This window comes from Drosophila pseudoobscura, chromosome X, assembly GCF_009870125.1.
Source record: "Drosophila pseudoobscura strain MV-25-SWS-2005 chromosome X, UCI_Dpse_MV25, whole genome shotgun sequence".
Taxonomy (NCBI): domain Eukaryota; kingdom Metazoa; phylum Arthropoda; class Insecta; order Diptera; family Drosophilidae; genus Drosophila; species Drosophila pseudoobscura.
Genome location: NC_046683.1, coordinates 35,460,061 through 35,604,239, shown reverse-complemented (window position 1 = coordinate 35,604,239; position 144,179 = coordinate 35,460,061). Strand labels below are relative to the sequence as shown.

General features: G+C 42.5%; 2 protein-coding genes and 2 long non-coding RNA genes across 9 annotated transcripts; 2 read left to right on the top strand and 2 right to left on the bottom strand.

The window, feature by feature from the left end:
- Positions 1-24,829: 24,829 nt before the first annotated feature.
- On the bottom strand, positions 24,830-87,690 carry LOC26533243 (diphosphomevalonate decarboxylase-like). The gene is made up of 4 exons (XM_033384194.1): positions 87,532-87,690; positions 87,402-87,472; positions 25,966-26,083; positions 24,830-25,910 (listed from the first exon to the last, which is right to left on the bottom strand). The coding sequence occupies exons 1-4, from the start codon at positions 87,620-87,622 to the stop codon at positions 24,931-24,933; spliced, it is 1,260 nt and encodes a 419-aa protein (XP_033240085.1). The 5' UTR covers positions 87,623-87,690; the 3' UTR covers positions 24,830-24,930.
- LOC117184945 (uncharacterized) lies at positions 41,241-42,043 on the top strand. 2 transcript variants are annotated; one of them, XR_004470421.1, is made up of 2 exons: positions 41,241-41,500; positions 41,585-42,043. It is a non-coding gene; the product is annotated as an uncharacterized lncRNA (long non-coding RNA). The 2 variants fall into 2 exon arrangements; XR_004470422.1 differs by having other exon boundaries at positions 41,558-42,043.
- Positions 87,691-91,604: 3,914 nt separating the features above from the next.
- Positions 91,605-133,574, top strand: MSBP (membrane steroid binding protein). 5 transcript variants are annotated; one of them, XM_033384199.1, is made up of 4 exons: positions 91,605-91,738; positions 101,196-101,573; positions 132,827-132,979; positions 133,035-133,574. In XM_033384199.1, exons 2-4 carry the CDS (start codon positions 101,225-101,227, stop codon positions 133,355-133,357), a joined length of 825 nt encoding a protein of 274 aa, XP_033240090.1. In that variant the 5' UTR covers positions 91,605-91,738; positions 101,196-101,224; the 3' UTR covers positions 133,358-133,574. The 5 variants fall into 5 exon arrangements, with proteins under 5 accessions (XP_033240090.1, XP_033240089.1, XP_033240086.1 ...); XM_033384198.1 differs by having other exon boundaries at positions 91,610-91,792; XM_033384195.1 differs by lacking the exon at positions 91,605-91,738 and adding an exon at positions 92,066-92,111.
- LOC117184946 (uncharacterized) lies at positions 133,455-135,209 on the bottom strand. The gene is made up of 2 exons (XR_004470423.1): positions 135,041-135,209; positions 133,455-134,208 (listed from the first exon to the last, which is right to left on the bottom strand). It is a non-coding gene; the product is annotated as an uncharacterized lncRNA (long non-coding RNA).
- Between the last annotated feature and the right edge of the window lie 8,970 nt (positions 135,210-144,179).

The following is a 144,179-nucleotide window of genomic DNA, read 5'->3' as shown; positions in this document are numbered from 1 at the left end:
GGGGTTTAGGTGTCGCTAGGTAGTGTTAAATGAAACATGGGTTTTATTCTATTACAGAATTGGCACTTTGTGCCAAGCAGATTTCCAAGGGAGAATAGCGGAAAAAGATAATTGGGATCGATGACCGAGCTGGCCACAGCCACAACCAGCTGGCCATAGAAAGGGAGGAGAAGAGACTACGCTCCCGAAAAAAAAAACACAAGAACCGACCGAATTCGCCGCTGGCGCAGAGAAGCACAAGGCAGAGAAGAGTCCGCCGCTCCAGCTGTGGATCCGACTCAGTGCATCAGCAGCATCGTCGGCGCCGGGAAGCTGCGAAACTAAAGCGGAATATCGAACATTTTTTTTTGCCCCAATTTTTTTTTTTGCGTAAATATCTTGCCATTGGCCGACCTGGCTTAGTGAAAAAAAAGTAGAGAAAAAAAAACCCAGATCAAAATTATACCCATGAGCCAGTAGGCAAAGTCTTAGTGAGTACGAATACAAATACCTTTGCTCCCCTTTCGGCAGTGCAGCGCCGTTAATTCAGTCTTGCTTTTCTTTTCCCTTAAACCGTAAGGGCTAGCCCTATGTGGAGCCCAAAGAAAAGAAAGGCATAAGGGAAAAGAAATACAATATCAATGCACAAAAGCAAAGAAAAAAAAGCAGTCCCCCGAAAGCCTCTGCGCGCCTTGTTCTTTCTCTTCTTTTCTCTTTTTGTTGTTGTGCTCTCCCAATAAAATTACATTTACAGCAATTACAGCAAGCGGATCGTCTTCGACAAAAGCGCTTTTGGAGATGGATGGCACGTAAGTGAAAGAATATTGCTTTACTCTAAATAAAATGCATACATGAGCGTGAGAGAAGGAGAGGTATAGGAAAGAAGGAAGGGGAGAGGTAAAACAGTTGGGCAGATCCACATGCCGGAAGAGATAGCAAGAACAGTAACCGTGGGTTTTTTGTTGTTGGCATAAATGCTCTTTTAAATTTGTATGCCAGTTTAGCGGCTACCTCCTATATACATATACCGTTTTATTTTATATTATATACATAATTAATTATTTTTTTTGTATTTTTCTATTTATTTATAATTCTTCTATTTTAATTATTATTATCATTTGTTTAATTTCCAACCTGAAATATTATAGAATTCTGTTGTTCGCTAAATTAGTTTTTGAGTCAATTGGGAGTTTAAATAGAGTAGGGAAATGCCCCTGTGTAAAACAATAAATAAGTTTTAAAATGAAATCGATAATGAACTAAATTATTTTAGGGCGCCATGCCGAGTGGATTATGGAAATGAAGTGAGTCTGGGGGTTTTAGGGATCATCGGCCACTAATATGGCTTTGCGGCCCAGATGGTCAAGGTAGGGTGGGCAAAACGCTGCTGCACCTACAGCTACTCAGCAGCGCAACCCGTACTTCAGCATGTTCTGTTTTCTTTGCAGAGCAACCTCTATGTGTGCATAGCTTGTCACTCTTGGTAATTTCCTTTCTGTATGTCCAGTCCGATCGATCATGTGTTAGGGAGGAAAACAGCACGCGAAATCAATATTATTATATGTATCCAATGCGAGCAGGTAGCACAGTGGTAAATCCTCACCCCCCCCTTGCCGACGACAAATAGAAGCCGGAACCAGCGCGTGCTCCTCTGGTCGCTACAATAAGATCAGCTCGTTATGATAGCGTATCGCTATACGTTGTATGCTACAGCCACCGACAAGGAATGCCTCGCCGTCATCTGGGCGATCCAAAAACTGCGTTGCTATCTCGAAGGCTACCGATTCGACGTCATAACCGATCATCTCGCACTAAAGTGGTTATCTTATTATCACATTATTACTATTATCATCACACTTATTACATGGCGACCGTGACAAGTTTCACGAAGCTGTAATGCAATTATAAAAGCATTATTAAAAATTAAATAAAAAGTTCAACAATAAACAAACAATACGCAAAAATGTGCGACAATTAAAAATATTCAAAATGTGTGTATTCTGATTATTACTTTAACATACATATATAAAGAATACTACCAAACAATAAGAAAAATTAAAAGTAAAACAACACATGGGTAGCCTGTGCGATGACCAGCGCCGGCACCGCTTAACGCGCCCAGTTAAGCCCTTATGAGTGACGACAACATAGATTCTGCTCCTATTGAGCAAAGGGATACACCTTCCATTCAGGAGTACCTGGAGGTGTTTCCAAACGATGGACCACTCCCACTCACAATAGCTGAGTACCAGGCACAGCAGGAGAAAAAAACTACAGAGAAAAAGAAGACAAAACGTGGAGGACAAGTGAGAAAGCTACTTCAACAAAAGCGCCTATAACAAGATTTGCTGGCGGCAGCGACGACACCAGAAGACCGACAGCGCTACATAGAGCGCATCAACAAATTAAAAGCTGAATTAAAACTTCGCAACCGAGCGAAGCCACGCAAGGGGGCCGCAAATATGCGTAAGCCTTAATTTGCCATAGATTTAATTTCTACATGCGAATTGACGCACCTTAGTGCAAGTCGCAAAACACTAAAACTGTTAGGCTTTCATTACTAACATATGTGGTTGGAGAATTTTTTTTATATATATGAAATGTAACTTTGAATTGTGAGCCAACCACATAAACTAAATAACTAACTTTTCCATGTCTCTAGCGCTGAGTATTCATAAAAACTTTGTGTAAATGATAAATCTTGCAATAAGTTCATTGCAATGAAAATAACACTCCAATTTTTATTTTCGATTTTCAAAGGGAGGAATATATTTTTTCTTTCTTTATAAAATCCCATATAAGATTAAATGAAAAAGATTAAATGAAAGACTAAACCAAGAATTTGGAAATAAAATTCATGAACGTTAGAACGAAAAAAAAATTCTTTTCATTGAATATATAAAAACAATTAAAACTACATAATGGGGTGGTTTAGTGATTCTAGTGCTACGAAAGCTATCCAAATTTTCGCATTAATGCGATTAAAGTTTTACATTCGCATAGCGAATACATATCAGTACATCAGTTTGAGACTGATTATATAGAAGCTTTCGACGCAATCTGTAGCCCACTTATTCACTGCGATAAAGCAGAAAAGGCAATGGTACTTTCAACACTACCATATGTCAAGGTAAAATTAATAAAAGAAGAAGACCCATATTTAGGTATAGGAACTATATGGTTAGTACGCTTACAAAGTAAGATAATTCCATTAAAAGAATGGAATGGAACGAAATCGCGAGACTCATTTCGTTACAGATTCGATAAATCTTACAAATGCATTAATAAAGATGCAGTCATAAAAGCGGAAACTCTGAAAAACCATATAGAAATATTAGTAAGGGAACATAAATATAGTTACCTTAGTAAATCGGTTGGAAAACAAATTCACATCTGAGCACAAAAGTAAATGTTTAAGGGTAATAAAATCCCTAAACACAATATTAATTACTGTCACCAATAGGCGACACATTCAGATAAAAGTGCCAGAAAGTCTAAATCAATTGGCGGAATTTGATCCCGACCAATTAAAAGAATTAGACGAATCGACTCAGTCAAGCGACGCTGAACCTGATAGTGACATCGAAACACTAGAAGAAAGCGATACAATCGAAACGAAACCGGAAACGATACAAATCTCTGAAATGGCACAAACAGTTGCAGAATTTATCAAGCTAGCCGCATCTCTATTACCAGAGTTTAACGGTAAGCAGGAAAATCTGCAAAGTTTTCTAGATTCTTTGAATCTATTAGATACTTTAAAAGGCACACATGAGCTAACAGCCATAAAAGCCTTATAAAAACAAAACTTAAAGGCCATGCGAGAAATCTAATTAGTAATTAGTAGGCCAAAATCGCGGAAGAGGCCGAGGTAACTCCAACCAAGGTTACAATAATAACAATGTGAGAGTGACGCAAAATGCGTCGGAAAACTCTCAGAACCCTTTAGGAAACAATCAGTAAATGCAAAGGTTCATTCCATGAATTACAGTCTTAATATATTTGTCACTTTTTATAATCATTCAACTGAAAATAAACTCACATTCCTAATAGATACTTGTGCAGACATCTCACTTTTAAAAATAAATTCAGATAATTTCAATATTCAAGAAGACAAAATTATAAACATCCAAGGCATAGACCAAGGTGTTATAAAATCTCAAGGAACAACTTCAATAGAACTTCAATCAACAAAATATATTATTCCAAACGAATTTCATTTAGTAAATTCAGATTTTTCAATACCGTGTGATGGAATAATAGGCATTGATTTTTTAAAAAAATTCAATTGCCAATTAGACGTCAAGCCAAGTGAAGACTGGCTTATAATTAGACCTCAAAACTTAAATGATCCTATTTATGTTCCGATAACATATAGTGCTGGCAACAATACAGTTCTTCTGCCAGCCAGATCCCAAGTAATTCGAAAAATAGACATTAATACAGTAAACGATTATATATTTGTTCCTAATCAAGAAATACATAATGAAATTTATGTTGCAAATACAATAGCAGCATCCAAACATGTCTACATTCGCCTTCTAAACACAACCAATTGGTCAAAGTGAACAAAATCCAATATGAAAATTTAACAAATTACGACATTCATAACACTAATCCAGAAAATAGAAGCGAACAAGTACTTTCAAAGTTAAAGAACAATTTTCCAGAACTATTCAAAAATCAACTAACAGAATTATGCACCAAGTATAGTGATGTGTTCGGACTGGAAACCGAACCAATAGCGACAAATAATTTTTATAAACAAACATTGAGACTTAAAGATGATGGACCCATTTATATTAAAAACTACAGAAGCCCGAAAAGCCACGTTGAATAAATTCAAAAACAAGTAGGAAAATTAATAAATGACAAAATCGTAGAACCGTCTGTATCCGAGTATAACCGCCCACTCTTGTTAGTTCCGAAAAAATCATTACCAAATTCGAAAGAAAAGAAATGGCGATTGGTAATTGACTATCGCCAAATCAACAAAAAACTACTTTCTGATAAATTCCCGCTCCCCCGAATTGATGATATTCTAGACCAACTGGGCAGAGCTAAATACTTTTCATGCCTTGACTTAATGTCAGGTTTTCACCAAATCGAACTTGAAGAAAATTCAAGAAATATAACATATTTTTCAACGATCAATCGCTCATATCGCTTCACGCGATTACCATTTGGTCTTAAAATAGCACCAAATTAATTTCAGAAAATGATGACAATAGCATTCTCGGGTTTAGAACCCTCTCAGGCATTCCTTTATATGGATGACTTAATGGTGATAGGATGTTCCGAAAAACACATGATTAAAAACTTAACTGATGTTTTTAATGTATGTAGGAAATATAACCTAAAGTTGCATCCAGAAAAATGTTCATTTTTTATGCATGAAGTGACATTCTTGGGTCACAAATGCACTGACAAAGGAGTATTGCCAGATGACAAGAAATTTGACGTCATCAAAAATTATCCTGTCCCTCAAGATGCGGACAGCGCGAGACGATTTGTAGCATTCTGCAATTATTATCGTCGATTTATAAAAAACTTCGCCGACTATTCACGGCACATAACTAGATTATGTAAAAAGAATGTTCATTTTGAATGGTCAAGTGAATGCCAAAACGCATTCCAATACCTTAAAGAAAAGCTGATGCACCCCACATTATTACAATATACTGATTTTCGCAAAGAATTTTGCATTATAACAGATGCAGTAAACAAGCTTGCGGAGCGGTTCTAACTCAGAACCGTGACGGAATTCAGCTCCCCATAGCTTATGCATCGCGTTCATTTACAAAAGGGGAAAGCAATAAGAGCACAACAGAACAAGAGTTAGAGGCAATTCATTGGGCAATTACCCATTTCAGACCATATATTTATGGCAAACACTTTACTGTTAAAACGGATCACAGACCATTAACATATCTTTTTTCTATGACTAATCCCAGTTCGAAATTAACTCGCATGCGGCTAGAACTTGAAGAATATGACGTCACAGTAGAATACCTAAAGGGGAAAGATAATTTTGTAGCAGACGTACTTTCACGTATTACTATAAAAGAACTCAAACACATGCAACATAAAGTACTGAAAGTCACTACCAGGCGACAAAGTAGACAAAATAAAAACTGTACAGTAGAAAAATATGAACTTCTGCCAAGGCAAAGTCATAAAAATGTATCTAAGCCCAACGTAAATGAAGTCATTACAAATGATGAAGTACGAAAAGTAGTGACCTTGCGCATAAAAGAATATAAACGTTTATTTAAACATGGAAATAAAATTATCGCAAGAATTGAAGTTAGCGATTTATATACTAATGGAATTCTCGACCTATGTCAGTTCTTCCAAAGGCTCGAAAAAGAGGCCGGTATATTAAAAATCAGCCAACTCAAAGTGGCACCGAGCGAAAAGATCTTTGAATCAGTTTCAATAGATTCTTTTAAAAATATGGGCAATGAAATATGTAAATCTTTAAGAGTAGCGCTACTCCAGCCGGTGACCCAAATAACAGATGAAAAAGAGATACAACAAATATTGTCTACATACCATGACGACCCAATTCAAGGAGGCCACAGTGGCATAACAAGAACGCTAGCGAAAATAAAAAGACTACTGGAAAAATATGACACGTCATATAAAAGAGTACGTACGTAGATGTCAAAAATGCCAAATGTCTAAAACAAAGACTCACACAAAAACTCCTTTGACTCTCACAGAAACACCTGTGAATGCTTTCGATATAGTAATAGTGGATACAGTTGGTCCGCTACCTAAATCAGAAAATGGTAATGAATACATAGTCACATTAATTTGTGACCTTACAAAATATTTAGTAGCCATTCCAATAAAAAGCAAAAGCGCAAATAATGTCGCAAAAGCTATATTCGAAAATTTCATACTCAAGTTTGGTCCAATGAAGACGTTCATCTCGGACATGGGAACAGAGTATAAAAACCAGATTTTAACTGACCTATGCAAGTATATGAAGATCGAGAATCTCACCTCTACTGCATATCATCACCAAACATTAGGGACAATAGAACGAAGTCATCGAACGTTTAATGAATACATTCGTTCTTACATCTCTGCAGACAAAACTGATAGGGATGTCTGGATTCAATATTTCACTTATTGTTTCAATACGACACCATCAGCAACGCATGAGTATTGTCCATACGAACTAGTATTTGGCAGACTACCAAAACAGTTCATAGATTTAAACAGAACTTATTACATAGATCCTATTTACAATTTAGATGACTACTCTAGGTTAGGTTAGGTTCAGGCGGTAGCCTGGGAGAGTGATGAAACCCTCCCAAGCTCACTTGGACCTGTAGAAGGTCCGTTGTGGTGCCGCATGGGCGTGTGCCCCTTCCCAGTGCCTAGAAACCGTGGAGAAACAGGCTGTTGCAAATTAAGGGCAGTCCCATCCGGAGGCTTGGATGAATCTGGACAAGGTCCCCGGTTTGATTTCGGACAGGTCCGAAATGTCTGTGAGGAAAGCAGCCCCGAGAAAACGAAGACGACGATTTCCAAGGGCCGGGCAGTGGCAGAAGAAGTGGGGGACCGATTCCTCTTCTTCCTCGTCACGACAACTCCTGCAGAAGTCGTTATGACAGTCTAGAGGCATGAGTGCCAATCTGCCAGTGTCCCGTAATGGCTCGAGTAACTGCAGAGCACTGTGCTCTGCTGAGCCTATACAGCTCGGCTGAGCGCTTCTTCGATCGATATGGCCATATCGATCTTAAGATTTTACAGGAAACTGTTTGCTGCCATCTCCTATTGGCATTTTGCTCAAACAATCCGTGCGTGAGGAGCCTGCACGTAGCCAGAGGCATCGCTACCTGCTCCCTCTCCATAAGGAGAGGAATTGTAGTACCCTGCCTTGCTAGCTCGTCGGCGGCGTCGTTCCCCTCGATTTCCCTATGGCCTGGGACCCATATAAGGAAGAGGTCTAACTGATCTGCGATCTCGTGCAGAGACCTGCGGCAATCATTTACAGTCGCTGAGTTCGACGATATTGAGCCTAGAGCTTTAATAGCTGCTTGGCTGTCCGAGAAAACGCACACTAAGTGCGTGTCTACAAGTAGTTTGGAGACGATGGAAATGGCCTCCTTGATGGCTACAGCCTCCGCTTGGAACACACTGCAGTGGTCCGGGAGCCTGAAGCAATGACTGATGTTCAGCTCGCTGCAGTAGACTCCGCCTCCCACGCGGCCGTCTAACTTTGAGCCATCAGTGTAGAAGTGAACCGCATTTGCGGGTCCTGGTTCGCCCATCTCCCAGTCCTCCCTAAGTGGGATTGATACCTGGAAAGGCGTCGACAGGTGATCACTAGGGACACAATAATCTGTCCTCTCTGGTGCGGGTGTCTCGTCAGGATTCCCGAGTGCCCAACCGCGGACGCTTTCCACAGTCTGGCTTCTCTCATTCTGAGTGCGGCAAGTGTTGCCACTTTTTTTCCCATGAGATCTATGGGGAGGAGGTCCAGCACAGTATCCAGGGCTTCCCCTGGAGTAGTGCGTAGCCCGCCAGTTATGCATAGCTCTGCCATGCGTTGAACTCTGCTGAGTTTGTTGAGGCATGTCCTTTTGTCTAAGGCTGGCCACCATACTACCGCTCCATAGAGCATGATCGGTCGTATGATGGTGGTGTAAAGCCACCGAACTATATAGGGGGTCATTCCCCATCTTAGTCCGATGGCTTTCCTGCAAGTATAGAGGGCTACTGTGGCCTTCTTTACTCTATCCTCTATGCTCAATTTCCAATCGAGCTTTCTATCGAGGATTAGACCAAGATACTTGGCGTTGTTGCTGAAGATTAGCGCTTCCCCACATAGTCTTGGGGGAATCAGTGCCGGTACTTTGTACTTCCTAGTGAAGAGCACCAGTTCCGTTTTAGACGGGTTGACGCCTAACCCGCATTTGTCTGCCCATTTTGACATCTTCATGAGAGTGCTTGTCAGGCACTCACATAGCGTCTGCGGGAATTTACCCGAGAATGCTATAGCAACATCGTCCGCATACGCCACCACGCGGCAGCCACCCCCCTCTATCTCCCGCAGCAGTTCGTTCACTGCCACGTTCCATAGGAGGGGCGAGAGGACTCCGCCCTGCGGGGTGCCTCTACTGACAAATCTGGTGGACGTTGACGTCCCCAGTGATGCCTCAACCGTCCTGCATTGTAGCATCTGATCGATCAGGCTCACCGTCCGGGAGTCAACCCCCAGTTCCGTCAGTGCACCCGTGATGGCGGTCGGTAGGATGTTATTAAAGGCGCCTTCTATGTCCAGGAAGGCTACCAGGGTGTATTCCTTACAGTTGATGGACGCTTCTATGATTGATGTGATCGTGTGTAGGGCCGTTTCGGTGGATCTTCCTTTCCGATAGGCATGCTGGGAGTCTGAGAATAGACTAGGCGGAATATTTACCGTGAGATGCATCCCCAAAAGCCGTTCCATCGTCTTCAGAAGGAAGGACGATAGACTTATGGGTCTGAAATCTTTGGGGGCAGTGTGCGAGGGCTTGCCTGCCTTGGGGATGAAGACGACTTTGGTATGAAGCTAGGTTTCCGGGATATATCCATGGGAGAAGATTCCCTCGTATATCCTTTTGAGCCAATTAGTGCCTTTTTGTCCAGCGTGAATCAGTTGGGCAGGGATGATGCCATCTGGTCCCGCGGATTTGTATGGTTTGAAGCTTTTTATTGCCCAGGAAATGTTCTCCTGGCTTAGCAGGTTCATGATAACACTTGAGGCAACGGAGGGAGCCGCGATGTAGTGTGGTCTGTTTTCATCGCAGCCGGGAAAGTGGGTGTTAAGGAGAAGATTTAGCGACTCATTGCTGGACGTTGTCCATGATTGGTCGGCGTTCTTCAGGTAGCCCAGAGTGAGTGTAGTCTTCGAGAGAACTTTGCGCAAGCGCGAGGCTTCCGAGTTATTCTCAATGTCGCTACAGAACTTACGCCATAAGGCGCGTTTGGCTTTCCTCAGTTCTTTATTGTAAACTGACAGACTGGCCTTGTAATCGGCTCAGTTCTGCTCAGCGTTTTCAGCCTTAGCTTTATTGAAGAGTCTTCGGGAGGCTTTCCGGAGTTCCCTCAGTTTCGGATTCCACCATTCAGGTTTCTTCCGGCCTCTGCTCTTGCTAGAGGGGCAGGATTTATCGAGCGCCTCATTGCAGGCGTCGGTAAATAGTTTAACAAGATGAGTCGTGGCTTCCCTGGAGATCTCTTCCTCAGGTGGAGTCTCAGGGAGAACACGACAGAGGTGGTCTGAGTACCGAGCTCAGTTTGTCCGCCTAAGGTTTCGAAATTGAGCTGGTCTCGGTAGTGAAAAAGAGAATACGGTTTCCACGTACCTGTGGTCCGAGAAGGAGTGCTCTTCCAGGACCCTCCAGGATACGATGTTCCCGTGTAACTCATGAGAGGCAAGTGTGAGGTCCAGGACCTCCTTGCGGTTTTTAATAATGAAGGTGGGATCACTCCCCCTATTTAAAAGGACCATTTGAGTGGTCAGTAAATAGTTGAAAAGGTACTCACCCCTTTCGTTGGTGTCAGTGCTTCTCCACTGGCAGTGGTGTGCGTTGGCGTCGCACCCTACGATTAGGCCGGTGTCCTTGGCCTCGCAGTCTGTGATTAGCGCCCTGAGCGCCTGTGGAGGGGGGTCTGGTTGGTCGTGACCCATGTACGTGGAGCAGATTCTCAGTGAGCACCCCTGGCCTTCGAGGCTCACTGCTGTTTGGTCTTCATTGCTGAAATTTGGGAGCAAAAATAAGTGCAAATCTCTTTTTGCATAGATGCAGGTGCGAGTTTTACCTGCGGAGTCAGCTACGTATAGCTTATAGTCAGGAGTCCTCAGACCAGAGACCCTGTTTCCGAGGATCCAGGGCTCCTGAATGAGGACTATGTCGGCTCCACCCTTGGCTAGGTGGAGCAGGAGAGCAGCGCATGCTGCCTTACAAGGGTGGAGGTTTATCTGCAGGAGTATCAGTGACATTCCTGAGGTTCACCTCCACCATTGTCCTGTCGTGGTCGCTCTCCGAAGAGTCCAACTCCTCCGCGACCCCGATGTGCTTCAGATCCCTAGTGAGATCGCTCACGTCTGACACGTAACCATCTAGGATGTCATCCGACACCACTGATGCCACGTCTGACACCGCAGGCTTGATCTCCATACTAGGGACCTCCGGGGGCTCCAGGTCTGGCTCGACCGTCGGTTGCATGCCTTTGGAGTCGGACTTGTACGGTACTACGACTACCTTCTTGTAGCCGTAGTCCACAGCGCCCTCCGTGTCGTGGAGAAGTCTGACCGACTCCTCGTTCAGGACGAGGATGATTTGGCGCCTCTGCCCGTTGCTCTCCTCTACCTTGGCCACCTTCCAATCGGCTGTGGGAAGGTGGGGGTTGCAGACCTGCAGAATCCGGACAATCTTATCCGGCTCTGTAGGCTTCATCGAGACCCACGCTCTGGCCCTCGGCTTGCTGGGGATGTCCTCCCATTTCAGGACCTCCAGCTGGGCTCCTGGGTAGACCTCCTTGAGCGACGCTACCGCCTTCGCGTAGAGGGCCGCCGAGCGAGCATCTGGCGATGGCTTTCACCCTGCCTTGGTCCCACCCGGCGTCCTCACACTTGGGCGGTGGTCCTCCATTCTCCTCCAACTCCTGGAGGAAACGGTCTTGGAGCTCGTTTTCCACGAGGTGCCACTTGTCCCTAGGGATCTGCCCGTCTTTAGAGCCCCTGTCTAGGACTCCAATCAGGGTTTTTCCCCTCGCCACCTCGGCAAACGAGCGGTTGCTCAGTGTCTTCGTCCTCTTGGCCTGTTGGACTTGTGTGGCGGTGTCCTCCGCCGAGCGTTGCCGCTTGCTTGGGGCCTTGGCTGTGGCCTTGCCAGATTTGGCTGGCTGGTAGTCGGGCAGGACTGTCTTGGCCCATCGCCGCGATTCGATTCCCTGGGCAGACGCCAGGAACACCGGGTCGTCGTTGCCCAGGATGAAGGCCGCACGTCTTTTGTCCTGAAACCTGGGCCTATCTTTCGAGGCAGAGGCGCCGCCTGCCGGGGTTGTCAAGGGGTTCCCGGTCCCAAGGGGTCCGCCAGCCGCGATATCGCTCTGCATGGTCGCCCCCCCGGTAACCGTGTCGCCCTTGGGGCCCCCCGACGTGGATTGGCCCGATTGGCTTTTCGGTCCTCTCCTCACAGCGCCTGCTGCCTCGAGACGGTGGACCGACTTAGTCTCCTTCCCCGTCTTTTTGGGCACTGGTTTCCCAGATGCGTTTGTAGAGGGATGGTCTTTTCCCTCCGGCACTTTAGGAGGAGTGCCGTGCTCCTTTGCGGTGTTTTTTGTTTTAATATTTAAATTTGGCATATTTGATCCCACGAGTAGGCGGGAAGGGGTTAGTCGCCCGGGGCATAGCCCGCGTGCCCCGGGAAGCCTTATTAAAACTGGAGGTCGGCAGGTATCCAGAGTCCGCATATAAGCGACCGAGCACCCCCTCGGCCATGCATCCATCGGCATATGTCAGTGTCACCTTGGATTGGGGTTATTTCACTGAGAGTTTTCTTCTCTCCGACCGACTACAATTAGCCAGCATCCTGGCAGAGACATGACCGTACCAGGACCTGTTTCCAGCCGCCCTCACGGGGAGAGTATAGTCGCACTTCCGCCGGTGTGTACAGTTACGGCGGGTGCCGGTTCGCTCGTGCCCACCTGTATCCTATGACGCGGAGCACAGTCGCCTTGGATCCAGGGCAAGCCATGAACCCGAGGCGCCTGTGCCCCTTTCCGAGTCTACAGTTGTGACGAGTCGACCCGACATCCGTTTATCCCCCTATAGCACCCGACGGCTGACGGCCATGACTACTCTAAGGAAATAAAGGTTAGATTAGAAATAGCATACAAAAGAGCTAGAATTATGTTAGAAAAAGCCAAGGCTTATAGAAAATTAGCATACGATGAAAAAACAAGAAATTTTGAATTAAAAGTAGGAGATATGGTACTTATAAGAAATGAAGCAGGCCACAAATTAGACCCAGTATATTTAGGACCAAATATAGTAGAAAAAATAGAGGATAATGATAACATTTACATTAAAGATAGTAAGAATAAGAAACAAAAAGTACATAAGGATAGGTTAAAAATATATAATCAATGAAACGTTTCATGAAAGAGAAAAAAAGGGGTCTGATCAACCTAATAAAATTAAAAAAAAAAAATATATATATATAATATAATATTATATATAGTTAAATATCCGCAACTCGATTTTAAGTTTTTAAAAAAGACTTTTATTTTACAAACTTAAATATCTTTATGTCAGAAGATTTTAAATGAATTCCCCGACTTGACTTTGGGTCTGCTTGTCTCAAACGGAACTGATCTCTCTGCTGCTGACTAGTTTCCATGAGCCCTTCTCTTGGAACTCCCGACTCTGGCTTCGGGCGTTGCTTTCCTCGGCTGCATCTTCGTGTCGGTGGCGTACGTGCCTGGATCGATATTTGGGGATGCATCGGCTTTGATGAAAGCTGGCGCATCCACTGCTGGCGATCGGTGTTGCATTACATGACGGAGCTAGGAATGTGATACTCCTTGGTTTTATGTCTAGCTTTGATTGGTCCTCATGAGTGGCGTGATTCTAAAGAATCGATTTCTCGAGAGTGGCGTGATTCTAATGTTGATGAAACAATGTGGTCCATTGTTTATATTATGGGGGACTTTAGCTTGGAGTATGGGAAGAAACAGTTATTGATTCTTGAGTGGGGTCCTGTTACTTGTGTGGATGGGGTGGATGAATTGTACATAAACATAATGTGTATGGGATGTGGGGAATTATGGATATGTCACTCCCCCAACGTTTGTTATTAGCCTGTCCCTAGGCGATTACCCTCGGGTATAGTGACGGGGTGTCAAGTGCGGTGGCTGAGGTTGGTTCCTCTTTTGCTTCTATTATAGTGTTAATACATTTAACCGTGACTCTTTTAGAAGTTTTCTTAAATTGAACAGCTACATAACTTAGTAGTACTAATATAATTATGACAAATGAAATTAGTAGACTTATTTTTAATAGGTTACTATATTTGGTGTATTGCATAATTATTTCATTAGTTTGGACATACGATCTTATTTTATTTTAGTTATGTTGTTGTTGACATAAACATTCTGGGCAAAATCTAACATTGTGTTTGATATTGTAAATTCATTTAATTGGATTGAACAGTTGTAGATTTTTATAATGGTATTTCCTTCCGCTATGATTTCTTGGTTTACACAATTCTGGTTTAGCGTTGTTTTTGGAATATTCCATGTGATTAGTATATTGGTTTCAATAAAGTTTATTTGAAAGTTTTGAAAAGTTTTGGAATATGGACATTTAGTGGGAGTTTGCATTAAAATTCCATTTATACAATTGTCATTGGTTTTCAATCTAGTTTCTTTAACAAATACTTCTTCATTTTTTTATGTAGTACTTGTCGTATGTCATATCTGTTAACATGTTATTTAATTCGTCTGGATACGGAACGATTTTATAGATCGGTACTTTTTTAATGTCTTTGGGAATGTTGGAAATTATTAGAATTTCGTTGGTATCGGATTTTATCCATGTGGAGGTTTTTATATTTAGTATTTTCTCAGAATTTATTTGTTCCAGGTAGTCTTGTTTTAATAATTTTGGATTAAATATACCGAGCCTAGTTAATTGCATACCTAGTTCTATATCTTCGATATATTCTGTGAAATGTTGTAGATTGAATATCATAATTTATATTTGTTGATTCCTGTCTTTTTCTTCATTAAGTTTGTTTATAACGTTTATTCCGCTATTAACTGCATCTATTACCAAATTTAGTTCATTCATTTGAATGCTATGGCTGGCTAAATTTTCTATTTTTTGTTCCAAATCGACTTTATCTTCCTGATCTAGTGTTCCAAAGAGATATTTGTAGGCTGTTCCTACTATATTGATTAGGCCTCTTTTATTTCTTTTGGTTATTTTTAGCCCGTTCATTTCTCTTTGCAATTTGTCTACTAGATATTTTATTTGGATTATGTCCTGGAATTTAGTGGCTTGCATTAACAAATTTTGGTATAGTTCTTCGGTTTTAGTTACATTAACAGTTAGATAATGGTATTCGTAGTTGATAGGTATGTTAATCGAACCAGTTTTGAATATCATATATCCGTTTTGGGATTTTATAGGATTTATTTCTATGTTTTGGCCCTGTGCCATTACGATGGTAATTATGAGGAAGATGAGGATTTTAATTGTGTTGAAGTTCGCCGATTCCATTAACTTCCTCTGTTTCTCTGGAATTATTATATTTGCTTGTATTAGATTTCTTCTTTTTCTTGAATTTTGATTTATAATGAGTTATTTTCCTACCCCTATTCTTTTCTTCATAATGTTTTTCGTCTACCTGTCTAATTTCGCCCGTCCTTTTGAAAGGATTTGTTACCTTAGGCTTAACTAGAGGTGATAGTTTATAGCGGGTATCTACTTCATACTCTATGCGGTTTTTATTTAATTGAGTGATTTTATTCAATTTATTTAGTTGCGTGTCATAATCAGGTGAGCCTGCATAAATGAATATATCAGCTGGTGTCCTATTTGTGGTATTATGTTTGGTTTTATGATTATAAGTATAAAGAATTAATTCAAACTTCGTGAATCTATCTTCTGTGTTATCCTCGCTAGATATTATTCTTAATTTTTCATTTACTGTTTTACTGAAATCTTTCTACGTCAGATATTCCATTTTTGCTGGAAGTGATCTCTATTTTGACGTTTTCCGCATTCAGCCATGCTTGCAATGCTGTGCACATAAAAGCTGAATCTTTATCGGCTTTGATTTCAATTGGTTTGCCCATCTCGTTAAAAACTTTCATGATGGCTCTTTTTGCTTCTAACCAGTCACGACTTTTTACTTCTACAAGAGTGGCAAACTTCGAGTATACGTCAATACATGATAGGAACTGTTGGTTACCAACCATATAGAAATCTATGACGTATTTCTCTCTGATGTTCAGTATTTCCGGTGTAGTTTCGAATGCCAACTTCGTATTTCTATGCTCTGTTTTGGCAATATTACAAGTAGGACATTCGTTTATGATGTTTTGGATTAGTTTTTGATAATCCGGGTAATAGTATTTTCCCCTAAACCAATTGACGGTTTTCTCTATCCCTGGAAGGAGTAAGCCTTTATGATTCGTTAATATGGTTTCTTTAAATTCAGCGTAATTCTGAATATCTAGGAGTTTCGTGCTTTATTTAATAGCTTTGGTTATATTGTTAGAATTAATGATTTCTAAATAGGCTTTTTGGAATGGAGGAAAATCTATTTCGTTATGGAAATATAATGCGCTCTTTTTGGAGCAGATATATTCCTTTATTATATCCTTCGCTAAGGTGTTAGTCATTTCCTTATACGTGATCTTGATGATTAGCTTGTGAAAATAACGAATTGTTTCTACCTTATCTTCATTGCCTTTTATTAGCTTAATTTGCCGATTGTAATAGTTAATTGGTCTTTCCGGGATAGCAATGTGATTTAGATTGTCTTCGTGTGCGCTATGTACAGTTGCACCAACGCTATTGGAAGCTTCTCCAAGAAGATTTTCATTAATCTTTACCCTTGATAAGGCATCAGCTACATGATTTTCTTTGCCTGGTAGATATTTCATTTTAAAATCAAACTCATTCAGTTTTATTTTCCACCTTCGTAATTTCATATTTGGCTCCTTGAGGTTGTTCAACCAAATCAAGGGTTTATGATCGCTTTGTATCTCGAATGTTCTACCGAACAGGTATGAACGGAAATACTTGGTTGCCCATACGATCGCTAACAATTCCTTTTCGATGGCTGAATAGTTTATTTCATGTTCATTTAGAGTTCTGCTAGCGTAGCAGATCGGTTTGTGTTCTTGTGACAAAACCGCTCCCAATGCTATGACAATGGCAGAGATTTTGCCTGGATTTGGTACTATTCCTTCAGTAGTGACTACATGACCTAGGAATTCAGTTTCTTTTTTCATGAATTCACATTTATCCATTTGTAGCTTCAAGTTGGCGTCTCTCAACTTTCCAAATACTCTCCTTAGTGACAACAAGTGTTCTTCCAATGAAGTGGAAAATATAATGATGTCATCTAAGTATACAAAGCAATCTTTGAAGATTAACTCTTCTAGCAGATTGTTCATACATCTTTGGAAGGTAGCTGGGGCATTGGTTAGCCCAAAGGGCATACGAGTGAACTCGTAATGTCCATGCTTAGTGGAGAACGCAGTTTTAGGGATTGAGCTAGGTTCCATGGGTATTTGATGGAAACCTTTTGCTAAATCGATTGTCGTAAAATACTGACATTTACCTAGTTTGTCTAGGATTTCATCCATTCGTGGAGTTGGGAATTTGTCCTTAACTGTTATTTCATTTAGACTTCTATAGTCTACTACCATTCGATATTTTTGCTTTCCTGAAGCATCTATCTTCTTCGGAATCATAGATATGGGCGAGCAGTAAGGAGAATTCGACTTTCGAATTATTCCCTGCCTGATCATATCTTTGATTTGCTGGTTTACCTCCTGATCATGTATCTGGGCATATTTGTATGGTCGTCTGTAGACCGGGTCTTCATGTTGAGTTTTGATCTCGTGCTTGATTGTACTTGTGAAAGTCAAATTGTCACCTTCTCTGTACTGCACATCCTTAAACTCATATAAGACCTTCTTTAACTCTTCCCTCTCTTCGTCGTTTAAGTGTTCCAATCTTAATTGATTACATTCCCTTAATTCACTGTCTAGAGCGGAAGCGAAGTATTGATCTCCCTCTGGAGATGGGTCAAGGCACATAGGTGCGATCTTCTCTTCTTTTGTAGAGGGATCAGTGCACTTCTGTGCGGTCTTGCCGGCTTCAATAGCTTCTCCACTCTGAATGATTGGGTACGACCTAGCTCCTAGTGTTACAGTGTCATTTCTGTAATCGATGACGGCTTTACTTGCCATCAAGTATTCTCTTCCTAATAAAATATCATAATTTTCGGAAAAGTTATGCATGTAGAACTTTTGTTCGGACGGACATGTTTTGTTCGCATTCCTCATTATACTCTTAGTTAAACGGACAGGTCCATTGATGGTATGGACCGTAAGGTTATCGTCTTTTATCTCGGAATCTGTATAATTTTCTTTCATGATGTTGATCGATGATCCCGAGTCCGCGATACACCTTAATATTCTTTTATTAATGGTAATGTTTATATAGGGTCCTCCTCGGTGTCTTCCGAGGCGGCTTGATGAAAATTTACGTCCATCTTCGTTTGGCCACTCTGGCTCTCCCTCCCTCTTTAGTAGGTTGGTTGGGTCCACTCCCACTAGCTTGGTTTTGAGATATTTGCTGATTGAATGGATTCTGAGCCCTACCTTGATTCAAGGAATTTTTGAACTCATTGTATAATCCAGGATTTTGGGAATTTTGATTTTGATTTGTTCGATTAGTCTGACCTGTTCCAGATGAACTCTGAGTTTGTTTGTGATAGTTAGTAGTATTATAATTTGGATAATAGTTTCCAACATTCTTTCGATTTGATTGAGACGATTTCGATTGATCTTTATTTGTACCTGAATCTGTTGTACTAGCTTCGTACAATCCTTCTTCTTGTGCTGCCTTCTTAAGATTAGACAATGTGGTCATGAACATTCTGTCAGGAAGTTTTCGAGTAATGTGTTGTTCAAAGCGTTTTTATAAATGACATTATTTTCTGGTATGTTTTCTAAGTTTAGCTTATTGTTTATTAATAATGCTTTTATCTCTAATTCGTCTATAAACTAACGAAGACTGCCGTTGAATCTGGTGGTGTATAGTTGTCGTAAGAGTTCTTCATATGGTGTGTGATTTTTGAACTGGTTGATCAGCGCCGTCTTCAGTTCGAGCCACGTGTTGGGTTGTATCATTTGCGATATGCGTCGTGCCTCTCCTGACAGTTGGATCTCGGTCGCTCCAAATAGGATCCTTTGTTGGCGAAGATCTTCAGTTGGATATAATCCGCATACATATTCGATTCGTTTGATAAATGAGCTTAGCTGTCCAGATGAACCGTCATAGGCAGGTATTAGTCTGATCGACAGCAGTGCCTGGTTCAAGTGGATTTCGCTCAATGATAGTGGTGGTAATGCCATGTTGTTGGTGTTGATTGGGTTTTGTTTTGTTTTCAGTAGTTTTTAACTTTATTTTGGTTCACTTGTAAGTTTTTTGATTTTGTATTTAGTGTTTCACTGTTCTTGGTGGATCACTATCTCCGCTTACTTCAGTTCACTTAATTTTAGTTTTGCAAATCGTATGTGCTCGTAACACATAGGTTCTTTAGCGGATTTCACAATTTTATTAACGATTCCGGGATTACGTGATCACAGTAATTAGAAATTACACAAGCTGACCATTACCGAAATATAGGAGTTAATTTTAAACGAAATCCTACCGACTGCGCCAGTCAAATATCCGCAACTCGATTTTAAGTTTTTTAAAAAAGACTTATTTTACAACTTAAATATCTTTATGTCACAAGATTTAAATGAATTCCCCGACTTGACTTTGGGTCTGCTTGTCTCAAACGGAACTGATCTCTCTGCTGCTGACTAGTTTCCATGAGCCCTTCTCTTGGAACTCCCGACTCTGACTTCGGGCGTTGCTTTCCTCGGCTGCATCTTCGTGTCGGTGGCGTACGTGCCTGGATCGATATTTGGGGATGCGTCGGCTTTGATGAAAGGCATCCACTGCTGGCGATCGGTGTTGCATTACATGACGGAGCTAGGAATGTGATACTCCTTGGTTTTATGTCTAGCTTTGATTGGTCCTCATGAGTGGCGTGATTCTAAAGAATCGATTTCTCGAGAGTGGCGTGATTCTAATGTTTATGAAACAATGTGGTCCATTGTTTATATTATGGGGGGCCCTAGCTTGGAGTATGGGAAGAAACAGTTATTGATTCTTGAGTGGGGTCCTGTTACTTGTGTGGATGGGGTGGATGAATTGTACATAAACATAATGTGTATGGGATGTGGGGAATTATGGATATGTCACTATATATATCTGGAAAAAGGTATATGGAAGGAACGACTTTTATGGTAGCTATATGATATGGCTATATAATCGGCCGATTCCGACGGCCTTCATATTTCACAAAGTTGCTATTTATACTTCTGGCCCAACAGTGAAAAACAAACTTTGCTTACTGAATAGTGTTTATGAAGACGAATACTTTGGAACTCAGAAGGAAGTATCTCTGAAAGGCTCAAATTCGTATATCTACGCTTCGTTACATTAGTCAGACTGCATCTTGCAAGAGGCGAAGCAATTACTGCACCGTCAAGTGGCCCGTCTGAAACCAGCAGAAGGCTGTTACTCGAGTATGCAGATAGCTGTTAGACTAATATTCGAGGAAAATTAGCACTAAAATTAATAAGAGAACTAGGCATGCATTCATAATACAAATACCACTACAATTACTAATTACTAGAAAGGTGTGTAAGGATTAGTAATTTATTAATAGGAAGAAAATTAGTTGGGGATATAATATGGTAGTGGGAATTATAATCCGAGCATAAGACCCTAAACGGTTCATCCAAGGAAGGAACAACGGTATAAAATTTCTAGTAAGTCTAATAGGAATCGTGAAGTTTATGCGGCTCAACAGATCAGGGTTGTCTATGTCACCCTGATCAAGTTGTGCATAATAATCATACCAAGCATTTTTCCACGGTTAACTAAGGATGGGAGGTTTACCAATAGTAGTCTACTAGAGTAAGATTGGAGTCTTACATCCGCATACCAGTTAAGGCCCCGCAGAGCAAAGAGTAAAAATTTTTTCTGTACTGATTCTATACGGTCCTGGTGTACTTTGTACTGAGGGCACCATACACAGGAGCCGTATTCTAAGATCGGACGAACAAGCGAGGTATAGAGAGTCTTTGTTATATAGGGGTTGTCAAATTCCTTTGACCACCTCTTTATAAACCCAAGCACGCCCATGGCCTTATTTACAACAATAGAAATGTGTTCAGAAAACTTTAACTTGGGGTATAACATAACACCCAGATCATCCACCAGGGTAATTCTCTCAAGAGAACAGCCAAATATGGAGCCAACAAGGGGCTAGAACGATGAAATGTCATAACTTTGCACTTCGAGGCATTAAGGTGTAACAAGTTTGCGCAACATCATGACTGAAAGATATTGAGATCGGATTGCAAGCGAGAATGAAATGAAATGTCCTTATACTGGACACAGAGTTTAACAACATCCGCATACATAAGTACTCGAGAGTATGTTAATACCGAAGGCAAGTCATTAATAAAGAGCGTGTAGAGTAAGGAGCATAGATGGCTGCCCTGTGGTACTCCCAAAGAAACTTTTACTGGTGAAGAGAGGGAGTTTTTGAAGACGACTCTTCGAGACCTGGAACAAAGAACCCTACAAGGTCAAGTTTATGCACTAAAAGGGAATTGTTTACGGAGTCAAATGCTTTACTAAAGTCGGTGTAAATAACATCCTCCCGTAAGTTACCTTGAAAGCCTTTAATAATGAAAGAGGTAAACTCTAACAAGTTTGTGGTGGTTGATCGCCGCCTTATAAATTTATGCTGAGTTGGAGATATATGTAAGTGACTTGCAGAGATGTTGCAAGTGCGGAGTTAAAACCGTCTCAAACATTTCATGAAGTAGGGAACATTCATTTAACAAGGGACTGAAAATGCCGTTCGACCTCGGTAAGCCGTGTGAGTACGGATGTCCAGAGTAGCTTTCCTCAGAATAGGTGGTTTGAAAAAATTGGGCAGAGATCGGCAATTGCCTGATCATTATTTGCCGACGTATTACAAAATGATAGCGAGGATGGGTGTGCGTGCGGACGCTCTACGCTTACTGTTTACAAAGCAGTAAAACTTTTTTGGGTCCTGAGAAAAACGTATCCTGCATCGAGATAAGTAGTTCTTATAGCATTGTGCATTAAGACCTGAAAGCTTGACCGAGCTCCTACATAGCGAGAGTGAGAAGTAGGAGAACCAACTACTTGAAATTTTGTATAAAGTCTTGATTTTAAGTTTTTTAGGCTGTATAACTCTTTGGTAAACCAAAGAGGGGGTTTTCCAGATCTAATCGAAAGAAGAAAGCGGGACACAAGAATCAAAAAATGTGCCGACAGCATTGTAAAAAATGTTTGTGCTTTTTATGACATCAGTGCACAAGTACAAAGCGGACCAATCAAAATCCATAATGATGACATTAAGCTTCGCAAACTTGGCTTTACGAAAGCAGCGGGCCCGTTCAGTTAGCCTACTCGACCGAACCAATACAGTTGGTCGTATATCTAGCGACAGTTCGAAAGTAGTATGGTAGGCGTCTTCGGGTATAGTGAGCGGAAGGGCTCGGGTTAACAACACTAAGGTCGGATCCGAAACAAAGCACAGATCAAGCAATCGATCCAAGGAATTTTTCAGGGACAGGTAAAGCCAGCCGTCAACAAAGTCATGTCGTGACATGGGCACTAGGTTACTAGACTCGTTTACCGAAGACCAAACAGTTCCTGGCAAGTTGAAGTCACCAAGAAGTATCAAATGATCTTTATCTGATAGCAGGGAAGAAACAGCAGTTAAAGCGGACAAATGCTGCTTATAAACATAAACATAACATATCCGAAGAAGGTGGAATATACGAGCATGTAATAAATATAGCGAAAGCAGGAAGAATCCAGGAAGAATTCCAGTTCCTGTTGAAACTGCACTGTGAAGTGTTCCGACTTGAAGTTAGAGTCCACTGCATTCAGAACCCTTCCTGCACCTCGAGACGAACGGTGATTCTAAAAGTTGTGTGCTAACCTGCCAAAACGTCGGAACTAAGAATGACCGGCTTTAACCAGGTTTCAGTAAACACAATAACGTGGGAAGCAAATGCAACACTATCCCGGAAAAGAATGCTGAGCTTACTACGTAAGCCTCTAACATTCTGATAGGTTACTAACAGAGAAGTTCGTTTTTTGGAAGGGTGGAAGCAGGACGGGAAGATGAGGAAGATGAGAAGCAGGATGGCAAACTGGGATGATTTTTAAGAGTCATGAGGGGCCTATTCTTCTTCTTAGCCTTGAACTCCTTCACCACCAAATGTTCTGGCCAAAATTTGGCAGAGCAAATGGAGCAATAGGAGGAGAGGAGAACAGTTGCAGCAGCAGCTAATGAGAGAGAGAGCTACTGAACAGATAGTTATGAGAGCGAGAGAGAAAGAACAGTCAGTGAAGTTGAGGTGATAGGGAAAGAGTGATAAAACAACAAAAGCTACCAGACGAGAGCGGACTGCAATGCAATGTAATGCGTACTCACTCACTGCAACAACACAAACACAAGCACAAGCACAAGCCGACGCCGAAAAATAAAAAGTTAAATAATGTTTTAACACAAATCAAAAGGCATGCACTCGCGTAAATGAATAGGTTTCCAGATTGTTGTCTGGTTAGAAAGTATAATTAGAATTTAGTTAGGAAAACACCGGCTGTTTATTCAAAACAAAAGGAAAAAATGCGAAACGCAAAACAAAAACGCGTCTGATCTACAAAAGAGAACGAACGAAAGTTAAAAAAAAGGCGCGCGACGATTGGAGTTTCCTTACTCCTTAAAAAGTTCGACAGTGGTGCTTCGAAAGTCGTTTATAAAATCGTGACAGGTGATAAATCATGGATATATGCGTATGAGCCGGAAACCAAACTTCTTGTTCTTTTCTTTTTTTCACATAAAAAAAAACTGCATGGTCAACGATTTCAAACGAGTTCAAAACCATGTTTTGGAGATCATTAGGAAGAATATATTAAACAAAAAATAAAGCTATTTTCATTTTAAAGTTTTGGTTCTTATTTGCTGTTCCCGAAATATAAATAGCAGCCCTCGTACATATATATATCTATAACTTCTCTCTCTATTCTTAAGTGATTAAGCCACATATTTTTCAATTACATTAATTTTTTTCTTTCATTGATTTGCATACTGGTCGAATTTAAATACTTGTGTTATTTTCGGTAGGGAAACTTGTGTTTGCTAGTTTTTTCCCGATTATTTGGCAAAATGCCTAGTTTTAACTACCGAAAGATATGCTGAAGTTATGCTAGCAATGAATATGGAATAGACTTATAATTTCCTAGTGACATGGTGACGTAATGGGATAGGGTGAGAATTATAGGGATTTCCAGAACCTTCTCACAACTAGAAATTATGGTAGGGTGGGTACAGAATCGTATGAGTCGACTCAAAACCATCTCAAGACCACACGCCGGCGATATTTTTGGAACAGGCAGTTTTCGTATATGCTCGGAATAGGCATATTGTTGTTTTCGGAGTTAGCTCCCGTTAATCCTGTCGGATTGTAATTTTGTTAAGTTTTTCTGTAGTAGGAGTCGAGACGCGGTGAGACGCGAATAAAGGCTGAAAATTTAGAAACTGCATTTTAAGTTTCGAAGTAAATCGAAATAATCTACAAATTTGAATAAATGAACTATGAATAAAACATGCCTTCGATAGACCCAATTTGACTAATTTGTAGCTAATTAAAGTCCATAAATATTCCAGCAGCTGTAGTAATCAAACTTGAATGACGGTTTATTATGCATTCGAGCTCTTGTGCGGTATGTACACAACTGAGGAACTAGCACACACCCAGCATATTTAAAGCACTTAGCTTAGTATATTACAATTAGACGTATGATAAAAAAAAACAACATAGAAGGAAAGACTTTGGAGCAAATGCCCTTTTTATTCGATATTTAAATACATTTGTTTCAAATATTTGTTTACAAAAAATCCCAAAAAAGTATCCAAAACCGTCATATAAAAAATGGTGTATTTGATGAAAACTATTAGACATAAGTTTTGATAAAATTCTGTATTTATAGAAGCACTTTGCCTTAAACGCCGCAATTAACAATTAGTGGGACAATGGTAGTCCATTTTTCAACAAACTATTATCGTCACTCAATTGACATGGTCCATCCCCAACCTTTGTGTGGATTATATACTTAAGTAGGTTTTTGGGTTGAACGTTTAACATTCCGTTAACTTTTCTGTGTTCTGCAGTTGTATGTATTGAATTGTCGGTTGCACCATCTGAATTTTTTTCTATATTCGACTCTGGTGAAACGGCAAGACCCCGTAAGTACTCAACAGTATCTATTGAATCAGTAGGGAAAACTTTTTGAATTGCTGCTAGTAACTTTGCAACATTTTCCTTTAATACATAAATGCATGCGTTTGGACCAGCATCAAATGTGTACGCTGCATGCACTGTACCCGTAGTTTTATTGTATGTATGTACAAAATTAACTATAGCATGAGACACATCGTTCATATAAACGCATGGTGGATAAGTGTCCAAGGCGATTGCATGAAACTGATTTGAGTCTTTCATCGTTATCTCAGCAAATGATTGAAAATCACGAGCTTTTATGGCCTTTTTTAAATTCGCGATCCTTTCCGGAACTAGTTTATCAACTCGATGCTGAATTAACTGCGATGTAGTCACAGAACGTTGCATACCTGTAGTGGAGCTTGTTTTTTTTCGTTCATCGTTTACGACTAAAATGAGTACATGCATATTCGGCCAATGTTGGGCTGATGCAACTGGTTCAGCGACAGAGTCGCTGCCATCATCAAGAACTCCACGGTGCCATTGAACAAAACCACCAAATAAACTACGACATGCAGAACCACTACCTTGTCGAGCTATAGTCGTCAATTCTTCAGTAAGGGGGATACCATATAAACGTGCCAGGGAATATACCAGGCAAGCGTAACCAGCTGCGCTTGATGCAAGACCAGCAGCGGTAGGAAAATTGTTACGCGATGCAATATGTACTTTCCAACAGAGTGAAGCTTCTTGAGAACCATTAATATGTGCTAGACGTTGAACTAAAAATAAAAAGAGATGTACAAAATAAATTAAAATTTCATATTAAAAACTCACCTCCTTTTAAACAGCGCATAAGACGAGAGTCCTCCTCGAAAAGCAATTCCTCATCATTGAGCCACATTCGATTGTGTTGAAATTTTTCTGAAGCAGTTATTGTTGTCTTCGCGCAAAGCTATAAAAACACACAAATATACTGGTCACAATACAGACAATATTATCATAGACAATAGACATAAAACTTCGCCCCGCCGAAAATCATATGCCGCGATTGTGACTACTAAATTATAGAAAAGGTGCTATTTATATTTCTGGCCTAGTTAACTTTTAGCTTTACTAGAACCCAATTGTCATTTACATTAAAAAGTTTGGAATTTTAACGATAAACGTAAAATTCATCTCAAGAAAAAACTTTAACTTTAAAAAAACGTAGGTAAGGTTAGGTAGAGGCGGCTGCCAAGCTCGCTCGGAGCCCGACACACTAAGGCCGGTTTCATCATTCTTGGGATCATTCCCTCCCTTTCATGTCAACAGTTGTCCCATCCAGATGCTCTTATAAAGTTTACGTCCTTTCTGGGACATAACGTAGACATCTCCGAGATGTCGTTCAGAAAGGCAGTGCCTAAGTGTTGTAGCCTCCTTCTGCTGAGAGCTGGACAGGAGCAGAACAGGTGTTCCTTTGTCTCCTCCTCGTCCTCGTCTTTGCAGCTGCGGCAGAAATCATTGTATGGGGCACCCAGCCTGTTTGCGTGGATGCCTACTAGCCAATGTCCTGTGAGGGAACGTATTACTGCGCTGCACCTTTCCCTGCCTAGTTTGCAGAGCTCTGAGGTGCGCTTCTTATCTATGGTCGGCCATGTTTGCCGAGCTGTGCGACAACGTGACCCTATTTGCCACTTTTCGTCTGCCAGTCGCTTGTACTGATCTTTTATAATGATCTTGCAGGTGGTCATAGGCATACAAATATCCTCCTTATCTTGGAGAAACCCCGCACCAAGTACCACATCTGGCCAGCTCATCCGCTATGCAGTTGCCCTCGATGTCCCGGTGGCCCGGGACCCATACAAGGCTGATAGTAAATTTCTGAGCCATCTCGTGAAGAGATCTGCGGCAGTTCGCCACAGTAGCCGAGTTCGAGGAGATCGCGTTGAGTGATCTGATCGCAGCTTGGCTATCGCTGTAGATGTTTAGATTGGTTGCCGTGGCGGTAACCGTGTGAAGGCAGTACAGAGCCTCCCTGATTGCTGTAACTTCCACTTGGAAGACGCTACAGTTATCCGGAAGCCTGAAAGATTGTCTTATGCTTAGCTGTGCAGAGTAGATTCCTCCTGACCCTCCGACCGTGCCGTCCAGCTTTGAGCCATCCTTGAAGATGCTTATGGCCCCGTCTGGGCCTGGGAGGCCCTCTACCCATTCGTCTTTGTGAGGCATGATGGTGCTGAATGGGGATACTCCATGCTCCTTTGGAACTTGATAGTCCGGTCTTACTGGGACAATGTTGTTTTTATTTAGTATCGATGAGTGACCTGAGTGCTGAGGTACCCATTGTTCAGAGTCTCTAAGACGTATTGCTGCCATTTCTGCCCGCTCCTTTCCTGCAAGGTCAACGCTCTGGAGGCATAGCATGGTGTTTGGCGCACCATTTGGTGTGGTTCGAAGAGCTCCACTGATGCACATGAAAATTTCTGTGTCATGATTTTCTACCATATTTTATGTCGATTTTTAAGCCAAGATTAGATTAGTTCAACCTTGCATTGCCAATGTAAAGTAACGAAGTGTAGATATCCGAATTTGAGCCTTGTTTCAGAGATACTTCCTTCTGTGTTCCAAGCTGGCTAGGAATGATTGGAGGTCCATGCCATAAAAAAGGTAGCAAGTCTGAAGCAAAAAAGTATATAGGTATAGCAAAGTTATCCGCTCAGCATGGATTTATAAGGCGGCGATCAACCACCACGAACTTGTTAGAGTTTACCTCTTTCATTATTAAAGACATTCAAGGTAACTTACAGACGGATGTTATTTACACCGACTTTAGTAAAGCATTCGACTCTGTAAACCATTCCCTTTTAACGCATAAACTTGACCTTTTGGGGTTTTCGCCCAACCTCCTGAGATGGATTCTGTCTATCTTTGTTCCAGGTCTCAAAGAGTCCTCTTCAAAAACTCCCGCTCTTCACCAGTAATGGTTTCTTTGGGAGTACCGCAGGGCAGCCATCTAGGCCCCTTACTCTTCACACTCTTTATTAATGACTTGGCTTCGGTATTAACATACTCTCGAGTACTTATGTATGGGGATGCATGATGTTGCGCAAACTTGTTACACCTTAAATGCCTCGAAATGCAAAGTTATGACATTTCACCGTTCTAGCCCCTTGTTAGCTCCCTATACCCTATTTGATGGTTCTCTTGAGAGAATTACCCTGGTGGATGATCTGGGTGTTATGTTATACCCCAAGTTAAAGTTTTCCGAACACATTTCTACCATGGTAAATAAGGCCATGGGCGTGCTTGGGTTTATAAAGAGGTGGTCAAAGGAATTTGACGACCCTTATATAACAAAGACTCTCTATACCTCGCTTGTTCGTCCGATCTTAGAATACGGTTCCTGCGTATGGTGCCCTCCGTACAAAGTACACCGTATAAGACCGTATAGAATCAGTACAGAAAAACTTTTTACTCTTTGCTCTGCTGGGCCATAACTGGGATGCAGGTGTGAGACTCCCATCTTACTCTAGTAGACTGCTATTAGTAAACCTCCCGTACTTAGTTAACCGTAGAAAAATGCTTGGTGTGATATTTATGCACAACTTGATCAGGGGTGACATAGACAGCCCTGATCTGTTGAGCCGCATAAACTTCACGGTTCCTTTTAGATCTACTAGAAATTTTACACCGTTGTTCCTTCCGCTTTGTAGATAGAATTATTCCTTGCATGAACCGTTTAGGGTCTCATGCTCGGATGATAATTCCCTTTACCTTATTATATCCACCACTAATTCTCTTCCTATTATTAAATTACTGATCCTTACACACCTTCCTAGAAATTAGTATTTGTAGTGGTATTTGTATTATGAATGCATGCCTAGTTCTCTTATTAATTTTAGTGCTAATTTTCCTCTAATATTAGTTGAATAGCTGTCTTTCCTGCATACTCGCGTAACAGCCTTCTGATGGTTTCAGACGGGCCACTTGACGGTGCAGTAATTGCATCGCCTCTTGCAAGATGCAGTCTGAATAATGTAACAAAGCGTAGATATACGAATTTGAGCCTTTCAGAGATACTTCCTTCTGAGTTCCAAAGTATTCGTCTTCATAAACACTATTCAGTAAGCAAAGTTTGTTTTTTCATTGTTGGGCTAGAAATATAAATAGCAACTTTGTGAAATAGGAAGGCCGTCGAAATCGGCCGATTATATAGCCATATCATAAAGGTTCTACCTTCTTCCTGATCTATATATTATGTTCTAAATTTATTAAGACTTAACTAACTCAAACAATTGATATATCATTTTGTTAAATTTGATGTAAAAACTATTATTGCCGCGCTGGGCAACGCCTCCAAATCTTGGGCCGTACGTTTGTTAAGACTCCCTCGTTAAATAGGCCTCGCGTTGTTTATTCTTCAGGTCTTGGTTTTATTCAGGTGTGTTCAGTTACAAAGATCGGGGCAGGGTATTAAATTAGGGGGAGAAGCGGGCTAAAAAACTTGTATCGCTTCAGTTTAACTTTTCGCCGCTGCCGTTCTTTTCGCAGTGTTATTTAATGCTGCCACACATTCCCCCCTTCGCAAACTTCGTGGCTTGTCGTGATGTTTGCCAAACTTCTGGTTAAGCCTTGGTTCATGGGTGGATTCGTTGTCTTCACGTCTAACTTGGCCAGTTTAACTATTGGCCGAGTTAGCAGTCCAGATGCAGTGGGGATCACCACGCTGCGGACGATCCCGTCCTTGGCTACTCGAAGGTCCATGATGATGCCTTTTCTCCACTGCACCTTGGGGCTTGTTTCGTCCGCTAGAAGTACGACATCTCCGAGTTGGCTAAAGTTGATTGGAGGTCCATGCCATTTGGTTCGTGGCGTCAGACACGGTAGGTATTCCATCAGCCATCGTTTTCTGAAGCTGTCCACGATCTTCCTTGCAATGCGAAAAGGCTTACCAAGCATAACTCCTATTACGCCGCTGTCACCCTTTGTTGCCATCGAGCTAGTTTCTGCTCTCAGAAAGTGATTCGGTGTAAGTACGCCCATAAGCGATGACAAACTGAAATTTAATGCCGCAAACCAGACTACCATTCGAACCTTTGGAAATCAGGACCTCGAACTAGACCGGGGCGGATCGTTCGTTTAAATGGTCATTTGTCATCGCTGATGTACAAACCGCAATTATTGGCGCTGACTTCCTAGCACAGTTCTATTCGCTTATTGACATCAAGAAACAACGTCTCACCAACGGCACAAGCATTTCTCTAATCTCTAATCGAAAAAAAGGCATCAAGGCAAAGACCGACACACCGCTAACTGCACCCTCGACAACACGAACTCATCAGATTCACCTTCAGTTCGCCACTACATAACAACAACTGGAGCACCCGTAGCAGATCGACCCAGGCGCCTGATGGGGGAGAAACTGTCTGTAGCTAAAGAACAGATACATCAACTAATCGATAACAAGATCTGTAGATACTCCAAAAGTCTATGGGCCAGCCCGTTGCACATGGAAGCGAAAGCCAGTGGTGGATGGTGCGCCTGCGGTGATTATTGCAAGCTCAATGCGATTACCGTTCCAGATCGTTACCCGAGTCCCCACATTCATGATATCGCTGACCGTCTATATGGCAAAAACGTTTTCACTACACTAGACCTCGAACGAGCATACTATCAAATACCGATGGCCCAAGAGGACATCGAAAAGACAGCAGTATGCACACCGTTTGGGCTAATTGAATTTGTAAAAATGCCATTTGGACTTAAAAATGCGATACAAACGTTCCAGCGCTTCATGGATCAGATTTTCAAAGCGGTGGAATACGTGTTTTGTTACATTGATGACATTCTCATAATGTCCAACTCAATGGATGAGACCAGACAACACGTGAATAATGTGTTGCAAATCTTAAAATCGCATAAAATTTGCATCAACGAGTAGAAGTGCTGTTTCGCACAACCTGAAGTGACATTCCTGAGCTACCTAGTCAACGTCAACGGAATTAAGCCTCCAGAGGATCGAGTGAAGTCAATTACTGAGTACACTCAAACGATTTGCGAATTAGGTCGTTTTCTCGGTATAGTTAACTATTACCGCCGCTGCATTCCTCATGCATCAGAAATACAGGCGCCACTCAACGATTTGACACGTAACATGAAGAAGAACGACAAACGGCCAGTGCAGTGGACGCCAAGCTCGATTAAAGCATTTGAAAAATGCAAAAATAGTATAGCGAACGCCGCAACCCTCGCTCACCCCAGTCTTGATGCAGAACTAAGTCTCACGTGTGACGCTTCAGATACTGCCATTGGAGCTGTGCTTGAACAAAACACGAAAGGAAATTGGGATCCTCTCGGTTTCTTCTCCAAAAAACTCAGTGCAACTGAAAGAAGGTACAGCACGTATGATAGAGAGCTGTTATCGATTTACGAGGCTATAAAGTACTTCAAGCACATGTTAGAGGCTAGGATCTTTGTGATCAAAACTGATCACAAGCCACTGATATATGCCTTCAACCAGAAGCCAGAAAAAGCGTCGGAGAACTGCGGCAGCTGGGTTTTGTATCCCAACACTGCACTGCACGTGAGGGGCACTGACAACGTAGTTGCCGATGCCCTCTCCAGGATTAACGCCATCACCATGCCGACGACCCTGGATACTAAAGCTATTGAAACTGCTCAGGCAACGGACATCGAATTGCCTGACATTTTAAATGGAGACACGTCTTTAAACCTACAAGCAATTCCAGTTGACGAGGACATCATCTACTGCGAATATGCTGGGAAGCGAGCACATTCACACGACTCCATACCACCCCCAGTCAAATGGCATGATCGAGCGTTGGCACAAGCCTCCTTGATGTGCCAACCGGATATACCATGGATCAAGCTGCTTCCAACCGTCATGCTGGGCCTCCGCACGTGCTTCAAGGAGGACATTAAGGCATCAGCAGCAGAGATGCTATATGGGTGTACGTTACGTCTTCCCAACGAATACTTTTAGGAAGTGGATGTGCCGTCGGAACCACTCGACTTTGCATGCCAGTTCAGGAGAAGAATGCAGGTGGTGAAGCCAAATCCAGCTTCGCATCACATCAAGCGCAAACTATTCCTTCTTAAGGATATTCACAATTGTTCTCATATCTTTGTCCAGACTGATGCTGTAAAAAAACCCTTGGAGCCGCCGTACACAGGACCATAGCCGATTATATCCAAGTCATCAGACCGGGTATTCACTATCCGCGTTAATGGAAAAGAGACAGCTATTTCAATCGACAGGCTCAAGCCAGCATTTATGGCTCTTCTGACGATCAGCTATCAAATGTCCCATTACGGACATATGAGAAGAAAAGACAAAGCTGAACATTTTGTAACTTTTCTATGGGGAGTACTGTGGCAGCCCGGATCGCAGCCTCTCAACAACACTGATCTTAGAGTCGTTCGCTGGTGTGGCAACACCGGCGACTCTGCCAAGCGGTCTGGCATCTTGATCTCTTACTTCGACGCTAAGCACAATAAATGTAGTTTAAATAATCATTAATAAAGATGATTCTATCGTTAGACGGAGATATCGTGGAACCCTTAATTCTTGTTTTTAGATTGAGGTGCCCGTATTGTCCAACGGCCGACATCCATACGTCCTGCAGTTTTATCTCTGGCTGTATTATATAGAAGCCCAATAGTCCTAAGGGATAGAAGATGGTCATGACTATACGTGGAATTTACCGATTCATCATAGTTTTCGTTTCGTAGTATATTTTATTCTTGTTCTTGATGATATCCATCTCTTGAGAGCGCTCTCATCACGGTGCTCGAGTTAGATATCCAACCTCTCATCTCGAAGCCTCCTTCTTTGTGTATGTTATGCGCTAGGCGGACCATTTCGTCTTCTGAGTCACAGCTTTGGAGCCAGTAATCTACAAAGGTGTTGCGAAGTATAGCCTCTACTGCCTTTCTTTGTTCCTTGATGTACCTTTCTGCGTTTCTTTCTCTCACGTAGGTCGCTGCTGCTGGGAACATGAAACACCAAAGGTCATTACGCTTATTACGTGCCTATCCGGTTCTCGACTGGTGTCACCATATCTCCAGATAACCTGCTGTGAGCTTCGATCCTCCGCACATATCCTGACCTGGTGAAACATTTCTCTAATATCTCCGCAGATTCCAATAGACATCTGTCGAAAGCGCCTTATTACTCCTAGCAGCGATGGCAATTGGTTGGGGCATTTTAGTAGCATTGACTTCCACTTTGGCTGCTGCGTCCCATACGAGTCTTAATTGGCCTTTGTTAGGGTCGGATCGCGAATGAAGGGGTTTTGCCAAGCACCACATAGCGCCAGCTGGCATTGTCTCGTTCGGATTCAGCCCAGTAGACATTCCAATCCGCGTTGCTTCCATGGGTCCTGACATGTGAACTTATGAGGCCTCCTGCTTGAGGTAGGCTTGAATGCGTCGGGATGGGGCGCATTCCCTTGCTAGATTCCTACTAACGCCGTTTATTTTACTCCGGTGTCTTTTTTCGCACAGTCCTGGTTTGTGGTTATACACGAACCTCGCGTCGCTTGAATGTAAGAGATTAGCCTTTCCGTCCAACTGTATGAGGATATCTCACCTGTAAAGTCGAATTTGTCGTGACGCAGCTGATGTAACAACTATTATTGCCGCGCCGGGCAACGTCTATTCGCTTCTAGTTCTTGCTTAAGCCGGTTCTGTTTTTTTCTTGCTCCTGCATTCTCCGCCCTTTGCTTAAATATCATTAAATATTGTTGTCACTTTGTTTTGATATATCATCGATTCTCTTTAATTTGATTATACTTTGTGTTAATCATCAGTGTTTCGATTGTAAAAAAGTGTTTAATATAAATACAATATCGCAACGTAACGCATCGGACTCGTGCAGGCAATTTGTTATTGTTTTTTACCCAGTCTGGTTTTCGTTATCGTTTCTTCGGTATGCACTGTTCTCGCGCAACAGCGTTTGCATCGCCCACACTCTCTCGAAAGCATAAGCGGGCCTGCTGCTCGCATTGTTGCTCTCATTCGCTCTGGATTGCCTATGCTCTCCTTCTTTTTGTTTCTGCTTTGGTGAGTTTACTGCTCGTTTCCTGCACTTCGTTGGATCATCTGCTGAATTGGATCTGAATTATTGCCGCTGCTGTTGATTTTCGGGCTCGCTCTGGTGTCTGCTCTCCCATTTTGCCTGCTCTCTCACTCTGTACTTTTAATATTCGTGCACAGTGATTGTACTACTGTCAATAATGGCAATTGTTTGCAAGACAAAGAAATGTAATTCGGTGGTGTAATCATTGGTGATTCATTCCTTAGCTGCTGGCTGTGCGACAATTTTGCCCACACAAAATGTGCTGGTGGCGGAAATTTTGGACGGCTAAACGATCTGATCTCGAAACGTATGGGCCTGTCTTGGTCATGTTTGTCTTGTCGGGAGATTCATCTATCTATCTTCATCTATGGCTGGCGAAAATCCTCTAGCTGAACCCTCCACGAGGGTGCCGGCTGGGCAATGGACACTGCATTACCCGGACAAGGGTAATGCACTGTCGCTTGCTCTGTCCGGGGTAATGCAGTGTCTAGCTAAGGCTATGGTCCGGCGTCTTCCCGATTCAAAGTCGGGGGAACCGAACCAGACCCATGGCTAGAGGTGCCTGGCGGTCAGGCCTAAAACGCTAGGGGGTGGTCCCCCCGAAAAATATTAACCAGTATGGACCCTCGGGCCAACTATGGAGTCGAAGAAGGAGCAAGCACGGGTTGGGATGTCAACCCAAACGTCGGTGGAAAGCGTGACTGCTACCACCGGCGGGCACGGGGAGGAGCAGTCCTCTCTGCGTGTCGCCAGCGGTCACACCTCAGACTTGGCGGGAGCAGGCCAGGTCAGTTGTAAAGCTACTGCCACAATAACAACAACAAAAACAACTCACTCCGCGGCCTGCAAGTTGATCCGCACAGATGCCGTAGTCGATACAGACACGGATCTGGAGAGCGTGCTCTCTCTAAGCAGGACGGATGAAGAGAGCCTTCTCCGCTCGCCGGAACCAGGCACCAGCTCCCTGCGTAGGGAAGGGCCGAAGCGTTCCAAGGAGGGGATGAAGGCCAAAGCGCTATACAAAGCGGCCTTCAGGCAAAGCAGACATCTCCCAGGAGGAGAAGGTCAAGCTAGCCTGGGCCGAGCAGAGAGTAGAGGAGGGTCGGCTACACTATGCCCAGATGCCACAGATGAGGGCGTCGAATGGCGAATATGCCAATAAGGTGGAGGAGATGATGGCCACCAAGAGGCAACGCTCGACTGAGAGTGCCATTAAGGACACTCCAGCGAGCAAGCGGCAACGCGGGCCCAAGAGTGCAGCCCCTCCACCGAAAGCGGCCAAGAAGCCAACGAAGCCGAAAGCGAAGGTCAGCGAGGTGACCAAACGACACCTGATCGTGGCACTCATTGACCGCAGCGAAGAAAACGGCAAGATGTCAGCGGCACAGTGGAAGCTGGTGCACGCGCGTCTTGTCGACGCACTCTTTGCACAGATGGAGGAAGACCCCGCCGCCCCAATGCCCACGTTCGATGGTGCTGGGTGGCTAAATGGGGTTAAGATCCTGAAGTGCAATGATGATCCAACCCTAAGGTGGCTGACGCGTACGGTCTGCCAACTGGAGGCGATGTGGGAGGGGGCCAAGCTGGAGGTTGTGGACCGGGAGCTTATCCCGTCCAAGCCTAAGGCGAAGGTACTCTTCCCCATCACAATCCAGGGAGACCGAGCGCTGAAGCTCCTTCAGCGGCAAAACGCGGACGTGCCAACGACCGATTGGAGGATCCTACACATTGGTAGCCCACTACCCAACGAGGGGGGCCAGTGTGTGATCCTCCAAATAAACAAGGAAGCAGAGGATCTGCTATACCCCAAGTTCGGGAAGATGGCGTGGGGCATGGGTAGCGTCTACCTGCGCCTCAAAAAGCGCCACCCTGAGGACAAGGACGCGCATACCCTGCAGGCAGGCGAGGTGGAAAAGGACCTAGGTCTCGAGTCCATCGTGGAGGCCGCCCAGGGTCTTGCGCTTGAAGACGAAGAAGAGGAAGACGGTGACCTGACGCTGGTAGTCAACCCGTCAGGTGCAAGTGAGCCAGCCACCCATGCTGAGTGTGCTGCAGCTCAACTTGCATACTCATCGCCATGGAGCAAGGGCTCGCCGACATAGCTCTAGTCCAGGAGCCCTGGATTGCGACAGGCAATTCAGTGGCCGGACTAAAGTCCTCAAATCATAACCTGTTCTACTCAACATCGGTAAGCAGGAGCAGAACCGTCGTACTCGTACGAAAGGGAATCCATGCTTACCTTATGTACTCATTACAGCACGGATGACCTGACGGTTGTGATGCTGGAAAGTGAGGAAAAGCGCCTTCTGGTGGCTTCCTGCTACATGGCTCACGACAGACCCGCACCACCCGACGAACTCAGGAGCCTGGTGACAGAAGCCGGCACCAAAAACTATCAACTCGTCATCGGAACGGACGCCAACGCCCACCACAATGTGTGGGGAAGCACCGACATCAATGACAGAGGTGAGTCACTCTTAGACTTTATACTAGCAACTAATCTATATATAGCAAACGTTGGGGAGGAGCACACCTTCGTAGGTCCGACCTCATCTAACGTGCTAGACCTAACACTTGCAATGGGAAATAGTACTACGGTATCTAGCTGGAGGGTCCTCGATAGACCATCCTTCTCAGACCATAAGTACATTCAGTTCAAGTGCGAATTCAAACACCCTTCGAAGACAACAGTCTATAGAAACCCCCGGAACACAAACTGGGATTCGAAGCTCGCGAATCCGGGCTCAATGAAATCCGCTGAGGATATAGAGAAGTCCCTAAAGATCCTATCCAACGAGTTACTGAACGCCTACCATGCATCGTGCAAACCCTCGAGAACGAAGAGGAGGTCCAAGCCACTCTGGTGGAACCATGATCTCTCTCTCCAAAGGAACAACCTCAAGGAAATACGTAAGGCACAAAGGAACTCGTGGAGAAACTTCTGCTCCAACATCGAGAAAGTGCCCGAAACCGCCAGGCTTCGGAAGCTGCTTTCAAAGCAGCCCACAGTACAGAGCCAACTAAAACTAGATAACGGACAGTGGACAGAGGGCAGCAAAGAAGCCCTAACAGCACTAATGGAGGCGCACTTCCCTGGATGCACCGAGGTCACTGACGCCAAGGAGCATCAGGACCTAGCAACCGAGGAACAGCACCCTCCAATAGGTCTGTTAACCACTAAGAGAATCCACTGGGCCATAGACTCCTTCGCGGGCATAAAAGCACCAGGACTGGACGGGATATTCAAAGCCATGATGAAGTTGACCAAAGAGGTTATTACCCCATGGCTCCTCGCAATATACTCAGCATGCCTAAGTACGGGCTATATCCCCATCCAATGGAGAACCTCGAGAGTTGTCTTCCTCCCTAAGGCAGGAAAGTGCAGCCGCGTGAGTCCCAAGGATTACAGACCGATAAGCATTACCTCCTTTATACTAAAAACACTAGAAAAGCTGTTGGATTTGCACATCAGGAATGAGGTAGAGGGACTGATGTCAACAAACCAACACGCCTACACTAAAGGGAAATCAGTGGAGACGGCACTACACTCGCTAGTAGCCACCATCGAGAGCGCCCGTCACAACAAAAAGTATGCTTTGGGAGCATTTGTGGACATCTCAGGAGCATTCAACAACGTGGCCACAACCGCAATAACAAGTCGCCTAGAAGCGAATAACATACACCCTGCAATCAACGTCTGGATCAAAAACCTCCTAAGTTGCAGACGGGTGCAATCGGAGTGGGGCACTGCTTCCATGGTAAAGGGGGCACACAGAGGCACACCTCAGGGTGGAGTCCTGTCGCCACTACTGTGGAATCTGGTGGTCGACGACCTCATCAAGAGATTTGAAAGGAAGGCCCCAAAGATAACAGCTTATGCAGATGACATAAGCATACTTATTACGGGTGTATGTCCATCGACCCTCAGCTCCTTAATGGAACGTACACTCAGGGAGATACGTGAGTGGGCGGAAGAGGTAGGACTCAGTATCAACGCGGACAAGACGGACCTCATCCTCTTTACCAAGAGGTACAAGGTACCGATATGGACCCCCCCGAAAATTGACCAAGCTAGGCTGACCCCAAAATCAGAGGTGAAATACCTAGGCACAGAACTGGACAGCCAGCTGGCATGGAGGCCCAATGTAGTGGAAAGGGTGAAGAAGGCTACCATTGCGCTTTATGCATCCAAGAAGATGCTCAGCAGCACATGGGGCCTGTCACCTGCTCCAGGTGGTGCGACCAACTCTGCTGTATGAAGCCTTAGTGTGGTGGCAGGCTACTGAAAAGAAGACATACCATAAGCTTATGGAAAAGACTCAGCGACAGGCTCTGCTCTGTATTACAGGGGCGTTGAGGTCAACCCCAACAAAAGCACTCGAAACCATACTCGGAATCGACCCCCTGGACATTCACGCTCGCCTGATTGCGGGAAAGGCAGCACAACGCCTCATAGCATCAGGAAATCTATCGCCACAAGGATACGGGCATAGTTAAATCGGCAGGGAAATGACCAGATCAACTGACTACATGACCCCCCAAACTTGCCTTGACGTCAAAACAACCACATCTCTGGGACCTGAAGACTGGAAAATTGGAAGGGAGCAAACTGAGCACCTCAATATATACACAGACGGCTCCAAGATGGACGGAGGAGTAGGAGCGGGCCTATACTGCACAGACCCTGAGATAAGGCTGTCGTATAAGCTACCGGACCAATGCAGCATATTCCAGGCAGAAGTTTTTGCCATCGGGAAAGCAGCGGAGGTCGCTCTCCTCACAGAACGAGCACACGATGCGGTCAACCTATTCGTCGACAGCCAAGCGGCGATAAGATCCATGCAGTCGTCCGTGGTCAGTTCCAGAAGTGTCTTGGCGAGCATGGAGGCATTAGACATCCTAAGCACGACAAAGACAGTGCGGATCTATTGGGTTCCCAGCCACCAGGGCATCGAAGGAAACGAAGCGGCGGACGTACTAGCTAAGGAAGGCGTCGGGCTGGAGAATAGGAGAACCGAGAACGTGCCTGTCTCCCTCAGAACGCTGCAAGGCGATCTAGAGAAGCAGGCTAGAGCACAGACTGATAGCAGGTGGAGGAGTACCACCAAAGCTAGGCATCACCAACAGAGACAGTTGCAGGAAATGTGAGGAACCTGGGGCTATCGAAACCCTGGAACATCTCATCTGCAACTGTCCGGCTCTCTCAAGGGCAAGGAGGAGATACCTGGGCGCCCCAGTGTTGGCATCACTGGAAGATTGCTCAAAAAGGACGCCTCAGGAACTGCTGGCCTATGCTAAAAACACCTCGATTCTCGGGGACTTTTTAAAACCACATTAACACTCCCGCGACGGTTCATACACCCCATACACGCTTCGCTTGATGATATAGTTGTGACTAAATTTACATTTAAAAATAAGCGAAACATATCATCCTTTAAAATTCTTCTCCCTGATTCTTTACTATCCAAATCTCTTGAACCGTCAATATGGCCTGAGCATACAATTATGCATGAGTTCCTTCACAGAGATTCGAACTCGAGTCCCAGAATTACCGAACCTGCTGCTCCAAGAAACTGATGTACCATTTTTCTATTCACTATCAGAACGTTCGCAGTTTTTTTTGGCAAATTGCGTCAAATTTATACAAAAAGTGCGTCTTTTGATTTCGATGCCATCGCTTTTACCGCAACCTGGCTTAACTCTTATATTAATAATCATGAGAATTTCATTGACAAATTCACTATTTATAGAATGGACCACCCATCTTTAGCAGGTGGGGTTCTGATTGCAGTCAAATCTGATTTCTCATCTGAGTTATTCCCATTCAATAACATCCATGGAATTGAATTTGTTGCAGTCAAAGTTCGGATGGGCTCGACATTTTTCTATTTAACCTGCTCCTACATTCCTCTCAGGTCTGATGCTGAGATTTACTTAAACCACCTCTCAGCAATTAATACTGTCGTATCTGCATTAGGTTGCAATGACCAAATTATTGTCATGGGGGACTTTAACCTCCCATTTCTTTCTCGGCTGCCTTGCGGTGACGCTAAACTGTTGTTTCGCAATTGATATAATTGGGATTCCCTTGTCCAAATTAATGCCGTTAAAAACATTAGGGACAGACTTCTTGACCTCATGTTTGTTAACAATGCTTCTCTTGCTACGGTATCCAGAGCAAGCCCAATATCATTCCCTGAAGATCCTTACATTACTTTGTCGATATCTCTTGAGTGTACCCGATCTGGTTGTGCTGACGGTTCCATGGCTCCTTGCCTTCGCAAAACATACTTTATCGATTTAGATCTACATCTCTCGCGTGTTTATTGGTCGTTTCTTTATTCATTACCGAATATAGATGCAACTGTTAACTCGTTTTATAGCTCTATTTACTCTGCCCTTAATACATTTGTTCAAGATATCACTGTACCTGTATCGTCCAAGCCTCCCTGGTTCTCCAAGTATTTGTCATACTTAAAAAATAATAAATCTAGGCTCTATAAAAAGTACCAGAAGTCGGGCTCCACTTCGGCCTTAGCTTTATACTCCTTCGCTCGCTCTCTGTTCCTTGCCGTTAATAGTCAGTGTTATAATCATTACTTTTCACAATGTAGTAGAAACTTTCGTAGTGATCCTTAAAAATTCTATTCGTTCGTTAACTCTAAGCGTAAATCAAACGCTTTTCCTCCGTCGCTTTATTACCAGAACAAAACAGAAGCTTCTGCTTGATTTGGTCGTGATTTGATCGCAGGTTGACTGTCGCTATAGATTTTTAAGTGAGTAACCGCTTGAAGGCAGTTCAAAGCTTCTCTTCTTGCTATGACTTTTACCTGGAAAAAGTTGCAGTGATCCGCAGTGAGCCTGAAGGAGTGCCTATTTTCAGCTGCTTGGAGCAGATTCCTCCTCTGACCTTGTTGTCCAGCTTTGATATATCTGTGAAGATGTTGATGACACCATTCGGGACTGGTTGTCTCTCGAGCCAGTCGTCGCTGTGATAATTATTTCGAATGGGGTATCTGTGTACAAAATTGGAGTGTAGTAGTCCGTTTTTTGACGGGAAAAATTTTGTTGTTGTTTCGAACGGATGCTGGTATGCCCATTAATCGGAGTCTTTTAGACGCTGCCATTTCAGCCTGATCTTTTCCTGCAAGGTCAAGGCTTTTAAGTCAGAGGATGACATTTAACGCATCATTTGGGGTGGTGCGAAAAGCTCCACTAATGCAAAGGGTGGCAGAGTGAACTTTGCCCAGTTGTTTGGTGAGCGTGCTTTTTATCCACAGAGTAGTATTGGTAATTATTGCTAGATATATCCATTCGACTATGCTTGGGTTCACGCCTAATTTTAAGCCAATGGGCTTTTTCTTTGATGTTCAGGTTCCAATTAAGCTTCTGTCAGCTCGTTTATTTTATCAACATATAGCCTCAAAATCGAGCATCAGGTCCGTGTCAAACGAGTAGCCTTCTTTGGCTGGCTACAGCACACCGTCGGTTGCTTCGATCCGTGCGGCAAAGTACTGGTCGACTGGGTTGTTGGCAGGACGCTTTTCGGCCGCTGCGTCTGATTAGTACACCTTGCCTTGGTAAACTTTGGTGGCAAGTTTAACTTGCCTTTGGCAATTCAAAACTTTGTTTTGATCACTTTGCATGAGAAAAAGAGTGACCATTAAAGCTGCGTACCAGAAATTTCCATAGATGGCCCCACAGTCGCAAAATCAGCTGTGCAACCAACCTGTTTTTATCGTAAAGCACTTGAAGTGAAGAAGTGTAAACATTTTAAATCTCTCAAAAATTAAAAAACGCCAAGACCTCATTAAATTTTTTGATGAATCTTAATCAGTCGAGTTTTAACTACGTGTTTTGTGTTTTGAACTGTATCTAGCAGTTTTGATGTCTTCGTAATTGAAGGTTAAAGTGAGGCCTTCAACATGTTCCAACTTGTAATGAAAACTAATTTTTGAAAAGGTGTACAAAGTGAGTCCTACCTAGTCCCACCCCGAAACCTTTTGTGTGTCGTACATTAATAAATTCTTTTTGAAATATATATAGTAAAAAATGTCACTTTTCATCACAATTCTTGGAATTTGCGTTAATAATAACCTCAAATTCGAAAATGCAGAGTTGTTTGCCATATGGAATTCAAAGAAGGGTAAAATGATCAATTATTTGAAAATGGCTCTTAAGGCGACATATCATATGAAATGAATAAAGTTTTTGAAGATACCAAAAGGAAAATTTTGTATCGTTTGGCAACATAACGGAACAAATGCCGGTCAAATTCAAAGATGTTTGAACGAAAATATGTGGATTGGCCACAAGCATTTATTTCAATACTTTTATCTTTATGCCCAGAGAATGCTAACTAAGTTCGTAGGGCTGTACAGGACCCAGTCGGAAAGCCGGCTCATATATCACCTAACGAGGCGTTAACCTTGCTTCTAGACAAGGATCTCAGCAATAATTTACGGAAACCTTTAAAGAATTTTATTTTTATTTAAATCAACATTTTTTCAGGCGTGCAACGCCGTTTTCTTTAATAAAATATGCTTCATAATTTTTTATACCCGATACTCAAAATGAGTATTGGGGTATATTAGATTTGTGGTAAAATTGGATGTGTGTAACGTCCAGAACGAATCGTTTCCGACCCCTTCTGTGATATGTCACTGCTACAAGAATATTTCAAACTTCGCCCCGCCCACTTCCACCCCCACAAAGGGAAAAAATCTGTGGCATCCACAATTTCGACGATACGAGAAAACTAACAACGCAGAATCGTAGAAGATGACTATATCTTCTATCTGAACCAGATCGTATAATTATTATAGCCAGAATCAAGAAAACCATTTCATTCTTTCTCGCTCTGTCTCTCTCTAACACACAGGTTTCATGGTCGGCTTAGCCAATTGCAATATATGAGTTCAAGGATCTCAGAACCTATAAGAGCCAGAGCAACGAAATTTGGTACCGACACTCCTGTGATATCGGACTTTGACCGTTTTGTCTCCAAATTTCGCCACACCCCCTTCCGCCCCCGCAAAGGACGAAAATCTGGGGATATTAAAAAATCTCAGAGACTATTATCGCTAGAGTAACCGAATTTGGTATCCGCACTCCTGTTAGATCTCACTATAAAACGTATATCTCAGAATTTCGCCCCACCTCCTTCCGCCCACACAAAGGACGAAAATCTGCTGCATCCACAATATTGCACATTCGAGAAAACTAAAAACGCATAATCATAGATAACGACCATATCTATCAGATTGCTGAATCTGGATCAGATCAGATCATTTTTATAGCCAAAAGAAACAAATCAATTTGCAGTGGCTACGCAGCGCCCGACGTCACGCTCAGACTGATTTTCTGTCTCTCTCGCACGCACTCTTTGTCGTGTCGTTTAATATTAGCGGCGTCTGCCGAAAGAGAGCCATACTGACTTAGTATCGGGTATAACTGTAGAGTTGCGGTGTCCGCAGCAACTCACAACGTTCCCCCTCTTTTTTTACTATAACTAATAATTTATATATGCATTATTAAAAAAATCGGCGGTGCCACATCCATTTTTTTCTCAAATCCACTTCTTATTGATTATATATATCCAACACAAAAAACATAGTGCAGCGTAGACCTCTCCGATCTGCACTACCGCTGCTTTATACAGCTTCACGGAGCGCTTGTTATCAGAGGCAATCACTTCGATATTACCCTGGAACCATCACATGTCTTCGCAGACTGGTGGTGTCCCAGGGTTTTTGCCGCTTCCACCCACATCTATTGTCTTCTGAGTATTCTTCCCTCCGCGCGCTTCGAGCAGTCTACGCGAAAGAGACATTAGGGTTCGGCAGCGCTTTGCAACCGATGCAGGCGTCTGCTTCTTTGGTTAAGGAGCCACCCTTTGTTGCTCCATGCTGAAATTAGGGAGCACACCCGAGGCCCACTGGACCTGGCTTGGGCACTAGTCGATGGCAAATCATTCGTCACTTTACGAGAAGGTCGGGCAGCCACAATATTGCTTAGCTCTTTCGGGATGGGACCCCCTGGGGTTCTGGACATCTTAGTCCAGCCCGGAGTGAAGTGAATGTGGAGGTTGACTTGCTGACCGTAGCGAAAGACCTACAACAGCTAACTTAGGCAATAAAAAAAGCGCCGCTGGAGTGAGTCGAGGCATTCTATCTGAACTATCCACCGGGTTGCCATCAGTCATACTGAAGATAACCCATTTTTTAAACAGTTCTTGTGAAAAAGATAGAATCTCTGCCTCTCCTCTATTCTGCATTCGGAGCATCCTTCCTATACTCGGAGCGAGCCTAAACAGCCACAACGATTCTTCTTCTCGGAGCGGTCCTAAACCAACGATTATTCCCCTCGGAGCGTTCCTGAACCTCCGCAATGATTCTTATCACAACCAAAAAGTTACAAAAATATCTGTGAACACCGCCACGGCGAGCACATAGAATTTTTATCTCGGAAACGGTCAAGGTGGCAAAATAGTGGATAAATCAGGGAAGGAAGGCAGAGCTACAAATCTACTGCGAAGAATTCGGCCTAGCAATGCAGGCCAATCAACATTTTCCCGAATCATCAATCGATACGCATATAAAATGCATTAAGCTGACCTTCTTATTCGATTTTATTCTGACTTTATGTCATGTCACCACACGGGAACGGGCGGTCGAACGGAATAAAAAGTATCTGATAGCAGTCTCCTGAATCGAATCTATTTCCCCACCAATTTTCAGCCAAATCGGTTCAGACGTTCTTGAGTTCAAAATAAATAAACCTGATTTTCTTTTATAAATAGATAGATAAAAAAATAACATAATTCATTAAAAAGTTGTAGAGCCCCAAATCTATCAGAAAAAGTCCCCAACTCAATTTGACACCATTTGGCCGGAGCGAGGCTAAGAAGAAGAATAGGCCCCACATAACTCTTACTGGACGGTTTTCTAAGGGTTAAAACTACAAAGAGAGTGAAAGCTCTCTAACTACGATTGCCCACTCGGAGAACGGCTTCGTTTTCATGCTAGGGCGGCGTAATCTCGTCTCCGATCAACAAGAACATTCTTCGTTTGCATGTCGACGAAATCACAGCGACAATCAAGCAATCAATCAAGCCGGCCGCGCTTAAACCCGTATTACTTATTAAACTGTACCCTATACGCGATTACAATTAAAGTTTAAGTTGATTGAAGTCCAAATGAATAAATCTCAAATTTTCTACATCGTGTAGTACATTATTAAACGCAAAGAGTCCCCAGAGCATTTTCTGCTCAACATTGAAATCTCGTATCGAGGATTTCACAACATTTTTGGTGGCCCATGGGGGGAACCGCGTTTAATTCGTACTATTCGCATATGATTCTACCTCGTTCCGCGTTCAGTTAAATGTACAGATAAAATCATATTTTACCGGCTACAACTGTAAACGGCAAACACAACGCAAACCAACGGTTTATCCAGCGGCCGCTATCTCTCGCACAAAGCAGGGACAAAGAAGATCGGACGATAGCTCTGCGCCTGGACAGTAGCCTCACTGCAGCACACAAAGGGTAACGCAAGCCGACGGTTAGACAGCAGCCTCTCTCTCGAGCAAAGCAGAGACCAAGAAAGGCGACGATCGTTCGGTTGCTGCACATCATCGCTAGACACAAGGCCTCAACTCACCGCTCACATAAGCACAGTTTCTGCTCTCCGCTCGGACAACACCAACGACTCGCAAGTTCTCTTAAGCTACGCTTTAAGCAAAGAAAAGCTCTCCCGCGTACCAGAGTAATTGTTTCGTTGTGTGTATTTGTACAAGGTCAAAGAGATTGCAACTAAGGGTGAGAAATGTACATACACATATAACAGCAACATGTCAAAAGCCGAGTCCCACGACCTCGAAGCCGATCCTCAGGTGGAGATCGACAATCTCTGTGTTATACAGACAAATCTCATTGCGAGGGTTAATCAAACGGTGCGTAATTTCAGAAAGGATGACGAAGATCGGAAAACAAAAGCTTATTTTCAAACGCGCTTACAAACTTTGCAACGGTTCTTAGGTGAATTTGAGCAAAATCACCAACGTTTACTAATACTTCGATGTCCAAGTACGCATAGTTATGTGTCCAGCGAAGTGGCCTTTCGCTTTGATGAAGACTATACAACGGCATTCAGCATCATATCAGAGGCCTACGAAAATGTATGTCCAAGAGCACCACCGGTACAGCAGAATCCAGAGCCAGCAAATCCATCTGTATCATCAGTGCAATTGCCCAAGCTACCAGTACCGACATTTACAGGCAAGTTTGTGGATTGGCCGGCCATTTCACGATGCATTTGTTCAACTCATCCATAACAACCAGAAACTGTCCAAAGTTCAAAGGTTTCATTTTCTGAAGCAAGCTCTTCCCTCGGATCGCGACGAAGATATTCAGCAGATGGCGCTTGCGGGAAATAACTATGCAACAGCTTGGAGTCTCGTCGTCTCGTTTCGTTGCCACAGTTGACAAAGGAGCAGTCTGCTGATATAAAACATATGCTTAATGTTGCGACGGTTTGGCTCAATGCTTTCAAGAATCTAGATGTTCAGCATTGGATGGCTCATCATCTCACTTCCAGACTGTCAAGCACGACACTGCAAGCTTGGGAGCGCCATCTCGGTAGCTCAGCTGAACTTGCCACATTTTCTCAGCTGCAATCATTTCTCAACGACCGTCTCGTCAGCATCGATGTGTTCGAAAATCGAGCCCACTCCACGACGCGGACACCTGTGCCGCAGCCTGTCAACCAAAGGCACCCGAAGAAGTCAGTTGGAAACGTAACATACAAGGGCAACAGTTTCCACGCCAAGACTGCTGTTGCCGAACACACTCACTGCCCGCACTGTAGCGACAGTCACAATCTTCGGCATTGTCCGGACATTCTGTCCAAGGACTGCTTTGCAAGGAAAGCCATCGTCGATCAGGCAAAGACATGCCTCAACTGTTTGAGCCGTTCCCATGGACTTTCAAAATGTACCAGTCAAAGGAACTGCACGCAGTGTGGTCAAAGACACCATACACTGCTCCATTTCCCAACTCCTGCTCAGGTGGCTACGCACCCTCACGCAGCCTTCCATAGCGCTCGTTCCGGTAACTCCTGGCAGTATACAACGAGCGACTCGTCTGGCAGGGCTACACCTACGCAGCTCTACGCTAGGACCCCACTTCCTACTCAGAGCACTGCACAGCCTCTCCCAGTGGTTCCCAACACTAGTTCCGGTGGTCATCCACAGTCTGCAGCGACCGACTCGTCTGTGAGAACACAGTCTGCGCAAACTTTGTACTACCATTGATACTGCGTTTATACTTAAAACGCTTACCTCGCAATTACCGTCACAATCAATCAAATTGCAGCAATGTCCGTATTTGAACGGAATAGAACTCGCCGATCCCAGGTTCTACAAATCACAACGGATTGATCTTCTGCTGGGAGCGGACGTAATCCCACAGATCCTGCTTTCAGATATCCGCAGAGGAAAGGAGAATCAACCAATTGCACAGCACACCCAGCTTGGCTGGATAGTCTTTGGTCGAGCCACTACCACACGCTCACACGCTGTCACCATTAGATGTCACCACAACAGGCTAGAGAATCTCGTCCAGAAATTCTTCGAAATGGAGCATCTCGGTTCTGCAAAACAGCTCACACCAGAAGAGCGATGGTGCGAGGAGCATTTTAAACAAACTCACATCCGTCAACGGAACGGCAAGTATTTGGTGCGGTTACCACTTAAGCGTTTATTTGACCCTTCGCAGGTTCTAGGCAAGTCACGTCAAATCGCAATTAATCGATTCCAAATGCTTCAACGAAGATTCCAACGGCAGCCGGAGCTGCAAGCCAAATACTCGGAGGTCATGGATGAGTACTTTCAACTAGGCCAGGTGACCAAAGTAACAACCAAGGAGCAGCAGCATTGCATCATTAGCAAGGAGAATGGAATCGAGTCCACATGTTGCACCTTGGCTCATCACGCAGTATTTAAGGAGGAAAGTGTCACGCCTCCTGTAAAACGACAAACGGAAAGTCGCTCATTGACGTCCTATGCACCGGACCAGCGCTCCAAAACGATCTAGCCGGCGTGGTCCTGAAGTGGCGTTTCCATCGTTTTGTTTTTGCTGCCGACATTCAGAGGATGTATAAATGCATTGAAATGAATGAAGAGGATTCGCAATATCAACGTATCTTTTGACATGACGAACACAACCAGGTAGCTGAGTATTTTCTCAACACAGTTACGTTTTTAACCGCTTCAGCTCCTTACACAGCCATTCGCGTCATACATCAACTGGCGCAGGATGAACGCGACCGATGCCCACTCGCGGAAAGGGTTTTTCGACATGAAATATGCGTTGATGATGTACAAAGCGGATCTTCCACGTGCGAAGGAGAATTAGAAATTCAAAATCAATTGATCGGAGCCTTACGATCAGCAGGAATGGAACTTCGAAAGTGGTCTGCGAATGACGCTTCTCTGCTACAAGACATACCTCCAGACCATTTATCTCGTAAGACATTATTAGAGTTTGAGTACCAAGATCCCGTTAAAACCTTAAGTCTCTATTGGCATCCACATCAAGACTATTTTGGGTTCAAGATAAACTTTGAAATCAGTCACGCACATACTAAACGTTCTTTACTTTCCACAGTCGCCCGACTAAACGACCCCTTACGTTTCATTACGCCCTGTATCATGACAGCGAAGGCGATACTCAAGGACTCATGGATGGCCCGCATCAAACGCAACGATGGCAGCCTAGCACAACTAGACTGGGATGAACCGCTGCCAACCGAACTGCTTGATAGATGGCAGGGATTCATACAGAACTAGCCATATGTCGAGCAAATTCAAGTACCACGATGGCTGCGCTTCAACATTCACGAGCTTGCGTCATTACAGCTACATGTTTTCTGCCATGGATCATCACTGGCGTATGCAGCATGTGCATATATTCGTGCAGAACTACCAAACGGAAAGATTCAAACTCATTTGATAGCTGCACGCAGTCGAGTCACACCCACGAGTCGAACTTTCGGGTGCGCTGCTGGCAGTTAAACTGGCAAAATGGATCCGGGACCAACTTCGCACAGCAGGACTACCTATGTCAACCATCTATTGGTCAGATGCTACTATCGTTTTGTTTTGGATAAATGGAGATCCCCACCGATGGCAAACCTTTGTGTCAAACCGCGTTGGACAGATTTTGAAGCATAGTACATCAACTCAGTGGAGACATGTACCTACTGCGGTAAACCCAGCGGAATGCGCAACTCGTGGCTTAACACCACAAGAGTTAGCAGTACATCCATTGTGGTGGTCTGGACCATCATGGCTACAGCAACCGGAAAGCCAATGGCCGGCAAACGGAGTTCCCAGTCAGGATATCGACATGACTATAATCGAGGAGAAACCATCAGTTTTGTTCCAAAATGCTGTGCAAGTCTCGGAGGCTCCAGAAACCTTCATCCAAAACTCTTCCTCATACGACAGGTTAATATCAGTCATGGCATATGTTCTACGGTTTATACACAACATTCAAGCCAAAGTTGACAAACTGTCTGTACCACTGAGTGTGCAGGAGCTCGACAACGCTTTAATTCATCTCGTTCGCAGCATTCAACAGGAGGTATATGCGACAGAAATATTGAGGTCGAAGAGAAACAAGGCACTATCGGGCACACACAAACTGTGTCAATTATCCCCATTTCTAGATGACCAACAAATTCAACGAGTCAGAGGTCGACTGCGAAACGCAATGCACCTTCCAATAAGCCAGCGACAACCAATGATCATTCCCAATCATCATCATTTTACCAATTTCGTCGTGCGTAATGCCCATCGTCTCGCACTCCACGGTGGCACCGAATTAACGCTGGCCACTATTCGACACAAGTTATGGATAGTCAACGGAAAACAAACTGTCAAACTGATTCTTCGACAATGCGTCCGATGTTTTCGTCACCGACCGAAACCAGCAGCACAATTGATGGCCGATCTTCCCCTACATAGAGTCAATCCGCCAACTCGTGCATTCATCGCCACCGGAGTGGACTATACATGCGCGTTCGAAATTCAAGCATCCAGATTCCGTGGACACACAAACTACAAGGCGTATATCGCAGTTTTCATCTGTTTGGCTACAAAGGCTATTCATCTAGAAGCGGTCACGGGCTTAACCACCGAACACTTTCTCATGGCTCTACAACGTTTCATCGCGCGTCGGGGCTACTGTCAACACATGTATAGCGACTTCATTATAGCGGCACGAACTTCATTGGTGCCAACCGGGCTCTTCAAACCTGGCAAATACATTTAAATCAAGAGAGCTACCCACTGTAATACCTGTTTTAGCGGCCCGAAACGTCCAATGGCATTTTAATCCACCGCATAGTCCTGATTTCGGAGGCCTTTGGGAGGCAAATGTAAAAGACTGTCAAAACATATCTCTATCGAGCATTTTCAGGATATAAAATGACCTACGAACAACTTGCTACCGTGCTAACACAAATTGAAGCCTGTTTAAATTCCAGGCCATTATGTCCACTAAGCGCTGAGCCGGAGGACCTAGCTGTCCTCACCCCGGCACATTTTCTTATTGGAGATTCATTATTAGCTCCGCCGGATGTAACGACAAGGGATGTTCCACTCACAGTCCAATTTCTGGAAGGACAGAAAATGATCCGGCAATTTTGGAAGCGTTGGAGTTCGGATTGGCTATCACATCTTCAAGCCCGTCCAAAGTGGCGACATGAAACCGACGATCTACAAGTCAGCGATCTAGTAATTGTCAAGGATGACCGACTGCCACCCAACGAGTGGAAACTGGGAAGGATAATACAAGTTCACCCTGGAGCTGACAGTTTAGTCAGAGTCGCAACCGTGAAAACAGCATCAGGCGTATACAAACGATCGGTATCTAAACTATGTCGGCTACCGTTGCCACAGACCTCAGAATAATCCTACCACCGTTGCTAGCTCCTTTCGACAATACATGTACCATAACGAACACTTTATTTATTCACAGAGCATTCACATGTGACATGCTTTGGTTTCTAATATTGGTCCCAGTATTGGGGGCGGCATGGACGGTTTTCTAAGGGTTAAAACTACAAAGAGACTGAAAGCTCTCTAACTACGATTGCCCACTCGGAGAACGGCTTCGTTTTCATGCTAGGGCGGCGTAATCTCGTCTCCGATCAACAAGAACATTCTTCGTTTGCATGTCGACGGCCGCGCTTAAACCCGTATTACCCATTAAACTGTACCCTATACGCGATTACGATTAAAGTTTAAGTTGATTGAAGTCCAAATGAATAAATCTCAAATTTTCTACATCGTGTAGTACATTATTAAACGCAAAGAGTCCCAGAGCATTTTCTGCTCAGCATTGAAATCTCGTATCGAGGATTTCACAACACTTACAAAGCATTCCATTGTGCCACCCTCAACCTCAGCTTCCTCTTCCTCATCTTCTCGTCCTGCTTCCACCTCTCCAAAAAACTAACTTCTCTCTTAGTAACTTATCAGAATATTAGAGGCTTACGTAGCAAGCTCAGCATTCTTTTCCGGGATAGTGTTGCATTTGCTTCCCACGTTATTGTGTTTACTGAAACCTGGTTAAAGCCGGACATTCTTAGTTCCGAGGTTGTGGCAGGTTAGCACACAACTTTTAGAATCACCGTTCGTCTCGAGGTGCAGGAAGGGTTCTGAATGCAGTGGACTCTAACTTCAAGTCGGAACACTTCACAGTCCAGTTTCAACAGGAACTGGAATTCCTGTGTGTAAAACTGATTCTTCCCGCTTTCGCTATATTCATTACATGCTCGTATATTCCACCTTCTTCGGATATGTTATGTTTATGTTTATAAGCAGCATTTGTCCGCTTTAACCGCTGTTTCTTCCCTGCTATCAGATAAAGATCATTTGATACTTCTTGGTGACTTCAACTTGCCAGGCACTGTTTGGTCTTCGGTAAACGAGTCTAGTAACCTAGTGCCCATGTCACGACATGACTTTGTTGACGGCTGGCTTTACCTGTCCCTGAAAAATTCCTTGGATCGATTGCTTGATCTGTGCTTTGTTTCGGATCCGACCTTAGTGTTGTTAACCCGAGCCCTTCCGCTCACTATACCCGAAGACGCCTACCATACTACTTTCGAACTGTCGCTAGATATACAACCAACTGTATTGGTTCGGTCGAGTAGGCTAACTGAACGGGCCCGCTGCTTTCGTAAAGCCAAGTTTGCGAAGCTTAATGTCATCATTATGGATTTTGATTGGTCCGCTTTGTACTTGTGCACTGATGTCATAAAAAGCACAAACATTTTTTACAATGCTGTCGGCACATTTTTTGATTCTTGTGTCCCGCTTTCTTCTTTCGATTAGATCTGGAAAACCCCCTTGGTTTATCAAAGAGCTATACAGCCTAAAAAACTTAAAATCAAGACTTTATACAAAATTTCAAGTAGTTGGTTCTCCTACTTCTCACTCGCTATGTAACTGATGTAACTGCTCGGTCAAACTTTTCAGTTCTTAATGCACAATGCTATAAGAACTACTTATCTCGATGCAGGACCCTAAACAGTTTTACTGCTTCGTAAACAGTAAGCGTAGAACGTCCGCACGCACACCCATTCTCGCTATCATTTTGTAATACGTCGGCAAATAATGATCAGGCAATTGCCGATCTTTTTGCCCAATTTTTCCAAACCACCTATTCTGAGGAAAGCTACTCTGGTCATCCGTACCCATACGGTTTACCGAGGTCGAACGGTATTTTCAGTCCCTTATTAAATGAATGTTCTTTACTTTATGATCCGCTTTTCCCAAAATGTTTGAGAAGGTATTAACTCCGCACTTGCAACATCTCTGCAAGTCACTTATATCTCCAACTCAGCATGGATTTATAAGGCGGCGATTAACCACCACGAACTTGTTAGAGTTTACCTCTTTCATTATTAAAAACATTCAAGGTAACTTACAGACGGATGTTATTTACACCGACTTTAGTAAAGCATTTGACTCCGTAAACAATTCCCTTTTAGTGCATAAACTTGACCTTGTAGGGTTCTTTGTTCCAGGTCTCGAAGAGTCGTCTTCAAAAACTCCCTCTCTTCACCAGTAAAAGTTTCTTTGGGAGTACCACAGGGCAGCCATCTATGCTCCTTACTCTACACGCTCTTTATTAATGACTTGCCTTCGGTATTAACATACTCTCGAGTACTTATGTATGCGGATGTTGTTAAACTCTGTGTCCAGTATAAGGACATTTCATTTCATTCTCGCTTGCAATCCGATCTCAATATCTTTCAGTCATGATGTTGCGCAAACTTGTTACACCTTAATGCCTCGAAGTGCAAAGTTATGACATTTCATCGTTCTAGCCCCTTGTTGGCTCCATATTTGGCTGTTCTCTTGAGAGAATTACCCTGGTGGATGATCTGGGTGTTATTGGTGTCATTGGTGCCGACCGGGCTCTTCGAACCTGGCAAATACATTTATACCAAGAGAGCTACCCACAACTGTAATACCTGTTTTAGCGGCCCGAAACGTCCAATGGCATTTTAATCCACCGCATAGTCCTAATTTCGGAGGCCTTTGGGAGGCAAATGTAAAGACTGTCAAAACATATCTCTATCGAGCCTTTTCAGGATATAAAATGACCTACGAACAACTTGCTACCGTGCTAACACAAATTGAAGCCTGTTTAAATTCCAGGCCATTATGTCCACTAAGCGCTGAGCCGGAGGACCTAGCTGTCCTCACCCCGGCACATTTTCTTATTGGAGATTCATTATTAGCTCCGCCGGATGTAACGACAAGGGATGTTCCACTCACAGTCCAATTTCTGGAAGGACAGAAAATGATCCGGCAATTTTGAAAGCGTTGGAGTTCGGATTGGCTATCACATCTTCAAGCCCGTCCAAAGTGGCGACATGAAACCGACAATCTACAAGTCAGCGATCTAGTAATTGTCAAGGATGACCGACTGCCACCCAACGAGTGGAAACTGGGAAGGATAATAGAAGTTCACCCTGGAGCTGACAGTTTAGTCAGAGTCGCAACCGTGAAAACAGCATCAGGCGTATACAAACGATCGGTCTCTAAACTATGTCGGCTACCGTTGCCACAGATCTCAGAATAATCCTACCACCGTTGCTAGCTCCTTTCGACCATACATGTACCATAACGAACACTTTATTTATTCACAGAGCATTCACATGTGACATCCTTTGGTTTCTAACACTGGTCCCAGTATTGGGGGCGGCATGGACGGTTTTCTAAGGGTTAAAACTACAAAGAGAGTGAAAGCTCTCTAACTACGATTGCCCACTCGGAGAACGGCTTCGTTTTCATGCTAAGGCGGCGTAATCTCGTCTCCGATCAACAAGAACATTCTTCGTTTGCATGTCGACGAAATCACAGCGACAATCAAGCAATCAATCAAGCCGGCCGCGCTTAAACCCGTATTACCCATTAAACTGTACCCTATACGCGATTACGATTAAAGTTTAAGTTGATTGAAGTCCAAATAAATAAATCTCAAATTTTCTACATCGTGTAGTACATTCTTAAACGCAAAGAGTCCCAGAGCATTTTCTGCTCAGCATTGAAATCTCGTATCGAGGATTTCACAACACTTACAAAGCATTCCATTGTGCCACCCTCAACCTCAGCTTCCTCTTTCTCATCTTCTCGTCCTGCTTCCACCTCTCCAAAAAACTAACTTCTCTCTTAGTAACTTATCAGAATATTAGAGGCTTACGTAGCAAGCTCAGCATTCTTTTCCGGGATAGTGTTGCATTTGCTTCCCACGTTATTGTGTTTACTGAAACCTGGTTAAAGCCGGACATTCTTAGTTCCGAGGTTGTGGCAGGTTAGCACACAACTTTTAGAATCACCGTTCGTCTCGAGGTGCAGGAAGGGTTCTGAATGCAGTGGACTCTAACTTCAAGTCGGAACACTTCACAGTCCAGTTTCAACAGGAACTGGAATTCCTGTGTGTAAAACTGATTCTTCCCGCTTTCGCTATATTCATTACATGCTCGTATATTCCACCTTCTTCGGATATGTTATGTTTATGTTTATAAGCAGCATTTGTCCGCTTTAACCGCTGTTTCTTCCCTGCTATCAGATAAAGATCATTTGATACTTCTTGGTGACTTCAACTTGCCAGGAACTGTTTGGTCTTCGGTAAACGAGTCTAGTAACCTAGTGCCCATGTCACGACATGACTTTGTTGACGGCTGGCTTTACCTGTCCCTGAAAAATTCCTTGGATCGATTGCTTGATCTGTGCTTTGTTTCGGATCCGACCTTAGTGTTGTTAACCCGAATCCTTCCGCTCACTATACCCGAAGACGCCTACCATACTACTTTGGAACTGTCGCTAGATATGCGACCAACTGTATTGGTTCGGTCGAGTAGGCTAACTGAACGGGCCCGCTGCTTTCGTAAAGCCAAGTTTGCGAAGCTTAATGTCATCATTATGGATTTTGATTGGTCCGCTTTGTACTTGTGCACTGATGTCATAAAAAGCACAAACATTTTTTACAATGCTGTCGGCACATTTTTTGATTTTTGTGTCCCGCTTTCTTGCCCGATTAGATCTGGAAAACCCCCTTGGTTTATCAAAGAGCTATACAGCCTAAAAAACTTAAAATCAAGACTTTATACAAAATTTCAAGTAGTTGGTTCTCCTACTTCTCACTCGCTATGTAACTGATGTAACTGCTCGGTCAAACTTTTCAGTTCTTAATGCACAATGCTATAAGAACTACTTATCTCGATGCAGGACCCTAAACAGTTTTACTGCTTCGTAAACAGTAAGCGTAGAACGTCCGCACGCACACCCATTCTCGCTATCATTTTGTAATACGTCGGCAAATAATGATCAGGCAATTGCCGATCTGCCGTACCCATACGGTTTACCGAGGTCGAACGGTATTTTCAGTCCCTTATTAAATGAATGTTCTTTACTTTATGATCAAAAAAGTATAGTATAGCAAAGTTATCCGCTTTTCCCAAAATGTTTGAGAAGGTATTAAGGTATCCGCACTTGCAACATCTCTGCAAGTCACTTATATCTCCAACTCAGCATGGATTTATAAGGCGGCGATTAACCACCACGAACTTGTTAGAGTTTACCTCTTTCATTATTAAAAACATTCAAGGTAACTTACAGACGGATGTTATTTACACCGACTTTAGTAAAGCATTCGACTCTGTAAACCATTCCCTTTCAGTGCATAAACTTGATCTTTTAGGGTTTTCGCCCAACCTCCTGAGATGGATTTCTATCTATCTTTGTTCCAGGTCTCAAAGAGTCCTCTTCAAAAACTCCCTCTCTTCACCAGTAAAGGTTTCTTCGGGAGTACCAAAGGCCAGCCATCTAGTCCCCTTACTCTTCACACTCTTTATTAATGACTTGTCTTCGGTATTAACATACTCTCGAGTACTTACATACATATGTATGCGGATGATGTTAGACTCTGTGTCCAGTATAAGGACATTTCATTTTATCATTTCATTCTCGCTTGCAATCCGATCTCAACAACTTTCAGTCATGATGTTGCGCAAACTTGTTACACCTTAATGCCTCGAAATGCAAAGTTATGACATTTCATCGTTCTAGCCCCTTGTTAGCTCCCTATTTGGCTGTTCTCTTGAGAGAATTACCCTGGTGGATTGATACTACCATTGATACTGCGTTTATACTTAAAACGCTTACCTCGCAATTACCGTCACAATCAATCAAATTGCAGCAATGTCCGTATTTGAACGGAATATAACTCGCCGATCCCAGGTTCTACAAATCACAACGGATTGATCTTCTGCTGGGAGCGGACGTAATCCCACAGATCCTGCTTTCAGATATCCGCAGAGGAAAGGAGAATCAACCAATTGCACAGCACACCCAGCTTGGCTGGATAGTCTTTGGTCGAGCCACTACCACACGCTCACACGCTGTCACCATTAGATGTCACCACAACAGGCTAGAGAATCTCGTCCAGAAATTCTTCGAAATGGAGCATCTCGGTTCTGCAAAACAGCTCACACCAGAAGAGCGATGGTGCGAGGAGCATTTTAAACAAACTCACATCCGTCAACGGAACGGCAAGTATTTGGTGCGGTTACCACTTAAGCGTTTATTTGACCCTTCGCAGGTTCTAGGCAAGTCACGTCAAATCGCAATTAATCGATTCCAAATGCTTCAACGAAGATTCCAACGGCAGCCGGAGCTGCAAGCCAAATACTCGGAGGTCATGGATGAGTACTTTCAACTAGGCCAGGTGACCAAAGTAACAACCAAGGAGCAGCAGCATTGCATCATTAGCAAGGAGAATGGAATCGAGTCCACATGTTGCACCTTGGCTCATCACGCAGTATTTAAGGAGGAAAGTGTCACGCCTCCTGTAAAACGACAAACGGAAAGTCGCTCATTGACGTCCTATGCACCGGACCAGCGCTCCAAAACGATCTAGCCGGCGTGGTCCTGAAGTGGCGTTTCCATCGTTTTTTTTTTGCTGCCGACATTCAGAGGATGTATAAATGCATTGAAATGAATGAAGAGGATTCGCAATATCAACGTATCTTTTGACATGACGAACACAACCAGGTAGCTGAGTATTTTCTCAACACAGTTACGTTTTTAACCGCTTCAGCTCCTTACACAGCCATTCGCGTCATACATCAACTGGCGCAGGATGAACGCGACCGATGCCCACTCGCGGAAAGGGTTTTTCGACATGAAATATGCGTTGATGATGTACAAAGCGGATCTTCCACGTGCGAAGGAGAATTAGAAATTCAAAATCAATTGATCGGAGCCTTACGATCAGCAGGAATGGAACTTCGAAAGTGGTCTGCGAATGACGCTTCTCTGCTACAAGACATACCTCCAGACCATTTATCTCGTAAGACATTATTAGAGTTTGAGTACCAAGATCCCGTTAAAACCTTAAGTCTCTATTGGCATCCACATCAAGACTATTTTGGGTTCAAGATAAACTTTGAAATCAGTCACGCACATACTAAACGTTCTTTACTTTCCACAGTCGCCCGACTAAACGACCCCTTACGTTTCATTACGCCCTGTATCATGACAGCGAAGGCGATACTCAAGGACTCATGGATGGCCCGCATCAAACGCAACGATGGCAGCCTAGCACAACTAGACTGGGATGAACCGCTGCCAACCGAACTGCTTGATAGATGGCAGGGATTCATACAGAACTAGCCATATGTCGAGCAAATTCAAGTACCACGATGGCTGCGCTTCAACATTCACTAGCTTGCGTCATTACAGCTACATGTTTTCTGCCATGGATCATCACTGGCGTATGCAGCATGTGCATATATTCGTGCAGAACTACCAAACGGAAAGATTCAAACTCATTTGATAGCTGCACGCAGTCGAGTCACACCCACGAGTCGAACTTTCGGGTGCGCTGCTGGCAGTTAAACTGGCAAAATGGATCCGGGACCAACTTCGCACAGCAGGACTACCTATGTCAACCATCTATTGGTCAGATGCTACTATCGTTTTGTTTTGGATAAATGGAGATCCCCACCGATGGCAAACCTTTGTGTCAAACCGCGTTGGACAGATTTTGAAGCATAGTACATCAACTCAGTGGAGACATGTACCTACTGCGGTAAACCCAGCGGAATGCGCAACTCGTGGCTTAACACCACAAGAGTTAGCAGTACATCCATTGTGGTGGTCTGGACCATCATGGCTACAGCAACCGGAAAGCTAATGGCCGGCAAACGGAGTTCCCAGTCAGGATATCGACATGACTATAATCGAGGAGAAACCATCAGTTTTGTTCCAAAATGCTGTGCAAGTCTCGGAGGCTCCAGAAACCTTCATCCAAAACTCTTCCTCATACGACAGGTTAATATCAGTCATGGCATATGTTCTACGGTTTATACACAACATTCAAGCCAAAGTTGACAAACTGTCTGTACCACTGAGTGTGCAGGAGCTCGACAACGCTTTAATTCATCTCGTTCGCAGCATTCAACAGGAGGTATACGCGACAGAAATATTGAGGTCGAAGAGAAACAAGGCACTATCGGGCACACACAAACTGTGTCAATTATCCCCATTTCTAGATGACCAACAAATTCAACGAGTCAGAGGTCGACTGCGAAACGCAATGCACCTTCCAATAAGCCAGCGACAACCAATGATCATTCCCAATCATCATCATTTTACCAATTTCGTCGTGCGTAATGCCCATCGTCTCGCACTCCACGGTGGCACCGAATTAACGCTGGCCACTATTCGACACAAGTTATGGATAGTCAACGGAAAACAAACTGTCAAACTGATTCTTCGACAATGCGTCCGATGTTTTCGTCACCGACCGAAACCAGCAGCACAATTGATGGCCGATCTTCCCCTACATAGAGTCAATCCGCCAACTCGTGCATTCATCGCCACCGGAGTGGACTATACATGCGCGTTCGAAATTCAAGCATCCAGATTCCGTGGACACACAAACTACAAGGCGTATATCGCAGTTTTCATCTGTTTGGCTACAAAGGCTATTCATCTAGAAGCGGTCACGGGCTTAACCACCGAACACTTTCTCATGGCTCTACAACGTTTCATCGCGCGTCGGGGCTACTGTCAACACATGTATAGCGACTTCATTATAGCGGCACGAACTTCATTGGTGCCGACCGGGCTCTTCAAACCTGGCAAATACATTTAAACCAAGAGAGCTACCCACAACTGTAATACCTGTTTTAGCGGCCCGAAACGTCCAATGGCATTTTAATCCACCGCATAGTCCTGATTTCGGAGGCCTTTGGGAGGCAAATGTAAAAGACTGTCAAAACATATCTCTATCGAGCCTTTTCAGGATATAAAATGACCTACGAACAACTTGCTACCGTGCTAACACAAATTGAAGCCTGTTTAAATTCCAGGCCATTATGTCCACTAAGCGCTGAGCCGGAGGACCTAGCTGTCCTCACCCCGGCACATTTTCTTATTGGAGATTCATTATTAGCTCCGCCGGATGTAACGACAAGGGATGTTCCACTCACAGTCCAATTTCTGGAAGGACAGAAAATGATCCGGCAATTTTGGAAGCGTTGGAGTTCGGATTGGCTATCACATCTTCAAGCCCGTCCAAAGTGGCGACATGAAACCGACGATCTACAAGTCAGCGATCTAGTAATTGTCAAGGATGACCGACTGCCACCCAACGAGTGGAAACTGGGAAGGATAATACAAGTTCACCCTGGAGCTGACAGTTTAGTCAGAGTCGCAACCGTGAAAACAGCATCAGGCGTATACAAACGATCGGTATCTAAACTATGTCGGCTACCGTTGCCACAGACCTCAGAATAATCCTACCACCGTTGCTAGCTCCTTTCGACAATACATGTACCATAACGAACACTTTATTTATTCACAGAGCATTCACATGTGACATCCTTTGGTTTCTAATACTGGTCCCAGTATTGGGGGCGGCATGGACGGTTTTCTAAGGGTTAAAACTACAAAGAGACTGAAAGCTCTCTAACTACGATTGCCCACTCGGAGAACGGCTTCGTTTTCATGCTAGGGCGGCGTAATCTCGTCTCCGATCAACAAGAACATTCTTCGTTTGCATGTCGACGGCCGCGCTTAAACCCGTATTACCCATTAAACTGTACCCTATACGCGATTACGATTAAAGTTTAAGTTGATTGAAGTCCAAATGAATAAATCTCAAATTTTCTACATCGTGTAGTACATTATTAAACGCAAAGAGTCCCAGAGCATTTTCTGCTCAGCATTGAAATCTCGTATCGAGGATTTCACAACACTTACAAAGCATTCCATTGTGCCACCTTCAACCTCAGCTTCCTCTTCCTCATCTTCTCGTCCTGCTTCCACCTCTCCAAAAAACTAACTTCTCTCTTAGTAGCTTATCAAAATATTAGAGGCTTACGTAGCAAGCTCAGCATTCTTTTCCGGGATAGTGTTGCATTTGCTTCCCACGTTATTGTGTTTACTGAAACCTGGTTAAAGCCGGACATTCTTAGTTCCGAGGTTGTGGCAGGTTAGCACACAACTTTTAAAATCACCGTTCGTCTCGAGGTGCAGGAAGGGTTCTGAATGCAGTGGACTCTAACTTCAAGTCGGAACACTTCACAGTCCAGTTTCAACAGGAACTGGCATTCCTGTGTGTAAAACTGATTCTTCCCGCTTTCGCTATATTCATTACATGCTCGTATATTCCACCTTCTTCGGATATGTTATGTTTATGTTTATAAGCAGCATTTGTCCGCTTTAACCGCTGTTTCTTCCCTGCTATCAGATAAAGATCATTTGATACTTCTTGGTGACTTCAACTTGCCAGGCACTGTTTGGTCTTCGGTAAACGAGTCTAGTAACCTAGTGCCCATGTCACGACATGACTGGCTTTACCTGTCCCTGAAAAATTCCTTGGATCGATTGCTTGATCTGTGCTTTGTTTCGGATCCGACCTTAGTGTTGTTAACCCGAGCCCTTCCGCTCACTATACCCGAAGACGCCTACCATACTACTTTGGAACTGTCGCTAGATATGCGACCAACTGTATTGGTTCGGTCGAGTAGGCTAACTGAACGGGCCCGCTGCTTTCGTAAAGCCAAGTTTGCGAAGCTTAATGTCATCATTATGGATTTTGATTGGTCCGCTTTGTACTTGTGCACTGATGTCATAAAAAGCACAAACATTTTTTACAATGCTGTCGGCACATTTTTTGATTTTTGTGTCCCGCTTTCTTGCCCGATTAGATCTGGAAAACCCCCTTGGTTTATCAAAGAGCTATACAGCCTAAAAAACTTAAAATCAAGACTTTATACAAAATTTCAAGTAGTTGGTTCTCCTACTTCTCACTCGCTATGTAACTGATGTAACTGCTCGGTCAAACTTTTCAGTTCTTAATGCACAATGCTATAAGAACTACTTATCTCGATGCAGGACCCTAAACAGTTTTACTGCTTCGTAAACAGTAAGCGTAGAACGTCCGCACGCACACCCATTCTCGCTATCATTTTGTAATACGTCGGCAAATAATGATCAGGCAATTGCCGATCTTTTTGCCCAATTTTTCCAAACCACCTATTCTGAGGAAAGCTACTCTGGTCATCCGTACCCATACGGTTTACCGAGGTCGAACGGTATTTTCAGTCCCTTATTAAATGAATGTTCTTTACTTTATGATCAAAAAAGTATAGTATAGCAAAGTTATCCGCTTTTCCCAAAATGTTTGAGAAGGTATTAACTCCGCACTTGCAACATCTCTGCAAGTCACTTATATCTCCAACTCAGCATGGATTTATAAGGCGGCGATTAACCACCACGAACTTGTTAGAGTTTACCTCTTTCATTATTAAAAACATTCAAGGTAACTTACAGACGGATGTTATTTACACCGACTTTAGTAAAGCATTCGACTCTGTAAACCATTCCCTTTTAGTGCATAAACTTGATCTTTTAGGGTTTTCGCCCAACCTCCTGAGATGGATTTCTATCTATCTTTGTTCCAGGCCTCAAAGAGTCCTCTTCAAAAACTCCTTCTCTTCACCAGTAAAGGTTTCTTCGGGAGTACCAAAGGGTAGCCATCTAGTCCCCTTACTCTTACACTCTTTATTAATGACTTGTCTTCGGTATTAACATACTCTCGAGTACTTACATACATATGTATGCGGATGATGTTAGACTCTGTGTCCAGTATAAGGACATTTCATTTTATCATTTCATTCTCGCTTGCAATCCGATCTCAACAACTTTCAGTCATGATGTTGCGCAAACTTGTTACACCTTAATGCCTCGAAATGCAAAGTTATGACATTTCATCGTTCTAGCCCCTTGTTAGCTCCCTATTTGGCTGTTCTCTTGAGAGAATTACCCTGGTGGATGATCTGGGTGTTATTGGTGTCATTGGTGCCGACCGGGCTCTTCGAACCTGGCAAATACATTTATACCAAGAGAGCTACCCACAACTGTAATACCTGTTTTAGCGGCCCGAAACGTCCAATGGCATTTTAATCCACCGCATAGTCCTAATTTCGGAGGCCTTTGGGAGGCAAATGTAAAGACTGTCAAAACATATCTCTATCGAGCCTTTTCAGGATATAAAATGACCTACGAACAACTTGCTACCGTGCTAACACAAATTGAAGCCTGTTTAAATTCCAGGCCATTATGTCCACTAAGCGCTGAGCCGGAGGACCTAGCTGTCCTCACCCCGGCACATTTTCTTATTGGAGATTCATTATTAGCTCCGCCGGATGTAACGACAAGGGATGTTCCACTCACAGTCCAATTTCTGGAAGGACAGAAAATGATCCGGCAATTTTGAAAGCGTTGGAGTTCGGATTGGCTATCACATCTTCAAGCCCGTCCAAAGTGGCGACATGAAACCGACAATCTACAAGTCAGCGATCTAGTAATTGTCAAGGATGACCGACTGCCACCCAACGAGTGGAAACTGGGAAGGATAATAGAAGTTCACCCTGGAGCTGACAGTTTAGTCAGAGTCGCAACCGTGAAAACAGCATCAGGCGTATACAAACGATCGGTCTCTAAACTATGTCGGCTACCGTTGCCACAGATCTCAGAATAATCCTACCACCGTTGCTAGCTCCTTTCGACCATACATGTACCATAACGAACACTTTATTTATTCACAGAGCATTCACATGTGACATCCTTTGGTTTCTAATACTGGTCCCAGTATTGGGGGCGGCATGGACGGTTTTCTAAGGGTTAAAACTACAAAGAGAGTGAAAGCTCTCTAACTACGATTGCCCACTCGGAGAACGGCTTCGTTTTCATGCTAGGGCGGCGTAATCTCGTCTCCGATCAACAAGAACATTCTTCGTTTGCATGTCGACGAAATCACAGCGACAATCAAGCAATCAATCAAGCCGGCCGCGCTTAAACCCGTATTACCCATTAAACTGTACCCTATACGCGATTACGATTAAAGTTTAAGTTGATTGAAGTCCAAATAAATAAATCTCAAATTTTCTACATCGTGTAGTACATTCTTAAACGCAAAGAGTCCCAGAGCATTTTCTGCTCAGCATTGAAATCTCGTATCGAGGATTTCACAACACTTACAAAGCATTCCATTGTTCCACCCTCAACCTCAGCTTCCTCTTCCTCATCTTCTCGTCCTGCTTCCACCTCTCCAAAAAACTAACTTCTCTCTTAGTAACTTATCAGAATATTAGAGGCTTACGTAGCAAGCTCAGCATTCTTTTCCGGGATAGTGTTGCATTTGCTTCCCACGTTATTGTGTTTACTGAAACCTGGTTAAAGCCGGACATTCTTAGTTCCGAGGTTGTGGCAGGTTAGCACACAACTTTTAGAATCACCGTTCGTCTCGAGGTGCAGGAAGGGTTCTGAATGCAGTGGACTCTAACTTCAAGTCGGAACACTTCACAGTCCAGTTTCAACAGGAACTGGAATTCCTGTGTGTAAAACTGATTCTTCCCGCTTTCGCTATATTCATTACATGCTCGTATATTCCACCTTCTTCGGATATGTTATGTTTATGTTTATAAGCAGCATTTGTCCGCTTTAACCGCTGTTTCTTCCCTGCTATCAGATAAAGATCATTTGATACTTCTTGGTGACTTCAACTTGCCAGGAACTGTTTGGTCTTCGGTAAACGAGTCTAGTAACCTAGTGCCCATGTCACGACATGACTTTGTTGACGGCTGGCTTTACCTGTCCCTGAAAAATTCCTTGGATCGATTGCTTGATCTGTGCTTTGTTTCGGATCCGACCTTAGTGTTGTTAACCCGAGCCCTTCCGCTCACTATACCCGAAGACGCCTACCATACTACTTTGGAACTGTCGCTAGATATGCGACCAACTGTATTGGTTCGGTCGAGTAGGCTAACTGAACGGGCCCGCTGCTTTCGTAAAGCCAAGTTTGCGAAGCTTAATGTCATCATTATGGATTTTGATTGGTCCGCTTTGTACTTGTGCACTGATGTCATAAAAAGCACAAACATTTTTTACAATGCTGTCGGCACATTTTTTGATTTTTGTGTCCCGTGTAAAATGAAATGTTCAATCCTTTTGGATGGATCGTTGGGGCTCAACCCTCCGATCTGTTTTATTGTGATTTATGTTCTGTTCTGTATTTTACAATTGTGGTTTGGGCTTTTGTAAGCCAAAAGCCGCGAAGCTGCGCTGCCAGTGACGCCGGCAGCGGAGCGGCAGAACTATGTGTTCTTATCTCTTATATGTTAATATGTATATGCTCAGCGCTGTTGGCAGCGAGAGCGCGAGGGAAGATATATGTGTGTATGCATGTATATTAATGCCGTCAAGTCATGGGAACATGCTGACGCTGCACTTGGGTCGCTCGAGGCATTCTTGAGTGAATCGTAATACGATCACCCAGAATGTCTGGGACTTTATTGTTACGTAAACACTGAAACAAAGTGTTACAGTGTGTATTCTTTAAGTACCGTCGGTACAGTGGGTATTCGAAATAATGAATACTTTACTTTACTTTAATATGAGCATACTACATCTCCCTCCTTTTGAAAAATAACGTAATATAATGAAGTTATTTTATTTTTAGCTTTTACTATATATGTATACGAGTTATGTATTCTTAAAAAGACAATTTATATATATATTTTTTTCTTTTTTTTTTTAGTCAATTATTAGAATATTGAATTTTAATTAATATTGATAAAATTTAAAAAGGTTTTCGAATATAAATGCGGAATAGTATATTTTTATGGTTTATATTTATGTATGGCCATACTAAAAAATTATTAATAATTGCAAATCTTTAACCTATCCTTATGTACTTTCTGAGTTTTGTTTTTATTATCGGAGATTATGACGTTATCTCTTTCTCCGATACTTTCTACTCTATATGGTCCTATATATTTAAAATCTAGCTTATGTCCTGTTTCATTTTTCAATAAAACTTTATCTCCTACAGCTAAATTTAAATCTTTTAACTTTAAGTCATAGAGCTGTTTATTTTTAATTTTATGCTCCTCGAGCATAATCCTTGCTCGTTTATATGCTATTTCTAATCTATATTTACTCTCTTTAGAGTAATCATCTATGTTATATAGAGGTGCTATTCTATCTATAGTATTAAATTGAACTGGTAAGTTTGAAGTCTTACCGAAAACTAGCTCATATGGACAATAATCATGTGCCATAGAGGGGGTTGTATTAAAACAATATACGAAGTATTGCAGCCATATATCCCAATCTGATTTGTCAGCTGAGATGTATGAGCGTATGAACTCGTTAAATGTTCTGTGGCTTCGCTCCACGGTTCCTACAGTCTGGTGATGATGTGCAGTAGAAGTTATGTTTTTGATGTTTAGATTTTTACATAAGTCTTCAATTATTGAATTTTTATATTCTGTTCCCATGTCCGTAATGAACGTCTTCATTGGACCGTACTTTAGAATAAAATTTTCAAAAATAGCTTTAGCTACTGTATTTGCACTTTTGTTTCTAATAGGTATGGCAACAAGGTATTTTGTCAGGTCACATATTAAGGTGACTGCATATTCATTTCCTTGTTCTGATTTAGGAAGTGGACCGATCGTATCCACTATTACCCTATCAAAAGCCATGTATGGTGTTTCTGTAATAGTCAATGGAGTTATTGTGTGCTTGGTTACTTTAGCTTTTTGGCATTTTGGACATTTTCGTATGTAATTGGTTATTTCTTTAGTCATACCTTTCCAAAAATAATGTCTTTTGACCTTGGCCAAGGTTTTTGTTATGCCTGTATGTCCTCCTTGTATGGGATCATCATGTAATGTAGACAGTATTGCTTCTTTTTCTTTTTCATTTTTAATTAGGGTCACCGGGTTGAGTAGCGCTACTCTTATTGTTCGTAATATTTTATTGCCCATATTTTTAAAATTATCTATTGAAATGTATTCAAAGATATTTTCCCACGGTGCCACTTTGAGTTGGCTGATTTTTTGTTTACCGGCTTGCGTTTCAAGCCTTTGGAAAAACTGACCTAAGTCAAGGGTTCCATTAGTATACAAATCGCTAACATCATATCTTGCAGTAATTTTTTTTCCATGTTTGAAAAAACATAAATTATTATTTACATGCAAGGTCACTACTTTACGTACTTCGTCATTGTTGATGACTTCATATACGTTGGGCTTTGAAGCTTTTGTTAGAGATTGCCTAGGCAATTCTATTTTTTCTTTTCCTGCGCAGGATTTCTGTCTACTCTGTTGCCTGGTAGTGACTTTCAGGACTTTATTTGTTTTTTGTATGTTTTTTAGGTCTGTGATGGTTATTCTTGATAACGCATCTGCTACATGATTATCTTTACCCTTTAGATACTCGACTGTAAAGTCGTATTCTTCTAATTCGAGCCGCATGCGTGTGAGTTTTGAGCTAGGATTGACCATTGAAAATAGGTATGTTAGTGGTCTGTGATCCGTTTTTACTGTAAAGTGTTTACCATAGATATATGGTCGAAAATGGGTAATTGCCCAATGAATTGCTGCTAATTCCTGTTCTGTAGTACTTTTGTTACTTTCACCTTTTGTGAATGAACGTGATGCATATGCTAATGGGAGTTGGAGTCCGTTATGGTTTTGAGTTAAAACCGCTCCACATGCTTGTTTACTAGCATCGGTGATTATGCAAAATTCTTTCTGAAAATCTGGGTACTGTAACAGAGTGGGTTCCATAAGTTTATCTTTTAAATATTGGAATGCATTTTGACATTCAGTTGACCACTCAAAGGGGACATTCTTTTTACATAATCTAGTTATGTGCCGGGAATAGTCGGCGAAGTTTTTAATAAAACGTCTATAATAATTGCAAAATGCAATAAATCGTCTAGCGCTGTCCGCATCATGTGGGACTGGATAGTTTTTGATGACGTCATATTTCTTGTCATCTGGCAAGATTCCTTTATCTGTGCATTTATGACCAAGAAAGGTCACTTCATGCATAAAAAATGAACATTTTTGTGGATGTAATTTTAGGTTGTGTTTCCTACATATCTCAAAAATATCTGTTAAGTTTTTAAGCATATGTTTTTCGGAACAACCCATGACTATTAGATCGTCCATATACAGGAAGGCTTGCGAAGCTTCAAGTCCAGAGAATGCTATAGTCATCATTCTTTGAAATGAATTCGGCGCTATTTTTAAACCAAATGGTAGTCGCGTGAAGCGATATGAGCCATTGCTCGTGGAAAAAGACGTTATATTTCGCGAACTTTCTTCTAGTTCGATTTGATGAAAACCTGACATTAAGTCAAGGCATGAGAAATACTTTGCTCTACCTAGTTGATCCAAAATGTCATCAATTCTAGGTAGTGGAAATTTGTCGGCCAGGAGTTTTTTGTTTATTTGACGATAGTCAACTACCAATCGCCATTTCTTTTGTTCTGAACCCGGAAGGGCTTTCTTTGGGACAAGTAGAAGTGGGCTGTTGTATTCTGATACGGATGGTTCGACAATATTGTCGTTGATTAATTTTCCTACTTGTTTTTTAATTTCCTCAACTTGGCTATGCGGACTTCGATAGTTCTTTATATATATAGGTTCGTCATCCCTCAATCTCAATTTCTGTTTATAAAAATTATTTGTTGTGATTGATTCGGTTTCAAGCCCGAATACGTCACTAAAATTTGTACATAGTTTAGTTAATTGCTTCTTGAATTGTACTGGGAAATGTTTGCTTAATTCAGCTATGACAGTTTTTTCTCGGATTTTTTGAGTTGTTTGAATTACCTTGTAATTCGAAAGTGGTTCATATTGTATGTTATTTATATGTACTAATTGGTTGGTACTGGTTGTATTCAGCAATCGGACAAATGTATTATTTTTTGAAGTTATTGTATTTGCTACATAAATACCAGGTTGAATTTCCTGGTTTGGGATCAATATGGTTTCTATATCGGACGTTAATTCTATTTTTCTGACAACTTGTGATCTTGCTGGTAGAAGAATTGTATTGTTACCAGAACTGTATGTTATTGGAACATAAATTTTAATTTTTATATTATTTGGTCGTATTATTAACCCATCCTCTGCAGGTTTTAAGTCTATTAGGCAGTTTAATTCTTTTATGAAATCAATGCCTATTATTCCATCACACGGAATTGCAAAATTTTGATTAACTAAATGGAAATTGTGTGGAATTATGTACTTATCCGTCTGTAGCTCTATTAGGGCAAGGCCTTGGGATGTTATTATACCTTCCCCTATTCCTTGAATATCTATTTTATTTTTTGTTTGAATGTCGTTAAAGACATCTGAATTTTCTTTTAATAATGATATATTGGCACCGGTATCTATAAGGAATGTAAGTTGTTTTCCTGTGTTAGAATTGAGGAATGCCACGAATATATTGAGATTGAGGTTGATTGTGTGAACCGCTGGATTTTTTAATTTAGTGTATCTAAAGGATCTTGGGAGTTTCCCGAAGCTGTCTGTGTAACACGAACATTGTTCTGTCGTGTGTTTCCATTGCTATTGTATCTTTGGTTGTTATAGGTTCCACCGTTATTACGGTTATTTCCCCTATAGCCAACACGACCTCTATTGTTATTATAACTATTGTTGTAAATATGGTTGTGGTTGTAACCACGACCATTTCCTCCACCGCGATAGTTACCTCGAAAGTTACTACCGCGGTAGACTTGTCCTTGTCTAGTGTACAATATTGAACTTGCACTACCAGTCATCTCTGTACTACACTGTATATATTTTGTTACGGCATCATTCATTGTTGGGAATGTGCCTGCTTCTAGTATTGTTTTGAGTCTGCCGTGCTCGCAATTTTTAACCATTGTACTAATGGCCTCCTTGCAGCTGAACTTATCGGCGTGTTTCGCTGGCAAACCCTCATCAATGTATGATGCTTCTAGAAGTTTTCGCATATCATCAATCTCTGTTGTGAATTGGGCTGCTGTTTTGCCTTTTTGGCATACTTTTGCCATTTTAGCCTTTATAACATCTGATGACTCTCCGACAATAGTGTCCTGCAATTTCTTTATTATTGCGCTAATGGTGGTTTCATCTTGTATTTTATACAATGTAGTTCCTATTACTTTTGATTTAATTACTTCTATAGCTAAATTTTCGTATGGTCCTTTCGTTAGATTGACCAATTTGACTGCCGTAATGAATCTTTGTAAATGGAGTTTCTGTCCATTAAATTCCGGAATGGCGTGCAAAATATCTTTGATATATGCCCGTTGGGCAATTGTTTCGTCTGCCATTGTGGTTGGTTCTTGCCCAACTACGCTGTTTGCTGAACTAGTCGACGGTTTGTCGTCGTTCACCGGATGGTTCGATCTATTTGATCGAGAATCGTCTTCCGATATAATGATAATATTTTTTACATTCGGGAGCCTGGGACTTATTGGCCTTGATTCCGATTCTACAGCTGGTATATATGTCGCAGCTGTGTTTAGAAGATTTGGGATGTGTATGTCTAGATTGAATTTTTCTTTAACGAATACTAATCGTTCCCTTAGACGTTTGAAGACGTCTGTAGATTGAAACCAATGTATATCAGTAAGTCTTTCTCTGTTTTCTAGAAAAAGTTCTCTGACCTCATTATATATGTTTACCAAATTAGTTGTATGTTTAATGACCGTACTATTTTGTGTAGGTCTGTTCTGCGTTAAGCATTTGTATGACTTATCGAATTCTGCTCTTAGAGTGCAAACTTTAGCGCAGATCGTAAGCCAGTCCATATGTGTTTTTTAATGTTGTCCATTCCGATTGGAAGACAATCTAACATTAGCAATCACAATTCTTCCTAAAATTTCGTTTTCTATTATTTGGCTGTTTACGAGGATGCCGGGTATGGTTGATAATACGATACCTTTTTGTGTGGCATCACAATGAATTAGTGGTGAAAAAGGTAAATTATATTCGTTCATATATGAGTACTCGAACTCGTATATGCTAATTGGATTGGGGTATGCGGCTAAGATTGCTTTAGCTCTATATTCGAAATTTTCATTCCTGTCGTGGGTAGCCCTAATGGCTGCTGCTGTTCTACGTGACATTTTATTTTGTCTTTGTAACAATATATTAAAAGCGGGAATTCTACCTGAAGTGTACCCATGTACATGTATTCGAGCTCTATTAGGCTCCTAGGGGTCGTGAGACCAAAATTTTTTTTTTTTTTAAACTCTATCTAAATTGTTTGCCCTACTCATATATCTCTTTTTAATTATCTTATTATGTTTTACATACAATGTTAAAAGGAATTGTAAAACAGTGACAATGGTTAAAATCAGAAGTAATAACCAGAGTGCATTGAGATCATCCCTGTGGTCTATTATTTTGACATTATTGACCACATTGGCCGTATTGTCTTTGGTCTGACTATCGTCAGAACCGAACCAACCCATGGTGATGATTTTCTCTCAAAAATTGGTTTCTACAATGTTGGGGTTTTTATTTATATTTATTTTTTTTTTTTTTATTATTTGCTATTCATTTATTCTTTTCAATAATAAAAAAAAATTACTAAAAATCTTTTTTTCTCATGGACACACATATCTATATACCCTTCCTTTTTTTTTTTTTTACTCTTTAAAATTTCATCAATATAAATTTTTTTTTTATATATGTATATTTGATCAAAAGGAAGAAAAAAAATGTTAAGGGACATGTGATCGATTTACAGGTTTTTCATTATATAATTCAATATCGATCACATGGTTTTAGTAATAGCCTAACAGAGGTTAGTATTTTCAAGTTGCACTTTAAGGGTGCTTCAACTCGAGATAGAATATTATAATTATTGGCAATATGAGGCATGGCATTTCTGCAGCTCAATTGCGTTACTTCGCACCAGTGCGAAGTTGATCCTTTGTTGGTGGGGGTTGGTTGGTGTCTCCTTTTTTTTTGTCGTGCCCGGTACTCAGCTATTGTGAGTGGGCGAGGTCCATCGTTTGGGTACACTTTTAAAGCCTCTTGTAGGCTGAGTGCATCCCTTTGCTCGGTAGGAGCAGAATCTGTTGGTCCATCGACGGTGCAAGGGGCGGTCCTATGCCACTCGCACTTATATTATTGGCCTGTTGGTCCATCGACGGTGCAAGGGGCGGTCCAATGCCACTCGCACTTATATTATTGGTACTTGCTGGGTCTGGTGGGGCCGGTGCTGGTCTTCGCACAGGTTTTTATATTGCGTGTACGCTCTTTGTAGCGCGGGCTGTTAAATCTCCTTGGGTATTATATATTCCTGGCCGCATTGTAGCCGCCAAATTTAAGGGTATAATTTATAATGCAACATGGGTTTGTGCGTAATATCGTCGGCAGTCGTGCATGGGTCTGGCGAAACGGCTGGTTTGGCTTTCTGCTGGGTTTTTTTCCTTGGCACTGGCACTGGGGACAACACTGTTTCAATAGTTTTTCCAATTCATCAATTTTCTTTTGACTTGGTCCGATTTTTTAAAACAAAATCACATAGTATTATATTTCTTTTTCGGCCATTCTTTGTCTTTCAAAATTTTAACACTTTTTTGAAAAAATTTCTCTCTTTTTTTTTCTCAATCCTTAGATTGATCCATCGCGTAGGACATATCGAGTCCTGTCACGGTAGCCATGTAAAATGAAATGTTCAATCCTTTTGGATGGATCGTTGGGGCTCAACCCTCCGATCTGTTTTATTGTGATTTATGTTCTGTTCTGTATTTTACAATTGTGGTTTGGGCTTTTGTAAGCCAAAAGCCGCGAAGCTGCGCTGCCAGTGACGCCGGCAGCGGAGCGGCAGAACTATGTGTTCTTATCTCTTATATGTTAATATGTATATGCTCAGCGCTGTTGGCAGCGAGAGCGCGAGGGAAGATATATGTGTGTATGCATGTATATTAGTGCCGTCAAGTCATGGGAACATGCTGACGCTGCACTTGGGTCGCTCGAGGCATTCTTGAGTGAATCGTAATACGATCACCCAGAATGTCTGGGACTTTATTGTTACGTAAACACTGAAACAAAGTGTTACAGTGTGTATTCTTTAAGTACCGTCGGTACAGTGGGTATTCGAAATAATGAATACTTTACTTTACTTTAATATGAGCATACTACACCCGCTTTCTTGCCCGATTAGATCTGGAAAACCCCCTTGGTTTATCAAAGAGCTATACAGCCTAAAAAACTTAAAATCAAGACTTTATACAAAATTTCAAGTAGTTGGTTCTCCTACTTCTCACTCGCTATGTAACTGATGTAACTGCTCGGTCAAACTTTTCAGTTCTTAATGCACAATGCTATAAGAACTACTTATCTCGATGCAGGACCCTAAACAGTTTTACTGCTTCGTAAACAGTCAGCGTAGAACGTCCGCACGCACACCCATTCTCGCTATCATTTTGTAATACGTCGGCAAATAATGATCAGGCAATTGCCGATCTTTTTGCCCAATTTTTCCAAACCACCTATTCTGAGGAAAGCTACTCTGGTCATCCGTACCCATACGGTTTACCGAGGTCGAACGGTATTTTCAGTCCCTTATAAAATGAATGTTCTTTACTTTATGATCAAAAAAGTATAGTATAGCAAAGTTATCCGCTTTTCCCAAAATGTTTGAGAAGGTATTAACTCCGCACTTGCAACATCTCTGCAAGTCACTTATATCTCCAACTCAGCATGGATTTATAAGGCGGCGATTAACCACCACGAACTTGTTAGAGTTTACCTCTTTCATTATTAAAAACATTCAAGGTAACTTACAGACGGATGTTATTTACACCGACTTTAGTAAAGCATTCGACTCTGTAAACCATTCCCTTTTAGTGCATAAACTTGATCTTTTAGGGTTTTCGCCCAACCTCCTGAGATGGATTTCTATCTATCTTTGTTCCAGGTCTCAAAGAGTCCTCTTCAAAAACTCCCTCTCTTCACCAGTAAAGGTTTCTTCTGGAGTACCAAAGGCCAGCCATCTAGTCCCCTTACTCTTCACACTCTTTATTAATGACTTGTCTTCGGTATTAACATACTCTCGAGTACTTACATACATATGTATGCGGATGATGTTAGACTCTGTGTCCAGTATAAGGACATTTCATTTTATCATTTCATTCTCGCTTGCAATCCGATCTCAACAACTTTCAGTCATGATGTTGCGCAAACTTGTTACACCTTAATGCCTCGAAATGCAAAGTTATGACATTTCATCGTTCTAGCCCCTTGTTAGCTCCCTATTTGGCTGTTCTCTTGAGAGAATTACCCTGGTGGATGATCTGGGTGTTATTGGTGTCATTGGTGCCGACCGGGCTCTTCGAACCTGGCAAATACATTTAAACCAAGAGAGCTACCCACAACTGTAATACCTGTTTTAGCGGCCCGAAACGTCCAATGGCATTTTAATCCACCGCATAGTCCTGATTTCGGAGGCCTTTGGGAGGCAAATGTAAAAGACTGTCAAAACATATCTCTATCGAGCCTTTTCAGGATATAAAATGACCTACGAACAACTTGCTACCGTGCTAACACAAATTGAAGCCTGTTTAAATTCCAGGCCATTATGTCCACTAAGCGCTGAGCCGGAGGACCTAGCTGTCCTCACCCCGGCACATTTTCTTATTGGAGATTCATTATTAGCTCCGCCGGATGTAACGACAAGGGATGTTCCACTCACAGTCCAATTTCTGGAAGGACAGAAAATGATCCGGCAATTTTGAAAGCGTTGGAGTTCGGATTGGCTATCACATCTTCAAGCCCGTCCAAAGTGGCGACATGAAACCGACAATCTACAAGTCAGCGATCTAGTAATTGTCAAGGATGACCGACTGCCACCCAACGAGTGGAAACTGAGAAGGATAATAGAAGTTCACCCTGGAGCTGACAGTTTAGTCAGAGTCGCAACCGTGAAAACAGCATCAGGCGTATACAAACGATCGGTCTCTAAACTATGTCGGCTACCGTTGCCACAGATCTCAGAATAATCCTACCACCGTTGCTAGCTCCTTTCGACCATACATGTACCATAACGAACACTTTATTTATTCACAGAGCATTCACATGTGACATCCTTTGGTTTCTAATATTGGTCCCAGTATTGGGGGCGGTATGGACGGTTTTCTAAGGGTTAAAACTACAAAGAGAGTGAAAGCTCTCTAACTACGATTGCCCACTCGGAGAACGGCTTCGTTTTCATGCTAGGGCGGCGTAATCTCGTCTCCGATCAACAAGAACATTCTTCGTTTGCATGTCGACGAAATCACAGCGACAATCAAGCAATCAATCAAGCCGGCCGCGCTTAAACCCGTATTACCCATTAAACTGTACCCTATACGCGATTACGATTAAAGTTTAAGTTGATTGAAGTCCAAATGAATAAATCTCAAATTTTCTACATCGTGTAGTACATTCTTAAACGCAAAGAGTCCCAGAGCATTTTCTGCTCAGCATTGAAATCTCGTATCGAGGATTTCACAACACTTACAAAGCATTCCATTGTGCCACCCTCAACCTCAGCTTCCTCTTCCTCATCTTCTCGTCCTGCTTCCACCTCTCCAAAAAACTAACTTCTCTCTTAGTAACTTATCAGAATATTAGAGGCTTACGTAGCAAGCTCAGCATTCTTTTCCGGGATAGTGTTGCATTTGCTTCCCACGTTATTGTGTTTACTGAAACCTGGTTAAAGCCGGACATTCTTAGTTCCAAGGTTGTGGCAGGTTAGCACACAACTTTTAGAATCACCGTTCGTCTCGAGGTGCAGGAAGGGTTCTGAATGCAGTGGACTCTAACTTCAAGTCGGAACACTTCACAGTCCAGTTTTAACAGGAACTGGAATTCCTGTGTGTAAAACTGATTCTTCCCGCTTTCGCTATATTCATTACATGCTCGTATATTCCACCTTCTTCGGATATGTTATGTTTATGTTTATAAGCAGCATTTGTCCGCTTTAACCGCTGTTTCTTCCCTGCTATCAGATAAAGATCATTTGATACTTCTTGGTGACTTCAACTTGCCAGGAACTGTTTGGTCTTCGGTAAACGAGTCTAGTAACCTAGTGCCCATGTCACGACATGACTTTGTTGACGGCTGGCTTTACCTGTCCCTGAAAAATTCCTTGGATCGATTGCTTGATCTGTGCTTTGTTTCGGATCCGACCTTAGTGTTGTTAACCCGAGGCCTTCCGCTCACTATACCCGAAGACGCCTACCATACTACTTTCGAACTGTCGCTAGATATACGACCAACTGTATTGGTTCGGTCGAGTAGGCTAACTGAACGGGCCCGCTGCTTTCCTAAAGCCAAGTTTGCGAAGCTTAATGTCATCATTATGGATTTTGATTGGTCCGCTTTGTACTTGTGCACTGATGTCATAAAAAGCACAAACATTTTTATACCCGATACTCAAAATGAGTTTTGGGGTTTATTAGATTTGTGGTAATAGTGGATGTGTGTAACGTCCAGAAGGAATCGTTTCCGACCCTATAAAGTATATATATTCTTGATCAGCATCAATAGCCGAGTCGATAGAGCCCTGTCTGTCTGTCCGTCCGTCCGTCTGTCCGTCTGTCCGTCCGTCCGTCTGTCCGTCTGTCCGTCCCCTTCAGCGCCTAATGCTCAAAGACTATAAGAGCTAGAGCAACGATGTTTTGGATCCAGACTTCTGTGATATGTCACTGCTCCAAAAATATTTCAAAACTTTGCCCCGCCCACTTCCGCCCCCACAAAGGGCGAAAATCTGTGGCATCCACAATTTCGACGATACGAGAATACGATACGACGATACGAGAGATACGCAGAATCGTAGAAGATGACTTTATCTTCTAGAGTGCAAAATCTGAACCAGATCGTATAATTATTACAGCCAGAATCACGAAAACAATTTCACTCTTTCTCGCTCTGTCTCACTCTAACACACAGGTTTCATGGTCGGTTTTGCCAATTGCAAAATATGAGTTCAAGGATCTCAGAACCTATAAGAGCCAGAGCAACCAAATTTGGTATCCACACTCCTGTGATATCGGACCTTGACCGTTTCATGTCCAAATTTCGCCACACCCCCTTCCGCCCCCGCAAAGGACGAAAATCTGAGGCAACCACAAATCTCAGAGACTATTAAGGCTAGAGTAACCAAATTTGGTACACGCACTCCTTTTAGATGTCACTATAAAACGTATATCTCAGAATTTCGCCTCACCCCCATCCGCCCCCACAAAGGACGAAAATCTGTTGCATCCACAATATTGCAGATTTGAGAAAACTAAAAACGCAGAATCATAGATAATGACCATATCTATTAGATTGCTGAATCTGGATCAGATCAGATCATTTTTATAGCCAAAAGGAACAAATCAATTTGCAGTGGCTACGCAGCGCCCGACGTCACGCTCAGACTGATTTTCTGTCTCTCTCGCACACACTCTTTGTCGTGTCGTTAAATATTAGCGGCGTCTGCCGGAGGAGAGCCATGCGGTGTCCGCAGCAACTCACAACGTTCCCCCTCGTTTACAATGCTGTCGGCACATTTTTTGATTCTTGTGTCCCGCTTTCTTGCCCGATTAGATCTGGAAAACCCCCTTGGTTTACCAAAGAGTTATACAGCCTAAAAAACTTAAAATCAAGACTTTATGCAAAATTTCAAGTAGTTGGTTCTCCTACTTCTCACTCTCGCTATGTAACTGATGCAACTGCTCGGTCAAACTTTTCAGTTCTTAATGCACAATGCTATAAGAACTACTTATCTCGATGCAGGACCCTAAACAGTTTTACTGCTTCGTAAACAGTAAGCGTAGAACGTCCGCACGCACACCCATTCTCGCTATCATTTTGTAATACGTCGGCAAATAATGATCAGGCAATTGCCGATCTTTTTGCCCAATTTTTCCAAACCACCTATTCTGAGGAAAGCTACTCTGGTCATCCGTACCCATACGGTTTACCGAGGTCGAACGGTATTTTCAGTCCCTTATTAAATGAATGTTCTTTACTTTATGATCAAAAAAGTATAGTATAGCAAAGTTATCCGCTTTTCCCAAAATGTTTGAGAAGGTATTAACTCCGCACTTGCAACATCTCTGCAAGTCACTTATATCTCCAACTCAGCATGGATTTATAAGGCGGCGATTAACCACCACGAACTTGTTAGAGTTTACCTCTTTCATTATTAAAAACATTCAAGGTAACTTACAGACGGATGTTATTTACACCGACTTTAGTAAAGCATTCGACTCTGTAAACCATTCCCTTTCAGTGCATAAACTTGATCTTTTAGGGTTTTCGCCCAACCTCCTGAGATGGATTTCTATCTATCTTTGTTCCAGGTCTCAAAGAGTCCTCTTCAAAAACTCCCTCTCTTCACCAGTAAAGGTTTCTTCGGGAGTACCAAAGGCCAGCCATCTAGTCCCCTTACTCTTCACACTCTTTATTAATGACTTGTCTTCGGTATTAACATACTCTCGAGTACTTACATACATATGTATGCGGATGATGTTAGACTCTGTGTCCAGTATAAGGACATTTCATTTTATCATTTCATTCTCGCTTGCAATCCGATCTCAACAACTTTCAGTCATGATGTTGCGCAAACTTGTTACACCTTAATGCCTCGAAATGCAAAGTTATGACATTTCATCGTTCTAGCCCCTTGTTAGCTCCCTATTTGGCTGTTCTCTTGAGAGAATTACCCTGGTGGATGATCTGGGTGTTATTGGTGTCATTGGTGCCGACCGGGCTCTTCGAACCTGGCAAATACATTTAAACCAAGAGAGCTACCCACAACTGTAATACCTGTTTTAGCGGCCCGAAACGTCCAATGGCATTTTAATCCACCGCATAGTCCTAATTTCGGAGGCCTTTGGGAGGCAAATGTAAAAGACTGTCAAAACATATCTCTATCGAGCCTTTTCAGGATATAAAATGACCTACGAACAACTTGCTACCGTGCTAACACAAATTGAAGCCTGTTTAAATTCCAGGCCATTATGTCCACTAAGCGCTGAGCCGGAGGACCTAGCTGTCCTCACCCCGGCACATTTTCTTATTGGAGATTCATTATTAGCTCCGCCGGATGTAACGACAAGGGATGTTCCACTCACAGTCCAATTTCTGGAAGGACAGAAAATGATCCGGCAATTTTGAAAGCGTTGGAGTTCGGATTGGCTATCACATCTTCAAGCCCGTCCAAAGTGGCGACATGAAACCGACAATCTACAAGTCAGCGATCTAGTAATTGTCAAGGATGACCGACTGCCACCCAACCAGTGGAAACTGGGAAGGACAATAGAAGAATCGCTTCATCTTAGAGCGATCTGTATCACAACCTCAGACAAAAACGAGGGGGAACGTTGTGAGTTGCTGCGGACACCGCAACTCTACATTTATACCCGATACTTAGTCAGTATGGCTCTCCTCCGGCAGACGCCGCTAATATTAAACGACACGACAAAGAGTGCGTGCGAGAGAGACAGAAAATCAGTCTGAGCGTGACGTTGGGCGCTGCGTAGCCACTGCAAATTGATTTCTTGCTTTTGGCTACAAAAATGATCCGATCTGATCCAGGTTCAGCAATCTGATAGATACGGTCATTCTCTACGATTCTGCGGTTTTATTTTTCTCGAATGTGCAATATTGTGGATGCAACCGATTTTCGTTCTTTGTGGGGGCGGAAGGGGGTAAGGCGAAATTTTGAGATATACGTTTTATAGTGAGACCTAACAGGAGTGCGGATACTAAATTTGGTTTCTCTAGCCTTAATAGTCTCTGAGATTTGTGAATATCCCCAGATTTGTATCCTTTGCGGGGGCGGAAGGGGGTGTGGCGAAATTTTGAAACAAACTCGTCTCGGTCCGATATATTAGGAGTGTGGATACCAAATTTGGTTGCTCTAGCTTTTATAGTCTCTGAGATCTAGGCGCTAATGTTTTACTCTAAGCAAAGACGCCTATGCTACGTGTGTGTTAGAGAGAGACAGGGCGAGAAAAAATGAAATTGTTTTCTTGATTCTGGCTATAATAATAATACGATCCAATTTAGATTCTGCAGTCTAAAAGATATGGTCATTCTCTACGATTCTGCGTTTTTGGTTTTCTCATATATTCAAAATTGTGGATACCACAGATTTTCGTCCTTTGTGGGGGCGGGGCGAAGTTTTGAAAATTTTAGTGCAAAATGAAGCTGTGTTCTCGAAAACCTCAACTCTATCTATTATGCTGCCAAACTCCCGATATGTCTTAGCGTAGCCCGTGTTTAAATCCCTATTTGCTGACACTGTTTCACTTGCTGGGAGATTAAATGCAAACACCTTAACCAACTCTTTCGCCGCCAGGAATCTCATCCTGTAGTTCGGGGGAAGTTCTCCTGCCATGTGATATAAGATAGGAACGGGAGTGCAGATTATCAGACCCAGTGACTTTCTGAGGTGATGGTTGCAGTGGGATTTGATTTTGGCCAAGGTAGATTTGGACAGGTTGCAGAATGATGAGCACGCGTACTCTAGCCTACTTCTGACAAATGCCTTGTAAAATATAAGCCCTCTTTTGGGGCTGATACCATAGTGACACCCACTGAGTAATCTGAGAAACGCACAATTTCTGTTCGATTCCGAGATGGCCAGATCAATGTGACCAGAGGCTGAGTTGTTTGCTGAGATAGTCCTGCCTAGGTATTTGATCTGCTCTACTTGTCTGATCTCAACTCCCTGATGCGAGATATTTAGCGCAGTTCTACGGTTGTTGAAGTAAATCACTTTAGACTTCACCGGATTGAATGACAGGTTTAGCCTATTGCATTTTTCCTCCGCAATGGATACGTCTTTGTGGAAACAAACTATGAAAAAGTCATCAGCATACTGAAAGAGTAAGCAGTTATGACTGTTAATATCATGTAGTTCGGCTGTGTAAAGGCTAAAAAGGGTTGGGCTGAGACAGCTACCCTGGCAAACACCTCTGTTCACATCTACCTCGCTTTTGCCCTTTATGAGGATTCGTCTGTTAAGGAAGCTGGAGATCCAAGCCGTGAGGCTTGTATTGAACCGCATATCCCTCATCCTGTGCTCGAGTGTGTCCACTCTTACGCAGTCGAACGCTCTTTGTAAATCCAGGCAGGCTGCGACAACCTGACAACCCCTCGCCTTCTGCGCCAGAACTTTGATGATAAGGTCGTTGATGCAAAGAGCCGTGGACCTGTTTCTCCTGAAGGCATAGGACCTGTCCGGCAGCAGGTCACAGTTTGCTATGTGCTCGTCCAGCTTCAACTTTATCAACCCCTCTATGGATTTGAACAGCGTGTTAATCAAACAAATCGGCCTATGGTTTTGGAAGGAAGTAGGGTCTGCATTCTTCTTGAGGATGGGTACCACTTTTATCCTGCGCCAGACTTCAGGGATGACGCCACTCAGCCATACTTTATTTATAATTTCAAAAATGCCTTGTTTTTTCCCACTTGGTAGCTTTTGAAGCATCCTGAACGAGATGCCATCAGGGCCTCTAGCCGAATTGGGGTTCCTGGTTTTTAGGAAGGCCATGAATTCTTCCAGTTCCAGGGGTTCCGGGTCGTCTGGTCCTAACAAAGGGGCAGGAATTTTCTTAGGGGGCCTACTGTTTGACGTGGATGGGGTTGCTTTAACCATATTGAGAAAGTTTTTGTCTTCTTCGTTCGTCCATTTGTTCCCTACATTTTTAATTTGACCGTATTTTTTTATGTTCTTCACCCTGCTCCACATAGAGGGCGATGAGGAGACCTCTTCTATAAACTTGGAAAAGATTTTTTTACGTGATTTTGTAGATTTTTGTCAGCTTCTAAGGTTGCTCTGGCATCAGCCAATTTTTTGGTGAGGTAGAATTTTTGCCTGCAAGCGTTTCTCACGCGAAAAAGTTTTTCCGTTTCCTCGTTCCACCATTTCTTAGCAACGTACTTGTTCTTGCTTGGGAATGTGACCGTGTTTTTTAAGGTCAGGGATTTCACTTTTTCATTGAGCTCCTCCAGATTTGAGAAATCACTTGCACCCAGAATCCGGGCTATTCTGTTGTGAAGGATCTTCTTGCCTTGGAGGGGGGCATTTAGGCCTTGCACTGATAATACAATTGGGAAGTGTTTGCTGTTCGTAATTTTTGTTTTGAGGACTTGCCAGTTAATAGTTCCATTTCTGTAGTTCGAAAAAGAAAGGTCAAGAACGAAGAATTGAGATGGGCTCCTGGAGAAGGTTGGCGAACCGTCGTTTAGGCAGATAAATCCGGCCTCCCGGGTGGAATTCACAATGCTGCGACCCTTGCGATCACAGATCGGACTTCCCCAGATAGAAGACCTAGCGATGAAGTCCCCGCCCACTATTGAGGGTATGTCAAGCGAAGCCGCGAATTCGAAAAACTTTTTTGTGCCCGATTTAAACTGTGAAACTGTTGTTGATGGGGGTGCATATATGCTAAAAATATTGAAATTGCTCTTGAGGTTTAATGTTTTTATTCCTAAAATTTCCAAGTCGTTCTCTATTTTTAAAATGCTGAATTGAATGTTTTTCGTGACGTAGATGCCAACCCCGCCGTAGCCGTCCTCTCTGGGCCTGCAGAAAAAGTTATAGTCTAAAATGCTGAAGTCCGCGTTGTTCATCACCCAAATCTCTGAGAGGATGGCAATATCTATTGCGTTCTTGTCTAGGAACATTGAGAGGAGCTGTTTGTTGTTGTTGTGTGTCAGACTTTGAATATTTAGCTGAAGAATCTTCATTGTTGGATGTTTTGAGAGCCAACTGCCATCCCTTGGCCAATCTCACGCCTATCTAGTTCTGCGTTGGAAGCATTGACAAATTCTCTAATTTCCTTAATAAATTTATTCGCTAAAGAATCCCCTTTAATGATGTTGTTTGGATCAATCAGGAACGCTGTGAGTTTGGCTCCTAGTGCGTTTAGCTTATCCTGGGCCAGAGAAGATGCCACGGATGAAGATCTCACAAATTTCTCGCTCATTTGGACGTAGTCTGAGTTTATTGAGTTCTTCCACTCTGCCATGTTGGCTGCTGCCTTGGCCGCCTCTGCGTTCCGGGTGGCAACCCTATTGGATTTGGTCACTTCCGCGAAAGAGGTGACAGAATGAATTTCCCTGGCGGACTCTAAGCTGTTATTTAAGAATTCAAGGGAGCGGTTAGATTGCCAACTGGGTCTAGGAAATTCCCCTTGATCCCTTGGGTTGGAGGAAGTTCTATCAAAAAGGATCGGATATCTAGCCTTAACCTCAGCTCTAGTTAGGTTTTCCAGTGTCATACACTGCGGGTGGGTGGCAGCATGTTCCCCCTTGCAGTTAGCACAGACCAGCCCTGAGCAGATAATATATTTGCTGTGTCCGCATTTGAAACATTTCGCTCCACTCTTGCAATGTTGCGCCAGATGGCCAAACCTAAAACACCTGAAACATTGAATAAGCTGAACAAAAGGTTTCACTTCTACTTTAGAATAAAGAAAATTGATTTTGGTTGGTAACTGCTCTCCTCTGAACCAGAGTTTCACCCTGCCTCCCTTCGCGTAATCCGAACTATCTCCTCAATTGGGATATCCGAGGTTACAAGCTCTGCTAGCTGTTCCTCCGAGTAGTGCCCGGGGATCCCAAATTTTAACCCTGCTTTTTGGACGAAGTGCCTAAAGATTCGGGTTGAGTACCCTTGAGCAGCGAAAACACTGTTTTCCACTAGCCCGTTTGCACACTCCGCCGACCCGCACACAATCTTGCACCTGCCATAGCCCATCCTAGCAACCTCCTCGATATCGCTAATGCCCTGTTTCAGCAGCAGATCGGATAGATCAAACTGGTTTATAGCAATTCTGGCATTATTCGCACTCATTTTGTCGATACAAACAATGTATGGGCCTTTATGCCCCTCATAATACTTGTTAACGATGATTTTGCGGATACTTCCGTTTTTCGTACTCACGGAAGCCACACAAACCGCGTCAGTCTTCTCTCTCTCTTTCGTCGTAGAAATGTTTGATGTCATGCTTGTTGTCGTGTTCGTGGACATGTTTGTCGACACGTTCGTCGACAAGTTTGGTTTCTTGCACAACAGTTTAGAAGCCAAAAGCTGCGGAGCCGTTTTTGCCGCCATCTTTACTCCTACCCGCATGGCGGTTTTAGCTTCTCCTTCCCTTTTTTTCAGCGTTTCCATGCGAATTTTAACTCCCGTCGCCTTCTCCGTGGCCATCCTTGTCTTTCCTATGCTTGCCATGCTTCTTAGGATCCAGGTGCTTAAACTGATTTCATGAAAATGCCGACTACAGATTTTGTTTGTGCTGCTGCGTTCGCGCGTTTTTTGTTGTTTTTGTTCGCCGAGCGCGATTTGTATTTTTTGGTGGTTTGTTGTTTATTTCGAGATATTTCCATGCAAAACGCGATATGACATACGTCTGATCGGTGATATTTTGCTATTATTATCAAGTGCAATTGTTATTAAACTTTTGGTTGATTTTTTTAATAATGAAAGGAGCTCCCACGCGAGCCAGTGTTACCAGCCTCCACATCCGTTTTTGTACATAGGTATTTTAAAATCTTATCATGTGCTCGCTCTTTCTCTCACGCTCTCTTTTTCTCGTCTAGTGTGGTGGACCCTAGCGGAGTGAGCGAGAATTAACGGACTGTGCAGTATGGAAACAGCAAGAATATTAGCCTGCATAAATGCAGATACAAATCTGAAAAATTGTTCAGAAAACTTCGAAAGCCTTTGCAGTACATACAATGCACATAAATTGAGCGGCACCTGTTCATATCATTTACGTGTACATGACAAAATTGGAATCCGCACTGTTATACATCAATTGCAAGAATAGAAAATAGACCCTCAATTTCTACAATACGTTAAAAACTTTACCAAAAACCTTGGCATTTAGCCATAGGATTTCCCAAGGAGCTCCCATATCTCCGTTATCCTATTTTTTTATAGCTTATAGCTCTCACTGACATCATCTTTTTTCACCACTAGGCATTGTTAAACATCTCTCTTCGTTAAAATACAATAGTTACCCCACAATAATGATCCGTATTATTAGATCCACAATCATAACCAGAATAGATTTATTTTTACCTGTATATGGATATGCACCGAAATCACAACTCAAATCACAAATGCAGCATTGATAGCCGGCCTACTAATACTAATAGACACCTACTAATAACCTGCTAGCCGAAGCTTAAATCAAGCCATTTAAATTATCGATATTAATTTCGAAGAGCAATTAGGTGGACGATATTTTGTTCAGTCCGTCCTTACCCCACTGAAATAAGCTCGAGGTTTGCCCACGCAAGAACATATGTAAAAATCAAGGCCTTGTGATTTGTTGATTGTCATTGCGAATGCCAATCTAATAAGAAATTTAATTGAATTGAATTGTACTCCTCTTAGTTTTCCATGCCATCAATTATATTTCTTGAGATCTTTAATCTTTTGTGATTTATACTTGTTTGATTCGATGGGCTTAGGAAAGAAGGAAAAGGAAAAAAATCAAGCACTGGAACGACTTTGTAGTTCAAAGGCACGACAAGAAATTTCTCATCCCGGAAAAGAAGCGCTCGATGCGACTTCTCAAGTTATATAAGAACGACATACGGAAGTTAAAGAGATATTTTATATGTAGTATAGACACCTGTAGATTCTTTGAAATTAGGCAGGAAACATCGAAACAAATTATGTTTAAGTGCCCTGCATTCTATAGAAGATCTATAGAACATTTTAAGGGAGCAACGATCCAGAAATTAAATAAACATACTACTAGAGTTTTGAAAACCTACCGGGCATGCTGTAGAATCTAGAAATGATATCGCATTCGAGTCAAATGCGAGACTTAACCCGCTCGCATTGGACCCGCAATGGAAGCTCACAAACGGATCGTTTATGAGCATTTTGCGGGACTCTTGCATAAGGCACTTTCATATTTACTGTGAGAAAAGTGGGCTTTTATTGAATTTTTAGATAGTTTGCTTAAAATTACATTCTTAAAGCTGGTTGTAAACGATGCATCAGGAGCATGTGGAGCTTTTTGACTCTAAGGATGCAGGTTTGGTCCGCACGCTGCAGCATTCAGTTGCGCTATTCTACATATTTTCTTTTGTATATTCCGCAAGTTAAGCAAATGAACACTCACTCACCCAAGAAATACATATACATATGTATGTATACCCGATACTCAGTTAGTATGGCTCTTCTCCGACAGAAAGAAAGAGAGAGAGAGGTTTTCACAGAAACTGCAAATTGATTTTCTCTTTCTAGATATAATAACAATCTGATCTGATCCAGTCAAAAGGATATGGTCATTCTCTAGGATTCTACGTTTTTGGTTTTATCGTATCTTCAAAATTGTGGATGCCACAGATTTTCGAACTGTGCGAAGGCGGAAGGGAGTGGGACATTTTGAAATACACTTGTGCAGGTGCGATATCACAAGAGTGTGGAAACCAAATTTGGTTGCTCTAGCTCTTACTTTCCGAGATATAGGCGCACATCTGGAGCGCGAGGCAAAGCCGACGAGAAAACGTGTGTTAGAGGGCGACAGAGCGAGAGAGAATGAAATTTTTTTACTTCATTCTTGCTATAATAATATGATCTGGTTCATATTCTGCAGTCTAGAAGATATAGTAATTCTGTATAATTTATTTTTAATTTTCTATTGACTTTAAACATGTGGATGCCACAGATTTTCGTCTTTCGTGGGGGCTGGGCGAAGTTTTGAAATACACTTGTAACAGTGACATATCTCATTGGCGCTCTTGGCGCTCATTGGGACGGACATACAGACATGGCTTAATCTACTCTGCTATTGATGCTGATCAAAAATATATGTACATACATATGTACATATATACTTTACATACATACATACATATGAGCCGAGCTTTTGTCAGAGAGTGCACAGAGAGATAGCAGAAGCTCTAACGTCATGAGCGAGAATATTTAAATGGATTTTATATTCTCTGCGGCATGGGAATATATGAATTATATTATTATATATGAATTGAAATTGGATTTTATGCGTCACATTTAGACATGCTGCTGATGAATCGTTTATAACAAGCTTAAATCATAAAAAAATACATGTTTAATAATAATAATACTAATATAATAAAGTATTGGTACAACGTAATCTTTTGTATTGCCTATTGTTGATTGGCTCAAATGCAATATTTAATCGTGAACTACATATTTACAAACAGCTTTTTCTCCACTGTAGTCAATAATTACCTCGTTTGTGCCAAGTGTCATACTAATTGAATCATTAATGGGTAGAATTAATTCTTCATGACGTTTTCCCCCTGGGAAATAGACGTAATTTTTTAAACTTGTACTTAAAAACTTAATGTGGTTTACTCACAATATTTAATTATTGCAATATTGACCGGAGCCTTACAAGTTACCGAAAGCATTGTTTTTTCTTTATTTAAGAAACTCCTCTTTAAAACCATGGAATATACGAATGAACATTTCAAAAACTCGTCAAGTTAGCGGGAATGAGTTAGCTCGGAACAATAGAATGAAGCAAATAGCCAATTAATGTATAAAAAACGTTCTACTGAATATCTCATGAAAACCCAGTCTCAAATGTATACCAAGCAAATAGCTGTGAACAAATTTTTCTTCTGCGATCTGTTGACTGAGAAAGCAGAAAACACCACGCATACTCGCTCTCTCAATGAACAGAACCACTAACCATACGGTATAGTATAGACGTGCCAAAGGAATTAGCTGGATTGGATTCCAGGTTTTCAGCTCTGCCGTTCGGTTGGCGCCGCTCCATCACGAACCAGCTAGATCAGCAGCGCATTCCACTTTGTTAGTCCAACACACTCAATATGCCATATATAACTCTAGAATATACTAATTTAAAAAACTACTTATGTACTTTGCGTTCTCAGCCGAAATGTTCTGTTTTTTCTTTTTAAGCGCTCACAAATTTTTGTCATCGATTTGTTTAATTTTATCATCGTTACTGGCAAACACCAGCTTACCTGGCTGTTTTATGAATATACAGCGTGATAGTAGAAAAGTTGTAGTCGATATAGAAGACGCAAAAAGACGGCAGAAAGTGCGCGATTTAGGAGGATCAAGACATCTTAGTTGCAACACCCGTCTGTTAATCATATCTGACGAACTGTGAGTAGAACCATGCATATTAAAAACTTTAATTCTATTGATCAAGCTTTCAGATTCTTAAAATCATATCAAACATACCTTCAAAATGATTTTGGAGAAAGTTAAACTTCATCTGGCTGTTTCCTCACCTAATTTTGAAGACCAAATTAAATAAGATATTTATGCAAAACGTTTCCTTTACCGGATTCAGCTTTTATCACGAAGGCGCAAAGTGTTTTTGCATTTACCTATTGTTTCAGGTCCAAATTTCAGGTTGCGTTAAAAGTAAAATATTTCTAATGAAGGAAAGGACATGCTAATTTGCAGTGGTACTGGTCATGTACAATTTATGTTAATGCTTCATTATGTCACATATAATTTTTTCCTCTTGCGATTAAGATTCGTTATGCTGTTAAAAAAGTCGTTCACTTTTTCATTTCCTCAAGGAAATTTCCTCCGTTTAGAAACGGATACATCTAGAGTTATGTGAAAGTGCGAGCAACCATTTGTTGCGTTTTTAGAAGTAAATCGGATACATTTTTCGAAAGTGAACACCAGATCCTTAATGATTATCTTTACAAATAGTTTAGGTACAGCAGTTTGACCAAACCTTCTAATGCCGCATCTTAAAATGTAATTTGTTGACCATTAGCAATTTAATTTTCAACATGCATGGTGTTTCATATCTTCAGACATTTTAAACACGCTGGTGCTGCACCTCCGATGTCTTTATCATCTTAAATCGTGCACTTTGAACTTTTTTTTTTCTTCAAAACAAGTAATTGAAAAAAAGTCATTTATATCAGGCTGTATTTTTACAGAACAGCCTGGTCAGCTGTTTTTGTTTGACAGAAAAGGTGAAAAAAGAAAAATATCGATCAAATAAATTTCTGAGAACTGGACCGTATATGTTGTTTTTTTATTACAAAAATCTCTTAATTTTAATGGACCTATAAAAACATGGCTTGACCCAAAATCTTCATTTTGCTACAATCTCTGCATTCCCGCCATGACTTGTAGATCTTTAATTTATTCACGTTTTTTTTCACTGGTAATTGATAAGAAAATTTTAGCACAGGGGTAGCTTTGTGCTCCCATAACAAGGATATGCAATAATATTGGCGAACATTCTAACACCAGAAACCGTAAATTCCTGTTGAATTTTAAGGGAAAAATACAAATCATTAATAATCATTAAATATTCAGTTTTAATTTTTTTATCAAATCATTCAAAAATATTGATTATCAGTGAAGAAAAATTTAATAAATTGAAATATTATCATTACCTAGTAATTTTTATTTTATAACTTATAATGATTGCGGTCCCTTCAACATAACATTAGGTGTGGAAGGTGTTTTGCAAGTGCATTCTGTTTGTTTGTACGTTTTAATTTACGCGACGTGGGCAGATCGCTGGCCGTGGCTGGTCAGCCCTAAATCTATATAGGTGCGTGTCGGTTTTAACCGGGTGTATACGTGTGTGTGTGTGTATGTGTAGTGTTCCGGGCTCTGACGGGGTTCGTATTACTAGCTAGATAAAGCGTTATATACTGTATACAAAAGGATTAAACTCTATTTATATAAAAATTACAAAAATAAACCAGACACAATGGAGGGATCAGAAATGGATCAGATATCTATTTGATTTTTTTTGTATTAGTAGTTTGCAGCCATTTAATAGAACTAATAGAAAACGAGAGGGAACGTTGTGAGTTGCTGCGGAGATCGCAACTCTACATTTATACCCGATACTTAGTCAGTATGGCTCTCCTCCGGCAGACGCCGCTTATATTAAACGACACGACAAAGAGTGCGTGCGAGAGATACAGAAAATCAGTCTAAGCGTGACGTCGGGCGCTGCGTAGCCACTGTAAATTGATTTTTTCCTATTGACTATAAAAATGATTCGATTTGATCCAGATTCGGCAAACTGGTAGAAATGGTGGTTATCTATGATTGTGCGTTTTTCGTTTTCTCGACTCTGCACTATTGTAAATGCAACAGATTTTCGTCTTTTGTGGGGGCGGAAGGGGATGGGGCGAAATTTTGAGATAAACGTTTTATAGTGAGATCTAAAAGGAGTGTGGAAACCAAATTTGGTTACTCTAGCCTTAATAGTCTCTGAGATTTGAGGATGCCCAACATTTTCGTGCTTTGCGGGGCCGGAAGGGGTGTGGCGAAATTTAAACACAAAACGGTCAAGGGTCGATATCACAGGAGTGTGGATACCAAATTTGGTTGCTCTGGTTCTTATAGGTTCTGAGATCCTTGAACTCATATATTGCAACTGGCAAAACCGACCATGAAACCTATGTGTTAAAGAGAGACAGAGTGAGGAAGAATGAAATGGTTTTCTTGATTCTGGCTATAATAATTATACGATCTGGTTCAGATAGAAGATATAGTCATCTTCTACGATTCTGCGTTGTTAGTTTTCTCGTATCGTCGAAATTGTGGATGCCACAGATTTTTGCCCTTTGTGGGGGTGGAAGTGGGCGGGGCGAAGTTTGAAATATTCTTGTAGCAGTGACATATCACAGAAGTCTGGATCCAAAACGTCGTTGCTTTAGGTCTTATAGTCTTTCAGCACTAGGCGCTGATAGGGACGGACAGACGGACGGATGGACGGACAGACAGACAGGGCTCCATCGACTCGGCTATTGATGCTGATCAAGAATATATATATTTATGTGGTCGGAAACGATTCCTTCTGGACGTTACACACATCCATTTTCAGCACAAATCTTATATATTGGGTATATCGGGTATAAAAAAACAAAATACTGCGGATTTCCGCGGGTCGCGAAAGGATTTCATTAATATCGACCAGGACAGGTCTATCTACGGTTCTAGTACGGATTAAATTGGAATATCCTCTAGAGATTTTTCTGAAATGCTTGAAGTCCAGAACGAGCATCAGAAATTTCATGAAGAGTACCAGGAAGCCAAGCTAGAGATACTCCATTAAATTGCGAGCAGCCAAGGCCAAACCAACAACAAACGTCCAAATAGTAACGCTTATCGTTCATATATGTATGTATTGTTTTATTATAGCCAATAAAAAAAATAATCTACTAATTTAAACTTGTTGAAATTGCATATTCAGACCAAAACTTTATTATATTATGTGCATCATCTGTTCTGTGACGGATGGTGGAGTGCGTCTGTGCGTGCCAGAGTGAATCGGTGTTTCACATCTGTCGAAAATTTCCACCGTTCCGCCGGGATGTTCCCAGTGTGCTTAGAATATTACGCTTTCGTACGTATATTCCACTGTGCCAACATAGAGCTTATTTGAACTTGCGATAGTTTGCACGTACACTTCTTACATCCCTATTTTGACCTTTAGTCTGCTACAAAACAACAGTCACTATTCATATAGTTACAATTTTTCTAAAACTATTTTGTAAATCAGTATCTATTATTACACGTTTCCATAGTTAAAACTGGTATGGTTGCTAAAGAATACACGTATTTATATATTTTAGACCTGTGTTTATAAGGTAAGTTTAGTTATCGGGACGCATAGAGTGCATATACATATGTACATATATGTGTTTGTAAATGGCATGCATGCAGATCAGAGAAGTTGCATTCATGTTTGCAATATACATACATACATATGTATGTACATTTGTATATATGAGCATTCATCCATGCGAATGTATAGTACTGTGTTTTTATAACTGATACAAAGCCTATAGCACAGTGTTACATTTTTTAAATGGCTGAAATTTAGAAATATCTAGAAATTCTGTAGTGTACATATGTAAATAAATTCGACTATGAAAATGAAAGGATTCTTGAGTGTAGTAGTGTTGGGTAAACATTGCTCATTTTGATGAACATTTTCACTTTTTCTTTTTTAGTAAGTGAGTCAACTCACTCATAGTGCTCACTTGCTCTCTTATATTGCTCAGTTACTCACTTGTTCACTTGCTCAGTTGCTGACTTGCTCACTCAGTTGTTCACTATTCATGCACAGATGGTTCCAAATTTCACTATACTTCCGAATAAGCGACATACTAAATTTTTGAAAGAGTAAACAGCTTTGCCGGTAATACAAAAAGTGTGAAGTAAACGCAAATATGAGCAATAGCTGCCAGATCGCAAAATGCCCTTTGAGGAGCAAAATTGCGCAAAAAGTGAGTAGAGAACAAGTGAAAAAAATGTACAACAAAGAACAAGTGAGCAAAAAGAACAAGTGAACAAAAAAGCTTGGAAGGAACATCTTCAGTTGCTCACTTAAGTGAACAACTCTTTTTTGTTCACTCACTCATGAGCAACATAATACATAAAAAATGGAAAACGAGATACTTAATTGAAACTGTTGGTTGTGTCCTAACGATATCAAGTACTAAGTAAAAATTAAAATAAATTTAAGAAGTTAAAACGTCAATGAATTGTGCATTTTTTACATATAAGCTTATAACTAGATATGATACTTTAAAATTCAACTAAGAACAAAACAGACCGATGAACAAAACAGACCAAAGAACAAAAAATGAACAATGAACAAAAAAGAACGATGACCAAAAAATATCGAACGAAAACGAACGATGAAGAATAAATTATGCATAACATAAAGCATTTACAGAGCATAGAAATATTTGTTCTATGTTGTCAGTCGTCTGTAGTGTTGCGTAAACATTGCTCATTTTGGTGAACATGTTCACTTGTTCTTTTTTAGTAAGTGAGTCAACTCCCTCATATTGCTCACTTGCTCACTGTTCACGCACAGATCACTAAGCACCACAGATTTGGACACAAATAAAATACGTTACATTTAAATTTTAAACAAACATTTATAACTAAAAAACAAAAATTGCAATGATTCCAAATTTTATCGAATATACTTCGAATTGGCGTCATACTGAATTTTCAAAAGAATAACAGAAGAAGAACAGTTTTGCAGGTAATACAAAAAGTGTGAAGTAAAAGCAGATATGAGCAGCTGCCAGAATGCAAAATGCTCTTTGAGGAGCAAAATTGCGCAAAAAGTGAGTAGAGAACAAGTGAGCAAAAAAGAACAGGTGAGCAACAAATAACAAGTGAGCAACAAAGAACAAGTGAGCAAGTAAGAACAAGTGAGCAAAAAAGAGCAAGTGAGCAACAAAGAACAAGTGAACAAAAAAGAACAGTTTGGAAGGAACATGTTCAGTTGCTCACATAAGTGAACAACTCTTTTTTGTTTACTCAATCATGAGCAACACAACACTGCATAAGACTTGTTCGCACAACGTTTATTCAAAAATTCAAAGCCGACATTTTTTCGCCTGCATTTTGAAATGTTCAGTCGTGGTAATGGACATAGTAGTGCCGAAACGTCAATAGAATACAAAAAATCACGTTACTTAACAGTAATTTTTTTTTATGACTTTAGACAAATACACATGAACTCATTTCCTCATGCAAAAAAAAACCTAGAAAGCTACGCGTTTGTGTCAAAGAGTACAAGACAAGGGTGCACGACTCAAGTTTGCAAAACGAATACATATGCAGTGGACTGTGTCACATTGTCGAAACATGCTGTGACTGATTAGAGTAATGTAGTATATGGTCAGATAGACTACAAAAAATTAGTTTGGCGTTCACAGAAACCCGAGTACCTCACAAAATATTGAAAAAATATCGTTAGGCTATATAGGCTAATACATCAAATTCTGTCGTTCACGTATTGAGCTAAAACGTGTAAATCGGCAAACTTGTGAATACTTTCATCCATATTTCAGTTGAAAAATACCTGTTAAAAGGATTTTTAAGCGGCATAATGACTCCAAACACTTAAGAAAGGCCGGTATGGATTGGGTTGCATCCAAAGAGTTCGACTTTTTGCCATGTCCAACTCAGTCGCTGCATCTTAATCCCACTGAAAAAGGGAAGGTTCAAATCCTATCGAAGAGTTGTCAGGACCTGGTCAATATGGCCATGCCATGCCAGAGTAAGGACGAAATAAAGAAAAAATGATTAAAAACTTAATATCAAACCTCAAGAAACATGTACAAAATGTAAGGGGCTTTAATTTAAGTTCCATTATTTTTTTCGACTTTTTTAAAAATCACTATTTCAATGAAATTTTATGGTTATTTCTTGTAAAGTCATAATAAAATAGATTTAATTTAACGGTATTTTTTCTGGATGTAGCGAAATCTTTTAATCATTGTGTTTCTAAGAAAACACAAGAAAGGAAGAACTTCATCAATTTAGTAATAAAAGAAAACATTCCGCATACAATAATTAGAGTAATTAGAATGTCTTTGGTTGTGTCAAACTATTCATTTCGTTATCTAAAGTCCTTTAGAATGCCGAACGCTGTGAGGTTCAACACACACTCGCATCGATATCAATTCGTTTTATTATGCGTTTCGCGCTGACTCAATTAAATTTGAACTCATTCTATTAGACTATAGTTGTGCGTGAAGCCATTCAGGTCTGTAATTAATACTTATTATTGATGAAATTGGCAATCATTATTAACACCTGAGTTGATTTAGCCATGTTGCCCGACTGTCTGTTTCTATGCTTAGTGCTCCATCATCCATATACCTAAAACTTCTCACAGGCGCCAAAAAGACATTGTCACGGTTATATAAACCTAGCTAGTCATCCTGTCAAAGAATATTTATATACAAGTTAAGTTTCAGAGTATCAGCTCCATCATAGCACACCAGAAACCATAGACTACGATTGGAGAAACGGCAACAAATACGCTGACCATTCAGAAAAAATGATGACCGTTATTTATACCCGTGAGAAATATTTTTCCGAGCTGAGAATGAGTAAGCGCGTGGAAGGCGTTAAAATTTTGCAATTTTATTTATTCCTTCCTGTCTATAAAGATCCGATCTGATCTAACATGGCAATCTGCTTGATATGGGAATTCTGATTTCGGATTTCTAGTATCTTCACATCCCACTCTTGTCCTTTATGGGGGTCAGTCTGATATCGCAGGACTCTGTACATCAAATTGATTTTCATCAGCTTTTATAGAAGAGAACGAGGCGTCAAAAGATGGACGGTCCGACAGACATGGCTACATCGACTCGGCTATTGATGCTGATCAAGAATATATATATGTATATACAGTGGTGCTCATACACTTAAGCCACAAGAACCAAGATTTGTATACCCGATACTCAAAATGAGTATTGGGGTATATTAGATTTGTGGTAAAAGTGGATGTGTGTAACGTCCAGAAGGAATCGTTTCCGACCCCATAAAGTATATATATTCTTGATCAGTATCAACAGCCGAGTCGATGGAGCCCTGTCTGTCTGTCCGTCCATCCGTCCGTCTGTCCGTCTCTATCAGCGCCTAGTGCTCAAAGACTATAAGAGCTAGAGCAACGATGTTTTGGATCCAGACTTCTGTGATATGTCACTGCTACAAAATTATTTCAAAACTTCGCCCCGCCCACTTCCGCCCCCAACAAAGATCGAAAATCTGTGGCATCCACATTTTTAAAGATACGATAAAACCAAAAAAGCAGAATCGTAGAGGATAGCCATATCTTCTAAAGTGTAAAATCTCAAACAGATCGTATAATTATTATAGCCAGAATCAAGAAAACATTTTCATTCTTTCTCGCTCTGTCTCTCTCTAACACACAGGTTTCATGGTCGGTTTTGCCAATTGCAATATATGAGTTCAAGGATCTCAGAACCTATAAGAGCCAGAGCAACCAAATTTGGTATCCACACTCCTGTGATATCGGACCTTGACCGTTTCGTGTCCAAATCTCGCCCCACCTCCTTCCGCCCCCACAAAGGACGAAAATCTGTTTCATCCACAATATTGTAGATTCGAGAAAACTAAAAACGCATAATCATAGATAACGACCATATCTATCAGATTGCTGAATCTGGATCAAATCGGATCATTTTTATAGCCAAAAAGAGCAAATCGATTTTCAGTGGCTACGCAGCGCCCGACGTTACGCTCAGACTTACTCTTTATCGTTTCGTTTAGTATTAGCGACGTCTGCCGGAGGAGAGCCATACTGACTTAGTATCGGGTATAACTGTAGAGTTGCGGTGTCCGCAGCTACTCACAACGTTCCCCCTCGTTTTTTATTTATTTATTAAATTAAGAATTATCTGTTAATAATGGTACATAATTACAAAAGAAGGAAAAAACAGAAGTTAAAAGTTATTTGAATTTAGGTGATTATAAATATTGCATGCTATTAGTTTAAGGGATAGTTCAGGGGATAAGGTATGACAGAGGGAGTTATAATTATGGCATATAACCCTAAAAGGTTCATGTTCGGCATAATTAGACCTACATATGGGTAAACGGATTGGCCTAAAAATACGGGTAGGTCTAGATGGGACGGCCAAGTCAATCTGACCCAAGAGAGTTTGGGAGTCAAAAATCCAGAGAAGGAGCTTATGCACGAACATTACGCCATTGCATATTCTGCGATGGTGCAACGACGGCAGGTCAATTAGATTTAGCCTAGACCCAGTTAAAGTTACTATTTCTTTTTCTTTTGCACGGATTCAATAAAAACCTTCTGCTCTTTACACTGCCGGCTCCACACACAAGAACAATACTCAAATATAGGACGTACTAACGAGATATACAGTTGTTTCGTAACGTACGAGTCGTCAAACTCCTTGGATCAACGCTTGATGAACTCTAAAACACCCTTAGCTTTATTTACTGTTGCAGCTATATAGCTGTTAAAACACATCAAAAAGGACTCGGAGGCCATTCGAACTCGAAATTCGTTCGAGGACATGATTTCATGATTTTTCAAGTATGACAAATACTTGGAGAACCAGGAAGGCTTGGACGATACAGGTACAGTGATATCTGGAACAAATGTATTAAGGGCGGAGTAAATAGAGCTATAAAACGAGTTAACAGTTGCATCTATATTCGGTAATGAATAAAGAAACGACCAATCAACACGCGAGAGATGTAGATCTAAATCGATAAAGTATGTTTTGCGAAGGCAAGAAGCCATGGAACCGTCAGCACAACCAGATCGGGTACACTCAAGAGATATCGACAAAGTAATGTAAGGATCTTCAGGGAATGATATTGGGCTTGCTCTGGATACCGTAGCAAGAGAAGCATTGTTAACAAACATGAGGTGAAAGAAGTCTGTCCCTAATGTTTTTAACGGCATTAATTTGGACAAGGGAATCCCAATTATATCAATTGCGAAACAACAGTTTAGCGTCACCGCAAGGCAGCCGAGAAAGAAATGGGAGGTTAAAGTCCCCCATGACAATAATTTGGTCATTGCAACCTAATGCAGATACGACAGTATTAATTGCTGAGAGGTGGTTTAAGTAAATCTCAGCATCAGAACTGAGAGGAATGTAGGAGCAGGTTAAATAGAAAAATGTCGAGCCCATCCGAACTTTGACTGCAACAAATTCAATTCCATGGATGTTATTAAATGGGAATAACTCAGATGAGAAATCAGATTTGACTGCAATCAGAACCCCACCTGCTAAAGATGGGAGGTCCATTCTATAAATAGGGAATTTGTCAATGAAATTCTCATGATCATTAATATAAGAGTTAAGCCAGGTTGCGGTAAAAGCGATGGCATCGAAATCAAAAGACGCACTTTTTGTATAAATTTGACGCAATTTGCCAAAAAAAACTGCGAACGTTCTGATAGTGAATAGAAAAATGGTACATCAGTTTCTTGGAGCAGCAGGTTCGGTAATTCTGGGACTCGAGTTCGAATCTCTGTGAAGGAACTCATGCATAATTGTATGCTCAGGCCATATTGACGGTTCAAGAGATTTGGATAGTAAAGAATCAGGAAGAATTTTAAAGGATTATATGTTTCGCTTATGTTTAAATGTAAATTTAGTCACAACTATATCATCAAGCGAAGCGTTAAGTTTAGAGGAAATATGTTGTTTAACGTCCTCCGTTGTAGCCTCAGGAATAAGACGGGAAATAAATATTGCTTTCCGAGGGACCACTGCTCTAAGTTGAAGTCCCGAGCGAGATCGTGATGGTGGAGCCACTCCTAAAAGATATCTCGGTCCTGGGGCAGAAGAATTGGCAGCAACAGCCGGAGCCGCCTTGGCGGATTTACAGATAATGGCGAGGCATGACCACGTGGAGTAACAAATGCTTCCGATAGATGAAGATAGATAGATGAATCTCCCGACAAGACAAACATGACCAAGACAGGCCCACGTTTCGGGATCAGATCGTTTAGCCGTCCAAAATTTCCGCCACCAGCACATTTTATGTGGGCAAAATTGTCGCACAGCCAGCAGCTAAGGAATGAATCACCAATGATTACACCACAAAATTCACATTTCTTTGTCTTGCAAACAATTGCCATTATTGACAGTAGTACAATCACTGTGCACGAATATTAAAAGTACAGAGTGAGAGAACAGGCAAAATGGGAGAGCAGACACCAGAGCGAGCCCGACAATCAACAGCAGCGGCAATAATTCAGATCCAATTCAGCAGATGATCCAACGAAGTGCAGGAAACGAGCAGTAAACTCACCAAAGCAGAAACAAAAAAAAGGAGAGCATAGGCAATCCAGAGCGAGTGAGAGCAACAATGCGAGCAGCAGGCCCGCTTATGCTTTCGAGAGAGTGTGGGCGATGCAAACGCTGATGCGCGAGAACAGTGCATACCGAAGAAACGATAACGAAAACCAGACTGGGTAAAAAACAATAACAAATTGCCTGCACGAGTCCGATGCGTTACGTTCGATATTGTATTTATATTAAACACTTGTTTACAAACGAAACACTGATGATTAACACAAAGTATAATCAAATTAAAGAGAATCGATGATATATCAAAACAAAGTGACAACAATGTTGATATTTAAGCAAAGGGCGGAGAATGCAGGAACAAGAAAAAATCACAAACGGCTTAAGCAAGAGATACAAGCGAATGAAATAAACGAAAATCAAGAAAAGTTTTTATTTTACAGCTCCCATTTTTTGTCTCAAATTAGTTCGATATGTCAGTGCTCTAATACAACAATAACCAAGTTATGAAAATTTATATTCAGCGAAATAGTTCATAAATCTGAAACCATCTCCAAAATGTCCTGCTCATATACTACCTACCTGGAAAAAACTGGTTAAAAAAGTTCAAATTTCGTTGTCCTGTTGAAACATCCAGGCAAGTGGCAAATTATCGGTCCCCTGGTGATGATTCCAGGCATAATGAACGCCGAAATGTAGAGACATTCTTAGTTACAATTTATCTGGAGAATATGCCGAAAATTGGCCACTTGCCTGGATATTTCAACAGGACAACGACCCGATACATTTCTGCAGGATAGTCAAGTCGTGGCTTAACCAAGAGGGAATCAAAGTTTTGCAATGGCCACCGCAGAGTACCAACCTATACCGTATAGGGAACTTGTGGGGAATTCTAAACCAAGTCGTTGCCCAAAAAAAAACCAACAATTCAAAGGATTTGTGCCGAATTTTACAGGAAGAATGGAAGAAAATCACCCCTCAACAGTACTCACGGCTTGTAGATTCAATACCAAAGCATTGCTCCACTGTTCTTAAGAAGAAAGGTCATCCCACTCAATATTAAAGTAACTTTATTAAAAATACTAGGAGTACTGGAATACTAAACAGGTGGGTTAAGTATATGAGCAGGACATTTTGGAGATGATTTCAGATTTTTAAATTATTTCGCTGAATATATATTTTCATAACTTGATTATTGTTGTATTAGAGCACTGACATATAGAACTTTCTACAAAAAATTGGAGCTGTAAAATTAAAACTTTTCTTGATTTTCGTTTAAATGCTTGGTGTAGTTCTTGTGGCGTAAGTGGCCACTGTACTTTATGGGTTCGGAAACTCTTCCTTCTGGGCGTTACACACATCCATTTTCCCCTACCCCTATACTCTTTTCGATTATCGGGTATACAAATAAATTGAGTTTCTTACGTGCTTGGCTTGTGAGTAGTCGGTGATAAAAAAAACTGACTAAATGGGGTGTTCTATTTAAGTAGATACATATTGATGTGTAAAAGGTGCGCCTTTTCTTATGTTGATATGTAAACATTGAATAACTTTTACATTTACCAATGTATATTAAGGTCTAACATTTTGTTAGTCAATATAGGCGGCCATTGTTTGATTTTGTATTCAAAAACTAGTTACATAAACTGTTAGTGCTAGTAAACGTCAAAGTTATTTAATGTTTAAATAACAACAATAACAATAAAATGACATGCATAATAAATTACGCACCCTGTCTATATATGGGCAGATCTCGCAAATAATGGTTGATTTTTTCCCGGTATCTGAAATAAAAAACTCATTCACGGGAATCGAAATTTTTCTCATTTATGAGTAACAAAGGTCCCGATAAAATCTGTTTTTCCTCAGTTAGCTCTACGCTCACGCAAAGATTTTAAATTTTTTTAAAATTTAAATTTTAACACTTCTCTTTTGTTACTGTTTTTCATTAAGCACTTTGTACCGAGCGAATGAACAAAAGTTTGGAAATCTATAACAATCCATATATTACAATAAATTTTAAAATATGCAAAAAATATAAATATATAAACGTAAACACGAACGAAACTAACAACACGTTACGCAGACACTTTTTTTGTTGTGCCCATCTACTGATACTTTCTGCGAGCGCTTGATCAAATGTTTGTCTTGAAGTTTTTATTGTGAGACACGATCGTGTGTCGGCTCAACCGAACGGACGAAAAATATAACACAAGCGAAGAGACAAAGAGTGTTCTGTTCAGTGAGAGAGCCTTCGTGGTGTTTTTCTGTTTTGTCAGTGACCAGACCTCAAAGGGAACTTGTCTTGACCGTTATTTATATACATTTATTTACATAAATGTATGCGTTTAAGGTGAAAATAAGCAAAAAATACTAACAAGTCAATTTTCTAATAATAATACTATGACCGCAGTGAATTTACTTCGTAAAGAGGCGGTGAATATGGACTCAACGCAAAACCTTGGAACAACTGGAAATATTATTAGCCATGAAGCATTGGACGAGTCCTCGTTTGTTGGAAATATACTACGTGAAATTTTGTATAGTCCGATGAACCTAGCACTTTTAACTGTAATAGTCTTTCTTGTATACAAAATAGTGCGCGATCGCACCGAAGTACCAAGTTCTAGTGCTCAGAAACAAACTTTACCAGAACTTCCCAAAATACGACGCGACTTTACTGTTAAGGAACTACGACAGTACGATGGCAACCAACTTGATGGTCGAGTTTTAGTGGCAGTTAATGGAAATGTGTACGACGTTAGTAAAGGAAAACGCTTTTATGGGCCAGGTGAGACAATAGAACTTTATAAGACTTTTTACGTGCTTATATCTTTCACTACACTATTATTTTATCTCTAGTTCCGAGAGAAATAATCTACTTTATTCCAATTTCATTACCGGAGCCTTTTAGTCATACAATTTATTTTTTAAGTTTCTTTAAATTCCTTTACTTCATAAGACTAAGAAGATAATTCCGATTGGAATTATTAATGAGACCGGCTGGGGAACTCGATCTTAACACTCCAAGAATAGAAAGCTCCATTCAAAGACCAAATTCTGTTGTCGCTCAAGAAAGCTAATCACCGCCTCGTGAAAGAAATCCTATCGCTCTTTTGCGATTGCATCACTGCTCAGTGATACAGTCGTGGACCGTATGAAAATATAGGCACTCCTGGACAGGATAGTTCTTGGTCTTTCCGACAATGCTGGAACTTGGAACGTAACTTTACAACGTAAACGTGCCATCAAGTGGCCCAAGTGACACTAAGTCGAAGCCCATTACGTGAAGTTCGCAGGCTGAAATGTTGCCCCATTTCTGAGCTGTATTTGAAAAAAATTTATTTGCTTTAATTATACTAGGCAACAAAATTTATCTGTTTATGCACACTCCGAACCAAAACGCATTCTTCTGATAGATTTGGTACTTTTTTTTTTTAAAGGTATAGGGCTATATTAGATTTGTGGTAAAAATGAATGTGTTCCAGAAGGAAACGTTTCCGACCCCATAAGGTATATATATTCTTGATAAGCATCAATAGCCATGTCTGTCTGTCCGTCCGTCCCTCCGTTGGTCCTTATGAACGCCTAGTGATCAAAGACTATAAGAGCAAGAGCACCGACATTTTGTATCCGGACTTTTGTGATATGTCACTGTTACAAGTGTATTTCAAAACTTCGCTCCGCCACCTTTCGCCCCCACAAAGCACGAAAATCTATGGCATCCACAATTTTGACGATACGAGAAAATCAAAAACGCAGAATAGAAGAGAATGACTATATTTAGTAGACTGCAGAATCTGAACTAGATCGTATTATTATTATAGCCAGAATGAAGAAAGCAATTTTATTTTCTTTATTTAATTTAATTTTCAAGTGGATTTCAAAATTGAAGATACGAGAAAACTAAAAACGCATAATCATAGAGAATGCCCATATCTACCAGTTTGCCGAATCTGAATCAGATCGGACCATTTTTATAGCCAAAAGTAACAAATAAATTTTGCAGTGGCTACGCAGCGCTCAGACTGATTTTCTGTATCTCTCGCACGCACTCTTTGTCGTGTCGTTTAATATAAGCGGCGTCTGCCGGAGGAGAGCCATACTGACTAAGTATCGGGTATAAATGTAGAGTTGCGATCTCCGCAGCAACTCACAACGTTCCCTCTCGTTTTCTATTAGTTCTATTAAATGGCTGCAAACTACTAATAAAAAAAATCAAATAGATATCTGATCCATTTCTGATCCCTCCATTTTGTTTTGTGTCTGGTGTATTTTTGTATATTTCACATAAATAGAGTTTAATACGACGCGGATTTTGTGGTTAAAACCGAAATTTGGAAGTGAATACAGAAAAGAAAAAGGAAGGCGGGCCACCCAAATAGGGTTTAATGCAGTAAATTTTGCTGGCCCGCATTACAGCCACCGGATTCGTGCCAGGTTTCCTGGAGAGGAACACTGGAGTACATGATAGTGTCGACTACATAGAACGGAGTTGTGTCAGGGCGAACTCCCTCAGAGCCCGGAACGCTACACATACACACACACGTATACACCCGGTTTAAACCGACACGCACCTATATAGATTTAGGGCTGACTAGCCACGGCCAGCGATCTGCCCACGTCGCGTAAATTAAAACGTACAAACAAACAGAATGCACTTGCAAAACACCTTCCACATCTAATGTTATGTTGAAGGGACCGTAATCATTATAAGTTATAAAATAAAAATTACTAGGTAATGATAATATTTCAATTTATTAAATTTTTCTTCACTGATAATCAATATTTTTGAATAATTTGATAAAACTTAGACTTAATCATTATTCTTGATAACAAAAAATTAAAACTGAATATTTAATGATTATTAATGATTTGTATTTTTCCCTTAAAATTCAACAGGAATTTACGGTTTCTGGTGTTAGAATGTTCGCCAATATTATTGCATATCCTTGTTATGGGACCACAAAGCTACCCCTGTGCTAAAATTTTCTTATCAATTACCAGTGAAAAAAACGTGAATAAATTAAAGATCTACAAGTCATGGCGGGAATGCAGAGATTGTAGCAAAATGAAGATTTTGGGTCAAGCCATGTTTTTATAGGTCCATTAAAATTAAGAGATTTTTGTTCCAGTTCCAGTTCTCAGAAATTTATTTGATCGATATTTTTCTTTTTTTCACCTTTTCTGTCAAACAAAAACAGCTGACCAGGCTGTTCTGTAAAAATACAGCCTGATATAAATGACTTTTTTTCAATTACTTGTTTTGAAGAAAAAAAAGAGTTCAAAGTGCACGATTTAAGATGATCAAGACATCGGAGGTGCAGCACCAGCGTGTTTAAAATGTCTGAAGATATGAAACACCATGCATGTTGAAAATTAAATTGCTAATGGTCAACAAATTATATTTTAAGATGCGGCATTAGAAGGTTTGGTCAAACTGCTGTACCTAAACTATTTGTAAAGACAATCATTAAGGATCTGGTGTTCACTTTCGAAAAATGTATCCGATTTACTTCTAAAAACGCAACAAATGGTTGCTCGCACTTTCACATAACTCTAGATGTATCCGTTTCTAAACGGAGGAAATTTCCTTGAGAAAATGAAAAAGCAAACGACTTTTTTAACAACATAACGAATCTTAATCGCAAGAGGAAAATTATATGTGACATAATGAAGCATTAACATAAATTGTACATGACTAGTACCACTGCAAATTAGCATGTCCTTTCCTTCATTATTTTTCCTGTTTTTTGTGCAAGGTTGTACAAAAAATTTCGCTCTAAAATTAAGCCTCTTGTAGAAGTTTCGACTTACTCATCATTATTTCATATATGAAAGGTGAACAATTTCTGAGAGTACCAAACATATTTTTACCTACTGAAGTGTAAATATTAAACACAACTTGGAACTTGGGGAAATGGGAAGAATGGGAAATTCTTGATAAAATCAAAGCAGTCTGTTTGATACAGCTGCATCCAATTCTATAGACTTAACGGCGCTGTTTCTCCTAGACAAAAATATGAAACCGAAACCTCTTATACCTCCCGTGCAGAAATAACATCAGTGAAATATATTTGCGGGCAGCTTTTGAGCCATGTGCCGAGCTAGATCAGGAACAAGCGTTCTGCTTTTTTCCAGCTTTTAAAATTCCTGGAACACTATTGAACAAACAAACTGTACGTTGGCACGCATTCAAATGGAAGAAGAAATATAATAACTTATATCTCGCAATTTGAATTGACATGACATCATGCGCGTGCAAACTAGTTCGTTCACACTTATACAGTATCTCATTCTAATTCATGGATGAGAGAACTAAGACCAAGAGGAGAGGGGAGACCAACGCTGGCAAGAGTAGACGGTGATAAAACACCAAGTTTTGGCAAGAATTTTTTTGAGGTGTTATATTTCTTTCAGACTTCTTAAGAGTATGAATGGGGAGAAATTACAAAAATAAATTTTGTCGATAATGATGTGAAAACGACAGCGACAGGCGAACATACAATATATGTATATATTTTTATTATGCCAGATACTCAAAGAGTATAGGGATAGAAAGTGCATCATTTCTGGATCATAATTAATAGACGAGTCGATATTCATGTCTGACTTTCGGTTTGTCTGTCTATCCGTCTTTCCATCTGGTTTGTCGACCAGTTCTCAGAGACAATCAAAGCTAAGGCACAACTCCTGTGATATCACACTGAATCAAGCTTATTTAAAAATGTATCCACGCCCCGTACCACCCACAAAGAGTGTAAGTCTGTGGCATCCAAAAAATTTGAGGACCGGAGAAAACCGAAAACGGAAAACTATAAAGAATGACCATATCATTCAGATTACTGGATCACATAAGATCATTATTATAGCCAAAAAGAATAAATAAATTTGTCCCTGGTGGAGGTGAGCGAAATATAATGGCTGATTATGGTTTGAGAAGGGAGACAGGGACATATGTATTATCACTAACCATACAGTATATAGATGTGCCAGTTCATACAACGAAAGTGTCACACACCGGCTTGCGCTATCCGTACCCCAGAGTGACGTCATCGTCATGTTTCGACAAAAATATGTGATTGTATGTTTTTTCAGATTTTTTGAACTCTCTCAGGTCTGATCTGTTTTGCCACCAGCATGTTTTAGTGTATGGGTGCACATGCATTCTCACGTACTTTATGTTTATGTGTACTGTATGTACTGTATGTTTAGTGTTGCTGGCCGCTAGAACTGAAATTTGAGTTTGGTTCTTGTTTCGGGTCTTTTGATGGACTGACCTACCGCCACAAAATAAATGAAGAATGGGCAGGGGGTGGGGTATGGTACACTAGGGTGCGGGAAACAAAATAAAAGCTGTTATTTGTTTGATTTATACCACAAAATATAAAATATTACAATAATATAATTACACATTTATTTCCTTATTTTAAACAGGTTGATTATAAATTATAAAAATTATGCAAACGCCGTCGGTTCTCGACTATATATAATAATATAATTGCACATTTATTTCCTTATCTTAAGCAGGTTGATTATAAATTATACAAATTATGCAAACGCCGTCGGTTCTCGACGTTTTGTTTATATCAAAGACTATACAATACCAAAGACTATACAATACCAAGATGTTGCATGAGCGACCAAAAAGCTGTTCTATGGCGGGTCCTAACATTAGAACCCAAAAGGCACGAGGGAGCCCCCTTGGCTTACCAAAGAATTATCCAGTCAAAAAAACTTAAAATCAAGACTTTATAAAAAATTTCAAAAAGTGGGTTCTCCTACTTCTCACTCTCGCTATGTAATGGCTAGGTCAAACTTTTCAGTTCTTAATGCTCAATGCTATAAGAACTATCTATCTCGATGCAGGATACGTTTTTCTCAGGACCCTAAACAGTTTTACTGTTTCTTAAACAGTAAGCGTAGAGCGTCCGCACGCACACCCATTCTCGCTATCATTTTGTAATACGTCGGCAAATAATGATCGGCCACCTATTCTGAGGAAAGCTACTCTGGTCATCCGTACCCATACGGTTTACCGAAGTCGAACGGCATTTTCAGTCCCTTGTTAAATAAATGTTCCCTACTTCATGAAATGTTTGAGAAGGTTTTAACTCCGCACTTGCAACATCTTTGCAAGTCACTTATATCTTCACCTCAGCATGAATTTATAAGGCGGCGATTAACCACCACGAACTTGTTAGAGTTTACCTCTTTCATTATTAAAGACATTCAAGGTAACTTACAGACGGATGTTATTTACACCGACTTCAGTAAAGCATTCGACTCTGTAAACCATTCCCTTTTAGCGCATAAACTTGACCTTTTAGGGTTTCCGCCCAACCTCCTGAGATGGATTCTATCTATCTTTGTTCCAGGTCTCAAAGAGTCCTCTTCAAAAACTCCCGCTCTTCACCAGTAATGGTTTCTTTGGCAGTACCGCAGGGCAGCCATCTAGGCCCCTTACTCTTCACACTCTTTATTAATGACTTGTCTTCGGTATTAACATACTCTCGAGTACTTACATTACATTACATTACATACATATGTATGCGGATGATGTTAAACTCTGTTTCCAGTATAAGGACATTTCATTTCATTCTCGCTTGCAATCCGATCTCAACAACTTTCAGTCATGATGTTGCGCAAACTTGTTACACCTTAATGCCTCGAAGTGCAAAGTTATGACATTTCATCGTTCTAGCCCCTTTGTGGCTCCCTATTTGGCTGTTCTCTTAAGAGAATTATCCTGGTGGATGATTGGTGTTATGTTAGACCCCAAGTTAAAGTTTTCCGAACACATTTCTACCATGGTAAATAAGGCCATGGGTGTGCTTGGGTTTATAAAGAGGTGGTCAAAGGAATTTGACAACCCCTATATAACAAAGACTCTCTATACCTCGCTTGTTCGTCCGATCTTAGAATACGGCTCCTGTGTATGGTGCCCTCAGTACAAAGTACACCAGGACCGTATAGAATCAGTACAGAAAAACTTTTTACTCTTTGCTCTGCGGGGCCTTAACTGGGATGCGGGTGTGAGACTCCCATCTTACTCTAGTAGACTGCTATTAGTAAACCTCCCATCCTTAGTTAACCGTAGAAAAATGCTTGGTGTTATATTTATGCACAACTTGATCAGGGGTGACATGGACAGCCCTGATCTGTTGAGCCGCATAAACTTCACGATTCCTATTAGACTGACTAGAAATTTTATACCGTTGTTCTTTCCACTTTGTAGATCAAATTCTTCCTTGCATGAACCGTTTAGGGTCTTATGCTCGGATTATAATTCCCTCTACCATACACACCCCCTTCCGCCCCCGCAAAGGACGAAAATCTGGGGCATCCACAAATCTCAGAGACTATTAAGGCTAGAGCAACCAAATTTGGTATCCGCACTTCTGTTAGATCTCACCATAAAACGTATATCTCAGAATTTCGCCCCACCCCCTTCCGACCCCACAAAGGACGAAAATCTGTTGCATCCACAATATTGCACATTCGAGAAAACTAAAAACGCAGAATCATAGATAACCACCATATCTATCAGATTGCCGAATCTGGATCAGATCAGATCATTTTTATAGCCAAAAGGAACAAATCAATTTGCACTGGCTACGCAGCGCCCGACGTCACGCTCAGACTGATTTTCTGTCTCTCGCACGCACTCTTTGTCGTGTCGTTTAATATAAGCGGCGTCTGCCGGAGGAGAGCCATACTGACTTAGTATGGGGTATAACTGTAGAGTTTCGGTGTCCGCAGCAACTCACAACGTTCCCCCTCGTTTTCTCTGTGTTTCTCGCCTTATATGACTGTTGTGAAATTGAGATATACACCTCTCACTGCATTAACAACCAAATCAATCCGTCTCTTTTGCGAACAGCGATAAAAAAAACTATACCAACTCCGGCACTTACGTATAATTACGTTTAAAATATATTGAATACGTTACATAAATTATAAGATTACATATACATTGCCTTGGTATCCGGTGTATTGGTCCTTGCCGCGGATCACAACGTACCCGATCGTTACATTCCGTTTTAGCTCAGGCAATTAATTTAAATTTAAGTTGAATAAATACAAATTTAAACGAGGGGTAACGTTGTGGTTAAAGCCAAAACCTGGTTAAAGCCGGACATTCTTAGTTCCGAGGTTTTGTCAGGTCGATACACAACTTTTAGAAAGGACCGTTCGTCTCGACGTGCAGGAGGGGTTCTGATTGCAGTGCACTCTAACTTCACGTCGGAATACTTCACAGTCCAAGTTCAACAGGAACTGGAATTCCTGTGTGTAAAATTGATTCTTCCCGCTTTCGCTACATTTATTACATGCTCATATATTCCACCTTTTTCGGATATCTCTATTTATGAGCAGCACTTGTCCGCTTTAACCGCTGTTTCTTCCTCGCTATCAGATAAAGATCATATGATAGTTCTTGGTGCCTTCAACTTGCCAGGAACTGTTTGGTCTTCGGTAAACGAGTCTAGTATCCTAGTTCCCATGTCCCGACATGACTTTGACGGCTTGCTTAACCTGTCCCTGTCTCAAGTCAATCATGTGAAAAATTCCTTGGGTCGATTGCTTGATCTGTGCTTTGTATCGGATCCGACCTTAGTGTTGTTAGTCCGAGCCCTTCCGCCCACTTATACCTGAAGACGCCTACCATCCTACTTCCGAATTGTCTCTAGATATATTACTAACTGTATTGGATCGGTCGAGTAGGCTACCTGAACGTGTCCGCTGCTTTCGTAAAGTCGAGTTTGCGAAGCTTAATGTCATCATTAGGGATTTTGATTGGTCCGCTTTGTACTTGTGCACTGATGTCATAAAAGTATAGTAACCTAGTGCCCATGTCACGACATGACTTTGTTGACGGCTGGCTTTACCTGTCCCTGAAAAATTCCTTGGATCGATTGCTTGATCTGTGCTTTGTTTCGGATCCGACCTTAGTGTTGTTAACCCGAGCCCTTCCGCTCACTATACCCGAAGACGCCTACCATACTACTTTCGAAGTTTCGCTAGATATACGACCAACTGTATTGGTTCGGTCGAGTAGGCTAACTGAACGTGCCCGCTGCTTTCGTAAAGCCAAGTTTGCGAAGCTTAATGTCATCATTATGGATTTTGATTGGTCCGCTTTGTACTTGTGCACTGATGTCACAAAAGGCACAAACATTTTTTACAATGCTCTTGGCACATTTTTTTATTCTTGTGTCCCGCTTTCTCGTCCGATTAGATCGGGAAAACCCCCTTGGTTTACCAAAGAGTTATCCAGTCTAAAAAACTTAAAATCAAGACTTTATAAAAATTTCAAGAAGTGGGCTCTCCTACTTCTCACTCGCGTTATGTAATAGCTCGGTCAAACTTTTCAGTTCTTAATGCTCAATGCCATAAGAACTACTTATCTCGATGCAGGATACGTTTTTCTCAGGACCCTAAACAGTTTTACTGCTTCGTAAACAGTAAGCGTAGAACGCCCGCACACCCATCCTCGGATTCATTTTGTAATACGTCGGCAAATAATGATCAGGCAATTGCCGATCTTTTTGCCCAGTTTTTCCAAACCACCTCTTCTGAGTAAAGGTACTCTGGTCATCCGTACCCATACGGTTTACCGAGGTCGAACGGCATTTTCAGTCCCTTGTTAAATGAATATTCCCTACTTCATGATCTTCGACTAGTTAAGCCGGTGTTTTCACCGGGTCCAGACGGGGTTCCAGGTTGTGTACTCAGGTACTGCGCCGAGGCTCTGTGTGGACCTTTGCTTAAACTATTCACCCTGTCCATTGATTCCTCTTGCTTCCCCCCAATCTGGAAGGAATCGTTAGAGTTTACCTCTTTCATTATTAAAGGCTTTCAAGGTAACTTACAGACGGATGTTATTTACACCGACTTCAGTAAAGCATTCGACTCTGTAAAGCATTCCATTTTAGCACATAAACTTGACCTTTTAGGGTTTTCGCCCAACCTCCTGAGATGTATTTCTATCTATCTTTGTTCCAGGTCTCAAAGAGTCCTCTTCAAAAACTCCCGCTCTTCACCAGTAATGGTTTCTTTGGCAGTACCGCAGGGCAGCCATCTAGGCCCCTTACTCTTCACACTCTTTATTAATGACTTGTCTTCGGTATTAAGATACTCTCGAGTACTTACATACATATGTATGCGGATGATGTTAAACTCTGTTTCCAGTATAAGGACATTTCATTTCATTCTCGCTTGCAATCCGATCTCAACAACTTTCAGTCATGATGTTGCGCAAACTTGTTACACCTTAATGCCTCGAAGTGCAAAGTTATGACATATCATCGTTCTAGCCCCTTGTTGGCTCCCTATTTGGTGATTCTCTTGAGAGAATTACCATGGTGGATGATCTGGGTGTTATGTTATACCCCAAGTTAAAGTTCTCTGAACACATTTCTACCATGGTAAATAAGGCCATGGGCGTGCTTGGGTTTATAAAGAGGTGGGCAATGGAATTTGACGACCCTGCTCCTGCGTATGGTGCCCTCAGTCCAAAGTACACCGTATAGGACCGTATAGAATCAGTACAGAAAAACTTTTTACTCTTTGCTCTGAGGGGTCTTAACTGGGATGAAGGTGTGAGACTCCGATCTTACTCTAGTAGACTGCTATTAGTAAACCTCCCATCCTTAGTTAACCGTAGAAAAATGCCCTGATATGTTGGGCCGCATAAACTTCACGATTCCTATTAGACTCACTAGAAATTTTATACCGTTGTTCCTTCCACTTTGTAGATCGAATTATTCCTCTACCATATTATATCCACCACTAATTCTCTTCCTCTTATTAAATTATTAATCCTTACACACCTTTCCATTGATTAGTAACTGTAGTGGTATTTGTATTTTGATTGCATGCTTAGTTTCTTAGGAAGTTTAGTGCTAATTTTCCTCGAATGTTAGTCTAATAGCTATCTTTCTTGCATGTTCGCGTTTGGTTCGGCTACGCACCGCGCGTCATGCGGCAGCCCCCCTCGGTCGGTTGGGCCGGAGGAGGCCTGCGTTTTGCCTGGGATCCGCGCGTAACAGCCTTCTGCTGGTGTCACACGGGCCACTTGACGGTGCAGTAACTGCATCGCCTCTTGAAAGATGCAGTCATTGCATGTCAACGTCCAAATTAAAAAAAAACGAGGGGGAACGTTGTGAGTTGCTGCGGACACCGCAACTCTACAGTTATACCCGATACTAAGTCAGTATGGCTCTTCTCCGGCAGACGCCGCTAATATTAAACGACACGACAAAGAGTGCGTGCGAGAGAGACAGAAAATCAGTCTGAGCGTGACGTCGGGCGCTGCGTAGCCACTGCAAATTGATTTGTTCCTTTTGGCTATAAAAATGATCTGATCTGATCCAGATTCAGCAATCTAATAGATATGGTCATTATCTATGATTCTGCGTTTTTAGTTTTCTCAAAGCTGCAATATTGTGGATGCAACAGATTTTCGTCCTTTGTGGGGGCGGATGGGGGTGGCGCGAAATTTTGAGATATACGTTTTATAGTGAGATCTAACAGAAGTGCGGATACCAAATTTGGTTACTCTAGCCTGAATAGTCTCTGAGATTTGTGGTTGCCCCAGATTTTCGTCCTTTGCGGGGGCGGAAGGGGGTGCGGCGAAATTTTGACACAAAACGGTCTAGGTCCGATATCACAGGAGTGTGGATACCAAATTTGGTTGCTCTAGCTCTTATGGGTTCTGAGATCCTTGAACTCATATTTTGCAATTGGCAAAACCGACCATGAAACCTGTGTGTTAGAGTGAGACAGAGCGAGAAAGAGTGAAATTGTTTTCGTGATTCTGGCTATAATAATTATACGATCTGGTTCAGATTTTGCACTCTGTAAGATATAGTCATCTTCTACGATTCTGCGTTTTTAGTTTTCTCGTATCTTTAAAATTGTGGATGCCACAGATTTTCGCCCTTTGTGGGGGCGGAAGTGGGCGGGGCAAAGTTTTGAAAAATTTTTGTAGCAGTGACATATCACAGAAGTCTGGATCCAAAACATCGTTGCTCTAGCTCTTATAGTCTTTGAGCATTAGGCGCTGAAGGGGACGGACAGACGGACGGACGGACAGACGGACAGACAGACATGGCTCAATCGACTCGGCTATTGATGCTGATCAAGAATATATATACTTTATGGGGTCGGAAACGATTCCTTCTGGACGTTACACACATCCACTTTCACCACAAATCTAATATACCCCAATACTCATTTTGAGTATCGGGTATAATTACACTTGCGTGCTAATAACACTTTTTTAAGAAACTTGCCACCAAGACAACAGTAATTTTGAATACCCTCATGCAATATACGAATGTAATAAACTGATATATTTATGTACATATGTCGGTACCTAAGATGTTTCATAATTGACTTCATATTATAATAATTTTCCATGATAGTATTTTAGGTGCGACTGGCATCTAAATTTTTGTTTCGCACATTCCAGTCGGATTGACAATTGATTCAAAAAATATATGTAAAACCAATTTCATTTATATGTATGCATATTTATTTTAGTATATACATTTTTTTCTTATATCGTATGTCGGGTGTACGAGCTAAGTCCCTCCAACACTTTTCCAGTGGAATCCGTCTACACAATTAAGACCTTCCTTAATCCGCTCGATGTAGTTCCTTGCTCGTTCGTTTTATTTCGTATATATCTCTTAAATCTAGTGATCATAATTCAGATCGTTTTGGCTCGATACTATTGATACTATCGATTGCGCTTCTTTATATGTACATAATGTAACGCGCCATCTTCAAATTAATTCACAATTTTCGTACTCTTTACATATTAATTCAAATCTTCAAATTGTTAACCTTTATAAAGTAATTTAATCCTATATTCTATTAAGGGGCGTCAACATTCTCCCCACCTTGGAAGCTCCTTCCAACATTAAGTTCATCGGCATCTGTAGGCAGCGGGCAGAGCTTATGTACGTTGCGCTTAAATAATCCAGTCTTGGTCCTGAGTGTTACAACCCGAACTGCACCATCAGCTCCTGGGTGTAACTCTGCAACTCTTCCCAGCGGCCATTGTCCGGGCGGAGCGTTGTCTTCCGCAATAAGGACCAGTGTACCAAGTTGAATGTTGTTGGCTACAGTGCTCCACTTTGTCCGCTTCTGCAGCAACGTCAAATATTCCGCCGACCAGCGGTGCCAGAACATGTGGTGTACCATTAGAATGCGTTTCCAATGGTTGCTCATGGACAGTTTCAACAGTGCGTCGTCTACTAGTTCTACTAACGCGTTCAGGGGTCGGCCAACCAAGAAATGACCGGGAGTTAGCGCCTCGAAGTCATTCGGGTCCGATGACAAGGGATGCAGAGGTCTAGAATTCATCACCGCTTCTACTTGTGTGATGGCAGTCACAAGATCTTCGTAGTTTAGTGCTGTGCTGTTGGTGCATTTCACAAGCAGCTGTTTGGCCACCTTCACGGCGCTCTCCCATAATCCTCCAAAGTGAGGGGAGCGTGGGGGGATGAAGTGAAACCTGACTCCTCGCTGGCTGCATTCGTCGTCAATGAGCTTCTGACTTGGCGAGTCGAAAGCTCTGTTGAGCTCTCGTGACCTACAAAATTGGTGGCGTTGTCGCAATATAGGTCAGAACTCAATCCACGTCTTGCAAAGAACCGTTTTAACGCCGCGATGAACGCATTTGAGCTTAAGTCCGACACGATCTCTATATGGCAGGCCTTTGTTGCAAAGCATACAAATATGCACAGATACACCTTTACTGGGCGTTTTCCTCGCATGTGAAAGTGCATCCATATTGGTCCAGCAAAGTCCAGTCCAGCGCGCTCGAAGGGGTAGATATTGCCTCGCACTCGGTTAGCTGGCAGCGCTCCCATCAGCTGTGTTGCAGCGAGCGGCCGACGACGAAAGCATGGTATGCAACCACGGATCACCCTGCGGGCAAGTTTCCTGCAATTGATTACCCAATATCTCTGTCGCAAAAAGGCACATAGCGATTGTGCCCCGGCATGTAAATTCTTTCGATGTGTGAGTTCAACAAGCGCCTCTACCACTTTATGGTTGCTCGGCATTAAGATGGGATGCCTTGTGTCAAATGGCAATTCGGCATTGGACAACTTTCCGCCGACTCGAATAATAGCTATTCCCTCTTCTTCTTGTAAAAACGTGCTTAAACTCTGAATTCTCGCTGATTTGATCACCTTTCCCTCTTTAAGCTTAATGAATTCCTCATGCAAGCTCAACTGCTGCACATTATACACAATATAGCGCAATCCGCCCTCCATTTCAGCTGCAGTAAGGTTGCCTGTTTCATTTGAGTTTGATCTCAACGATATTCTACGCCAGCGAAAAATATAGCTAAAAACTCGCTGCAATTTGAGGAAATCATTTGCAAATTTGCATCTCCCCACGACATCTAACTACTCATTACTTTCTACCTTTCCAACTGTCAGCGAGAACTTACATTTCCTCTCCTCTGGAACTGTTTGTATTTCCTCACTCCAATTAAATTTGGTCCAGTCATCTGCTGCGTCCATTAAAAATTCTGGACCGTTCCACCACATCGTTGACTTGCTCAATTCGGTTACCAATAATCCCCTAGATACAATATCTGCAGGGTTTGATTTGGTGTCGACCTTGAACCAATCCTGTACATGTGTGAGCTCTTGTATTTGAGCCACCCTATTGGCAACGAAGGTGGTCCATCGACTAGCATGTGACGACAGCCAATTTAACACAATTGTGGAGTCCGTGAAATAGTTAACCTTCTCTACTGCTATGTGAAGACAGGCTCATACCTTTGCCATTAGCTTGGCCACTAACAATGCCCCTTGTAACTGTAAGCGTGGCAATGATGTTACCCTAACTGGGGCTACTTTGGACTTGGCCGTTACCAGTCGCACCGAAATTCCTCCCCCTTCATCCCTAACACGAGCATAAATTACGCCGCCGTAAGCTCTGTTGGATGCATCAGAGAAACCAAACAGTTGCAAAGTGCATGGGTCGGCCGTAATTGGAATTGAGGATCGCGGAATTGAAATTTTGTCAATTAGTTTCAGTTCTTCTCTATATCGAAGCCATTGAGTTGCGTAGCTTGCTGGTAACTCCTCGTCCCAATCCTGCTTTAGAAGCCAAAGTTCCTGAACAAAGATCTTGCCCAAGATCAGCAAGGGACTCAAGAACCCTAACGGATCAAACACCTGAGCCAATTCGGACAGCACTGATCGCTTCGTGGCGATTGCGGAGACCTTTATGTTAAAGCAAAATTGGAATTTGTCCTCTAGACTTGACCAATATATCCCCAAAGTTTTAGCTGCGTCCTCTGTTTTTAGCATCAGGGGCTCTACGCTGGTGTTGTTGTCCATTCCTTGATAATTGCTGCGCCATTTGTGCAGCTCGAACTTTCCTAGCCCTAATAATTCGGTCACTTGTTCTTTCAACTTTGTCAGTTCCTCTTTTGATTCGGCTCCACACAGCATATCATCCATATAGAAACTTCGCTTTACTGCCTCTCTAGCTAACGGAAATTTTTCCGCGTACCTATCGACCAAGTAATAGAGGCAACGTACTGCCAGGAACGGCGCCGAATTTGTTCCATAAGTGACCGTGTTTAGGCGTAGCACCTGGATAGGATCCGAAACGTTGCATCGCCATAGAATGCATTGATAGTTTCTATGTGGTTCCGCAACCAATATTTGACGGTACATTTTCTTTATGTCGGCCGTAAGGGCGTATCTATAGAAACGGAACCTGGTCAAAGTCTCGAACAGATCTGGCTGCAACGTTGGACCAACCAAGGTTGCGTCGTTCAGTAACCTGCCGTTGCTAGATCTACATGAGGCATCAAATACGACTCGTAACTTGGTCGTCAAACTCTCTGGGCAAATAACCGTATGATGTGGCATGAAGTATTCGACCTTTTCTTGTCCGGCGGGCTCTATTGCCGTTAAATGCCCTAACTGGCGATATTCTTCAATAAATTGAACATATTGTTCCTTCAGCGCTTGGCTACGATTTAACCTCTTCTCTAAATTCAAGAACCTGGTAAATGCGATTTGATAAGTTTCGCCTAACTCAACTTTAGGATTCTTAAAGGGCAGAGCTACCACTAAATGTCCTGAGGCCTCCTGCTTAACATGCGTCACAAAACAATCTTCGCACTGTTTTTCTTCCTCAGTGAACTTATCTACTGTTTCAGGGACTTCTTCACACTTCCAAAACCTTTGTACGAGCTCTTGCAGCTGATCATTTTTCGACCCCTTTCGTTCAATGTCAGTTGCTAACAGTGCAACTTCAGAAGATTTCGTGAATTCACCTACGACGACCCAGCCTAACAGAGACTTTTGAAGCCTTGGAAGGTGTGCTCCTAGTTTAATTTGCCCTGCTACAATTAGCTTGAAAAAGAATGTGACTCCAACTAGCATGTCAATATCTTCCCCGGACTGAAATGTAGGGTCGGCCAGCGTAACTCCCTTGGGTGGAACCCACTCCGAACAAATTCCTGAGCTTGTTGGGTTATACTGAGTTATTTCCTTCAGCACACAGAAGTCCTCGGTAGCCATATATCTGGTGACTCTAGATTTAAAAGTCGCTTGCACCTCTCCCATAACTTGAGATGTTGCATTTCCAATTCCACTGAGTTGTATGACTGAGTCGCGCATTTTTAGGCCCAGGGCCGAGACTATCCTAGCCGTCAGAAAATTTAATTGACTACCGGAATCTAACACGCACCTGTAATTGCGATATCCTCCGTCTATAGCTTTGATGTGAACTACAGCGGTCGCAAGAAAGTTGGTGGATGATCAAGACAATAGGGAGCTATGCAGTGACTTTGGCTGTTGCAACTCCTGCCCTTTGAGCCCCGGCTCCTTGGCAACAATAGGTATCTCTCGATGCAGAAGTTCATGATGCGGCTTGCTGCAAATCCTACAACGCGGACCATTACAGTTTCTAGTTGTATGTCGCTTGCTAAAACAAATCAGGCACAGCGAATGCTTCTTCGCCTCATGGTAACGTTGTACTGGTGATAGTTCGTTAAACCTTTGACACCCTTTCAATCCATGGGTCCCAGGACAAACGTAGCAGCCATTGCTGCCTATTGTTGCAGCTAAGGTCGCATTTTTCATCTCACCTTTACCACTGGGTCGGGCTCCATTGCCTCGCCCAACTTCCCTATTTGCCATATTGACTCCTCTGTTTATCAGAAACTGCGATAACAATGACCACGACGGTAACTTTTGGCAATCCCACTCAACTTTCCACCTATCCATTGTATCTTCATCAAGCTTTGTGCGAATCAGATGGAAAATTACTGCATCCAGAATCTCCTTATCGTCGCTTAACGACTCGAGTGCTACTAATTGGGCATTTACATTGTCTACCAGCACTCTCAGTCCCTCTGAGTCGGGTCTCTTTAGCCGCCTTAAGTTGAATAGCTCCTGTACTTGTGATTGCAGAATAATTGCCTTATTTTCATAGCGATCTTTCAATAATCGTAGTGCCTTGCGATAATTAGGCCCTGTTAATTCCAAACCCTCAATCGCACTTAACGGTCCAGCTCCTAACGCTGATCTCAAATGAATAAATTTAGACAACTCATCCAATTCAGAGTCTGATTCTATTAGAGTAGCAAAGGTGTTGTACCAGCTGGTCCATTCCGTAAACTTTCCAGCGAACTCAGGCAGCTTTAGCTTGGGAAGTCTCGATGAACGAGACACCTGTGTGCTATTTAGAAGATCACCTACATTGGACTGCCGCCGTCCCCTATGTCCAAGACAGCTTAGTAACTTGGCCTTTAATTCGCAATAAACCTCCTCAGCTTCATAGCGGCTTTCATATTCGCTGGCGTCCTCGCTATCGTGTTCAATTTTAGCCTGAATGTTGCAGAACTGATTAAAGTTTGTCTCAATTAGACTTAACCTGGCTTCCAGCTCCGCAGCCGTCATGGAGTCGCTATTTTTTTCGATATAGACCTTGTTACGGACAAAGGAATTCATTAACGCCGTTCGAGAAGTGAGCACCTCCGCATCTTTACCCTTTCTAGGTGCCATTTGCACTGACTATTTACACCGGTTTTACCCGTGACAATTTAACAATAAAAAATACTCAATATTGGCATGAGTAAGTAACCCGGTACCAAGTTTAGCCACTCTATTCAATAATCGGCTAACTTTAAATTCTCACTACACTGCCCAATTCAATAATTGATCAACAATTAACCACTGTGCGCCACTGTACCAAAATGTGTACTTGCGCCCCAACGAACCGGCAGGCAAAGAAGAAACGACTACAAAGTTAAATCAATGTCAAATAGCAATTACTGTTCTTTAAGTGCCGGCTTGTAACTGCATATATATGCAAGTATGTATGTGCCTTGCTTCAACGTACAGCAGTGCACGCAATAGGCTGTACGTGTGTATGCAGATACCTAAGCGCTCAAGCTAACTGTAATTGTAATCTGCTTTCTACACGAGACCCCGCTTACAGAACAATTAAAGCGCAGAAGTCTCAAAGCCGCGACCACTTGACACTAACACAATTGTATTGTTTTAAGATTATTCACACACATCGAATTGGAACTAAACATGCCTGCAAGAAATATTAGATGCTCAAAGCAGTTCACACTCACAATTCGATACCGAAGCCGCTGTCGCACTCGCCGTCAGCCAGACTCAGGGTGAAATATTTATTGAGTTCCAGTCGTGAACTCCATCCGGTAATTGAACCTTCTCCAAAGGTCCCTGCTCGGGCGCCAAATGTACGAGCTAAGTCCCTCCAACAATTTTCCAGTGGAATCCGTCTACACAATTAAGACCTTCCTTAATCCGCTCGATGTAGTTCCTTGCTCGTTCGTTTTATTTCGTATATATCTCTTAAATCTAGTGATCATAATTCAGATCGTTTTGGCTCGATACTATTGATACTATCGATTGCGCTTCTTTATATGTACATAATGTAACGCGCCAACTTCAAATTAATTTACAATTTTAGTACTATTTAAATATTAATTCAAATCTTCAAATTGTTAACCTTTATAAAGTAATTTAATCCTATATTCTATTAAGGGGCGTCAACATCGGGTCAAGCAGCTTAAATATTTTAAATTATTGCCAGTGGTGCGGCCCAAAGGAAATGAATTTTGGTGTTGTCGTTTCCAATGCCCCCACTGCAATGATCATTTGCTACCGCATATGCGCATGCAGCGGAATTCTTTCGTCTCCTTATGTCGCAATCTCTCGGACTCGGCTTAACAGCGTCCCCGAGCAGCTCTAACGCTCTCGGGCTATCATACGCTCTCGCTCGCGTCTAAGCTTGCTGCATAGGGCCCGGCAGATTGGCCCGTCAGCCCTTGCATGGCCAGTCTTTAGCTAATCGTCGCAGCTATTAGATTAACATCCTCGCATCAATCGTTCACCCAATCATCCCCTTATGTACATACGCGATAAGTTGGTTTACATAAGCCTCTCGACTTTCATTAACTTCAAATTGCAACAGTTATTAAAAACGCTTAATAGCTTAACATTTGGTGACCCCGACGTGATTGTGCAATAAATAATCCATCAGTGCAATCACAAACTAATATAGAATTCAAAGATCTAAACTAATTGCCATCTCAACCAGTGTCATCGACCACATAAGTTATCCATACATATATACACGGGCCTCCCCGGCATATTCGGTAGTGCACGTACAAAGCTGTTGGCTTGCGCTTCTCTTTTCGGTCATCTTCCCGCAGGAAACGTTTCTTACACCGGTCGCCTTGTATATACAGTTCGTACATAGCTGTTCGCTTGCTGGGCTCGGTACTTGTCGTCTATTGCTCGTGTTACTCTTTGCGAACATCTTCCCGCTAGAGACGTTGGTCGTTCTGCTAACGCTGCCGCTACCATGGAAATTAATGCTGCTAACGAAATTCCAATGACCAGTGAGCAAAACAGGGTGTCTTTTTTGAAGCTTAAGTCAACGGAATTATGCGAGAAAATGAAAAGGTTAGCTACCGCTTGGCAGAATGAGTCGTTGAACTGTGACTACTACATGCTCGTGGTAAAGCAAGAGCAAGTCGAGAAGTTGATCGGCAAATTTGAGACGTTTCACGGCGAGCTTGAGGAATTGGATCGAAGCGAAATTCACAGTGGTTTGTGTGACATTTTTGAGTCACTTGCAAGCTCGCTTAAGGCGGCGATTATGAGGGAAATGGCTAAAAGTAGCGGCCGCATGCCGTTTCATTCTACCTTGACTGGAGGAAACACTACGGTTGATTTTGGCAGCTCGCAATTTCTACCTCACCGTAGACAAGTACCATCCCTGCCTCCTATACAATTGCCGACGTTTAGCGGCGGGTATGCGAACTGGACGGACTTTTATTCAATGTTCGCCACCATCATCGACAGCCATCCGGACTTAACAAACATAGAAAAGCTCCAGAATTTGCGTTCCTGTCTGCGCGATTCGGCATTGGAGACTGGTCGCTGGAAATCTCAGATGGCAATTATGCTGTGGCATTAGATTTGTTGGAAAACAGATTCAATAATCGGCGATTGGTTTTTCAGGCACACATCAATGAGATCTTGGCGCTTCAGGCTGTGGAACCTGGGTCAGTGGTCATGCTTCGGGAGCTTTCAAACAAGTTCAATTCACATATGCGCGCGCTCCAGGGTTTCGGCACCACTGAGCAGATCGCAGGATGCATCATCGTGCAGGAGCTTCTCCGAAAACTGGATCCAGCGAGCCAAGAGAAGTGGGAGGAACGATTCAACGACCCCGCATTCGCCAACTTAATTCCGTCGTGGGAATCTATGGCCTCGTTCTTGGAGCAGCGATGCAGATCATTGGAGACGATGGACTTTTCTATGGCAAGCTATGCGTTGAGCAATCAGGTGGGCAGAAGTAGAAAACATAATAATTCTAGGTCCACATTGGTTACAACGAACCAAACCGTAGCACGCTGGTGCTCACGAGGTCCAGCACTGTCAGAAGTTTAAAGCGCTGTCCCCCACAAATCGCCATAAAGAAGCCAAGCGACTTTCGTTGTGTATAAATTGTCTCAGAACAGGGCATCGATTACTTCAGTGCACCTCGAGCAACTGTCGTACCTGCGGGGGTAGACACCATACCCTCCTTCATTTTGGTAGCCCTGAAGATACCGCAGTCCATTTCTTTGCGGCTCCTCAGATGACTGGCCATCCACTGAGCTACCTGATAAGCCAGCCCTTGAACTTCATCGGAAGGATCTTCTGGTCAAATCGCCCTACATGGACATTATTGCTGATTCCAAGTATGCGAATTCATTTGCTTCTTTGCAACGCGTTTTTGGATACATTCACAAGTTGTGCAACCGAATTCGGCGCCCCGGACTCACTGTCTCAGACATTGAACATGAAACCCAGGTATTGCTACGACTAGTCCAGCGTACTCAGCTATGGGAGGACATGATGTCACTGCGGGCAAGGGGAGCAGTCTCCTCATCGAGCTCAATCCCATCGTTATCGCCATTCATGGATCAGTTTCGACTTCTCAGGGTAGATGGTCGACTGAAAAACTCTTCGTTGGATTTTGATGGCCGTCATCCAATCATCTTGCCCAGCAGCCATCCACTGACTCTTGCAATAATCTCCCATTTTCATGAGCGGAATCTGCACGCTGGTCCTCGAGCTTTGCTTGGACTAATTCGATCCCAATATTGGCCTATTGGGGGGAGGAAGACGGTAAACAAGGCAGTAAACAAGTGCGTAAGATGCTTTCGACTGAAGCCCAGGGTATTGGAGCATATTATGGCGGATCTTCCATGGCGCCTTTGAGATCACAGGCGTGGACTTCTGTAGGCCGTTTTTCTACAAACCGGAGGCACGCAATAAGGCTCCAATCAAGTGCTACGTCTGCGTCTTCATTTGTTTCGCTACCAAGGCTGTTCATCTGGAGCTTATAAAGGACTTATCCACAGTTGCTTTTCTACATGGACTAAAGCGCTTCATATGTACTAGACGAAAGCCGCGGCAAATTTGGTCAGACAACGTAACCAATTTTGTCGGCCCTAAGAATGAGCTGATGGAATTAAAGCGCCTGGTCCTCAGCGATGACCATCAGAAGGCGCTGCTGGATTTGTGCTTGGTCGAGGCTATAGACTGACATTTCATTCCTACGCGCTCCCCTCATTTTGGTGGTCTATGGGAGGCTGCAGTGAAGACGGCCAAGTACCACTTCTACCGTGCGATAGGCAACTCGGTTCTTGGATTTGACGAGCTGCGGACGCTGTTGTGCCACATCACGGCAGTGATTAATTGAAGACCTTTAGTTTCAATTTCATAGAGCTCTGCCGATCTAGATGTTCTAACTCCAGTGCATTTCTTGAATGGTGGCCCTCCTGCTTCGTTCGCTGAGCCTGATGTCACGCAGCTAAACTTCGATCGCCTGGACGGCTGGCAGGGCGTTTCGTACATGCAGCAGCTCTTTTGGTCCCGGTGGAAGGAGGAGTACACTGCGCAGTGGCGCACTGCGAAGTCTAGTTTAGCAGTTTTGTCAAGGATGAGAATCTTCCTCCCATGAAGTGGCCACTGGCGAGAGTGGTCGAGCTTTTGCCTGGACGAGATGGCGTTTCCCGAGTTGCTGTGCTGAAGACGTCGTCTGGAATCACAAAGCGCGCCGTCAACATTTGCTACCGCATGTGCGCATGCAGCGGAATTATTTCGTCTCTTTATATCGCAATCTCTCGAACTCGACTTAACAGCGTCCCCGAGCAGCTCTAACGCTCTCTGGCTATCATACGCTCTCGGTCGCGTCTAAGCTTGCTGCATAGGGCCCGGCAGATGGGCCCGTCAGGCTGGGCAGTCTTGAGCTAATCGTCGCAGCTATTACATTAACATCCTCGCATCAATCGTTCGCCCAATCATCCCCTTATGTACATACGCGATAAGTTGGTTTACATATGCAAATAAATTGTGAATTATAAACAGCCTCTCGACTTTCATTAACTTCAAATTGCAACAGTTATTAAAAACGCTTAATAGCTTAACATCGTATATTTAGATACATTATTATTTTAGTTTTAATAAACAAAGAAGTTAAGAACCGACGGCGTTTACATAATATTTATATAATTTATAATCAACCTTGTTCAAATAAGGATATAAATGTGTAATTATATTACTGTAATATTTTATATTTTGTAGTATACATCAAACAAATAACAGATTTATTTTATTTCCCGCGCCCTATTGTACCATACCCCCACCCCCTGCCCATTCTTCATTAATTTTGTGACGTTAGGTCAGTTCATCAAAAAACCCAAAATAAGAACTAAACTTAAATTTCAGTTCTAGCGGCCAGCAACACTAAACATACACGCAAAGTACGTGAAAATGCATGTGCAACCATATATTAAAATATGCTGGTGGCACAACGGAACAATAAATCAATAAAACAAATAATCACATATTTTTGTCAAAACATATTGCGTGTGTACTAACACATGCAAAGATTGTTGTCTCTGCGTTTGGCTCATGATGTCGCGTCGGTACCGGACGCCAGAGCCGAAGTCCCTGGGAGCTCGTTCTGGGAGCTCGACGTGTGATCGGCTCTCGTAGTAAGAACTGTTACATTTATATACTGTAGGGTTAGTGGTTGTAGTTAGCCTCTGTCATCTCCAACGAAAGCCTCCAATGGCAGGTTTGAACATGGTATAGAAGCTTGTCCAAGCTGTTTAGGCTTCGCTGAACTTGGCCAGGTGCTGTTGTGGCATGTATGTACAATATGGTTTGGGATTCACTTTGATTCATTCGAAACGTAGAACAATCCTTTTAAGTTTTCATCCAAGCTGCGTGACCTTTCACCGTTCATTTAAGAAACGAGAAAGTCGTCGAAGATGGCCTTTTTCTGGAGGCTCAATAATTCAACCCGGCTAGAAGTTGGATCAGCCATTCGATGGTGTGCCATCCGAGGCGGACCCGATACTTGTCGTCTCTCATTTTATCTAAGTTTTATTTTAAATTTGTTTGTTTTATTTTTCGCTAAACTATCTGAACCAGCAGAATTTTTCGAGCCGGCTGCAGCGAAAAACGCGAAAGCGAAGATGAAGTGCACCGGCACATTTATATGCGGAATGTATGCGCCGGCAAAGCAAGGAAGCAACGACCGAAAAAACAAAAAATATGCACAAGTGAACGATCGAGATTTTGCTCTGATTCATGTTTGGATTCCAAAAAGACTGGATTAAGAAACGGGCGAAGCAGAAGGCGTACCCAAGATTTTGCGAAGGGGAGCGTTAATGTTATATGTATTGATTCGCAAAATCATATCAAATCAATTAAGAAAAAATATTTGTTTTTTTTTATGCAACGAAAATTAAATTCAAATTTTTTTCTACTAATAAGCATGCACTTTCTCCCCCTGGGTACGCCCTTGAGCGAAGCTCTTCTTATGCTTACGGTTGGTTGTTTACGGTCTAAAACCATAAATACCACATCATTCGTAGTCCTAACGGAAGGAAACACTTCAAAAATGGGCCTATTAAAAAATTGTTATTCGATTAACTCTGCCGAATCAATAGCTACATATATAACATACAAAGCAATACAACTAATTAAATCTTATTAAATCAACAATGCCCTTTAAGTACACACACAATAACAATATATCAGGCATTAATAAATATTTCAAAGTAAACATGATACAAAGGCAACCCTACAAAATTTTAACAAACATCGAACTGGTATCATTTTATCAATCCTAACGAAATAACAGCTGACCAATTCACCAAAAAAATTACACCAAAACACCACATTTTAGTTGGCTCTGTACTGTGGGCTGCTTTGAAAGCAGCTTCCGGAGCCTAGCGGCTTCGGGCACTTTCTCGATGTCGGAGCAGAAGTTTCTCCACGAGTTCCTTTGTGCCTTACGTATTTCCTTCTTTTAGCTCCTAAGTAGGATTTTATATTCCTCATTGACAATCAATTCGTTCGCTTGTTTGGTGATCTTGAAGAATTCCTTGAGGTTGTTCATTTGGAGAGAGAGATCTCGGTTCCACCAGAGTGGCTTGGATCTCCTTTTCGTTCTCGAGGGTTTGCACGATGCATGGTAGGCGTTCAGTAACTCGTTGGATAGGGTCTTTAGGGACTTCTCTATATCCTCAGCGGATTTCATTGAGCCCGGATTTGCGAGCTTCGAAGTACCTGTCTTTTTAAACTTTGCCCAGTTTGTGTTCCGGCGGTTTCTATAGACTGATATCTTCGAAGAGTGTTTGAATTCGCACTTGAACTGAATGTACTTATGGTTTGAGAAGGATGGTCTTTCGAGGACTCTCCAGTCAGATACCGTAGTACTCTTTCCCGTGACAAGAGTTAGGTCTAGCACGTTTGACGAGGTGGGACCCACGAAGGTGTGTTCCTCCCCCACGTTTGCTACGTCTAAGTTAGTGGATAAGATAAAGTCTAGGAGTGACTCACCTCTATAGTTTATGTCGGGGCTTCCCCACACATTGTGATGGCCGTTGGCGTCTGCTCCGATGAGGAGTTGGAGATTTTTGGAGCCGGCTTCTGTTACCAGACTCCTAAGTTCTTCCGGGGGGGCGGGCCTGGCATTAGGCGCTTTTCCTCGCTCTCCAGCATCACCACTGTCAGGTCATCCGTGCTGTAATGAGACATAAGATGAGCATGGATTCCCTTCCGTACGAGTACGGCGGTTCTGTTCCTGCTTACCGACGTTGCGTAGAGAAGGCTGTAATTTGAGGACTTTAGTCCGGCCACAGAGTTACCTGACGCAATCCACGGCTCCTGGACTAAAGCTATGTTGGGGGGCCCTTGCTCCATGGCAATGAGGAGCTCTGCCGACGCTACCTTGCTTTTATGAAGATTGAGTTGCAGCACCCTTAGTGTCATGGGTGGCTAACTCAACCTCGCACGACGGGTTGACTATGATTGTCAGGTCACCGTCCTCCTCCTCCTCCGACTCGTCCAGCGCAAGACCCTGGGCGGCCTCCACTATGGTCTCCAGACCTAGGTCCTTCTCGGCCTCGCCTGCCTGGAGGGTGTGCGCATCTTTGTCCTTGGGGTGGCGCTTTTTCAGCCGTAGGTATACGCTACCTACGCCCCACGCCATCTTCCCGAACTTGGGATACAAGATGTCCTCCACCTCCTTGCTGATCTGGAGGATCACGTGCTGGCCCCCTCGTTAGGTAGTGGGCTACCGGCGTGCAGAACCTTCCAGTCAGCCGTTGGCACGTCCAGATTTTGCCTCTGCAGCAGCTTCAGTGCTCGCTACCCCTGGACATCAATAGGGAAGAGTACCTTCGCCTTTGGTATGGACGGGATCAGCTCCCTGTCTACCACCTCCAGCTTGGCCCCCTCCCACAGAGCTTCCAGTAGGGGCACCTTCTGCACCAGCCACTGCCGCGTTGGGTCGTCATTACATTTGAGGATTTTGACCCCGTTCAGCCATCCCGCTCCATCGAACGTGGGCATGGGAGCGCTGGGGTCCTCCTCTATTCGCGAGAATAGTGTCTCGACGAGCTGCGCTTGGACTAACTTCCACTGCGCCGCCGTCATCTTCCCGTTCTCGTCGCTGCGGTCGATCAGGGCCACAATGAGATGTCTCTTGGACACCTCGCTCATGGCCTTCTGTCTCGGCTTCCTCGTCTTCGGCTGGGGGGTGGCGACCTTGCGCCCGCGTTGCCGCTTGCTCGCCGGAGTGTTTTTGGCAGCACTCTCGATCGAGCGTTGCCTATTGGTGGCCAACACACGCTGGCGACACGCAGAGAGGAATGCTCCTCCCCGTTCCCGCCGGTGGTAGCAGTCATTGTTGGGTTGACATCCCAACCCGTGCTTGCTCCTTATCAGCCTCCATATTTGGCTCGAAGGTCCATTAATGTTTTTCGGGGGGACCACCCCCTAGCGTTTTATGCCTGGCCGCCAGGCACCTCTAGCCATGGCCTTGGTTCAGTTCCCCCGACTTTAGATCGGGAAGACGATGGAACATAGCCCTAGCTAGACACTGTATTACCTCGGGCACGGCAAGCGACAGTGCATTATCCTCGCCCGGGATAATGCAGTGTCCATTGCCCAGCCGACACCCTCGTGGAGGGTTCAGCTAGAAGGTTTTTGCCAGCCAACGACATACGAAAATTGAAAACAAAAAATATGAAAATACATTTTTTATTTTATAAATATATAATGAAAACATCAGCAAATATGTTTATATTTATTTTGAGCTCATTAATAATTATTAATTAATATTAATATTAAGCATGGTAACCTATGCTTCTGCCAAGGCATAAAACGGCTCGTATGTTATTTGCAGAATGTGATATTCGTACAATTGATTGAAAAAACGTAACTTTCAGTGACAAAATAATCAGCTTGGTGGGTCTTGACGGAAAACTTATTTACTGGCTAGATTTACGCCGTGAACGAAAGTCTTGGTATACGCTCAATTTCGGAGGCGGCCTGCTTATAGTATATAGTATAGACTGCATTTGGGCACCGCGGAAGATCGCCTGGAAGGCTTGTATCATTTCGAATGACTTCTCAGATGTACATAAGTCTTATGGATGATGTATTAATACACATAGCAAAGCATACTTGAAGGACGACTGAATACGTATCCACGTATCCAAAGGGACAAAGCAGTTGTTTGAGGGCCGAAAAATTGATATTTAATTGTGATCTGCTTGTAGGAGGTTATGTAGTAAGAAAACAATATTTTTTCCAAATTATGCAATTAAAAAGAAAATTTTCATTTTAGTTTACTAATAGTTATTTCTAAGGTAGTCACTTTAAGGTTATGGATTTTCCCAGAAAGGATCAGTAACTAAAATAAATTTTATCTCATTTCAATGTACATTTTTTTTGTACCTTAGTAAAATGGCTATATGTGCAAAAATTATTTTTAATTTTTCTTAAAAAGTAATAGATGCTTGTTTGGTTTGACTATGCAGTTCTTATCTCTCATTATCTCAGTGCTCAGTTACTACAAATCGTGTTCTTTGAACCACATTTGTGGTACCATTAGCTTAGATAAGAGATCAAAGTCGAGCTCTACGTAGAAAACAGATACATATGTATATGTGCAGTAAAATCAGTAAAACTGACAAGCGGACTGATTTAGTACGTAAGCACTCATTAATGTTTCAAACCAATACAAATTAAAAAAAATAATTGCTTTTTAGTTAAAAATGCCACATGGTAAAGAATTTGTAAAGAACGGGGAAGGCTCAAGAGAATGAAATTAGCTGGCATAAAAACTGGTCGAATAGCTTCGCTAATGAATTGACATCGAAATACTATGTTAAAACTCTTTATAGATCCGGAGGGTTACCGCGTAAATCGTCGACTTGGCCCAGTGTCAACCATAATAAAATTGACACAACCGCACTTGCGGCAGTTTGCAACTGAATATGTAATGAGCTAAAAAAAATCAAGGCAGAACTCGGGTTAACAATCCCCAGGCAACGTGTGAGCCAAATTTTGAAAGAAAATTTTAATCTCACATATCAAAACAAAGTTGGCAAAGTCCGCTTAACTAAATGTTATAATGATGCGCGCATGGCCTTTTTGAAAACATGAGTTCTGGCACCACGAATTAGAAAATTGAATTTTAAGTGATGAAAAAAAATGTAATTTAGACGGCTCAGATGTCCATCATAAATATTGGTGAGACCCGCGTCATACACGGGCAACTTGCTACAAGCCAAACCATGGTGATAAATCGCTTATGATATGGGCTGCCTTTAGTGCTAAAGGAAAGTCTCCAATGTGTTTTATATCCAGCCGGATGAATGCTAAAGCATAACTAGAATTGGTAGATAGTAAACCTTTTTCATTTGCTTAGCGTTTCTATGGTGATCAATGGACATTTCAGCAGGATAATGCGCTAATTCATGCTTCCCGGGCCTCAATTTGAGACCCATAATAAACCGTTGATTAAGTGGGCTTCAATGAGTCCAGACTTAAATCCAATTGCGGATCTGTGCGGCTTTTTTGCAGCAAAAGCTTATGCCTGTGCAACGCAGTACGAAACCTTAAAGGAATTAAGACAAGCGATCGTTGCAGAATGGAACAGGATAGAGTTATTAACTCTTCAAAACTTGGCGGGCTCAATACCCAGTAGGCTGAATAAACTTCAGGAGCATAAGTTCAACATCATTATTAAGAGAGTTAATTTTCCCAAACATTTTTTTCCATACAAAATATATTTGCTGTTATAGCCATTTTCTATGTCAAAAATATAAAAATATTTTTTTTTATTAAAAAAAATGATATGTAATTTGTTTATGCCTTTTTGTTTTTTACTTATTAACAGCTAATCAAATAAAAATATAAAATAAATCAAGAAAATACCTGTTGAAAAAAAACGTCATTCAAAGCAGTGCACATATAGCCATTTTCCTAAAGTACTTAAGAATCTAATAAAAACGAGGGGGAACGTTGTGAGTTGCTGCGGACACCGCAACTCTACGGTTATACCCGATACTAAGTCAGTATGGGTCTCCTCCGGCAGACGCCGCTAATATTAAACGACACGACAAAGAGTGCGTGCGAGAGAGACAGAAAATCAGTCTGAGCGTGACGTCGGGCGCTGCGTAGCCACTGCAAATTGATTTGTTCCTTTTGGCTATAAAAATGATCTGATCTGATCCAGATTCAGCAATCTAATAGATATGGTCATTATCTATGATTCTGCGTTTTTAGTTTTCTCAAATCTGCAATATTGTGGATGCAACAGATTTTCGTCCTTTGTGGGGGCGGATGGGGGTGGGGCGAAATTCTGAGATATACGTTTTATAGTGACATCTTAAAGGAGTGTGTGTACCAAATTTGGTTACTCTAGCCTTAATAGTCTCTGAGATTTGTGGTTGCCTCAGATTTTCGTCCTTTGCGGGGGCGGAAGGGGGTGTGGCGAAATTTGAACAGGAAACGGTCAAGGTCCGATATCACAGGAGTGTGGATACCAAATTTGGTTGCTCTGGCTTTTATAGGTTCTGAGATCCTTGAACTCATATTTTGCAATTGGCAAAACCGACCGTGAAACCTGTGTGTTAGAGTGAGACAGAGCGAGAAAGAGTGAAATTGTTTTCGTGATTCTGGCTGTAATAATTATACGATCTGGTTCAGATTTTGCACTCTAGAAGATATAGTCATCTTCTACGATTCTGCGTTTTTAGTTTTCTCGTATCTTTAAAATTGTGGATGCCACAGATTTTCGCCCTTTGTGGGGGCAGAAGTGGGCGGGGCAAAGTTTTGAAATATTTTTGGAGCAGTGACATATCACAGAAGTCTGGATCCAAAACATCGTTGCTCTAGCTCTTATAGTCTTTGAGCATTAGGCGCTGAAGGGGACGGACAGACGGACAGACGGACAGACGGACGGACGGACAGACGGACAGACAGACAGGGCTCAATCGACTCGGCTATTGATGCTGATCAAGAATATATATACTTTATGGGGTCGGAAACGATTCCTTCTGGACGTTACACACATCCACTTTTACCACAAATCTAATATACCCCAATACTCATTTTGAGTATCGGGTATAAAAAGGTTATGTAAATCCAACCATTTAAAAAAAATCTGGAAGTACCAACATTTTTTTCAACCAGTTAGATACTCTGAGGGATATTTTTATATATATTTTTATACCCGATACTCAAAATGAGTATTGGGGTATATTAGATTTGTGGTGAAAGTGGATGTGTGTAACGTCCAGAAGGAATCGTTTCCGACCCCATAAAGTATATATATTCTTGATCAGCATCAATAGCCGAGTCGATTGAGCCCTGTCTGTCTGTCCGTCTGTCCGTCCGTCCGTCTGTCCGTCTGTCCGTCTGTCCGTCCCCTTCAGCGCCTAATGCTCAAAGACTATAAGAGATAGAGCAACGATGTTTTGGATCCAGACTTCTGTGATATGTCACTGCTCCAAAAATATTTCAAAACTTTGCCCCGCCCACTTCTGCCCCCACAAAGGGCGAAAATCTGTGGCATCCACAATTTTAAAGATACGAGAAAACTAAAAACGCAGAATCGTAGAAGATGACTATATCTTCTAGAGTGCAAAATCTGAACCAGATCGTATAATTATTACAGCCAGAATCACGAAAACAATTTCACTCTTTCTCGCTCTGTCTCACTCTAACACACAGGTTTCACGGTCGGTTTTGCCAATTGCAAAATATGAGTTCAAGGATCTCAGAACCTATAAAAGCCAGAGCAACCAAATTTGGTATCCACACTCCTGTGATATCGGACCTTGACCGTTTCCTGTCCAAATTTCGCCACACCCCCTTCCGCCCCCGCAAAGGACGAAAATCTGAGGCAACCACAAATCTCAGAGACTATTAAGGCTAGAGTAACCAAATTTGGTACACACACTCCTTTAAGATGTCACTATAAAACGTATATCTCAGAATTTCGCCCCACCCCCATCCGCCCCCACAAAGGACGAAAATCTGTTGCATCCACAATATTGCAGCTTTGAGAAAACTAAAAACGCAGAATCATAGAGAATGACCATATCTATCCGGTTGCTGAATCTGGATCAGATCAGATAATTTTTGTAGCCAAAAGGAACAAATCAATTTGCAGTGGCTACGCAGCGCCCGACGTCACGCTCAGACTGATTTTCTGTCTCTCTCGCACGCACTCTTTGTCGTGTCGTTAAATATTAGCGGCGTCTGCCGGAGGAGAGCCATACTGACTTAGTATCGGGTATAACCGTAGAGTTGCGGTGTCCGCAGCAACTCACAACGTTCCCCCTCGTTTTATATATATTCTACCGGAACCTGGACAGATTTGGGGTCATACTACTCATGTACCCTGCTTAGTCTGGGGACACCTTGGGCAATGGGCAGCTCTGCCCCCTAGTGACCTCGGCATCGGTCGAGAAGCCCTACAAACCTAACATAATGTGGTTTTAATTTTTGTGTGTTTGGGAACTGTTGCGCCTTGGTCTTCTGTAATTTATAACGTAAACAAGTCAGTCAAGTTTTTCTCTCTTAATTAAAGAAGGTTTTTCAAAATTTCTGTTAACGAAAAGTTGGGGGTTTCTAATTTCAGGAGGACCCTATGCTACGTTCGCTGGAAGAGACGCTTCACGAAATTTGGCAACATTTAGCGTGGTTTCGAATGATAAAGATGACTTTGATGACTTAAGCGACCTGAGTGCAGTAGAAATGGACTCAGTGCGAGAATGGGAAATGCAGTTTAAAGGTAATAACGGAACAAATTCGATTGTCAACTTTTAAGATTATCGTTTTATTTTTAGAGAAATATGAGCTTGTTGGCAAGCTGTTACGTACGGGAGAGGAGCCTACTAACTATGAAGATGACGAGGACGATGAAAATATTATTAACAATGATGGAACTGTTGTTGCTCAATCAGTTAATGTATTAAGCGAACAAAAAGATGTCTTGCGGGATCGCCAGTCTAAAAATGTTACATCGGAAACGGAGATATATGCTAAAAAGATCAGTGCGGTAGATGATCACAACTTCAAAGAAGATCAAATTGCTGGAAGTAACATTTCACTTTCCACACCTTCCACCGAAAACAGTTCATTAGGTGAATTACCCATAACCGATTTTTAGCAAGGGAAAGGCTCAAAATTCAAGAACTGTTTGTAGCTTCAATACACAATCGGAACCTGAGAATCATTCAGCAATTTTGTCTTTAAAATTATTATTATTTTTTTTTTTAAGTTTAAAACAATTATATTTTGCATTATGAAAAAACTGAATGAGATCACTAAAACGGAGCGGTGTGAACTATGAAGGTAGACACACTCATATTTTTGTTAAAAATTTACTTACGTTATATGATTTTGTTCAATGGGAAAATAACAACAACAAAAATTGATCATGACTAACATAAAGATTAAAAAATATTGAATTAATGGACATGGGAGAAATCATTTAATATCATACAAATGAAAAATTGTATATAAATATTGCATATGTATGTATTTATATAAAAGATATAAACATTTTTGGTGGGAATCTATGTATACAAGTTTAACATTATCTGCAATAAAAATAAAATTTAATAACACACTTAATATGTTTAATGTATCAAAAATATAGTTATGTCAACAGAGGAATTTGTGAACAGTTTGCTTTAAAATATACAATTTTCTATGGCATTAAATCTTGATTGGCTTCTGCCCATGTGCGAAGAGAATCGTCGGGTAACACAGATAGACAGATACTGCAATAACCAATAAATCTTTGGCCGTTCGTCTTGTTTCACACCTAGTTCTCAGAGACATAGAGAGCTAGAGCAACCCAATTTTGTGTGTACGCTCCTGTGATATCACACTGCATCAAGTTTGCTTCACGCCCATTTCCGCCCCCAAAAAGGACGAAATCCTTTGACATCCAAGATTTTAAAGATACAAGAAAACTACTCAGCATCATAGGGAATGACAATGTTTAGCAGATTGCTGAAAATGGATCAGATCGGATTATTATTTGAGTCAGTAGGAGCAAATGAAACTGTAGTCCGTCTACAGCTGAGTCAGCGTTGAACTTTTTGGTTTGAAGTAAGACTGCCGTTCAAATCAGATCACATTATGTTGGGCAGCTACTTTGAGGTTTTGACGAAAAGAGGTGGCAAAAGTCGCAGATTTTTTTTTAGCGCTTTCGATACAATAAATACACGCAGAGCTTTTAAAAATCAAACTTTCAAAAAATTCGTAAAAACGGTTATCACAGCTCTTAAATCCCATACAAAATCTTATTTTGACCATTTTTCGTGCGAGGCTGTAACAGGTAAATCGATATAGAAGACAAACGGCTACAAAGCGCAGAAAGAGCTTTTAGACGTAGGTAATAAATTGTTCAAAAAACATGTATGTACATATAAAAAAATTTCGGATTAGAATAATTTGCAATATTAGAATAACTTTCCATTTCGCGCTACCTTTATTATGTTGTTGGTTATGAATGAATAGGCAGGCAAGTATTTCTACCTTTACCTGGATGGATGTAGTTCATTTTAAAACTTTCATATACCATTCCGCGAGGGGGAGAATCTTTTGACAAGGAAAGACAAAAGACTAGGAACAAAATTATTCAAGAAAAATTTGTAGACAAACTATTACTAAGGGTGGACTGCCCTAAACACGGATTTGGAAACACAAACGATGGCAACTCATCTCGGACACTCTTAGAGAAAAACGAAATTACTGCAGAAATAACTGGGGTGGATATTGATATTATCAAAAGATTGGGTGTCATTTTGAATATTTTACGCAGCAAAGAAAACATAAATACCCGCAAGCTTGGTGAATATGCCTCGAAGACTGCAGAGCTGTTACTGGAAAAATATCCTGAAATGAAGCTAACTCCCACGCTTCATAAAATTCTTACACATTCAGCCAGGCTCCGTTTTTCACTTTCACAAAAGTTTTCCGATTTACTTTTGAAATCACATAAATTGGGGCTCTCTTTTTCCCATTCCGCAAGATTTCTTCGTTTTCAAAACGAAAACATTTTCGTTGACGAAATGAAAAGTAAACGGCTTTTTATACAACAAAACGAACCTTAATTGCAAAAGGAAAAAAATAGATGACTTATTGATGCATTAACATAAACTTGATACCTATATCAGGGTAATTTAACTTGTGCTTTCTTTATAAATAATTTTATTTTAACCCAACCTAAAATTTGACTCGGAAAAAATTGGCCACAGCAACAACAAATTTCGTTTTGGTGTAAGCAGCTGACGCATTCCGATTTGGTTATCGGAACGTTGGCAATTAATAAATTTTTGCGTATAACAGCACAAATGTGCATGTAACAGCTCAGACTGTGCTTGTAACATGCGCTCAACAGAAAATCTGGGTGAGCACAGCTGTTTCCCGCCCAATTTAATTCGGACTTCAAAATGTAACATATCGATAAAAAAAAATATGTGAAAAATGGAACACCTTAAAACGAAAACGAAACGCTTTGGCTGAAAACGTAATCCGCAAAAGTAAATGAAAAACGGAGCCTGCCTGATTATCAAATTTAAATTGAACAGCACAGCCTACCATTTGGAGAGATGTCTGAACAAGCCAGAGAAACAAAGTTTACAAAAAATACAGTAATATGAATACGTGCAAGACACCACGAATTAAGCAGAAAACATGTTGGCAGCCTTTTCAGATCCATATATTTCATCCATTAGATATGTGAGATCACAAATTAAATTGGCAAGCAGTTATGCTTTAGAAACTATAAGTTTATTAGATATTCCTCCCACTAAAGAGGAAGTAGAGTATTAATTTACAGAAATAAAAAACCAACCATTTTCAAAGTAAAAAAAATAGTTTTCTTGTTTTAAATTGGGTTAAGTTGAAAATAAATAAAATAGAGCATTTTACATAGGAAAATATGCACCGGCAACAAAGTTCAACTTTAACCCATTATTGTGAAGCTTTTAGACACTGTAGCATAATTTACTTAAGCAGATTAAATTTTCAAAGCTTTTTCTTTCAAATGCAGTCTGTTTCATGAAGATATCTTTATTTGTTCTAAAGTTATTAATTTACCAAGCTGAAACGGCGGAATTCGCCACTGTGCGACGTTTGGGTTGACATCCCAACCTGTGTTTGCTCCTTTTCAACTTCCATCTTTGGCCCGAAGTTTTTCGGGGGGACCACCCCATAGCGTTTTATGCCTGGCCGCCAGGCACCCCTAGCCATGGCCTTGTTTCAGTTTCCCCGACTTTAGATCGGGAAGACGATGGAACATTGCCTTAGCTAGAGACTGAGTTACCCCGGACAGGGCAAGCGACAGTGCATTACCCTCGCCCGGGATAATGCAGTGTCCATTGCCCAGCCGGCACCCTCGTGTAGGGTTCAGCAAGAGGGGTTTTGCCAGCCCTCAGAATAGGTCGTTTGGAAAAATTGGGCAAAAAGATCGGCAATTGCCTGATCATTATTTGCCGACGTATTACGAAATGATAGCGAGGATGGGTGTGCGGACGCTTACTGTTTACGAAGCAGTAGGGTAGTGCTTAGGGTCCTGAGAAAAACGTATCCTGCATCGAGATAGGTAGTTATTATAGCATTGAGCATTAAGAATTGAAAAGTTTGACCGACCAGTTACATAGCGAGAGTGAGAAGCGACTTCTTGAAATTTTTTATAAAGTCTTGATTTTAAGTTTTTTAGACTGGATAATTCTTTGGTAAGCCAAGGGGGCTTTGCAGATCTAATCGGACAAGATAGCGGGGCACAAGAATCAAAAAATGTGCCGACAGCATTGTAAAAAATGTTTGTACCTTTTGTGAAATCAGAGCACAAGTACAAAGCGGACCAATCAAAATCCCTAATGATGTCATTAAGCTTCGCATACTCGGATTTACGAAAGCAGCGGACACGTTCAGGTAGCCTACTCGACCGATCCAATACAGTTAGTAATATATCTAGAGACACTTCGAAAGTAGGATGGTAGGCATCTTCAGGTATAGTGAGCGGAAGGGCTCGGCCTAACAACACTAAGGTCAGATCAGATACAAAGGACATATCAAGCAATCGACCTAAGGAATTTTTCACATGGTTGACTTGAGACAGGGACAGGTCAAGCATGGGCACTAGATTAGTAGACTCGTTTACCGAAGACCAAACAGTGCCTGGCAAGTTGAAGTCACTAAGAACTATCATATGATCTTTATCTGAAGGCATAAGCCTCCACAAAAAAAAACCTGACCACAACACCATCCCCTGAAGGGACAGTCCCGGGGGGGCTTATTATCTCATTATTACTTCATTTTTTAAATTATTACTTCATTTTTTAGTACTACTAGGACTATCATTATGACAAAGAAACCGCTGAATCTTTATTTTCCCCAAATTGAAGTAAACCATAGGCTAAGAGAAACCCTAATAGTGAGGCCTTTTTACTTAGTAGTAGAATTAAGAGAACCAACACGAAAGAGACGCATTCTACGCAGCAAAGAGAGCCAGAATGGAAGAGAGCGAAGCGGCAGAGAAGCCGTCGATCGGTCGTACGCCCACGCAGCCGAGGGAGAGAGCCGACGGCGAACCATGCAGACACCCCCGAGCCGAGGCCGGCAGCCGAATGCTGCGCAGTAGCGAAGCGGCAGAGAAGCTGCGAAAAAGAAAAGCAGGGGCCTGGCACGGTCCAGCGCGGGCCAGGCTCGGGAGTGATCTCCGAGGACTGAGCCAGAACGGTTGTACCAGGCAGTGCCCCGACCCCGCGCGAAGTGAAAAGTAAGCCGTGACCGCAGTGACGAGGACCCGCCGCAGGACTCAAAGGAGGGAAACAAGGGTGAGCCACTTCACGTATGTGAGCTCTGGGGGGGATAGATTGGTGCCGTAGGCAGGGTATAAGCTCAGGAGCAGAAGTTTCCCACAGTGTTAAATGCATATCGATATCCACATGGTGTCTATGATATTTTTGTCGTATTACCCCGCTGCCGGCGCGAGGTTTTAAGTAGGCGATCCGAAAACAATAAAGACACCCACCTCAACCCACCGGTTTCCGAACTTTCGCCCGTAGGAGTCCCTCACCCCTTCCCCCTCTCTTCCCTATTCCCTGGGGGCCCGGCGAAGTGGATGTGAGTCGTGGATCATGCGGCATCCACCAAGCTGGGCTTCCCTTTCCTATACCTTTCTCCCCTGGGGACCCGGCGATGCTGGATGTGAGTCGTGGATTCACGCGGCATTCGCAAAGCTGGGTTCCCTCTCCTACACCCTCGCCCTGGGGACCCGGCGACGCAGATGTGAGTCGTGGATCATGCGGCATCTGCTAAGCTGGGCTCCCCTCTCTCATACCCTTCCGATCTCTGACCCAAACCCACGCGGAAACTACGCAGCCAGCCACCTACGCGGCAGAAAGAGACGGGGAGAGACGCGGGAAACCACGCGGCCAGCCACCTACGCGGTAGAAAGAGACGGGGAGAGACGCCGAAGACACCGCGTGCCTGGAGAAAATGGCCGCGGACGGCGCCTAAAACTTTGGCACGCAACGGCGACAAAGCGGCGCCATCGACAGAGCAGCAAAGCAGCAGCGACGGAACAGCGAGACAGCGGCAGAGCGGAGAAGAGCAGCAAAGCAGCAGCGACGGAGCAGCGAGGCAGCGGAGAAGAGCAGCGAAGCGGCAGCGACAGAGCAGCGGGACAGTGACAGGGAAGCCAAGCAGCGAAGCAGCGTTAGAACAACGGGGCAGCGAGGGACAGAGGGCGAAGGTAGAGGAGCAGCTACATGGCAGAGGAGCTCTCGGTCACAAAGGGATGGCCACGGCCAATATAAGGCGGAGTAGGAACACGAGTCAGGGAGTCACTACCGAGCAGTCAGGGGGTCACTACCGAGCAGTCAGAGAGTTACCACCGAACAGTCAGACAGTCACTACCGAGCAGTGAAGGAGTTACCACCGGACAGTCAGACAGGTAATACCGAGCAGTCAGAGAGAGTTATTACCGAGCTTCCACAGGGAACCGTTCCCTGTACCGTGCAACATATCCTTCGACAGGATCATCCAACCCAGTTCTGTGTATCCTAGTACAGGATCATCAATCGAGTACCGTGCCGCGTGTCCTTCGAACAGGACCCCCACCCAGTGCTGTGTATCCTAGTACAGGAGCCCTGACCCAGTACCGTGCTGATAACGACTCTCACCGGTGCCCCGATTACTGGATCAGGATCAGGATGAACATCCGCTGGATAACGTCCCGCAGGAAGGACGAGCTGCAGAGCCTGGCTAAGGAGTTTGGACTAGGAGAAACTGGGACTGTAGAGGATCTACGACGCCGGATCACCGCATTCATCGCACGCCCTGGGCACCCCGAAGCCATGCAGGCAAGGCTGGACGAATTGGCACATTGGGAACATACCGAGCCCCAGGGACCACCGGAGCCCAGCCACGTCACCCGGGCCAGAGAGCCGGACGAAGATGGAAGACAGCAAGGAGGGACCAAAACTGCGATTAATTATACCCGAGCTGCCCAGCACGAGCCAAGGATCCACCCACGGATACCGCGAGTCAGCAACCGAGACACCGGCCGCCCAGGACGAGCAACCACAACGAGCTGACCAAGGACCACTCCAAGGAACCAGACCAGAGGCGTCTAGCAAGAACCACGAGCCAGGACCCACTACCACTGGACCCCTGGCCACGCCTAGCCACCAGACAACCACGGAAGGAGAACAGCCACGTTTTCGGGACATCGGGTCTCACGCCCCGGAGGGGAAGAGATCTCGTACTCGTTACTGGCGGACAAACTCCGAAAATGGGGATTTACTTTCGACGGCAACGTGGTCCCACTAGCGTTCATCGAAAGGCTCGAGGAGCGAGTGGAATCATACGGCGGGAACCCAGAGCAGTTGCCGCGAGCCATCTCCGGTCTCCTTACAGGTAAGGCCGAAGGATGGTTCCGAACTTTTCAGATGCAGGGACAGAATTGGACAGACTTTCGGAAAGAATTCCTAGAATTCTTCCTGCCCCCCAGATACTTCCAGCGGGTGGAAGACACCATACGAAGTCGAGAACAGAAGCCCAAGGAATCCTTCCGGGATTACCTTATCGAGTTACGTCTGATGATGCAGCGAGCCCATCGAGCGGATCTACGAAAATCTCCGTCCGGAGTATCAAATGTACACGCGCAGACAAGATTTCCGATCACTCACAGAATTGACCCAGCTCGTCTTGGCCTACGAAACCGCGCTGGACCGAGACGCACTCCGCAGCATCGGGACCACGCAGAACCATCGACCCCGTGCCGCCTATACCGGCAATGGAACAAACCCACAACGAGGCAACACACACGAGACACCCGGGAAAACCGAGATCGCCAACCGAGGAATCGGCCAGGAGCAAGAGCAGGCGATCGATGTACAATGAGCCTGCCGGAACTGCGGGGAAAACGGCCATTTCAGTGGTGCGTGCACAAGCCGACAGAAGCTGTTCTGTTGGGAATGTGGCCACCGAGGGGTCCGGACCATCAACTGCTGCCGGAAACCAGCGTCGGGAAACGGATCGGGTCTCCGCCCAACTGGGACATGGACGGAGGCGCGCACCCCGGAACAGGAGAAACCCACCCATTAAGCATGACCGGAGGAAGGATCGCTGCTGGTGGACATCAATGGGAGAGCATTTGCGGCCACCCTCGACACTGGAGCCACACGATCCTTCATCAGTGAGCGGCTGGCGAAGGAGATAGGGACGACCGAGAACAGGCGAGAGGTGACGATCAGGATGCGCCTGGCAGATGGAACCAGGAAGGAGATCAACCAAGCGATAGCAGTCACAGTGGGCCTGGATCAGCAAGAAACACAGGTATCTCTTCTTATACTCCCCACGGTATTAGACGACTTCATCTTGGGGCTCGACTTCCTCTGTGGCATCCGCGCAAGGATCCACTGCGGACGGGCATATCTACAGCTGAAGTTGCAGCAGAAACACGCCGGGACGATACCATCATGCACCGCCCAGCCACGCCCACGGTCTGTCACGTTTGCGGACTCCACTGCCATCCGAGACCAGCCGCAGACCAACACCCCACAGCCAACCACGAACCATCCAACCGCAGTGACAACAAAGCCCTACCAGACAAGATCAAGCAAAACCCCCAGGACTTCGCCACCACAATAGGACACGAAGAAAGCTACGACGGAAAGAACAGCGACACCCATGGAAACAACCATGGCCAGTTCCCCAGCACGAACCCCGACACCAACAGGACAACGCAACAAAACAAAGACTTTGGCAGAGACAGCTACGGCTCCACTGGATCAATCCAGGGCCAGCTCGTCGAACCAGGAGTCACCAACAGGACACAGCAGGAAGCAAAGGACTTAGGCAGAGACAGCTACGGCTCCACTGGATCAATCCAGGCCAGCTCGTCGAACCAGGAGTCACCAACAGGAAGCAAAGGACTTTGGCAGAGACAGCTGCGGCTCCGCTGGATCAATCCAGGGCCAGCTCGTCGAACCAGGAGTCACCAACAGGACACAGCAGGAAGCAAGGGACTTTTGCAGAGACAGCTACGGCTCCACTGGATCAATCCAGGGCCAGCTTGTCGAACCGGGGGTCAGCAACAGGACCCGGGAATCACCAGGATACTCCAGCAAAGATAGCTGCGGCCCCGCGGGATCAATCCAGGGCCAGCTCATCGAACCGGGAGTCACCACGTAGTCACCCAACACGACAGACATCACGAACCCCGATACCACAGGACGAGATCACAGCAACCCCGACGATGGAATACCAACTGGAGCCATTAGCCGACGCCGAGATAGCTCGGGAACGCAACCCGTTTCGCCCAGCCGACTCGGATGACTACGAGAACGCGATCTTGGCCACCATTACCGCCCTGAAACTGGAGGACCTATCGCCGTGGCAGCAAGACCCAGACCCCGAACCATAGGAAAGAAGTCCGGAGAAATGCGAATGTGCGTGGATTATCGCCAGCTAAATGCCCGCTCCGTGCCTGAGGCGTATCCGCTGCCACGGATTAACCACATTCTCGAGAGACTATGCCACGCTCGCTACATCTCCACGCTGGACCTCAAAAACGGATACTGGCAGATCCCGTTGGCCAAGAGCAGCAGAGAGGCAAAAGCATTTACCGTCCCCGGCAGAGGACTCTTCCAGTGGAAGGTCATGCCTTTCTGCCTGCACTCAGCCCCAGCGACGTTCCAGCGAGCCTTGGACAGCGTCATCGGACCCACCATGGAGCCGTACGCGTTCGCGTATCTCGACGACATCATCGTCATCGGAGCCACACTATAAGAACACATCGACCACCTTCGCGAGGTCTTCAGGAGGCTGCGAGAGGCGAACCTCCGACTAAACCGAAACAAGTGTAGTTTCTTCAGGAACAGTTTACTCTATCTCGGCCATGTCATCAGCGAACAAGGCATCCACACGGACCCAGACAAGGCCAGCGCAGTCCAGAAACTAGCACCGCTCACCACACTGAAAGAACTGCGACGCTGCATCGGGATGGCATTCTGGTACCGACGTTTCGTCCCCAACATCGCCACGGTGGTCCAGCCCATGACCAACCTGCTCAAAAAGGATCAAAAGTGGGAGTGGACAGACGAACAACATCAGGCATTCGAGACTCTCAAGGAAAGACTCACGCAAGCACCAGTCCTGGAATGCCCCGACTTCGCCGAGCGATTCGTACTCCAAACGGACGCCAGTTCGTATGGCCTCGGAGCAGTATTGACACAACATTTCGACGAAGCAAAAAGAGTCATCGCGTACGCAAGCCGTCGACTACTCAAGGTAGAGGAAAACTACTCGGCCACCGAGAAAGAGTGCCTTGCCATAGTCTGGGCAATCCGGAAGCTCCGATGCTTCCTGGAAGGATACCACTTCGATATTGTTAATGTGTGTGTGTGTAGGAAGCTGGGTTGCATACGGTACATAAACCGTCTGCAGTTTGGTCGTCGCAACTAGAACTTGAACCAGTTGGACTGCGGAGTGGGTATCCTACGGTGCGCAAAGAAGGGTCTGAAGACACGGCGACAGCCTCTGATGATTGCGATGGAAGATGAGTGAGAGGCAATTATGGTACTGTTTCTGATACTGACGTTATTAATAAAAATGATTCTTATTTATAGGTAATCAAAAGGTACAAAAGTGCTGAGTCTGTAAAATATATGTTTTGTGTATTATGGATAATTTTAGTGTCTGGTGGGCAATTGCGACATTTTGATGGTCAGCAACTGCACTCTCTTCGCACTCTGCGGAGAGAGTGCATTGTCAGCAGAACTCACTGCAGTGGTTAGTGTGTTGTCGTGAGGTATTAAATTACATGTTAAATAGAGCACTGTGTGACGGTGTCACTGTGTTATGCCGACGGGTATTAATAACTATTAATTAAGCATATTTCTGCAACAGAACATTCTCCAGGCCGTTGAAACCGTGTTCAACCATCGCTCAAGTCGACGGAAAATATGTGTGCAAGGTGGATATGGGGTGATGACACGGCTGGATCGGGATTTGATGGCCTTGGTTTCCATAGTTGATACTTCTTCCGGAAAATGTAGGCAATGATCAATAGAATTGATATTGCTAGGCCTGCATAGGCAGGGAGTTGATGGTGCTGCAAGGTGGTGAGATGGTGTGGCAGCTCGTGACGATTGATGGCTGATAGTTGCTGGAAGATCATCAAGTTCTTGTAGATAGTCTGATGTCTGATTCTTCAGTTGCCACATTGGTGGCGAGGGTGATGTCTCCGGTGGGCTCACGTCACCAAACCGAGGGTAGGTCGATTTTACTTCGCTGATTGAGGTGCTAAAGGTGCTGATGCTTACTTCAGTATTGCGAGCAGTGCATCCAGGGGACATGGAGAGTAGACCTTCTAGTGTTCTGGTTGACGGAACTCCGTTGCATACTGCTTGAAGTTTAGTTGTGGAATGTGTTGCGAAGATCCATTTATTTGGATGCTGAGT

What these genes read in the sequence shown, in the direction of transcription:
- LOC26533243 (XM_033384194.1), bottom strand. Translation starts at nt 87,622, where the DNA reads ATGGTTTTAAAGAGGAGTTTCTTAAATAAAGAAAAAACAATGCTTTCG. An exon ending in TATTGCAATAATTAAATATT is followed by an intron (nt 87,473 to 87,531) that starts GTGAGTAAACCA and finishes TCTATTTCCCAG; the next exon opens with GGGGAAAACGTCATGAAGAA. An exon ending in TGACACTTGGCACAAACGAG is followed by an intron (nt 26,084 to 87,401) that starts GTAATTATTGAC and finishes GTGTTTTTATAG; the next exon opens with CTTTGCGCGAAGACAACAAT.
- MSBP (XM_033384195.1), top strand. Translation starts at nt 92,075, where the DNA reads ATGAAAATGAAAGGATTCTTGAGTGTAGTAGTGTTGG. An exon ending in AAAACGCTTTTATGGGCCAG is followed by an intron (nt 101,574 to 132,826) that starts GTGAGACAATAG and finishes TTCTAATTTCAG; the next exon opens with GAGGACCCTATGCTACGTTC. An exon ending in ATGGGAAATGCAGTTTAAAG is followed by an intron (nt 132,980 to 133,034) that starts GTAATAACGGAA and finishes TTTTATTTTTAG; the next exon opens with AGAAATATGAGCTTGTTGGC.